This window comes from Carcharhinus amblyrhynchos, chromosome 2 (genome assembly GCF_965287045.1).
Source record: "Carcharhinus amblyrhynchos chromosome 2, sCarAmb.v2.hapA, whole genome shotgun sequence".
Classification (NCBI taxonomy): domain Eukaryota; kingdom Metazoa; phylum Chordata; class Chondrichthyes; order Carcharhiniformes; family Carcharhinidae; genus Carcharhinus; species Carcharhinus amblyrhynchos.
The window spans coordinates 84,146,771-84,278,800 of record NC_137325.1 but is presented as its reverse complement, the minus strand read 5'-3'; the positions used below and the strand labels follow the sequence as shown (position 1 = coordinate 84,278,800).

At 41.2% G+C, this 132,030-nt stretch overlaps 2 protein-coding genes across 6 annotated transcripts in view; both read right to left on the bottom strand.

Moving 5' to 3' along the window:
• Nucleotides 1-10,842: 10,842 nt before the first annotated feature.
• LOC145355866 (uncharacterized) lies at nt 10,843-103,103 on the bottom strand. 5 transcript variants are annotated; one of them, XM_080208304.1, is made up of 26 exons: nt 102,992-103,103; nt 101,078-102,664; nt 99,436-99,504; nt 94,982-95,006; nt 87,189-87,293; nt 72,353-72,489; nt 70,980-71,102; nt 67,960-68,026; nt 63,085-63,138; nt 62,141-62,194; nt 61,048-61,101; nt 58,431-58,475; nt 47,067-47,198; nt 43,703-43,795; nt 41,441-41,577; nt 38,171-38,278; nt 36,790-36,859; nt 35,493-35,642; nt 30,829-30,915; nt 29,668-29,857; nt 28,639-28,696; nt 24,854-24,907; nt 21,303-21,410; nt 18,541-18,640; nt 12,560-12,802; nt 10,843-12,120 (listed from the first exon to the last, which is right to left on the bottom strand). In XM_080208304.1, exons 2-26 carry the CDS (start codon nt 102,647-102,649, stop codon nt 12,053-12,055), a joined length of 3,903 nt encoding a protein of 1,300 aa, XP_080064430.1. In that variant the 5' UTR covers nt 102,650-102,664; nt 102,992-103,103; the 3' UTR covers nt 10,843-12,052. The 5 variants fall into 5 exon arrangements, with proteins under 5 accessions (XP_080064430.1, XP_080064439.1, XP_080064448.1 ...); XM_080208313.1 differs by having other exon boundaries at nt 103,006-103,096; XM_080208322.1 differs by lacking the exon at nt 58,431-58,475.
• Nucleotides 103,104-121,963: 18,860 nt separating this feature from the next.
• cct5 (chaperonin containing TCP1, subunit 5 (epsilon)) overlaps nt 121,964-132,030 on the bottom strand; it is a 16,167-nt gene continuing 6,100 nt past the window's right edge. Inside the window, exons 5-11 of the mRNA XM_080208292.1 lie at nt 128,179-128,371; nt 127,389-127,538; nt 127,183-127,302; nt 126,889-127,074; nt 124,320-124,457; nt 123,892-124,072; nt 121,964-122,218 (exon numbers count right to left, since the gene is read on the bottom strand). Coding sequence (XP_080064418.1) covers nt 122,091-122,218; nt 123,892-124,072; nt 124,320-124,457; nt 126,889-127,074; nt 127,183-127,302; nt 127,389-127,538; nt 128,179-128,371 — 1,096 coding nt within the window. The 3' untranslated portion in view covers nt 121,964-122,090. The remainder of the gene's footprint in view (nt 122,219-123,891; nt 124,073-124,319; nt 124,458-126,888; nt 127,075-127,182; nt 127,303-127,388; nt 127,539-128,178; nt 128,372-132,030) is intronic.

Here is a 132,030-nt window from a genome sequence, read left to right as displayed (position 1 = left end):
GCTGCGCAACTCTCCCTCACTTTAATCCAAATCAAGCGCTAGTTTCGACACCATCATCATCATCATCAGTGTCCTTTTCAACCCTTGAAGTCCTGTGCCGATGGGCGAGTGGCAAAGCAGCAGGTGTGGATACACTGGGAGCTGTAGTCGCGGACCTACACGCAGGCGGCTCAGGTCTAATGGTCGTTTTCCACTGACCGAAGCAGCGTCTACCTGGGCAACTGAGCAGTCCTCTTCAGGAACGCACTACTCACCCCCATAGAATGAGGAAGGGGCTAGAAAAGGTGCCCTAAGCATTGCCTGTTTCCCTACACCCTGGCCAGTTTACTGCAGCTGGCGGGGATCCCATCTTGTGCTCAAACACACAAAATAAAACACAAGGTGACACTGCTCATTATTGGCACTTGGAACGTGCGCACGCTTTTGGACAACCCTACAGCAAACAGACCAGAGAGAATAACAGTCTTCGTTGCCAGAGAGCTTGCAAGATACAACATTGACATTGCAGCCCTGACCGAAACTCGTCTTGCCAATGTAAGTCAGTTGACTGAAACTGGAGTGGATACACTTTTTTCTGGAGCGGTCGCGGCAGCGATGAGCACTGGATTCCCCGTCAGGAGTTACCTTCTTCAGAAACTTGATAGTCTACCCAAGGGTGTGAATGACCGGCTTATGACATTACAGCTCCCGCTACAGAAGTCAAGCCACCCTGATCAACGCCTATGTCCCCACAATGAACAACACAGATGAGATGAAAGACAAGTTCTACGAAGAACTAGACACCCTATCAGCAGTGAGCAGTACCAACAAGCTGATCTTGCTTGGCGATTTCAATGCAAGAGTAGGGTGTGACTCTGCAATCTGGCAGGGAGTCATTGGGAGGCATGGAGTGGGCAAGTGTAACAGTAATGGCCTACTCTTACTGAAGACCTGTGCAGCACATGACGTCCTCATCACCAACACAACCTTCCATCTGCCTACCTGTAACAAGACCTCCTGGAAGCACCCCTGCTCTAAGTATTGGCGTCTTATTGACTATGTCGTTGTCAGGAGAAAAGACAGGCGGGATGTCATAGTAACCAAGGCCATGTGTGGTGCTGACTGCTGAACAGATCACAGGCTCATTGTCTCCAAAGTGCATCAGATCCAAGAGGCGACCACAAGGAAGCAAGGTTATGAAAAGAATCAATGCAGCCAAGCTAAAGAACCCCAGCATAGCTTCAGCCCTGGCTGAAGACTTAGAAATCAAACTTGCTGACCTACACCTCGCAGGCAGCACTGCGGATGACTGGGAATGCTTCAGGGATGCAATCCATACATCTGCGTTGAAGACGCTCAGGCCCTCCATCCGCAAGCAGCATGATTGGTTTGATGAGAATGACGAGGAGATACAGGCTCTAGTTGAAAAGCACCATCTTCATCGGGCCTGTCAGAACAACCCATCTTCAGCTGCCAAGAAAAATGCTTTTACCAGTGCTTGCAGGACAGTCCTGAATAAACTGCGTAAAATGCAGGATGCCTGGCTGAGCACCAGGGCAGATGAAGTACAGGGATATGCTGACAGAAACAATTTGAAACGGTTCTATGAAGCCCGCAACACTCTCTATGGACCTCAATCTCTCGCGAGTTCCCCCCTCCTGAGTACAGATGGTACAACTCTCATTATAGAGAAGGCTCAGATCCTGCAGAGATGGGCTGAACACTTTGAAGCTGTCCTCAACCAACCGTCATCTATTAACAATGAGGCAATAGACAGGATTCCCCAGGTTGATATCAACAGTGCCATGGATGACCCACCGGTAGTAGCCAAGTCATGAAAGCTGTCAGCCAGCTATCCAGTGGCAAAGCCCCAGAAGCAGATGCCATATCCGCAGAGATCTATAAAGCTGCTGGTCCTGCACTTATTGAGAAGCTCACCGAGTTGTTCCAGTCCTCCTGGAAGCAAGGATCCATTCCTCAGGAACTGAAAGATGCTTCCATCGTCCACCCCTACAAGAGGAAGGGGAATCGGAAAGTATGCAACAACGACCGAGGAATCTCGCTGCTGTCCATCACAGGAAAAACCCTCACAAGAGTCCTGCTAAATCGTCTGGTCGCTCATCTGGAGCTGGGCCTGCTTCCAGAGTCACGGTGAGGCTTCTGCAAAGGTCGTGGGACTACTGACATGGTATTTGCTGCACGCTGACTTCAGAAGTGTCAGGAGCAGAATCGCAAGCTCTACACAACCTTTATTGACCTCGCAAAAGCCTTCGATACTGTAAGCCAACAAGGCCTGCGGAGGATCATGTCAAAGTTCGGCTGCCCCCACAAATTCATTCAGATGGTACGCCAGTTCCATGATGGCCAGAATACTGGATGGCGGAGAATCCTCCGAGGCATTCCCAGTCACCAATGGCGTCAAACAGGGCTATGTGCTCACACCCACACTGTTCAGCATGATGTTTAGTGCTATGCTGAATGATGCCTTCCAGCTCAGTGTTGCTGGAGTCAGCCTCAAGTACAGAGACGATGGGAAGCTTTTTAACCTGAGGAGACTTCAAGCTATTACCAAAGTGAAGGAGACTGTGAGAGATTTCCTCTTTGCCGATTACTGTGCCCTGTATGCTGGCTCAGAGCCAGAGATGCAAGGCAGTATGGACAAACTTTCCATGGCTTGTGACAACTTTAGACTCACCATCAACATTAAAAAGACCAAAGTCATGCACCAGCCTGCTCCTCATGCACTGTACACAGAACCCATAATTACAATCAAAGGGTAGAAACTACAGGCAGTGGACCAGTTCACTTATCTTGGCAGTACCCTCTCCCAAGCAGTGACTATTGATGCAGAAGTTAACTGCAGAATAGCAAAGGCAAGTTCTGCTTTTGGTAGACTGCGTTCCACTGTATGGGAACGTCGAGGAATCAGCCCAGCAACAAAACTGAAGGTCTACAACGCAGTGGTACTCACTACGCTCCTGTACGCCTGTGCAACGTGGACTGTGTATCGAAGGCATGCAAGACACCTCAATCATTTCCACATGACTTGTCTTCGCAGAATATTACACATCCAATGGTAAGACAAAGTACCAGACACTTAAGTTCTCTCTAGAGCAAGTCTACCATCAGTCCACACACTGCTGATGAGAGCGCTGCCTCATCCACAAAGGCTGTCAAGCTCATGAAGCAAGGTGTATTGCTGAAGCACAGCTTAAGCGCGAGCTGCGCAAGTCCAGAGCCACCAGCGCAACAACTACAGTGTTTACACAAGTCTGTCCAATATGTACCAGGACATTCCACGCCCGAATCTTCAGACACACCGCAACCAGCCTCAAAATGAGTAATGGTGTCGAGGTTCTCATCAATGACGATGGACAAACAATGTTTAGAACAAGAACAAAACAGGCCCTTCAAGCCTGCACCGATGACATTGTCCTATTTAGACCAACAGCTTATAGCCCTCTATTCCCTAACTATTCATATGCCTATTAAGGTAAGTTTTAAATGTGGCTAATGTAACTGTTTCAACCACCTCGCTTGACATGCATTCCAAGCCTCCACCACCTCTGTGTAAAAAAGACTTCTCCACTGAAACCGCACCCCCCCTCGCCCCCCCCCACCCAACCCCCCTCCCTTCCCCTTCCCCGCCACCCCTCCCCACAACCCCCTCCCCGCCTCCCCTCTCCCCACCACCCTCGCCCCCCCCAACCCCCTCCCCGCCTCCCCACCACCCTCGCCCCCCCAACCCCCTCCCCGCCTCCCCTCTCCCCACCACCCTCGCCCCCCCAACCCCCTCCCCGCCTCCCCCTCCCCACCACCCTCGCCCCCCCAACCCCCTCCCCGCCTCCCCTCTCCCCACCACCCTCGCCCCCCCAACCCCCTCCCCGCCTCCCCCTCCCCACCACCCTCGCCCCCCCCCCAACCCCCCCGCCTCCCCCCCCGCAATTTTAGAGACTCAGCAATTTTATCTCGTCTCCCTTGGTAATTTGGGATAGATGCCATGTGGCCCTGGGGGTTTGTCTAAATGCTTTTTAATTCACCAAACACTTCCTCATAATGATGTCTTGTTCTAAAGGCTTTACATAACCTTCTGTGACACCATCAGTCAACTTGTCGCTCCTTTGTGAATAGCGATGCAAAGTACTCATTAAGGATCTCACCCACTTCTTTTGGTTCCACACACAATTTCCCTCCTTTGTCCTTAAACGGGCCAACTCTTTCTCTAGCTACCCTCTTGTTCCTAATATATGCATAAAATGCCTGAGAATTCTCCTTTAATCCTATCTGCCAAGGACATTTCGTGACCCCTTTTTGCTCTCCTAGCTCCCTGTTTGAGCTCTTTTCTACTTTGCCTGTATTCTTTAAATGCTTCATCTGTTGTATATTCATCTCATGTATGCAGCCTTTTTGTTTTTGACTAGACCCAATTTCCCTGGTCACCATGGTTCTTGAATCCTGTCCTTCCTTTTCATAGGCATATGCCTGTCCTGTATGCCAATCAACTGCTCTTTAAAAGACTCCCACATGCCAAATGTGGATTTACCCTCAAAATCCTCCAAATCCTGCCTAATCTAGTTGTAGTTAGCCTTCCCCCAGTTTAGCACCTGAACAAGACTTGTCGTTTTCCATCAGTATCCAAAAACTTCTGGGATTGTGGTCACTGTTCGCCACAGGTTTCCCCTACTGCAAGTTTGATGACCTGGCCGGGCTCATTCCCTAGGACTAGGTCCAATACGACCCCCTCTCGAGTTGGATTATGCACATATTGTTCCAAAAAGCCTTCCAAGACACACTTAAATTCCTCACAATCTGAACCCTTAGCCCTAAGGGATTTCCAGTCAACATGAAGAAGTCTCCATCAACCCGATGATTTCCACATCTGACCAGAGTCTGCTTACATATCCATTCCTCAACTTCCCAATGGGCTGTTAGGAAGCCTGTAGTACACCCCCATCATAGTGACTGCCCCCTTCCTGTTTTGATTTCTACCCAGTGTCTCATGATTCTTCCAAGGTGTCCTCCCTCTGCACAGCTGTAATATGTTCCCCAACCAGTATTGCAACTCTCCCACCTGTTTTACCTTATCCTTTGTCTCGCCTAAAACATTTATATCCCGGAATATTTAACTGTCAGTCATGTCCCTCTTTTAACCATTCTCCATTATCGCAAACACATCAAAGTTCTGTGCAAGAACCAAGGCTCTAAGTTAATCTGTCTTATCTTTGGTTTGGTTTGAATTGAACAGCAATCCTAAAACATGTTTTACCCTCTGCTCCTAGTCAAAACAACATATTACTAGATTATCCTTGAGAGTAAGGGCAACTCTTCTTACATAGGCAATTTGTTCTTGGTTCTAACCCTGCTCACATTCCCTAGCCATTGTCTCTGTTGACAAACCCGAGTTTTAATGCTCCCAGCTGCTGTGGGGGGGCAAGTTTAGAGGCAGGAGGGAGCAGAGTGGAGATCCCAGGTTCCACTGGTAGCTTTTCTGCCCAATGGCCAAATGAGGCCCTTCTGCTACTGGTGGTATTCAACCAAATAGTGTATAGGGGACTCTGCTTTCAGGGAGGCTGGAAACCCTCTAAGGTTGTTGGTGGCTTACTGAGGGAGGGGGCAGATTGGGGTCCCTTGTTTATGGGCAAATAAGATTCACCATCTGGAAGGAGGGGTGCCACAGGTGGTCTCCTTTTCCCCCATTCCTCACCAGCAACTCAAACCCACCCTCCACTTGAGGATCCATCAGTGACCCACATTGTCAGCCCCACTGTGGTGTCAGAAGTGGTCACCATTCCTGGAGCATTGCTGGTATTGGACAGCTCTTGACCTCTGGTTGGCAGCTCTCAAGAGTGGGATTTCTGCCTTATTGGGGTTAAATCAGACAAGGCCCATGTTGCCTCAGGAAGCAGTGGTTGGAATGGCCTTGGGCCACTAGGGAAAAGTGATGTGAGGTTTTGTCAAGATCCTCATCACCTTCATTAAATCCCAGCTTCTGTTCTGCTGTATCTAAAACTCAACTTCAGACACTATCAGTTAACAGTTTGCCTCCGAGCACCAGTTTATTCCATTAGAGTATGGGGGTCTGACTCTTACAAGAATTGCAAATTTTAAGGAAAATATTATATTTTTAACATGTAATAGCCAATTGGCAGAGCAGGAACATGGGACTGGAGAAACATAGTAACTGATAGCCTGAATTTGTTGGTGTCTGACAATGTTTCTCCATTGCTGCTGGAGACTGTTTTCTGTTATGTGGAAGACTTGGGAGCTGATTAGTGTGCGAAGTGGAGAATGAACTGATTATTGTGAGGGGCAGAGAGATGTTGATGTCTGTGTATCAGAGAAGGAGATAGGTTTGATTAAGTCTGGGAGGGCATTGAGAGAGATTGATCAAAGTATGTGCGTGTTAGGGAAGAGAAAAATTTAACTGAATCTGTCGATCAAATATAGAAAGCTTCACTAGGATTTCAGTGAAGCTCTTCATATTTCTAATTGAGTACATAAAATTGTTTTTACAAATTAAGATTTTCATATGAAAAATGTTGATTTGGTAATACATACACTTTAATTACTGCTTATAGTCACGTAAAATATGATTTTTGAAACCAGTACTTTAGGCAAAAAGCTGAGATTGGCACAAAATGTTGAGAGCTTTATGTATTTGATTCGTCCCCAAAAAGGTTGCAATGGAATAAGGTTTTTTAAAAAAAATCGAACACTAATTTTCATAATCTGATTTTAATAATTTGAATTAAAAACAAAATGTAAAAATGTTTTAAACATTTGCTTAATAGTATTCATATTCATTGCAATGAAATTGACTTATTAGCATCTCCGGGATTATGCTTTGGTCCTGAAATTTTGGGCTTTGATCCTTGAAAACTGATTTGATTTCTACACACATTAAATTAACAATTTGTAGACAACCTATTACCGCGTCAACTTTTACAATATTGAGTTTTGCAATTTTACTATTTACTTTGTTGCTGTTTTGTTTTTGTAGATGTTTGCAGCCTTGTTCATTTTCAAATGTTAAAATAGGGTTACATTAAAATATAGTTTGAAAATCAATGTCTATCCTATGTGCTACAAAGACTAATCCAATTTCTTCAGTATTACCCACCTTGGGATGTTCCATTGCTGAAATCTTGTATGTCTTTGCTTGTCCAGACTTAACTATAGTAATACTCTTGATGTTGGCCCATGTATAAAACTGGTGCTATTGGGGAAAACCAGTAAGAATGAATGTTGTGATTATTTAGAGTTAATCATTACTGAAGAGGTTCCTCAGGTTAATGTCCTCGGCTCAAATTTCATTACATCATTTAATAATGATATTCCATCTAGTCTAAAGTCAATGGTTTTCTGATGATTGTACATTGTTCAGCTCCATTCTACATTCTTCTTAATTAAGCAGTCATGCAAAAACATTTGGGCACTACCCCTTGTATGAAATATTTGTGTCAGGTAATGACCATCTCCAACAAGATCAAGGCTTAACTGTTTTCCCACATCGTTCAATGACATTGCGGTCAGCGAGTTCCCCACAGTCAACATCCTGAAGTCCAATGTGGCTAGTAAGGCTTTTAAAGACTGGCTTACTTATCAATTCAGTAAAGCCTCTGCATCACTAAGAAAGCACAAATCAGAATAGTGATTAAAATACTCTCCACTTGCCAGGCTGAATGTAGTTTCAACAACTTTCAAAGCTGGCCACCATGCAGGTCAAAGTAGTCTGCTTATTTGACACTTCATCCACTAAACTCCCAGCCCCTTCACCATCAGTGTACTATGAATAGCTGCAGTGTATACTTATAGAACGTACTGCGGCAACTCGCCAAAGCTATTTTGGCTTCACCTTCCAAATTTACTATTTCCAGCAATTAAAGGACATGCGTAGTAGGTGCATGGGAGTCCCATCACTTCTAAGGTCTGCTTCAGGTTGCACACCACCTGGTCCTAGATGATTCAGAACCCTAGAACTTTCTCTCAGCATTGTGAGAATACCATAATACAGGTTACAGTAATTCAAGATGATTGTCTGGTCACTTTTTTGTAATGGAAAGTAACATTGCACAATAAATGCCAGTTTTGCCATCAATGCAGCTGTCTCAAGAATTTACATTTTCAACAAACTTGAATGTTTATGCTACCGGTTTCTTTCAGATCTTTAGGTCTGCAGATAGATCAAAATCAACTAGCATTTATATAGCCCTTTTATATGAGTAAAACATGCAAAGCCATGTCACAGGTGTTATCAAATGAAATTAGATACCCTGTCACATAAGACAATACTAGAGTGGATAACCAAAAGCTTGATCAAAAGGGTTTTTGAGAAGCATTTTAAAGGATACAATGCAGGTTCAGGGCAGACTTTCAAAAGTTTAGGGCCATAAACATTTGAAAGCATGGCCACCACTGGTGGAATGATTAAAAGGGCTGCACAACAGGCCAAATGCATATAGATATTTCAGGATTGTAAGGCTGAAGAATGTAACAGAGGTAGGAAGGGAAAAAGCCATAGAAAGATTTGAAAACCAGAATGAGAATTTTAAGATTGAAGCCAGTCAAGCAGACCTGGTGCCAATACATCAGCAAGCACAGACGATGGGTGAACAGGACTTCAACAAATCTCTTTCAAACTTTCATTGAAAACTTATTTGACTAATTTATTAGCATTCTTTGAGGAAGTAACAGGCAACATGCATAAAGGGGAACCGTTTTATATATACATACCTGCATACTAACTTTTTGTAGTTTGTGCACAAAAACACCTAGGTTCCTCTGCTTCTTAGAATTCTGCAGTCGTTCTCCATTTAAATAATACTCTACCTTTTTATTCTTCCTGCCAAAGGGAACAACTTCACATTTTCCCACATTATATCCCCATCTGCCAGATTTTTGCCCACTCACTCAACCTATTTTTATATCCATCTGCAACCTCATTATGTTTTCGTTGCTACCTTCTTGAGTAGAATGGTCACATTTACTGCTTTCTAGTCTGATGGAACCTTTCTAGAACCTAGCAAATGTTGGAAAACTAACACCAACGCATCTAATATCTAAATAACTCTTTTAATATCTCTTTTAAGGCTCTAGGATGAAGTCTGAAGACCCAGAGACTTATCAGCCTGCAACTCCATCAGTTTGCTCAATATAGCTTCCCTAGTAATTATAATTTCACCAAGTTCCTCTCTCTTCCACCTCCTAATTTAGAGCTATTGCTGGAATTTTTAAAATATCTTCTACATAATGAATAATATTTCATTTCATCTGTCATTTCCTTATTATCTGCTGTTAACCCCCCTCCCCTTTGTCACTCTCCAAGGCACCAATATTCACTCACTTTCTTCCTTTTTAAATGCTTGTGGAAACTCATCAGCTTTTACATTTCTTCCTCTTATATTTTATTTCTCCTGATCAACCTTTCAGTCATTCTCCGCCATTCTTGATATCCTCATAGAAACCCATACAATGCAGGAGGTGGCCAGTTGGCCCATTGAGCCTGCACCAACAACATTCCCATCCAAGCCCTATCCTCGTAACCCCATGTATTTATCCTGCTAATCGCCCTGACAATAAATAAATTTGCAATGGCAAATCAACCTAACCTACACAAGCTTTGGAGGGTGTGAGGTAACTGCAGCACCCAGAGGAAACCCATGCTGACACAGGGAGAATGTCTAAACTCCACACAGACATGAACCAAGGCCAGAATTGAACCTGGGTCCCTGGTGCTAACCACTATACCATCCTCAGTTCACATTTTAAATTAAGATATATACAATACACTTTGTCCTAATGGAAATTTGTTGTGGGTACAATTGCTTACGCAAAACCAACATGAAAGAAAGAATTACATGGCAATATAAGAACCTACTTCACCACAGTACTGCTCCAACATCACAGCCAAAGGGAATTAAAAAAAAATAAAGATAGAATAAAAGGATCCAGGGTCTTGGTGCCCCCTCCCCAGAACAGGTACATCGGATAACTATGTCAAAATTGGGTATGATTGTGTCTTCCAGACCATTTTGTACCAGGCATCAATGGGAAATGGTGATGAGGCAAATAGAATTTTAGGAAGCTGTCCAATCCTAGGTGTTCACAGTGCATCAGCAGAGATTCAGCTATCCTTATTATCCTATATCTCTTTGGTACCAAAACGCTCCATGCAAGGAGAACGCCTGCTTTCCCATGCTTGCGCAGAGGCGTTCCTGCCCAAAAGCCCCCTGCTGAGCAACAATATTAACACATCAACAAACAGCAACATCATTAACAAACCAACTCTCATCACACTCAGGTTCTATGCTAGCTGAAGAACTGATCTGGGAAAAGGGCAATTAAGGAGATGGCCAATATATTCAGCACCCCCAAGTTACAGTGTAAGAGCCAAACTGGGCCAAGCCAGCATTACTGACCATTGTAATGGGACTCATCTTAATCATATAGTAAACCTAAATAGCATTTTTGAAAATAGAAAAAGGTGAAATTAAGAATGGATGAAAGAAACTAAATTCAAACAAGTCCAACTGTGGGTGACAGGAGAAAATGAACCATCGCACACATCTGACATTCAATTTCTCCTATCAGATTTTAAAAGGCTACATTTTTCACTGCCATTAAAAGCAACAGAAAATGAATAAAAAGTGGATGGAAACTGCCAACTGTCCAGTGTTGTCTTCCACTATTCCCAACTTTATCACCTTCCCCTTAACTGCAATTCCATACTTAAATGGTGGCATGGGATGCCAAGGAAACAGCTGTCCATACACTAATCTCTCCAAATGTAACTTGCAACATTAAGTGAATAATGAAACCAAACACATAACAATTGTTTCAATAGGAAACCAGACCTCACAAGGAAACAGTCATACAATATTTATTTTACCCAAAACACAAAAAGAAAAAGATTACATTTCTCATCAGAACAAATAAAAGATATACTTGTATTGAAAGTCATTGTCTGTAATGATTACATGTGGGCTGGTGGCATTCAAATGAAAGTAATTCTTGGCAATTGATGAGTTTCAAAGCAACCATAATGCCATTTCTTGAAGGTATTATTAAAATCTCAATTTAATTTCTAAAGTTTTCAAAACAAAATGAATTGTGTTTTACAATCAGGATGTTGGAAATGACTGCATTCATCAGTGGGCTCAGTAAATTATGATGGAAAATACTTACATGCAGAAATGCTAACCAGTCAGTGCAAACAACTCTACACCAACACGCTTCTGGAGCCTTTAAAACATCAATAAATTCTGGCTAAATAGTGAATTACACTTTTTTTTCCCAATTACACGTTTTTTAGGCATAAAATAAATGGTTCTTTTATCTATTTTCACTGGAACTCATTAAGGACCAAGACAAATTAAGCAAGCAGGATTTCTAATAGTCATAAATTTGGGGATACTGGCAAATCTGTGTTTCTGTAAAAAAAATCTTAGTTTGCTTTGTAATATTCACAAGTCGTCCCCAAATTAATTAATTGAAACTGTCAACACTGAAGCATCCACTTGCAACTGATGTCTTGCACCTGTGCTAAGTGACATGTGAAATGTGAAAATTAAGATACTTATCTTCTGGAAGCTAAAGGTCACTCAGTATTCAAGAGGATCACCAATGCCCTGCTGCAAATCAAAATGGTTTGAGTTTGTTTTAAATAACCGATGGGATCTCTCATCAGCACATTGTTGCTGAAATTACCACTTTCAAATCAATGCCAGTACTACTTCAACTATCAAAATGTTCAAGTTTTGTATTTCTAACAACTTCAGCAAACAGAATACAGAACACTTCAGCTAACTTTGAAATCCAGAAGTTTGAAGCATTGTTGCAATCAGAAATAAAAGATCTACATCAAAGCTGTAAATCAACATTACTCACAAAGATAATTTTGTTCTACTGACATACTGAACTGACATTTCAAAACTTGGAATGCACAAAACAAGACTTTTTCCTAAAGTAAGCTTATTAACAAGGTTTAAAAGGGATTTTTTAAAATTCATAGCTGTTGTCCAAGATGTCCAGGTATTTTCTTGTAGATGGATAGAGTATTGAATTGTAGTACATCTTAACTTGGTCTTTTACTAATCACACCAGCCTCCCTCAACACTGTAACCAAGGTTGAAATCCTTATACCTGCAAAGAAAGCAACATGGCTCAACTGACAATGAATAGCTAAAGAATTATGAAATATTTTAAACTGATGTGCTTTAATCATTTTTAGAAAAGATGCTCTTTTTGATCCTTTTGTAATGAACAGCACACGTAGATAATGGGCATGTGAAGACTGAATAATTTAACATTAAGCTTCTATGTCAATAGTGTTGTAGATGTGTAAGGTGACAGAATTTGTAACCAATCCAAACAGTTCTGGAGTCCTGAGCAGTCCCTCAGCTAGCGCCATCAAACAACAGATAATTGGTCATTCATTATTGATGTTAATGGAATTTTGATTTCTGCTGTATTTTCCTACGTAAAAAAAAGTAAGCTCATAATTTGGCAGTAAACACTTTGTGACCCAAATAATAATGCAATTTTATCCATTCTCCTTAATGCAATTTAAAAAGTAGTTTACCTTCAAATGCAGGGTTGTTGGCAGCTAGTCTTGACAGAGTGCTAGTAACTGTATTTTCATCCATTTCTCGAATAGAATTCAGTAGTGATGGGGTCAGGATGTTGCTATGAATGGATGACATTGTCACATCTGTATTACGCATCACAGGATGGGATGCTGGATTATTTGAGGAACTTCTGAATGGAGTACCAGAGGATGGATATTCAACAGATTGCCGCATACACGCATCCCTGCCAGAGTTACCTGATATAATTAACATCCATAAGAATGTGTAAATAATCCAATAATGATCAAAATACAGGCATTCAATTTCTCTGTAAGATGCAACATATTAAAGATGTCTTTACTCAAGAGTGAAGCCAACAAATGAGAAGCAATGACAAACAAATAAAAGAACTTGCAAGTTTTGTACAAGAACAAATTGCTTATATTAAATATAAAACACTTTCAACCACCCTTTGGGGAATACAGGTTGTAACCCAGAAATAAAACTGTAGTCTTGTACCTATGTAAACATGAAAGTTTAATGAAAACCTCCACTGTGACAACACTATCAATAACAGGGGAGTTCCAACATCAATATATAATTCCAAGATTTGAGCAACTGAGTCCTTCCACTCAAAATGCAGTTGAAGGAATCTTTGACAAAGAAGAAAATCGATGATACTGCTATTTTTTTGTTTTCTGGATGTGGGCAAGGCTACATTTACACCCATTGCTACTTGCCTGGTGGCAATGGGCAATCTGAACTGCTGAAATCCTTGTGATGATGACACTCTCACAATGGTAGAAGATCAGGTAATCCAAGACACTGACTGAGAAACTCCAAAGGAACAAGTATGTATTCTGGAGGGGAATGTGCAGGTGATTATGTTTCCATAATATTTCTGCCATGGCTCTTCGGTGATAGAAGTTATAGGGCAAAGAATAACTAACAAAGTAATGCTGATGAATTATGCAGCAGTATATCCTACAGATTTGTACATAGTGCATTAACAAAACTGTAATAGAGCAGATCGAGATGAAGTCCAGTAGCAGAAACATCAATCAAGCAAACTGTTGTTTCTTTGATGGTTCTAAACTTCAGAACCATCCAAAGGTTTGGTTGTGCACATCCAGGTGAATGGTGAGCTATTCATCAAACTCTTAATTTGAGCCTTAATGGAGGATAGACTTTGAAGGAATCAAATGAACTACTTACCAGAGAAATCAGCCTATGCCCTATTCTTGCAGTCATGGTCATAAAATAGCTGGTTTAATTAAGCTTCTAGTGCATAGTAATACAAATGATGCTAAAAGTGCAAAAACATACTACGGAATTTGAACTAGCTCAATTTTAACTGGAATAGTTTAGTGTGGAAAAAATGAGAGGGAACAGAATTCTTAAGGTGCATTCTGGAGAACCTTTATTGGCCAGTACATGTCCGTTAAGAAAGAGTGTCTTCTGGACTTAGCTTTAGAAGTGAAGCTGGGCAGGTAGAAGGAGCGACAATGGGAGAGCATTTTGGTGGTATGGATCATAATTCAGTTATTTTTAACATAATTATGGCAAAGGACAAAGATACAATTCTAAATTGGGGCAAGGCCAATTTTACTAAGCTGAGGAGTGATTTAGCAAAAGTAAATGGGAAACAGCTTCTTGAAGGTAGATCCTTGCTGAGAAACTCCAAAGGAACAAGTATGTATTCTGGAGGGGAATGTGCAGGTGATTATGTTTCCATAATATTTCTTTTTTATGAACAATATGCCACGGGAAGCATACAAAGGGGGAACTTAAGGTTCAGAGTAAACATGTTCCCTCAAAGATTAAGAGTGGGATGACCAAATCTAGATCTCAAAGTGCTTACAGGGTAAGATAATGCAAAAAAGGCAAGTTTATGTTAGACACCAAGAACTCAATACTACAGAAAGAAGAGTATAGAAAGAGGGAAAATCAAAAATTAAATTTGGAAAGCAAAGAGATTAGGCACTACATCAAAGAATATTAATAAGCAAAAGCAAGGAGAACCCAATTAAGTTTTATCAATACGTTAGTTATAAAATTATAACTAAGGCCCATATTAGAGCAAAAAGGTAACTTGTGGGTGGAAGGTAGCAATGTGGGTACAATTTGATTTATTGTCACGTTTTAGTATACAGTGAAAAGTATTGTTTTTTGCAGACTATACAGCCACAGCATATCGTTCATAAAAAAGGAGAGAGTTCAGAAGTGTGTAGAGAAAGATCTACTTAACATGAGGTAGGTAGGGAAGAAGCTGTTTTTCAGTCGGTTGGTATGTGCTCTCAGAATTTTGTATCTTTTTCCTGATAGAAGGTGGGAGTACATCCGGGGTGCATGGCGTCCTTGATTATGCTTTTCTGAGGCAGCAGGAACTGTGTATGATTTCAAAGGATAGAAGGCTTGTTCAGTGATGGACTGGGCTTCATTCAAGACCTTTGTAGTTTCTTGCAGTCTTGGACAGAGCAAGAGCCATACCTAGCTGTGATGCAACTGGTAAGAATGCCTTCTTTGGTGCATCTATAGAAGTTGGTGAGAGTTGTAGAGGAAATGCCTAATTCTCTTAGTCTCCTGGCAAAGTAGAGGCATTGGTGGCTTTCTTAATTATCACATTTGCATGGTGGGACCGGGAGAGGTTGTTGTTGATCTGGACACCGAAAACTCTTGACCATTTCTACTTTTCCCCTGATGTAAACAGGGGCATGTCCTCCACTACGCTTCCTGAAGTCAATAACTATCTTCTTTATTTTGTTGACATTGAGGGAGAGATTATTATTGTTGCACCAGTTCACCAGATTCTCTATCTCTTTCCTGTACTCTGTCTCGTCATTGTTTGAGATCCGACCCGCAATGGAGGAGTCATCAGCAAACTTGAAAATCGAACTGGAGTGGAATTAGGCAATACAGTCAAAGATGTATAAGGAGTATAGTAAGGGGCTGAGGACACTGTCTTGCGGAGCACGGGTGTTGAGGATGATTGTGGAGATGTTGTTGCCTATCCTTATGACTATGGTCTGTGGGTTAGGAAATTTAGGATCCAACTGCAGAGGGAGGAGCCAAGCCCCAGGCCACGGAGTCTGGAGATGAGTCTCGTAGGGACAATGGTGTTAAAGGCTGAGCTGTAGTTAATGAATAGGAATCTGACATTGGCGTCACTGTTATCTAGATGTTGAGCGTAGAGCCAGGGAGTTGGCATCTGCTGTGGAGCAACAGGCAAACTGTAGTGGATCCAGGCAATCTGGGAGGCAGGAATTGACTTGTGCCACGACTAACCTTTTGAAGCACTTCATAACGTCAGAGCCACCAGACAACAGTCATTAAGATAGGCTGCCTGGCTTTTCTTTGGTACCAGGATGATGGTCCTCTTCTTGAAGCAGGTAGGGACCTCAGATTGGTGTAAAGAGAGGTTGAAAATGTCTATGAATTCCTCTGCCAGCTGGTCTATGCAGGACCTGAGTGCTTATCCGGGTACCCCATGTGGGCCAGCTGCTTTCCATGGGTTGACATTTGAGAAGGCTGCTCTAACGTCAGCAATAGTGACCTCAGATACAGGTTCATCTGAGGCTTCTGGGGTGGAGGGCATGCTCTCACTGACCTCTTGCTCAAAACGGGCATAGAATGCACTGCGCTCACTGGGGAGGAATGCATTGCAGCTGGCCATTTTACTTCTTGTAGCCTGTTATGATTTTCAATAAATACTTTTTTTCTGTCTTCATATAGGCGAGGGACAATGCAGACATAGTCAAGGAGGAGTGTGAAATATTAGATGCAATAAACATAGGGACAGTATTAAGGGAAAAACGGCATTGAAAGTAGATAAATTAGGGCAAGGTGAAATGTACTCCAGAAGCTGTGATGTAGTAATTTTGGGTCTGGCCATCATCATCCAATCCTCACCGGTTACAGGTGTGGTGCCGGACGATTGGAGTTTTGCCAATGCTGTACCTTTGTTTAAAGGAGGAGTGAGGGATAAACTGACTAATTACAGGCCAGTGAGTCTAACCTCTGTAATGGTAAAATGCGTCTTTCAGAAAGGTATAGATTAATCAAGGACAGTCAGCATGGATTTGTTGGAGGAAATAACAATGAGCATTGACATGGTCAACAAAGATTTTAGCCAGGTTTTTTGACCAGGCCCCACATGACAGACTGGTTAAAAAAGAAAAGCTCAGATTCCATGAGAATATAGCAAGCTGGATACACAACTGGTTCAGTAATAGGAAACATACACGTTGCTGATGGATGTTTTTTGACTGGAAAGCTGTTTCCAGTGGAGTTCCACAGGACACAGTATTAAGTCCCTGCCTTCTGTCCTATAAATGATTTAGACGTAAATATAGGGGAAATGATCAAGAAGTTTGCAGATAACACAAAAATTGGTCAGATAGTTGTAGACTGCAGAAAGATGTTAATGGACTGGTCAGGTGGGCAAAAAAGTGCCAAATGGAATTCAAACCAAATAAGGGAGAGATTATGCACTTCAGGAGGACAAACAATGCAAAGAGTTACACACAAATGGGAGGATATGAGAGGTGCAGAAGTAACCTTGGATCAAACGTCCACCAATCCCTGGAAGTAACACAGGTTGACATGGTGCATGTGGAACCCCTACTTTATTAGCCAAGGAATAGAATACAAGTGCATGTGGTTATGCTGGAACTACATAAAACATTAGTTAAGTTACAACTTTAGTACCTCGTGCAGTTCTGGTCACCTCATTACAGAAAGGATGCCATTGCATTAGAGACAGTACAGAGGAGATTTACAAGGATGTTGCTCAGACTGGAAAATTGCAGGCACAAGAAAAGATAGGGCGAGATTGCTCTTCTTAGAACAGAAGAGGCTGAGGAGAGATTTAACATGCGTAAAATTGAGAGGAGGCTGAATAGAGTGGTGGAGAGGGCCTATTGACTTTAACAGAGAGATCAGTGACTAGGGCGCATTGATTTAAGTAATTAATAGAAAGATTGGGGGGGGTAGTTGAGGAAACATATTTTCATGCAAAGGATTGTGGGGATTTGGAACTCTCCACCTGATTGTATAAAAAGTCCCTGATGATCATAGGCTGGTGGTGGTGATTTAACCTGAGGATCACCACACCTCAGGCAAGGTTGGAAAGGCAGGGCCTTCATAAATAACCTCAGTCAGCATGGAAATTGAACCTGAGCTGTTAGCATCTCTCTGCATCACAAACCAGCTGTCCAGCCAGCTGAGCAAAATCTCCTTTCTTGAATAAAGGCATTGCATTTGCTACTTTTTTAATCTGAGGGGATTTTTCTAGAATCTAAGCTATTTTTGAAAAGTATAATCAATGCATCTGTTATCTCAGCAACCACTTCCTTTCAGATCCTAAGATGAAGTCCATCAGGTCCTGTCAGTTTTCAGTCCTGATAATTTTCTTGATATATTTTCCCCAGTGCTTGTAATTGTTTCAAGTTCTTCCCTCCTTTTCACTTTTTGATTTGGAATTATTTCTGGAAAGTTACTTGTTCCTTCTACAGCGAAGACAGACAAAATATCTGTTCAATGCAAGTATATCAGCAGCAGCTAATCTCACATGTAGTCTCATTTAATCAACCTTTGTAAACATATCAAACCAGAGTCTGAAAATGTACTTACTCAAGTTAGCTTTGTAACTCCAAAATATTTGCTATCTGAGCCAAAGTAATTTAACGAGACTTGATTAAAGTGCAACTATTTCAAAGAGTTCAACTAAAAGTATAGGCTTAGGATGTTCAACAGGGAAAAAAACATTCACTTCTGTTTCAGCAAAACAAACTATGCAATGGAGTTTGTGACAGAAGACACCAGAGTACTAGAAACCACTTTTAATCCAGCCCTCCAAATGGTCTAATACTGACATGACTTTGATGTCCTCAGGATCTTACAAGCAGTGATAACGCGCTGCCAGGAGCGACGTGGTAAATCAGTTTGTACCATACAGAATTATCAAAGTCTACCATCTGTTTGAATCACAAATTACCTGGGTAACTCGCCAAGTTTGGTGCCATACGCAACTCACGTCTAGGATTTCCATCTGGTATGCAGGATTTTGTTTCTTCAATTAATTTCTCAGCAGAACCCTAAATTAGAAAAAATCCTAATATATAATATACTAGTAGATGTAAGGAATTCTACACATCCCTACTATTTGTAAGACAGATATAAATGTTAATCTAGAGACCATTAAAATTTTCTAGCAGCCTGTGTTAACTATAACATGGTTACTGTTTCCTGGCTGTAGAAATACTGGCCTGGTGAGAACATGTTTGTTTTTAAAAAAGATATGGGAATTATTATAACATAATATGTTGTCATCATGGGGCGGCACAGTGGTTAGCACTGCTGCTTCACAGTGCCACAGTGGTTAGCACTGCTGCTTCACAGCGCCACAGTGGTTAGCACTGCTGCTTCACAGCGCCACAGTGGTTAGCACTGCTGCTTCTCAGCGCCACAGTGGTTAGCACTGCTGCTTCTCAGCGCCACAGTGGTTAGCACTGCTGCCTCACAGTGCCAGGGGTCTATGTTCAATTCCAGTCCTGGGTCACTGTCTGTGTGGAGTTTGCACACGTGTCTGCGTGGGTTCCCTCTGGCTGCTCCAGTTTCCCCTCTCAAAGATGTGCAGATTAGGTGGGCTGGCCATGCTAAATTGCCTCTTAAGTGTCAGAGGAATTAGCAGGATAAATATGTGGGGTTACAGCGATAGGGTCTGAGTGGGATTGTGCTCAGTGCAGGTTCAATGGGTCAAATAGCCTCCTTCTGCTCTATAGGGATTCTACGGTAATATGCAACTTTTTTTAAAACCCAGCTCGCTCCAACACCTGTGTCAGCAATGGGTTTAACAGTAGCATGTTTGAGAATAGAATAGGACCAAAGATCTAAGAAAACAAAGATTTAAAAAACTCAAATTTTATTCACATGCATTTGTTGGAAGGAAAAGTGATATGCCATAATGAAAATGCACAAAACACTAGCTCAGTGACCAAACACACCATATGGCTTAATAATTTTAAAAAATCATTTATGGCATTTGGATGGCACAGCGGTTAATGTTGCTGCCTCATAGAGACCTGGGTTCAATTCCAGCCTCAGGTGACTGTCCGTGTGCAGTTTGCACATTCTCTCTGTGTCTGTGTGGGTTTCCTCCCACAGTAAAAGATGTGCAGGTTAGCGGATTGGCCATGCTAAATTGCCCCTTACTGTACCAAGATGTGTCAGTTGGGGGATTAGTGGGGTCACAGGATTAAGGCTTGGGTGTCAGAGTCAGTGCAGACTTGATGGGCCTAATGGTCTTTCTGCATTGCAAGGATTCTATATGCGCTCCGCTGGCTAGGCCAACACGTGTTTCCCATTCTTAATTGCTCTCGAAAAGGTGGTGGTGGGCTACCTTACTGAACTGCTGCAACCCACGTGGTGTAGGTACACCCACAGTGCGTTTGGAAGGGAGTTCCAGGATTCTGACCCAGTGACATCGAAGAAATGGCAGAATGGTGTGGAGCTTGGAAGAGACGTGGTAGTATTCCGATACTCTGTTGTCCTTATCCTTCTTTATGGTAGCAGACATGGTTTGGAAGGTGCTGTCTAAGGTACCTCAACCTTGTTCAGTTCCTACAGTGCATTTTGTAGATAGTACACACTGCTATTACCGTGTGATGGTGTTGGAGGGAATGAATGTTGTGGATGGGATGCCAATCAATTGGGCTGTTTTGTTCAGGATGGTAGTGTCAAGCTTCCTTAGCCTTGTTGAAGCTGTACTCATCGAGGCAAGTGCAGAATATTTCATCACATTTCTGATTGTGCCTTGTAGATGGTGGACAGGCTTTGGGGAGTCAGTAGTTTAGTTGCTCACTGCAGAATTTCTAGTCTTTGCCAACTCTTGTAACCACAGTATTTACTAGGTTGGTCCAGTTTAATTTTTGGTCAATGGTAACGCCCCCAGGATGTGATGTTGGGGATTCATCAATGGTGCTATTGAATGACATGGGGCAATGGTTAGTTTCCCTCTTGTTGGAGATGATCACTGCTTGGCACTTGTACGGTACAAATGTCACATGCCAATTGTCAATCCAGTCCTGAGTATTGTGCAGATCTTGCTGCATTTGGACATGAGCTGGTCCAATATCCGAACAGCCACAAATAGTGCTGAACGTTATGCAGTCCTCAGCAAACATCTCCATTTCTGACCTTGTGACGGAAGGACAGTTGTTGATGATGCAGCTAGAGATGGTTGGGTCTAGGGCACTACTCTGAGGAACTCCTGTAGAGATGCCCTGAAACTGAGATGATTGACCTTCAACAACCACAACCAAATTTCTTTTGGTTAGTTATGACTCCAACTAAAAGTGAGTTACACGTATCAACAAAGATCATAGTGTTCATTTAGCCAATCCAAGCCGAAATGGAGTAGGCAATTCATTTTGTACCTCTGGCTATAAAAGGGAGAAACAAAATATTTTTAAAGAACATTCTGAAATAGAACTGCAGTTCCTCTATCCCTGCTCTCTATGCAATGACTACACAGCACTAAAAAACTAAGCACTATGTGGCCAGGCTTTGCACATTGCATTCAGTTAGCCCATTTACATGTACTGGCCAAGTCACACACAAAGAACTGTTCCTTAACCAGACACTATTACCAATGCAACTGTACCTCAACATAAATTAGTGTCTTCAGGAGAGGGGAATATGTGGTGAGACTGTGAAAGATTAACTATTACATGGAATTAAGTTTTCTTCAAAATTTACCGTGATCTTCATGGCCTTTTGTCCAAACTGCAGTAGTCGATTGCTAAGCTTGTACATAACCTCCTTGACATATCCAGCATCGGTGTCATTAATAACTTTAAAACTGGTCTGCAAACATATATAGGATAAATTAATTACCGAGAATCTCATTTAACTTTTCTAACAGAGGTGTTTTAACAGTCTATAGAGCTTTAAAAATCTACTCTATACTTCAGAGTCGCCTCTTAACAATGTCTTGCAATAAACAATCTACTCAGCAGAATTTGGCTAACAGGTCTTCCCCAGCACTGCAAAAAGGGAACCTTGTGTTAGTTCCTTTTTCAGAAGAAAACAAACAGAGAGTATTTAACTCTCAGAGAGACAGAGGAGCTGTCTTAGTAAATTGAACATGCTTCATTTAAAGAATGTGGCTCTAGAAACTAAAAAACATTAAAGTAGCAAATAATGCAAGTTAACAACTTTTCACATTGACTCCATTGGGAAAAATAAATGTAGCTGCAGCTCCTTTCGAAAACAAAATCTTAATTCTAGCTTTGGAATGGTTTTCTTTCTCCTTCCTCAGTTCTGCGATATCTTAACTTTGTTACAAGGCAGGTACATATCCAATGTCAAGTTCTAGTAAAAATCCAACCAAAAATATTTCAATTTTTGGGATCATAGCTGACAAGACAGCTCAGGTGAAGCAGAATGGTGAAGCAGGCATGAAAAGCAGAATGGCCTACTCCAGCTTCTATGTAAAATTAAGTTAGTGCTGCACCTAAATTATTTTTCAGTCACTGTATTCAATCAGGAAGGATATCATAGCAACGCTAAACAAGAACATTGTGATAAACCTCAGCATTTGCACTTTCCAGGTCAAAACAAACAGCAGCGCTTAAAATACTCACCAATTCTGAACATGTAAAGGCAATTAGGTTTTAGATAGTCAATTTACACGGGAAGCTTCCATTAGTTGGCCCACACCACTGTGCAAAAAGATTTACCTAATGGCACTGACCCAGTGACAACTTAAGGACTACAAACCAGTTTTTGAAACCTCTGTTTAGTAATTGGTTTCCCTAATAGTTTGTTTCTATGTGAAACAAAGTTAATTCGATATCCATTTATATAGGAAATATCCATATAAATCAAGTTTCTTTTAATGGATTAAAATATGAAGAGGTAGATAAAAGGTCAAGGGAATTCAGCTGACTTTAGATTGAAGTTCACAGAACTAAGCATATGCAGTTAGTATTAATTTATTGTGGTTGACTGGATTAAAATAGAAAATGGTGGAGATACTCAACAGCTCTAGCAGTATCTGGCTAATTAAATACATCATTAATTAAGGGATTTCTGAGTCACTGAGCAAGACACGTTCATACTGTGTGGGATGCTGAGAATTAGAGCTTGAATCTATAAGAACCACACCTTTCCATGCAAATATGTAGTCACAAGGGTCACTATCAGCTGCTGAAACTAGTTTACTAATACTAGCCATGAGGTGAAAAGAACAAAGCTATTAAAATAACTCCAAGAACATCAAGTATTATTACACCAAGCTGCATGCCAAAGAAGATATAAACATGCTATCTTCATCGTCTCTGGATTGTTTAAATGAGTATATGAACAAGTACACCAGGCTTTATCCTTCTTAGGTAATCCTACGGGTTTTTTTTCCTGTCTCTCTTTGAACTCTCCGAAGGTCCTATCAAACTACTCGTTGCCACTTAAGAACAACAACCTCGATGTTCCCAGTCTCCTCTCTGAACTTTCAGCACAGTGTGCCCACCGGGGCTAATCTTACAAACCTCCTTCCGACCCCATGCAGCCTTTCCAATACCGACCTAGGGAACTTTAAGTGGATCAGTTCTCATTTCATCTAACTGCAGAATATCTGTTCATAAATGAACAAGGCCTTTGGCATTCATGAGCTTATTTGGAAGATTGCAATGACAATATGGCCTTGACAGAAAATTGACTTGGGTTATTACTCACTCTCACTAAATAAAAGCTCCCCACCTGGCTCTACCCTCCACCACTTGTCCAATCCAAGCTGGCATGAAATGTGGCACTTTTCACATACTGGTCAGCCTTCTATTCTGACATTTTTCCTCCTTCGAGTTTCTCATCTTATTCCACTTCTCTCATTTCTCATTTGACATCTTTGTTCTCTACTCCCCACTCAAGAATATCTTCATTGTCTTAGTTTTTGCCATCGAATTACTTCCCAACCTTTGGTTTTAACCTCCATCTAAAGTCATCATGCTCTCCCCAAGCTCACTGACTTTTTATCCTTCCTTAATCTCTCCTTCTGCAAATCTCACCTACCCATATTGACGGCCACTGACTCAAACTTACCATCAAATGTTGACGTCTAGTCTCATCGTCAGTCAAAGATGAGGCCATTCCTGTTCATTTCCTCATATCACACCCCATCTTAAGAAAAACTCTATCAATTTACTTCCAACTGCATTTTCAACTGACTTTGGTCCTTCATTCACCTGAAGTTTTCTGTGGCTACCCTATTGATCTTCTGAATCAAAACAATCATCTTTAATTGCTTATCTATTAAAATGATTATATTCTGACTTTGGTTGTTCCCACATTCATTTTTACAGTTCTGATGGAAGGCGACAACCAAAACATTAATTTTTCTCTTTGCTCCACAGGTGATCATTGACCTCCTGTGTATTTAAATAATTTGCAGTTTTTGATTTTTATTTCCACTGAATATTATTGTCTTCATGACAAATGTTGGACTGACAAGTTCCATTATGGTTTCACCTGCTAAATCTGCAACATGCGGTCTTAACAGACTGGCTTGTTATCCCAAGCTCACATTTTATTGCATCACTAAGATATTATCAATGCACAATATCAGTGCTGTACCATATAATTGACTCTAAAAAGTAACTGAGCAACCAAACTGTCAAATTCAAATCAGTTAGCGTGAAAAGATGGATTGCTCACCCTTTGTTTCTATTTTCTTCTACAATTTATATCATGCAATTCAAAGAAAGACTTCCATGGTATTCTCAAGATAGTAGGGAAGAAACCATATATCACTGAATTAGAAAATTTAGCAAGATAAAAAACAGACACCTCTGACAAATATTAAAATGCGGAACATATATGTCGCTTGAGGCAGGTGAATTGTAAGCTACAATTCCAGTCCTGACAGATGCATTGCCCACTCTACAACTACTGGCTTAGACCAGCATTGCAGTACAACTGCAGCCTTGGAGATCTGTTATCGCTAGAGTTATAACCGCAAATTTCCAGTGTTTTTTCAGCTCTTATTCTACGTTTGTCGTTCACCAATTTTGTGAAAATAGATTCATCAGGATGTAAAAAAAACTAACATATTTAAAATCACTTTCTGAAATATTTATTAAACCTGATCAAATTATAATTGATCAGGTGCAGCATTTTTGAATGCTTGGTCTTTAATCCATTGATTTAAATTGTAAAGTAAAAGTTCAAGTTGTCTTTATAACGTGATCAAAATGTTTGGATTGCAATTATAATTGTTGATTCCTTTCATGTTCTCAAAATTATTTTTGACTCACCAAATATTTCAAAATCTCCTTCTTTATGATAGCTTCACGTTTGGCAGGATCAGGCTACAATATAGAAAGAAAGATTTTCTTTTAAATATTACTGTAGTTGTTAACACTTTTCAGAACGCGTTTGACAAGGTGCCGCACAAGAGGTTATTACAGAAGGTCAGGGGGCATGGAGTTGGGGGTAGGGTGTTAGCATGGATAGGGGATTGGCTGTCAAATAGGAGGCAGAGAGTGGGGGTTAATGGGTGCTATTCGGATTGGCAGTTGGTGACTAGTGGAGTGCCCCAGGGGTCGGTGCTGGGGCCTCAGCTATTTACCATTTATACAAATGATCTGGAGGAGGGAACTGAGTGTATGATGTCGAAATTTGCTGATGACACCAAGGTTGGTGGAACGGCAAATTGTGCGGAGGGTGTGGAAAGTCTGCAGAAGGATCTAGATAGGCTGGGCGAATGGGCCAGGAACTGGCAAATGGAATTTAATGTTGGCAAGTGTGAAGTTGTCCACTTTAGTAGGAATAATGGTAGGAAGGACTATTAATTACATGGTGAAAAACTGCAGCATGCAACGGTGCTGAGGGACCTCGGGGTCCTTGTGCATGAGTCGCAAAAACCCAGCCTGCAGGTGCAGCAGGTGGTCAGGAAGGCGAATGGGATGCTGGCCTTCATAGCGAGGGGGATTGAATATAAAAGTAGGGAGGTCTTGCTGCAACTGTACAGGGCACTGGTGAGGCCGCAGCTGGAGTACTGTGTGCAGTTTTGGTCGCCGCACTTACGCAAGGATATTTTGGCCTTGGAAGGAGTGCAGAGGAGGTTTACTAGGCTGATACCGGAGTTGAGGGGGTTGAACTATGAGGAGAGGCTGAATAAACTAGGCTTGTACTCGTTAGAGTTCAGAAGAATGAGGGGAGATCTCATTGAGACATATAAGATGATGAATGGGATGGATAGGATAAAGGTGGAGAGGCTCTTCCCACTCAGAAAGGACAGTAGGACTAGAGGGCACAGCCTCAAGATAAAGGGAGGGCGGTTTAGAACGGAGTTGAGGAGGAACTCCTTCACTCAAAGGGTGGTGAATCTCTGGAATTCTCTGCCCGTTGAAGTGGTGGAGGCTGCCTCGCTAAATATATTTAAGATGCAGGTTGATAAGTTTTTAATAGGCAAGGGGATTAAGGGTTATGGGGAGAGGGCGGGAAGGTGGAACTGAGCCACGACAGATCAGCCATGATCTTATTGAATGGCGGGGCAGGCTCGAGGGGCTAGATGGCCTACTCCTGCTCCTATTTCTTATGTTCTTATGTTAACACCTATATTGCTCGTAAAATTATTCCTAAATTAGAACTCACACTGTAATACTGATCTACAGAATTATGGAACACATCAATGCTCGTGTTGAGAGATCTTAAACCAACTGCATCCAGTGTGGGAGGTTTTGCTCATTGCACAAACATACAGAAATTTAAATGAAGCTTATCATAGTTTGGTTATCATGGCTGTTTTTTCAATATACCATTATAAGCTTCGTTGTCTGAGTACAATCCGGCTATATGAATTGCCACCTAGCACTTATTTCTTTTTCACATACCAAAGACTGTCAGTCACATCTGTGACATGACATGTCAATTACAGTTCTTAAATTATTTGTTGGTTGAAAAAAAAATCAGTCTTTGGAGCTGGTTTTGCAGCCAACAAAACCCAAAGTCAGAAGAAAAAAAATGGTTCTACAAATTGCTCAAAACAAAAGGATTAGAACAATTAAGTAATTAAAAAAAACTTAAGTATAGAAAATAAATTGACAGACACAGGCGTTTAAAAAGATTGCAAAATGCTGATGGTGCACAAAAGAATTCGGAGCTAAATAGTCTTCCAATGAAGTGGAGTTAAAGATGAAGAATTACTGAATTAGGGTGTGGGGAAAGTGAGACACTAAATTGGATGAAGTTGGTTCCCAATTAGCATTCTGGGCACAAAAGTCATGAGTAAAAGATACTCAAAGAAGCAGTTACAGAGAATTCTAGTGGAGGAAGCAGCTGGGAAAATTCAAGTCTACGATGGTTGAAGAAGATAATGTAGATTCAGGAATAGAAATGGATTACAGCAGGGATCACAACAAAGATATTACTGGAAATGGAATAAAGGATGACGTGGTCAGATTAGAGGTAAGCGGGACACTACTTGGACATACCTGATAGCTCATCAACCAGTTTCCGGTCCACAGCAGTTTAGCAAAACCTCAATGTGTTACTAAAGGCATTTTTCCTAACCAAAACATTTTTTTAAAAGTTTATTTATTCACGTCACAAGTAGACTTACATTAACGCTGCAATGAAGTTACTATGAAAATCCTCTAGTCACTACACTCCAGCACTTCTTCGGATACACTGAGGGGGAATTTAGCATGGCCAACTGACCTAACCAGCACGTCTTTCGAACTGTGGGAGGACACCAGAACACCCAGAGAAAACCCTCGCAGACACGGGGAGAATGTACAAACTCTGCACAGTGAACCAAGCTGGGAATCAAACCCAGGTCCGTGGTGCTGTGAGACAGCACTGCTAACCACTGTGCCACCATGCAACCCTTATTACATCAGGTTGCTTGCAGAAATAAAACACGAAGGCAAACTGATAGGTTGCTTTAAATTTAACCCTAAAATGTTAGGAGAGAGCTGCTGAGATGAATACAGATCAGTTTCAGAGTCTTAAAAAATAAATAATGCTCTATGAGTTTCTTTTCATTAAAAGACAAGTGATGGTATGCAATTGTTTACAATTTACAGATGATTTGGAGTTGGGGACAAAGTGTAGTGTGTCACAATTCACAGATGACACTAAGATGAGTAGCAGAGCAAAGTCTGCAAGGAATAGATAGTCTAAGTGAGTGGGCAAGGGTCTGGCAGATGGAGTACAATGCTAGTAAATATGAGGTCATCCATTTTGGTAGGAATAACAGCAAAATAGGCTAATATTTAAATAGTAAAAAATTGCAGCATGCTACTGTGCAGAGGGACCTGGGTGTCCTTATGCATGAATCACAAAATGTTGGTTTGCATATGCAGCAGGTAATTAAGAAGGTAAATGAATTTTGTCCTTCATTGCTAGAGGAATGGAATTTACAAACAGGGAGGTTATGTTGCAGCTGTACAAGGTGCTGGTGAGGCTACACTTTGAGTACTGTGTAGTCTTGATCTCCTTACTTGAGGAAGGATATACTGGCATTGGAGGAGTGGGTGCAGAGGAAATTCACTAGGTTGATTCCGAAGTTGAGAGAGTTGGCTTATGAGGAGAGACTAAGGAAACTGGGACTACACTCATTGGAATTCAGCAGAATGAGGAGAGATCTTACAGAAACATATAAGATTATGAAGGGAATAGATAAGACAGAAGCAGGGAGATTGTTTCCACTAGCAGGTGAAACTAGAAATAGGGGGCAAGGCCTCAAAATAAGGGGGAGCACATTTAGGACTTGAGTTGAAGAGGAACTTCTTCACACAAAGGGTGGTGAATCTGGAATTCCCAGCCCAGTGAATCAGCTGAGACTACCTCATTGAATGTCTTTAAGGCAAGGACAGATAAATTTTTGAACAGTAAAGGAATTAAGGGTTTAGGTGAGCAGGCAGGTAAGTGGAGCTGAGTCCACAAAAAGACCAGATATGATCTTATTGAATGACGGAGCAGGCTCAAGGGGCCAGATGGCCTACTCCTGCTCCTAGTCCTTAAGTTCTTTCTTGTGTTGCTTTTTAGGACTATTCATTTGCAAGATACAAATTTTAAAGCGTATTTGATTTACCTTTGCTGGTGCCTGAACACTAGTGTCAGATCCTTTGCTGCGATCTTCTTTACTGCTCCTATGGAAGGAAAACCATGTTCACATCTTCACTATGGCACTGGAATGTTTGGTTGAGTCAGGGCATTAAGAACACAGACACTACTTCTAAGAAATCAACCAAATAGTTATTTTCATTAGAACTTCATCTTTTCTCCCACAACAAAATACATGAAAATTATTCTGCAAAGGGGAGAGGAAAGACTTCCATCAAACAGTAAACAATCTGCCTCATATGGAGTTTTGCCATTTAACATATCAGCAATCACTCACGTTAGGAGAAGCACTTATCTGATTCCAAGTGATTGGCTTTGGAAGATTCAACTGGGAGACTGTTCAGCCACATTTCAAATTTCTACAAGAAGCAAGTGCACAGATCTGGTGGAGTGTTTTAAAGTTTTCTTTTAAAATAGCTACCCTGTTACAATGGGAAAACTGCAAAATTCTAATTTCAAGATTAGTGACAGCAGTATTCTTATAGGATCCCTACAATATTTTGCAGTTGGTGCCCAAGATTAGCTTGCAGTACCTTTTCAAGTCACAACACGCACCAGATATTGTGTTCCATTGTGGGTTTTTTGCCTCTTGCTGGGTGTACTCCCAATTCCAATCTGGTTAGATTGGTTAGATAGGATAAATTTATATGACTAGTATATTTATCCCATGGAACCAAATTTCAGACTGCGGCAAAAGAAACAAAAAGAGTTCACAACTGCAACAACTACAGTAGTTTTGTTTAGTTGACAAGTTCATTCTTCTCCAATTCAAACTTTTGCTAGCCCTATACCCAATACTGACATTTTCTCCCTTTTCCTCAATGAGCTTAGAGGCTATTATTAAGATGCTACTACAGAATTGTTACATTACAGGATGCCATTTGGCCCATCATCTCTGCACTGTCTCTCCAAATTAATAATTCCAAGAAAGTACAAGATAGTTCTTTAGCATCACACAACAGGCAAGAGAGAAAAAAAAAATCCACACAATAATTACCTAGGCCTTTCTTTCCTCTTGTAATCATCTTTAGAATCGGATCTGCTTTTCCGTCTATCTTTATCTCTGTCAGAACGTGTACTTCTTTCTTTCACTCTTTCTCTTTCCTTTTTATCTCGTCTTGGGGATTTTGCCCGCTTAATAGATCGTTCCCATTCATCTCTCCATTCTTCTCCAGAACGTTTAATATCTTCAAAAGCATTTGAAACAGAATATCCACCTCAATTAATACATGATAAAGCACATGACAGTATATTGGTGATACCGATTTTATGATAAAAAAAATTAAGGCAAGGCCATAAAAAAAATCAAAGCAAGCTATATTTCTGAAGCACAAAATTGAAAAGAGAGGAAGTCTATCAAATCTTGGTTAGACTACATCTGCAGTACCACCTGCAACTCTGGTCACCAAATTGTGTCAAGGACAGAGGCATTAGAGAGGATACAGAGATTTCCAACGATGATATCAGAAAATATATATGTACACAGAACAGGTTTGTTTCTTTTCATTTAAAAGAATAAATAAATCTTTAAATAAAAATAAGAATGATGAGCAATGAATGAGGGGTCTTTAAAATTACGAAAGGTTACTATGATATGGATAAAATGCCTTTGCTTGTGGGGAAGAGCCTACTCAAAACTATCAAGAAATCTGAAGGAAATCTAGAAGAAACTTGAGTAATGAGTGGATGGAGCTTGCTACCACAGAAGTGATTCAAGCAATAGCATAGATACATTTAAGTGGAGGCTAGACATGCATTTGAGGGAGATGGCAATAGAGGATTACAATGCATTTAAATGAAGAAAGACAGGAGGAGGTCGAGTGGATTACAAACACAGAAATCATGGGTCTGTTTCTTGCCATATATTGTATGTTATCATGTTGCTTTTTACTTTTATTGGAAATAGTGCAAAATCCAGAAGAAAAAAACATATATAGGCTAAGACTAGGACAAAATTTAATTGAACTACTAGGAGATGCACGAAACAGTACCCTATTTTCCCACCATGTAGCACACATGATAGAACAAAGATGTGTGCCACTGATAGCACAAGGCCAGCATTGTTTTTGGACTTTAAATCTACGACAATACAACCGTACAATCTTTTAACTGAAGCCATCTGATAATAATAGTTAGAAGACATAAAAATATGTTCTACCTTTAGAGCTTTCTCTTTTCCTAGGCTGGTCACGTTTACTTGTTGAGTAGTCGTGTCTAGAATATCTGGAATCTGACCGAGAACCCCCTGAAACAAAATAATTGTTACAAAAAGTTCCTGGCATCTTTAATGTTAAAATAAGATTGCTCGCGCACTGGTAAACAGCTTTGATCAAGGGACTAGTTTCTCCAATTATAACAAGAGGAAGAACAAAGTTGTCATCTTTGGCTTCTATCACAAATCTATCCTCTGCTTGCCATAAATTTCATAAAAGCAAAATACTGCGGATGCTGGAGTCTGAAACAAAAACAGAAAATGCTGGAAAATCTTAGCAGGTCTGACAACATCTGTGGAGAGAGAATAGAGCCTATTCTCTCCCCACAGATGCTGTCAGACTTGTTGAGATTTTCCAGCATTTTTTGTGCCATAAATTTCAGTTCATCATAAACTCTGCTCCTCATATCCTATTCCATGTTAAATGCTACCAACTCATCATTAATATCCTGATTCACCTTTCCTGGCTCCAGGCCTTTCAAATCCACAATTTTAAAATTCTCATCCTTACTTTCATATCCGTTATAACTTTGTTCCTCCATTTATTTTCCTTTATCAGCCAAGTTTTCAACTAAACATTTGGTCACCCCCTTTTTCGGCTTGGGTTTCCCTTTTGTGTCTCTAGTATATCCCATGTTAAAGGCATTGTATCATTCCACCTTTATTGTTGCAAATTTGGTGATTATTATGACAGTCAAGGGATATAAAGATGGGGTATTAAATATAATATTCAGAGGAACATCGGAAACTTAAGAAGCTATCAGCTGAAATGTTTTGGCAGTGGATATCAAATTTCACAATCCATGGCTGCCCATTTTGTTACACATGTCCTCAGCAGCATACAAGAAAAGGAAGTTTAAGGAGAGCATTCCAACACGTAAGACACAGTGGCTGATGGTTCTCCTATGAATGGTGGAGCAGAGGCAGTAGAAAATCAAATTTCAGAGACAGGGCAAAGTGCTGAGCAAGAGAATTTATACTATGAGATAGGGCTGGAGATTAAGTTAGGTTGGAGTGCAAAAGTGACATCAAGTATTTCAATATTAAAGCATCAATGGATAGGGGCCAACACTGGCTTGCGAAGGGCTAAGCAACACGTGCGCAAACATTGTACAGATTGGAAGATTGCCATGTAATTCAGCCAGCTTTGTGTAATGTATAACTGGGGAAGCTAATCACTGGAAAAAAAGACTTGAGGTGGAATAAACAAAGCTGAAAGTTTCAGCAGTACTGATATTAGATAAGGAACTGTAGAGGCATAGAATGTTGAGTATCGCTGATAGTCATGCATTAGGTTGGGCAATTTTCTCCTTTGCATTCAAAGTTGCCTACAGAAAAATCCGACTTGTTTCTCCTTTAAATTCCCTCTTCCTCGCTGGCCCTTGAATATTCTATGCCTTTTTGACCCCAGTACTGCTGCAAATTTATGCTATTTGTATTTGTTTTGTGATGCATATACTGCCTTGTAGATACTTCCTAATGCAATAACAGTGCAAACAGGACTTGTACAGGTCAAAAGGGCAAGCTGAGTGAATGATGGAAAATGAATAGGCCAATGTGTGACTCTAGGGACAAAATGGTGATGTAATGGTAATGTCACAGTAATGTCACAGAAGTAGCAATCCAGACCCAAACTAATGCTATGGGGCCACAAGTTCAAATCCCATTATGGTGGCTAGTGGAATTTAATAAATAACTCCACTAATAAAGCTAAATATCGAATTTGAAACTAACATCGATTGCCATTAGAAACTCAAGACAGCAAAGTATATTTTGTGCATTAACAATCTTCAACTACCTGTGAAACTACAAGTATAGAAACTTTGGAATGATGAGCAATTTTGCAACAAAAAGCAGTCATGTTGCATTGTGGTAGTTGGTTCACACCTTCGGTTACTCCTACGTAAATAGCTAGCTGTTTTCTTTTATAAAGCAAGTCCAAGTTCCCGGAGAAAATGAGAGATGTTACCTCCTTCAAGGACTTGTAACAAATAGTCAGTTAAAAAAAGTACACACTGATGAGCATCTCATCTAATTTTTTATCCATGTGCTCAGTTGTATGTTATTGAATAGAAGATTATGCCGCATGAATAGAGTATGAATCAACACAATTTGCATTCTTGATATTGTTTGTATATTTATCTCGATAAATCAATAGAGCCTTCAGATAAATGGCCTACCACCAAGCCTGAGAGTGTATTGATTTGCACAAGTTCCTAATAGTCAGTTTTACAGCACAAAAAGAGGTCCTTCAGCCCATCATGTCTGTGCTAGCCATCAAGCATCTAAGCACACAGGGAGTTTAAACTCCTAAAAGTGAGGGTCAGGATCCTGATGTTCCTCCCTTTGCAAGTTTCACTGGGGTGAAATTAAAGGGGAGGGGGACCCTCCTTAGATCTGTTCAGAAATCAATCATAATAATTAAAAAGCTAATTAAAATAAATGTTAAACTTAAAGTTTAAGTTTATTTATTAGTGTTACAAGTAGGCTTACATTATCACTGCAATGAAGTTACTGTGAAAATTCCCTAGTCACTACATTCCAGCACTTGTTTGGGTACACTGAGGGAGAATTTAGCATGGCCAATGCACCTAACCAGCACGTCCTTCAGACTGTGGGAGGAAACCAGAGTATCCAGAGGGAACCCATGCGAACAGCGAGAATGCGCAAATTCCACACAGACAGTGATCCAAGTGGGGAATTGAACCCAGGTCCCTGGCACTGTGAGACAGCAGTGCTAGCCATAGCAACTCTGGACCTCACAGTTAGGCATCCAATTTTCCAACCTGTCAGCAACTTGCCCAGAGCCACTGAAGTCTGTGCACAGCAGGAAGACCTTCTTCATTAAAATTAATAGGCAAGGAAGGCTTTGATTAGTGAAACTCCTGCCGTGGCCAGGTGAGGCGCTACTGTTCCATGTACTTCTTTCCTTCAGAGTACTATCACTGTCTGATAGGTGATTGTCAACTTCTAGGAAGGCATTTCAGCTTTCTAGCATTTCATTCATCTTTGGCTGCATTTCATCATAGAATGCCTACAATGCAGGAGAAAGCCATTCCGCCCCATCAATTCTGCACGGAATCTCCGACAGAGTTTCTTATCCAGGGCCTAACCCCATGTATTTATCCTGCTAATCCCCCTAAACTACAGATCTTAGGACAATAAACTTTCAACTGTGGGAAGAAACTGCAGCACCAGGTGGAAACCCATGCAAATACAGGAGAACATGCAAACTCCACACAGGCAGTCACCAAAGGCCAGAATTGAACCTGGGACCCTGGTGCAGTGAGGCCAAAAGATCTTAAGATATAGGAGCAGAATTATTACATTTGGCCCATTGAATCTGCTCCACCATACAATCATGGCTGATATGATTCTCATCCCCATTGTCCTGCCTTTCCTCATAACCCCTGATCCCCTTACTAATCAGGAACTTATCTACCTCTTCCTCAAAGATACTCAATGACCTGGTCTCCACAATTCTCTACTGCAATGATTTCCCCAGATTCACCACATTCTGGCTGAAGAAATTCCTCCTCATCTTAGTTTTAAAGGAGCATTCCCTCACTCTGAGGTTACACCCTTGAGTTCTGGTTTCTCCCACTAGTGGAAACATCCTCTCTATGTCGACTCTATCTAGGCCTTGTAGTATTCTGTACATTTCAATTAAATCCTCCCTCATCCTTCTCAACTCCACTGAGTACAGATCCAGACTCCTCAACCGCTCCTCATATGACAAACCCTTCATTCCTGAGATCATTCTTGTGAATGTCCTCTGGACCCTTTCCAAGGCGAGCAAATCCTTCCTTAGGTATGGGGCCAAAACTGCTCATAATACTCCAAATGGTGTCTGATCAGAGCCTTATACATCCCTTATATTCTAACTCTTTTATATTCTAACCTTCTAGAAATAAATTCTAATACTGAATTTGCCTTCCTAACTGCCAACTGAACCAATGGGCTAACCTTAACAGAATCCTGAACTAGGACTCCCAAGTCCCTTTACTGTTCTGATTTCTGAGTTATCTCTACTGTACTAATCACTGTGCCATTCCCTGCTACCACTTCACTGCTACCAGCTCTGGCCACAGCATGGGAGCAGCTCACACAGCTAGCTCTGCCTTCCAATATCACAGGGGGTCAGGAAGAGAAACAATTCCATGACCAAGTACTAACAGGTGGCCACCAGGCCAACCTTGTGGGACAGACCTCCTTCTCCAGTGGCCTGATAAGGTGCCTGTCACTTTTGGGCTAAATCTTTGCCCCTTTCCCGAACCTCTCCTCAACTTGTGTGTTCTTGTCACTGTGAAAACAGTGCTTGTAATGGCTTATGAGGAAAGCAGGGAACAACATTTATGGGTGGTGACTGAAGTACGAGGGTGGGAAGTTAATTAGCTGAGAGTGTGGACTGCTCAGATGGGAATGTAAGGTGCCTGCATTGTGTGGAATGAATGAAGCTGCACGGTATGAAAACAATCTTTTTAGCTGAATTCCCCAGATTACCATTCCAGCTCAAATTCACAGCACTTCAAGCTGCAGGAGTATACTCCACAGTAAACAGAATTTTAATTTTGAGACAAAAGATATTACACTGCTGTAAACAAACACACCCCTTGAGGAACTTGTTCTGCTGGATGGTTTTGAACTTGTACTAGTCGAAGACCTTTTTGTTCTTGTGTCTGCAGAGTGATAGGTTTCCATGTTAGTGCTCTGGTCTTGATCATAACTGCTGTATTCTTGCATTTCTTGCAGCTTATTTTCTAAAATTAAGCAAAAAAATCCATTTGTTCAATAATTAAAATAGTGCATTGAAAAACATTGCAAACAAAACTGACTACTTTATATAGCATCACTTAGCAGATCAAATGCAGAGAACAGCTCTAATCTGGTACGATTACAAGTTTATCAGCACATGACAAACTGCTTGTTAAATAACTTCTCTACGCAACTCCCTTGGTTTCATTGTTTTTCTCTCTTTAGATGCTGTCTGACCTGAATATCGTTATAATTTTCTGTTTCATTTCTGATGGAAGCAGTGCTGGCTAATTTCATAATTAATGTGCAAACCAGACAACTATTATATTTGCTGTCTGTACCACTGCCATTCCCTTCTAAATGATCATTAGCTGTTATGCACACAAAAGATAAAGCATCAGTAAGATGAGGAAAAACTTCTATAAAACTTATACAAAAGGTGGTTCAAGTAAGGAACTCTTCCACAAATGACAACTGATGGTACAAACTGTTCATTTTAAATTTGAGACTAATAGGTAAAGAACAAAGAACAGTACAGCAAAGAAACAGGCCCTTCGGCCCTCCAAGCCTGTGCCGCTCCTGCACCCAACTAGACCACTCGTTTGCATCTCCCTGTTCCCAGTCTGTTCATGTGGCTATCTAGATGAGTCTTAAACAATCCCACTGTGTCCACCTCAACCACCTTGCTTGGCAGCACATTCCAGAAAAGGGTGGGTGGGAAAGTGGAGTTATTGATGTAGATCAGGCACGACCATATTGATTGGCAGAAGAGACTCAATGGGCCACATTGCCTATTCCTTTTCCTATTTCTTGTTATGTTAATAGTATTTTTAGTAAGGATATTAGGCAAAGGTTGGTAGATGGAATTAGATTGCAAATCAGCCATGATGTCATTGAATGACAGAATAGGCTCAAAGGGCTCAATAGCCCTACTACTGTTCCTGTGCTCATATACGCATAGAAGCTGTATTAAGCTCAATTAATTCACTCAAGTTACTAATAAAAGCAAATACTAAATAATTTAGCACATACACAACTAATCCAAGTCAAGGGAATTAAAGTAATTTTGGTAAAAGAACAAACTGAGACTTCTATATATTTTTCTAGATCTTCTACTATCTAAAATAGAAGTAGCAAATGCTGGTGCTTTACCTTCTTCAGCTGCAATCTTTGCAGCAGCTATCCTCTCACAAAGCGCAGGCCCCTCATAATTTTGGATGACCTGGAAATTAAAGAAATTTTACTTTGAACAGAAAACATTGTTAGACAATTCTGCCCTGTTAAAATATTAATTATAGTGCATTTAAGAGTGACGTTCAGGTAGTTTTTCCTCCTTTTTTTGTAAAGTTTATTATTTTTAGAAAATGACACTTCTATCAACAGCTCATTACACAAAAACATCCTCTCAACATCCTCATGCAGGGTAAATGCTGATTGTTGTCGATGCAGGCTCAATGGTCCAAATGGCCTCTTTCTGCACTGTAGGGATTTTATGATTTTTGCACTTTTATATTGGCATCCCTGTTTAACAGTTCATGATTCTTAACTATGTCACTTATTTATGTGCAGCTCTCCTATAACACAGCTGGACATTTGAAATTCAGCATCCTAATGAGTCAGTACTCATTCCGAACAAAATATTGAGGGACGAAACGAAGCTTGAAGTTGGGAGAACAGGATCTAGGAATTCTGGAGAATGCTAATTGTTTGCAACTCATTTTGGAAACGGGTTCAGATGTGAGGTTCACTCCAAGTAAGTTACCTTCTGCCAAGTAGTTGGAATTTTTATTTTGGAAAGTATAAAAGTTTTTTTTTATAATAAATCAATAAAAACATCTAGCTTATAGATTCATAGTTGAAAGATTTATACAACACACACTTATATTTGCGCTATTGCACCTAAAAAGAAAACATTAAAAAAGAATCAATTAAAGTATTATGCGTGACTACCTCACCTAATAAAGCGAGCTGCTGAGAATGAAAAAGAAGCCCCATAAAATCAAAAAGAAACTTTTGAGAAAATCTCAAGAAGAGTCCTCAGAAACAAGATTTATTTAGACACCTGTCTAACAGCTAGTCACACAAGCAGATAGAACAGACAAGCAAAATCTTGGTTAAAGAGTGTTTTTAGCAAGCAGCTGCAAGGGAGTGAGATAAGTAGAACGGCAGAGATTCAGAGAGGGAATAGCGGAATTTGGATCCAGACAGCTTTAAACATAACCTACTTGATGGGGCAAGGAAAATCAGGGATGTGCAAGAGATTAGAATTAAAGCGCACAGTCTTGGAGGGTTGAAGATAGCTACAGAAATAGAATGTAGCAAGGAAACATTGGAATACAATGAGAAATTTGGAATGTCACTGCATTGGGAAAAGCACAAGTCAGCAAACATAGGATCAAAGAGGACGCCATGGTTCGAACAGTATAGTTCAGCCTCAGACAGTGATCAGGCAGGGTATGGAATCAGTTTTGACACCACTTGCCATGGATTTAATTTGCTCTTAAACAGTAAGCACTTCATGATGTATACTTACCCTAACCCTTCCTCTTCCATCTGTCTTTTCAATTTCCGCTGCTTTCTTCTTGACAATTGTTTTATATTTTGCTGCATTTAATCTTAATAACTCTGGATGTCTCTTTTTCTGAAAAATAAATAGAATAAACATGTCTTGTGTATGGAAAATCACCAAGAGTCGTACAAGTAGTGCATTCTAGCAGGGCCCACAGTTAACCAAATGTTTGACAGGAGAGGGACACAGAATCTGGTGAAATAGTGCAACGACAATAATCTCTCCCTCAAGGTCACTAAAATAAAGGAGGTAGTCACTGATTTCAGAAAATATAGTCAAGTGGAAATGGTCGAGGGCTTCAAATTTTTAAGTGTTCAGAGCACCAACAACCTGTCCTGGTTTCTCCATGCTAAGCTATAGTTTAAAAAAAAAACCACCAATGCTTCTAACTTTCTCAGCGGACTAAGGAAACTTGGCACGTCCACGAAGACTCTCACCAACTTTTACAGATGCACCATATAAAGCATCTTTTCCAGATAAATCACAGCTTGATATGGCTCCAGCTCTGACCAAGACCACAAGAAAATACAAAAGATAGTGAATGTAGCCCTTTCCATCATGCAAACCAGCCCTCCCATTCATTGACTCTGTATACACTTTCTCCAACCTTAAAAAAGCAGCCACCATAATCAAAAACCCACGTCCCTTGGACATATTCTCTTCCACTTTGAGTGTTGTTTTGGAATTATAGAATTCTTGCTTAACTCTTGTTTTGGTAGACAAACTATACATTCTGGGAAGAGACACTGTATTGTACCTTCAGCACCTCCATCATGACTGAGGATAGGGCAAGTCTCTCTTGGTGTGCACCCAGGTGTAGTGTGAAAATCCACCGCAGTTTAACCACTAGTTTCTTGGGTTGTACACTGCCAATTGCAGCTGTATCCTGATATTGCCCCTCCCCTGATCCTCCCCAATCCTTTGTTATATTCTTTTGTTACTTATATGGTGGGAGGCGCTGGATACAATGAATAATCCGAAGCAAAATGTGTTGGTAATTTACTCTGTCTCTTCCTACTTGTTTGAAACACTGTACCAATCTTTGTTGTTGCAATTTTTGTATAAAATGGAAAAATCTTCAATCTTCAATAAACATATAATTTAAAAAATAGATATGACAGACATATCCAGCTTTTTGGGTCCTTCTGGATTTTGGGATGCCAGGTAAGGGATCTGTACTTTCAATTTGGTATTCTTTATTCACTGCTTACAATGTGGCCTGCTTTATATTGAAATTTGCTGAAGGTGAACACCTTCATTTCGACTGCAGGAAAGAATCCATGCAACCTCAGAAGGTGCATCACCTGTTCCTTTACCTCCAACCTGCTCATCACCCATGACCCAAATACTCTACAGATGAAGCAGCATTTCACATACTTCAATTTTGCCTGCTCTATTTACCACTCTCAATGCAGTCTTCCCTACATCGGGGAGGATAAATGCAGACTGGGTGCCCACTGTGCAGAACAACTTCACTCAGTCCGCAAGCACGATTCCAACTTTCCCATCACTTGCTTTTTCAATTCACCATCTTGCCTTTATGCCCATCCTTGGCTAGTGCAATGCTCCTGTAAAGCCCAATGTAAATCTCATCTTCCAATTAGGCACTTTACAGCCTTCTGGACGCAACAGTTCAACAACTTCAGGCTGTAAAATCTCTCCTTCATCTTGACCTTGGTTTTTTAATTCAAAACATTTTTTGTCCAAACACACATCCCTCTCCCTGACAAGGTCATCTGTCAAGCTCAAGGTATCACTTTGTTGCAGTGCAGGTCAGCGATGATATACATCACCATTTATTTCATTCATTCACGTGATGTGGACATCACTGGCTAGGCCAGCATTTATTGTCCATCCCTAATTGCCTTCGAAAAAGGAGTGGTGAGCTGCCTTCTTGAACCACGGCTGTCCACATGGTGTAGGAATGCCACAGCAACGTTAGGCAGGGAGTTCCAGGATTTTGATCCAGTGATAGTGAAGAACAGTGGCATATTTCCAAATCAGAATGGTGAGTGGCTAAGAGGGGTACTTCACACGCGTCTGCTGCAGTTGTCCTTCGAGATGTTAACAGTCATGGAATTGGAAGGCATTGGTAAGTTCCTGCAATGCATCTTCCTGCGGTACACACTGCTGCCACTGTGTGCTGGTGGCAGTGGGAGTGAACATTTGTGGATGGGGTGCCAATCAAGCAAACTGCTTTGATCTGGATGTTGTTAAGCTTGAGGGTTGTTGGAGCTGCATTCACCCAGGCAAGTGGAGAGTATTCCATCACCACCCCTAACACGTGCCTTGTAGATGATGGACAGGCTTTGGGGAATCAGGAAGAGAGTTACTCACTACACAGCCTCTAAGGTTCTCTCATAGCACAGTACTAAGATGGCTGGCCCAGCTCAGTTTCCTGTCAATGGATGCTTATATGTGAGGGATTCAGTGATGCGTAATGCCATTGAACATCAAGAGCCAATGGTTAGATTTGCTCTGGTTAGAGATGGTCATTGCCTATCACTTATGCAGCACGGTTAGTAACTACGTTTTTTGGGCTGGGTCAGCTCAGTTAGTCGTGGTGCTACCAAGTCAGTCTTGGTGATAGAGATTTAGTCGTCCCATCCAGAGTACATTCTGCACCCTTGCCACCCATTTTGAGGTGTTCAGCTGCTGGTTTCTGGGACATAAATCTGTAAGCTACAACTCTGAGGACTATGTCAGGCTGTTGCTCGACTAGTCTTTGTGACAGCTCTCCCAATTTTGGCACAAACCCCCTTGGTTGACAGAGCTGAGCTGTTGTTTACAGTGCCTAAATTGATGCAAGGTAATCCATCAGTTTCATTCTTTATTGACTTTCTAGTGAATTGACACAACTAAATAGCTTGTTAGGCTACTTCAGAGGGCATTTACGACAATCAACAATAATCGATTCCTTCATGCTCATTATTAGATTCTTAATTCCAGATTTTCATTGATTGAATACAAATTCCATCAGCTGCCTTGGGATTCGAACCATGGGTCTCCAGAGCATTACCCTGAGTTGATGGATTGCTAATTCAGTTACAATACCAGTGTGCCACATACCTCCTCTCAAATTGAAGTATAGTATTTGCAATTTGTCTGTTCAATTCAGACTAAAATGGTATTTATTCCCAAGCAAACTCTGCCGTACAAATGACAAATTTTCAAGTAAATATGTTTATAACATGTATTCATAGTATGGAGTAAATTTATAGACTGCATACTTACTACATAACGCATCTTGTGCTTAAGTCCAAAGATATGTGCCAAAACACAGCCTAGGGGCAATTCACAAGTGCAGAGTTCGCAGTAATATAATGGTTCAGGTTTTCCAACATAATGGTATTCAGTCAAAAAATCCAACCCTGTGAACAGAAAAATGAATACATTTTTACTGTCACCGATAGGACACAATTTCTAAGAAACTTGGTAGATCAGCACAAGACATGTCCATAGTTTGGGATTTTGCTTGTAGGCATCAAAACAAAGAAATGGAGAAACTTGAATCAATAAAGGGAGCTATTGCATGCTGCATTTCATAGAAGTTGATTTTTTTTACACTTGGCTGCATAATTTTTAATTCAAAATGCAAAGTAATAACCAAACTAACTGATATCAACACAAGATTAATAAGTACATTGTATAATCTGTCACCTTAGTTTTTGGGATTGATTTCTTTGGTCAGTATAGAATACGTTCAAGCCCTGCATTTTGTTGCATTAACCAGGAGTCTGGGGGCATAGAGCTTCTGTTCCTACCATTACGTTAACACTTCAGCCAACTGACACACCTTTTCCTAGTATAAATGGTAATTATTTGAAATTAGGCATTTGTGCAATTTTCTTGTTGAATGTAAAACCATCAGCAACATCTCTCTATTTTCAGTAATATTTCATTCTGATGGATGGATGAAGAAGCTCCAGTCTCAAGATGAATTTTTGACAGCAGGTTTAATGGCATCACTGTATAACTACTTTGGTGGAAGATTTTACAGAAGCACTCATAATACAGCAAATTATGTTTTATGTGGCATTACACAGTATATTAGACAGTACCAGGAGAACCATTAGCCTGCAAAGCTCAATGGGCAGAACCCAGTGGGATGCCACAAAACAAATTTGCAGACGTTGTCATATCTATCTGGCAATCCCTGGAATCCATCTTCACAGGGCCTGAGTTAACAGTTCCAGAAGATTCAGAGCCATTGGGGAGGTGATTTCATAGTGGTATTGTAGGTGGATTACTAATCCAGAGGCCCAGACTAATGTGCTGCTGTGTTGGTACAAATCCCCATCATAGAATCCCTACAGTACAGACAAAGACCATTCGGCCACCAACCCTCCAAGGTAGCACTATCCTCACCCTATTCCCATTGCCATGCACATTGATCATCTTTGAATGTTAAGGTGCAATTTATCATGATCAATCCACCCAACCTGCACATCTTTGGACTGTGGGAGGGAACTGGAGCACCTGGAGGAAACCCACACAGACACGGAGAGAATGTGCAAACTCCATACGGACAGTCACCCAAGGCTACAATCGAACCAAGGTCCCTGGCATTGTGAGACAACAGTGTTAACTACTGTGCCACTGTGCTGCACCAAGGCAGCTGTTAGAACTTAAATTCAATTAATAAATCTGGAATTTAAGTTAGCAAAGGAATTCTGCTATCCTTTACCTGGTCGGGCCTACATGTGACTCCAGACCCATCACAATGTGACTGACTCTTAACTGTGCTCTGAAATGCCATAGCAATCCCGCAGTTCAAAGACGATTAAAGATAAGCAACAGATGCTCACTCTTCCAGCAACACATTCCACAAAACAAAATGAAATGCTCTAACTTGGATTTATGAGCTGAGAATGCAATGCGATGGAAGGGGTTAGAGTAGTGGCTTGTGCACAATAAACGGATCCATGCATCTACAAATGGATTGGACAGTGGTCATCTTCCTTTAACTATAACCCTTCACAGCATACTATACTGCAAATTTTCTGTCAAAGCTGCATGCATTACACTCAGTTTGCTAATAGAAAGAAAGACTTAAATTTACAGAATGCCTTAAACAACTACCAGATGCCTTACAGCATGAATCTGCAATCTTCTGATCCAAAGGACAAAATGCTAGCTACCAATTGAGCCACGACAGACACATATTATCAAAGTAATTAACACAGATTGTAAACAGCTTAAGACTCAGGCATTGAGCTTTGTGGACTTATCAAAACACCTCTACGAGATGTTAACTTTTTCCTGTTTTCTTTAGCAGGATAGAAAACACTACGTATTGTTCACAAATTACCACCCTGACAAGAATAACGCCGACTGACTTGCACCAGAGGAAAATACATCCTGCAACGTCTCAGTAAAACAGGGATACTTTTTTTTGTAATTTTTTTGAAGCAAATTTACTTTTCTTAAAAATTAGCCAGCCATAGGAAATGTGTAGAGCAAAATATTTCCTACTAAATATTGAGAAATACATACCTATTATAGTCTCCTCAAAATCAGTCTGTATGATGTAATTTTCTAGAAGTTTTGATCCTATAGGACTTAACTGGTCATCAATAGCAGAAGTTGCTAAAAAGGAAACCAAAATTAGATATAATAGAACAAGTGCTTTTAACTGAAATTATTGTTAACATCTTTCTCAAGCCCACCCCAGCTCACTCCAGACCAATTCTCTCTATTCCTCTGAGGTACTAATTCCTGATGTGGAGTTGCCAGCGTTGGACTGGGGTAAACACAGCAAGAAGTCTCACAACACCAGGTTAAAGTCCAACAGGTTTATTTGGTAGCAAAATCCACGAGCTTTCGGAGCGCTGTCCCTTCGTCAGGTAAGTGGGAGTTCTGTTCACAAACAGGGCATAAAAAGACAAACTCAATTTACAAAATAATGGTTGGAATGCGAGTCTTTACAGGTAATCAAATCTTAAAGGTACAGACAATGAGAGTGGAGACAGCGTTGAGCACAGCGCTCCAAAAGCTTGTGAATTTTGCTACCAAATAAACTTGTTGGACTTTAACCTGTTGTTGTGAGACTTCCTACTGTGCTAATTCATGCCAGCTAGAGGTCATGTAAAGTTCTGGCAGCACATTGATACCAAGGAGCCATTCTTCATACTCAGGCCCAGCAAACTATGAACATGTACCAGCTTCATCATCCAGCCTATATCCTAATCCAAAATACATTTTTCAGCAGAAGTCATTGGACAGTAATCAGTTGCAGAGACTATTGCCCATTTTCCCCACACAAGAGGACATCCAGATCAATAGCACTGACCTCTGCTGCCTTAACAACAATCAGCTAACCATGCAGAGACCTGCTATCAAGCTTGGGATATTCCTCATGTGGGATCATATTTGTGTTTGAACCAACTGTATGAAGATTTTTTATGTATTGCAGCATGAATGTTACAGTTATGAAATGCTTGTAATTCTTGACATTTTATAGAAATGGAATACAAAATGTCTATTTTGCAGATACATGTAGTTGTTTTTCAGACTCAAGATTCAATGATGAAACACAGTAAGCACCTCTTAACACTGAAATACTGGAGATAAATTATAAGAATATCACAATGCAATATGTGACATAAAGCAGATATCAGGCAAATGATCACACTTTTGGTCAAAAAGGTAAATTTTTAAGGTGCATCTTTGAAGAGGAAAGATAAGTAGAACGAGGGAGAAATATGGGATGGAACTCCCAAGCTAAAGGACAAAGCAGTTGAAGGCATTGCCAACAATGTTGGGAGGATTAATATTGAGGAAGTTCAAGGGGCTAGAATTAGAGCAACACAAACTTCTCAAGACAGCTGTGGGGAAGGAGATTACAAATAAGAGGGGCAAGGCCATGAAGGGAATTGGAAACAAGATGAGAATTTTAAAATCGTTGTCACTATAATCAGCAAACACAGGCGATAGATGAAGACTTGGTGAAAGTTTTGAACATGGACAGCAGAGTCTTTGATTACCTCAAGCCTGCCAAAGGTAGAATGTGGAAGGTCAACCAGGAGTCTAATGGAATAAAGTTGCCATAGTCCCAGATGACTTTGAACGTGACAAAGGCATGGATGAGAGATTCAGCAGGTGAGATTAGGAAGTTGTGAAATCAGGCAATATTACAGAGGTAAAAATAGGCAAGCTTAACTTTAGCAAGGTTGTGTTTGGAAGTTCATCTATAACATCAAGGTTGCGAATGGTGGAACGGCAAATTGTGCGGAGGGTGTGGAGAGTCTACAGAAGGATCTAGATAGGCTGGACGAATGGGCCAGGAATTGGCAAATGGAATTTAATGTTGGCAAGTGCGAGGTGGTCCACTTTGGTAGGAATAATGGTAGGAAGGATTATTACTTACGTGGCGAAAAACTGCAGCAGGCGACGGTGCAGAGGGACCTCGGGGTCCTTGTGCATGAGTCACAAAAACCCAGCTTGCAGGTGCAGCAGGTGGTCAGGAAGGTGAATGGGATGCTGGCCTTCATAGCGAGGGGGATTGAATATAAAAGTAGGGAGGTCTTGCTGCAGCTGTATAGGGCATTGGTGAGGCCACAGCTGGAGTACTGTGTGCAGTTTTGGGCGCCGTACTTACGCAAGGATATTTTGGCCTTGGAGCGAGTGCAGAGGAGGTTTACTAGGCTGATGCCGGAGTTGAGGGGGTTGAGCCATGAGGAGAGGCTGAATAAATTAGGCTTGTACTCGTTAGAGTTTAGAAGAATGAGGGGAGATCTCACTGAGACGTATAAGATGATGAATGGGATGGATAGGATAGAGGTGGAGAGACTCTTCCCGCTCAGAAAGGATAGTAGGACTATGGGGCACAGCCTCAGGATAAAGGGGGGGCGGTTTAGAACGGAGTTGAGGAGGAACTTCTTCACTCAAAAGGTGGTGAATCTCTGGAATTCTCTGCCCGTTGAAGTGGTGGAGGCTACCTCGCTAAATATTTTTAAGACGCGGGTTGATGGGTGTTTGATAAGAGAGGGGATTAAGGGTTATGGGGCGAGGGCGGGAATGTGGAACTGAGCCACGACAGATCAGCCATGATCTTATTGAATGGCGGGGCAGACTCGAAGGGCTAGATGGCCTACTCCTGCTTCAATTTCTTATGTTCTTACGAACTGCTTAAGGGAGTCACCAAGGGATGGAATCAGTAACTATAGAATTGAGATTTTGGCAGGGACAGATGACAATTTCAGTCTTCTCAATACTTGATTGGATTAAATTTCTGCTGATCTAGAACGGGATGTCAATCAAGCAGTCTGACAATTCAGAGATAGTGAAGGGTGTGGAAGAGAGTGGTGTTGACATTGAACTGCATATCAGTGTGCAAATGGAAAAATTGTGTTTTTCAGGCAATACTGACAAAGGGCAGCGTGGAGGTGAGAAACAGAAGGGAGCCAAAGATAGATCTTGGGGGACAGCAGAGGTAACAGTATAGGAAAGAGAAACAAAGCTATTGAAAGTGGTATTGTGGCTATATATAAAAAGGAAGGAATCATCCCACCCAACTGGATAGCTTGGAGAGCTGGATGAGGATGCTAGTCAGCTATGTCAAAAAACTATTACAAAACATTGTTGTCATAATTTCATATAAATATTGAAAATAAACAATCAGCATAAAAAGGTACGTTCTTCCTGATAGTTTTCCATACAGTGGAAAAAGGTAACTTATGCCGGGAAAAAACAAGAAACTCAGCAGAGCAAAGCAGGTAGTAGAGATTTCAGATCGTGTGTCGCCAGCTTAGTCATGGCAAATAACAGAGTATTGTCCACCTCACACTTCCAGTTTTTATTACACCCTACAAGCCATCAAGCTTATCTCTCATATGATTTTGAAGTTCTCTTTCCTCACCTACTGCAGCAGCTTCTTGATGTGCCAATACCGGTTGGGGCTGTGATTTTGGTTCTATTGGGAGAGTGATAGGAAGACCGTCTGGATAGAGGTATATTCCAGTCCAGTTTTCATTTTCCTTCACATCCTGGGCTTCAAGGCAAAATATACAAACTGAGTATACATCATAGGAGTACTGATTGAGAGAATGACACGTGGCAAAGGAGAAGCATAGAAAAACGTTTGAAAGACCAAAAATATGAAGTTTAGACACAAATAAGAATTACAAAGAGAATGTGTGCAAAACTGCGCAAAAATCAAAACCAGACAGTGGAGGACAAATAGAAAAACAATGGAAGATCAGCAGCATGGCATAGGAGATGAGCAAAAGCAGATATGGCCATATCTTGATTTGCATTTTGTAGCTGTCAAATATATTCAAAATGGTTTTACTGATATCAAATGAAGTGTCTTGGAAACTGTTACAACAGTAAATGCACTAGTCTAAATGCAAGCTGTTGACAGCCACTCAGCCAACCTCAATCACCCCAGTTCACAAAGGTGCACAAAGTCATCTACATTTATTTCAGAGACACTTCACCCTACTCAACTCTTGATTTGATTTATTATTGTCACATGTATTAACATTGTGGAAAGTATGGGGGCACAGCCTCAAGATAAAAGGGGGGCAGTTTAGAACGGAGTTGAGGAAGAACTTCTTCACTCAAAGGGTGGTGAATCTCTGGAATTCTCTGCCCGTTGAAGTGGTGGAGGCTACCTCGCTAAATATTTTTAAGACGCGGGTTGATGGGTTTTTGATAAGAGGGGGGATTAAGGGTTATGGGGAGAGGGCGGGAATGTGGAACTGAGCCACGACAGATCAGCCATGATCTTATTGAATGGCGGGGCAGGCTCGAAGGGCTAGATGGCCTACTCCTGCTCCTATTTCTTATGTTCTTATATTGTTTCTTGCTTTACAGACAAAACATACTGTTCATAGAAAAGGAAACGAGAGAGATCACAGAATGTAGTGTTACAGACATAGCTAGGGTGTAAAGAAAGATCAACTTAATGCAAGGTAAGTCCATTCAAAAGACCCTTGTCAGACCCCACTTGGAGTACTGTGCACAGTTCTGGTCGCCTCACTACAAGAAGGATGTGGAAGCTATTGAGAGGGTGCAGAGGAGATTTACAAGAATGTTGCCTGGATTGGGAGGCATGCTTTATGAGGATAGGTTGAGGGAGCTTGATCTCTTCTCCCTGGAGAGACGAAGATTGAGAGGTGACCTGACAGAGGTTTATAAAATGTTGAAAGGTATAGATAGGGTGGATTCTCGGAGGCTATTTCCCAGGGCTGAAATGGTCACTACGAGAGGACACAGGTTTAAGGTGCTGAGGAGAAGGTGCAGAGGAGATGTCAGGGGTAAGTTTTTCACTCAGAGGGTGGTGAGTGAGTGGAATCGGCTGCCGTCGGTGGTGGCAGAGGTGAACTCACTGGCGTCTTTTAAGAGACTTCTGGATGAGTACATGGGATTTAATGGGATTGACAGTTATAGATAGGCCTGGTAGGTATGGATATGATCGGCGCAACTTGTGGGCCGAAGGGCCTGTTTGTGCCATAGTGTTCTATGTTCTATAAAAGTCTGACAGCAGCAGGGAAGAAGCTGTTCTTGAGTCGGTTGCTACGTGACCTCAGACTTTTGTATCTTTTTCCCGACGGAAGAAGGTGAAAGAGAGAATATCCAGGATGCGTGGGGTACTTAATTATACTGGCTGCTTTGCCAAGGCAGTGGGAAGTGCAGACAGAGTCAATGGATGGGAGGCTGATTTGCCTGATGGATTGGGCTTCATTCACATCCTTTTGTGGTTCCTTGCAGTTCTGGGCAGACCAGGAGCCATACCAAGCTGTGATACAACCAGAAAGAATGTTTTCTATGATGCATCTGTAAAAGTTGGTGAGAGTCATAGCTGACCTGCCAAATTTCCTTAAGTCTTCTGAGAAAGTAGAGCCGTTGGTGGGCTTTCTTAACTATAGTGTCGGCATGGGGGGACCAGAACAGGTTGTTGGTGATCTGGACACCTAAAAACTTGAAACACTCAACCCTTTCTATTTCGTCCCCATTGATGTAGACGGGGCATGTTCTCCTTCCTGCTTTCCGAAATCAATGACAATCTTCTTCGTTTTTTTGACATTGAGGGAGACGTTATTATTGCTGCATCAGTTCACCAGATTCTCTATCTCATTCCTGTACTCTGTCTCGTCAGTGTTTGAGATCCGACCCACTACAGTGGTGTCATCAGCAAACTTGAAAATCCAATTGGAGGGGAATTTGCCCACACAGTCATAGGTGTATAAGGAGTACAGGAGGGACTGAGAACACAGCCTCATGGGACACACTGATCATGGAGGTGTTGTTGCCTGTCCTTACTGATTGTGGTCTGTGAGTTAAGAAGTTCAGGATCCAGTTGCAGAGGGAAGTACCGAGGCCCAGGCCATGAAGTTTGGAGATGGGTTTTGTGGGAATAATGGTGTTGGAGGCTGAGCTACAGTCCATAAATAGGAGTCTGACATAGAACACTACAGCACAGAGGCCTTTCAGCCCACAAGTTGCGCCGATCATATCCATATTTGTGGCTGAGGGGATGGTGCAGGAGGGAGGGGTTCAGGTTCTTGAGCAATTGGGGCTCATTCTGGGGAAGGTGGGACCTCTACAGGAGTGATGGTCTGCTCCTGAATCAGAGGGGAACCAATATCTTGGGGGGAAAATTTGCTAAGGCTATGCAGGGGGGTTTAAACTGATTCAGAGGGGGGATGGGGTCTTGAGTAGCAGGGGTGAAAGTGAGGGGGGCACAGATGGGGACTGCAATGAACGGCATCGTGGGGGTGAAGTGGAGCAGGGTTTGAAATGTGTATACTTTAATGCGAGGAGTATTCGCAATAAAGTGGATGAACTTGCAGCGTGGATCAGTACCTGGGACTTTGATGTTGTGGCCATTTCAGAGACATGGATAGAGCAGGGTCAGGAATGGTTGTTGCAGGTTCCGGGGTTCAAATGCTTCAGTAGGAGTAGAGAAGGAGGTAGAAGGGGGGGAGGGGTAGCATTATTAGTCAAGGATTGTATCACGGTGTCAGAGAGGAAGTTTGATGAGGGCTTGTCTGTTGAGGTAGTATGGGCTGAGGTTAGAAATAGGAGAGGAGAGGTCACCCTGTTGGGAGTCTTTTATAGACCTCCTAAGAGTTCTAGAGGGATTGAGGAAAGGATTGCGGAGACGATCCTGGATAGGAGTGAAAGTAATAGGGTAATTGTTATGGGGGACTTTAACTTTACTAATATTGACTGGAATAGCTATAGCTCTAACTCCTTAGAGGGGTCAGTTTTTGTACAAAGCGTACAGGAGGGTTTCTTGACTCAGTATGTTGACAGGCCAACTAGAGGTGAGGCTATATTGGATTTGGTGCTGGGAAATGAGCCAGACCAGGTGCTAGACTTGGAAGTTGGGGTGCATTTTGGTGATAGTGACCACAATTCGGTTACGTTCACCTTAGTGATGGAAAGGGATAGGCAGGAACCTCAGGTCAGTAGTTTTAGCTGGGGGAAGGGTAATTATGAGGCTATTAGGAGAGAATTAGGAAGCATAGGTTGGACCAGGAGACTACAGGGTCTCGGGACGTCCGAAATGTGGAGTTTTTTCAAGGAGCAGCTACTGCGAGTCCTTGATATGTATGTCCCTGTCAGGCAGGGAGGTATTGGTCGAGCTAAGGAACCGTGGTGCACTAGGAAAGTTGATTCGCTGGTTAAAAAGAAAAAGGAGGCTTATGTCCGGATAAGACTTGAGGGCTCAGATAGTGCACTAGAGAGCTTTAGATTGGTTAGGAGGGAGTTAAAGAGAGAGTTAAGAAGGGCTAAAAGAGGACATGAGAAGACTTTGGCTGATAGGATTAAGGAGAATCCTAAGGCGTTCTATAGATATGTTAAGAACAAAAGGTTGGTTAGGGCAAGATTAGGGCCAGTTAGAGACAGCAGTGGGAATTTATGTGTGGAACCGGAAGAGATTGGAGAGGCATTGAACCAATATTTCTCTTCGGTGTTCACGCAGGGGGACATAAATGTAGCTGTGGAGAACACTGGGTTACAGGGTTGTAAACTGGACAGTATTGCGGTTGACAAGGAGGACGTGCTAGTTATTCTTGAGGGTTTGAAAATAGATAAGTCCCCTGGGCCGGACGGGATTTACCCTAGGATTCTCTGGGAGGCAAGGGAGGAGATTGCAGAGCCTCTGGCTCTGATCTTCAGGTCATCGTTGGTCACCGGTATAGTGCCAGAAGATTGGAGGTTAGCGAATGTTGTCCCATTGTTTAAGAAGGGGAACAGAGACTTCCCCGGGAATTATAGACTGGTGAGTCTTACTTCTGTTGTGGGTAAGGTTTTAGAAAAAATTATTAGGGATAGGATTTATAGTTATTTGGAGATTAATGAAATGATTAGAGATAGTCAACATGGTTTTGTGGAGGGTAGGTCGTGCCTTACTAACCTTATTGAGTTTTTTGAGAAAGTGACCAAAGAGGTGGATGGGGGTAAGGCAGTTGACGTGGTGTATTTGGACTTTAGTAAGGCGTTTGATAAGGTTCACCATGGAAGCCTTCTGCAGAAATTGCAGATGTATGGGATTGAGGGTGATTTAGGAAATTGGATTAGGAATTGGTTGGCGGATAGGAGACAGAGGGTAGTGGTTGATGGTAAGTATTCGACATGGAGTTCAGTTACGAGTGGTGTGCCTCAGGGATCTGTTTTGGGGCCACTGCTGTTTGTAATTTTTATAAATGATCTGGATGAGGGTATAGCTGGGTGGATTAGTAAATTTGCTGATGACACCAAAGTCGGAGGTGTAGTAGATAGTGAGGAAGGGTGTCTTAGTCTACAGAGAGACTTGGTCAAGTTGCAGAGCTGGGCCGAGAGGTGGAGGATGGAGTTTAATGCGGAAAAGTGTGAGGTAATTCACTTTGGTAGGAATAATGGATGTGTAGAGTATAGGGCTAACGGTAGGACTCTGAATAGTGTGGATGAACAGAGGGATCTAGGTGTATGTGTACATAGATCCCTGAAAGTTGGGAATCAAATAGATAGGGTTGTTAGGAAGGCATATGGTGTCTTGGCGTTTATTGGTAGGGGGATTGAATTTAAGAGCCGCAGCGTCATGTTGCAACTGTACAAAACTCTGGTGCGGCCGCACTTGGAGTATTGTGTGCAGTTCTGGTCCCCACATTATAGGAAGGATGTGGAGGCTTTGGAGAGGGTGCAGAGGAGGTTTACCAGGATGTTGCCTGGTATGGAGGGGAGGTCCTATGAGGAGAGACTGAGGGATTTGAGGTTGTTTTCCTTAGAAAGAAGGCGGCTGCGAGGGGACCTTATTGAAACATATATGATGATCAGAGGTTTGGATAGGGTGGACAGTGATAGCCTTTTTCCTCGGATGGAGAAAGCTAGCACGAGGGGGCATAGCTTTAAATTAAGGGGTGGTAGTTATAGGATGGATGTCAGGGGTAGGTTCTTTACCCAGAGGGTGGTGAGGGATTGGAATGCCCTGCCTGCTGCAGTTGTGGATGCGCCTAGTTTGGGGGCGTTTAAGAGATCCGTGGATAGGTTTATGGATGGAAAGGGTTTGGTTTAGGTTAGAGGATCATTGTTTTTTTTAACTGGTCGGCGCAACATCGTGGGCCGAAGGGCCTGTTCTGCGCTGTAATGTTCTATGTTCTATACCTACCAGGTCGATAACCCTCAATCCCATGTACTCATCCAGAAGTCTCTTAAAAGTCTCAGCGAGTTTGCCTCTACCACCACCAACAGCAGCTGATTCCACTCACTCACCACCCTCTGAGTGAAAAACTTAGCCCTGACATCTCCTCTGTGCCTGCTCCCCAGCACCTTAAACCCATGTCCTCTCGTAGCGACCATTTCAGCCCTAGGAAATAGCCTCTGAGAATCCACCCTATCTATACCTCTCAACATCTTATAAATCTCTATCAGGTCGCCTCTCATCCTTCGCTTCTCCAGGGAGAAAAGACCTAGCTCCCTCAACCTATCCTCATAAGGCATGCCACCCAATCCAGGCAACATCCTTGTAAATCTCCTCTGCACCCTCTCAATAGCTTCCACATCCTTCTTGTAGTGAGGCGACCAGAACTGCGCACAGTACTCCAAGTGGGGTCTGACAAGGGTCTTATAAAGTTGTAGCATTATCTCCCGACTCCTAAACTCAATCCCTCAATTAATGAAGGCTAGCACACCATATGCCTTCTTGACCACATCCTCCACCTGCGAGGCCGATTTAAGAGTCCTATGGCCCCAGACCCCAAGGTCCTTCTGCTCCTCAACACTGCTAAGAGTCCTACCCTTGATATTATACTCCTTCATCTCACTGGACCTGCCAAAATGGACCACTACACATTTATCTGTGTTGAAGTCCATCTGCCACTTCTCCGCCCAGTCTTGTATCCTATCTATGTCTCGCTGCAACTTCTGACATCCCTCCAGGCTATCCACAACACCACCAACCTTCGTGTCATCGGCAAACTTACCAACCCTTCCCTCCACTTCCTCATCCGGGTCATTTATGAAAATGACAAACAGCAAGGATCCCAGGATAGATCTCTGGGGCACTCCACTGGTGACCGAACTCCATGCAGAAAAGGACCCATCCACAACCACTCTCTGCCTTCTGCAGGCAAGCCAGTTCCGGATCCACAAGGCAACAGCCCCTTGGATCCCATGCCCTCTCACTTTCACACATAAGTGTCCTTCTTATCTAGATGTTCCAGGGTTGAATGCAGGGCCAGGGAGATGGCGTCTGCTGTGGACCTGTTGCTACAGTAGGCAAACTGTAGTGGATCCAGGTAATCTGGGAGGCTGGAATTGATTTGTGCCATGACTAGGCTTTTGAAGCACTTCATAATGATGGATGTCAGAGCCACCGGCCAATAGTCATTAAGGCACGCTGCCTGGTTCTTTTTAGGTACCGGGATGATTGCTGTCTAAGGAGATAGAGACCTCAGATTTTTATAAAGACAGGTTGAAGATATCTATGAGTACCACCACCAGCTGATCCGCATAAGATCTGAGTCCTCATCTGGGTACCGTCATCCGGGCCAGTCGCTTTCTGTGGGTTGACTTTCTAGAGGGCTGCTGTGACATCAGCAGTGGGTCCCAGATACAGCTTCAACCAGGTTCTCCACCTTTTCACAAGTTCCAGTTTATACTGGGTCTTAGGCCTTTTCCATTCCATATTAAAGCTACTCTCCTTCCTGCCTTCAACACAGTTAAACTAATGTTCTTCCATTGTCATTTTGTTAAATTGGTACTTGTCTCATTTTATCCTATCTCCAGGTATTTATATTCACACTAATTGCTGCTCAACCCCCACCCCTACTGCTTACATGAGCATTCTTCTTCTCCAACCACACGCCAGGGAAAAATCCTTCCTTCATTTACAATGTCGAACCTTGTAAGAATTTTGTATATTTGAATGAGATACCTCTTATTCTTCTAGGCTTCAAAGAATATAAGCCCAGTCTATTTAATCTTTCCTCATAGGACAATCCCTCCATCTCAGGAATTAGTTTGGTGAATCTTTGTTGCACCCCCTTAATGGAAAGTATATATTTCCTTAGGTAAGGAGACTGCGCCAGATGTGGTCTCACCAAGGCTTAACATAATTGCATAAGACATATTTACTCCAATTCAAATCCACGCATAATAAGAAGGCAAATGTTATGTTGATCCTTAATTGCTTGCTGTACTTTCATGTTATCTTTCAGTGACTCATGAACAATGACACCCAAGTCCGTTTGAAGTTCAACATTTTCCAGCCTCTTTCAATTTAAGGAATACTCTGTATTTCTGCTTTTTCCGTATTGTATTCCATCTGTCAACCTTTTGGCCACTCACTTAGTTTCATCAAATCCTCTTGAAGCATCTTTGCAACCTCCTCAACTCACATTTCCACCTGGTTTTGCGTCATCTGCAAAACTGTAAATATAACATTTAATTCCCAATTCCAAACTATTGATATAGATTGTGAATGAATAACTGGAGTTCAAACATTTGTGATACTCCATTGGTCATCCAACCTGAAAATGATCAATTTATTGTGGACGGCACAGTGGTTAGCAGCGCTGCCTCACAGCGTCAAGGACCTGGGATCAATTTCAGCCTTGGGTCACTACGTGAAGTTTTCATTTTCTCCCTGCGCCTGTGTGGGTTTTCTCTGGGTGCTCCAGTTTCCTCCCATATTCCAAAGATGTGTGGGTCAGGTTGACTGGCCACGGTAAATTGCTGTTTAGTTTTAGGGGGAATAGAAGGGTAAATACGTGGGGTTACGGGAATAGGACCCAGGTTTGTTCTTGATGGAGGCTCGATGGGGTGAATGGCCTATTTCTGCATTTTAAGGATTCTATGATTCTATTCCTACTCTCTAGTTTGTCTGTTAACCAGTTCTCATTACATACAAGTATATTCCTCAATGCCACATGCTTTAATTTTGTTTACTAATCTCTTGCATGGGGCCTTATCAAAGGCTTTCTGAAATGCTTGTTCATTTCACCCTCAAAATAGTCCAACAAACTGATTACACATTATTTCCCTTTCATAAATCCATGTTGACTCTGCCCATCTGACCAGCATTTTCTAAGTGTTCTGTTATCATATCTTTATTATAGATTCTAGCATTTTCCCCATTACTGATGTCAGATTAACAAGTCTGTATTTCAGTTTTCTTTCTCCATCATTCCTTAAATAGGGGTTACATTTTCCAGTTTTCAATCTGCACAGACCATTCCAGAGTGTATTGAATTTTGAAAGATTACTATCATCTCCATCTCTTTCAACATCTTTAAATGTAGATCATCAGGGGATTTATCTCCCATCAAATTTTCTAATACTTTTTATTTGCATCTTGTTGCACTAGTTCCTAGATTCTCCATTATTTCTGGGAGTATTTTAGTGTTTCCTTCAGTGAAAATAGACAAAGCATTTGCTAGTTTCTCTACTATCTTCTTACTCCTCATTATAAATTCTCCTGACTCCACTTGTCATGAACCCACATTTGTTTTTGCTAATCTTTTCCTTTTTGTGTACCTATAGAAGCTTTTACAATCCATTTTTATGTTTCTCACTCATTTACTCTCATTTTCTGTTTTACCTTTCTTAAACAATTTCTTGGTCCTCATTTGTAGAGTTCTAAAACACGCCTAATCCTCAGGCTTACTAATTCTTTTGACAACTTTATATGCTTCTTCTTTTGATCCAATACAATCCTTGATTTCTTAAGTTAGCCACAGTTTAAACTCTTCTGCTCCTGGGTTTTTGTGCATTAAAAAATGTGTTTTGTTGTAAACTATATATTAGTTACTTAAATGTTAGCCTTTGCCTGACTGCCATCACATCTTTTAATGTAGTTTTCCAATTCACCATAACCAATGGGAGAGGCTGAATAAACTAGGCTTGTACTCATTAGAGTTTAGAAGAATGAGGGGGGATCTCATTGAGACATATAAGATGTTGAATGGGATGGACAGGATAGAGGTGGAGAGGCTCTTCCCGCTCAGAAAGGACAGTAGGACTAGGGGGCACATCCTCAAGATAAAGGGGGTGCGGTTTAGAACGGAGTTGAGGAGGAACTTCTCCACTCAAAGGGTGGTGAATCTCTGGAATTCTCTGCCTGTTGAAGTGGTGGAGGCTGCCTCGCTAAATATTTTTAAGATGTGGGTTGATAGGTTTTTGATAGGCAAGGGGATTAAGGGTTATGGGGAGAGGGCGGGAATGTGGAACTGAGCCACGGCAGATCAGCCATGATCTTATTGAATGGCGGGGCAGGCTCAAGGGGCTAGATGGCCTACTCCTGCTCCTATTTCTTATGTTCTTATAGTTTCCCTTGTTAAGATTTAAGACTAGTTTCTGATTGAACTACATCACTTTCAAACAATGTAAAATTGTATCACATTATGGTCACTCTTGCTGGAAAGATTAATAGGCCCTTTTTCATTACACATTACTAGATCTAAAATAGTCTATTCCCTAGTTGCTTGCTCAACGTCCTGATCTAGAAAACCATCTTGCATATATTCCAATTCTTCCTGCATGACATAATTTACCCAGTCTATATGTAGGTTGAAATCCCCATTTTTTTGTATTATCCTTGTTACGAGCACATCTAAATGACTAATTTACATTTGGGGCACCCAACCCCCTGTCCCCTCCCCCGCTCCAAGGTAATGCTCTGGGGACCATGGCAGATGTTGAAATTTCAATTCAATTTAAAAAACACTAGGGAGTTTGGTGATGTGTAAACAACATCCATCAATATTTTCAGAGTTTGCTGTTTCTTAGTTCCACCTTAAATGATTCAACTTCATCTTATCTTTAGATACAAGGTCATTTTTCACTACAGTACCAATCCCTCCTAAATTAACCAAACTACCTCACCATCTTTTCACAGTTTTCTGTCCTTCCTTAATGTCTCATGGATATTCAGGTTCTAGCTTTGATTTCCTTGCAGCCACGTCTCTGTAATGGTCATCAGGTCAGACATACAAATGTGTCAGTTTATCCGGCCTGTTGCAATGTTGCTGGAATTCAGATACAGAGCCCTTAATTCAGTCTGCAAACCCTGGTGGCCCTATCTGCAAACACACTGTCCCTGCCATTCTCGATTATCATTCCTTTATTGCTATCGGATTACCTCCCTGTTATTTCCCAGTTTCACATCTCACTCCTCCACTGCTATTCATTTATCCTTTCCACTAACATCTACAATCCTCCCATTGCTACCAAATGTACTTCTCCTCTGACTACTTTCTCTCTCGTCTTGCCAATCATTATCACTCGCTTCCTGTCAACAATTTCCTATTCTTATCCATTTACCTCCATTCCTTTGCTCAAAATTTGTTTCCCTTTCCCATTAGCCTGCTTCATGTCCTTCCCCTATTCTGCCTTCCTTTGTGAGCCATTTCATTAATCCCTTTGCAATGTATTCCTCATCCCTGCCGCCAATGCCAAACATTACCACCCCCCCCCCACCATCCTACCTCCCACCTATTCTTTTAAGGTGATGTCTTACTCTGACACTCCGAGTATTCTCAAAGTTAATTGTTAACATTGTCACTTCTGTGTATTGCATGCAGAAATTTTCAGTTTGATGGGTGCTGCGTATACAGCAAGCAATTCAGCCCAAATACTGCAGGTCATGCAGGTTTCAGATTTCCAGTATATTCAGGTTTTTTTTTCCAACTGTCTTAAAAATCACCATATAAAATGCTACTTAAATTGAGCTCAAAAAAAAATGAGGAAAGTCATTTGGAATGATGCATAATCCTTCATCATATCACAGTACCTGTTCTAGGCTCGGACTGCTCGTTAGACTTAGCTGTGTCACCAGCTGAAATATGAAACAGCAGGAAAAGTGTGAGAATGTCAATTTTGAAAGTCTCACACTCATAGCCTCCGCACCCAACTCCCTTCCTTCTCCCACCCAGGTAATGCTCTGGGGACCATGGCAGATGTTGAAATTTCAATTCAATTTAAAAAACACCAGGGAGCAAAAAAGGCTAACGATAACTATGAAATCATTGCCAATTGTTGTTAAAAGAAACACCTGGTTCACTAACGCCCTTTAGGGAAGGAACACTGTGCCCTTAATTGGTCTGGCTAACTGACAAAATCCACAGCAATATGGTTGACCTCAAAATACCCTCGGAAATGGCCTAGCAAGCAAGGGCAATTAGGAATGGGCAATAAATGCTGACTCAGCCAGCAACACTTGTATCCCATGAAGGAATCCTTAAAAAAAACAGACAAATGGCTGTATATCTGGTAGATATGGTTCTGCTGAACCTGCAATGGATGAGCATGCCAGCATTCATTCACTATTGAACCTGACACAAAAATTGACTATTTGAATGAATTACTAATGCCATTCAAACTACACCACAACATAGAATGCATTCAGGAAAGAGCTTAAATACTGATAACAAATAAAAAGAATATTGAAAACAGCAAGGTAGTTATTCAAAAATGTAGTCAGAACATAAGCATAACAGCCAGTCATCCATGTGGAACCATAAAGTACTATTATAAATCACATCTTACTAGAGCATTGAGAAAAAAACCGTTTATCCCAACCACAAGCTCATGGTGACAGCAGATTCCAGATGAAAATATGTGATAAGAAGTTTTAACACATAATAATCTTGTCCAGAACTTAATTTGATACAAATATTGCAAGCATCGGCATTTGTATACAAAATTTGATGGAGAAAGCAATCTGTTTTTGACCGGATCAATTTGATCAGTTATGTGAGCAGCTAATTGATTTTGTTATTCAAATCTGGGAACTTCTAAGAACTGTTTTTGGTGATATTTAAAGAGCTATGGTTCCTTCTAGTATTACTGCCACTGTGATAAGAAATACAAGAAACACTGCTTACTAAACAAAGCGAATGAAGGGAAAAGATAGAGTCTTTAAGATATCATGACACAAAGGAAGGTCATTCAGCCCACTGGCTCACATGCCAGCTCTCTGTAGAGCAATCTATTAAGTCCCTCTTCCCATTTCAATCCCCAAAGCCCTGCAAGTTGATTTCCCTTCAAGTGCTCATCCAATTTCCCTTCAAAATCATTCATTATCCCCACTTCCACCAGCCTCATAGGCAGCGAGTTCTGGCTATTACCACTTTTTGTGTAAACAACTCTTCTCACATTCCCCTACAAATCATACCCAAAACCTTAAATTTGTGTCTTTTAGCCATTGTGCCTTCAGCTAATAAAAACAGCTACCTTGTCAAAATCCGTCATAATTTGGCAAACTTTCCCTCAACCTCCTTGGCTTCAAGGAAACCCCAGGTTCTTCACCCTGGGAGCTAAAATTATCCATCCCTGTAATCATTTTGATAAATTTCTTCTGCCCCCTTTCAGGGATCCTCACATAATTCCTAAAATGTAGTGACTAGAACTGAACAGAGGCAGTGATAGATGTGCGCAGCCTTTTTAATTAGAGAAGAAAATTTCCAAATGCAAAAAATTCTGTTTGGTAAATTAAGAAAGAACAACACAAAGGTGACTCTGAAAATCTGAAAAATGAAGATGCATAATTGGGCATAATCAATATATATAATTTTCATTGATGGTGTAACTAAATAAAGGGGCAAACGTGTATTCCTGGGAACTACAGAGTTGACAATGTGGGACTAAAGAGACAGTAGAAATGTGATATCATGTTAAGTTCTGTGAAAAGGTCAGGGAGCGTAAGGAGATAAAATGCACCATGGCTGCATCCAGAGAATACAGCTGTATGTTGTTTCTTCACACTGAATAGGCAGAGGAAATCAAACCTGTCAGGAAGTTCAAAGTCTCTCAACAGGATGGGATAGTTAGATGCAAAAACTTGCAAAGGATAGACAAATTCAAGAGTAATCATATATGGTATTTACTTTAATTCACAAGGACAAGGACCATAAGATGTAGGAGCAGAAGTAAGCCATTCAGCCTATTGAGTCTGCTCTGCCATTCAAGAGATCAAAACTGATCTGATGCAATAATTCCAAACTACACTTTCCCACCTCATCGCCATAATCCTTCATTCCCTTACTGATTAAAAATGTCCACCTCAGCTTTAAACATACATAACAACCCAGCTCTACAGTCTCTGCAAAAAAGAATTTCACAGATTCATTGCCCTCACAGAAGAAAATTCTTATTTGTCCTAAATAGGCGGCCCCTTACTCTGAGATCTGGTCCTAGACTCGCTCACAAGGGGATTTAATCTCTCAGCATCCGAGGCTCCTACACAGAGAAACAAGTTCTATTTCAAATACAGTAGCCACTTTTGTGACACAAACGGATAAACTTCCAACATATGAGTTAAAGCGTTTGAAAAAGCATCTCCATCAATGGGTGGAAAGAAAAAATGATAAAGAAATGTAACAGATACTTGTCTGTGATAGGGCCAGTACCTGTATTTGGAGCAGCTTCAGTATTCTGCACTGTATGTTCTGGCTCTGCAGCAACTGAAAAATAGAACCAGAAAACTTCAGTGGAAAAAGTTTTGATGAGGGAAGTACAAAACCACTGTTTTAAAACAAATAGGGTTTTTCGGAGTCACTTTCATTCCATATTCTCATCCCTGGTCTGGGACTAAAGAGACAATAGAAATATGACCTCATGTTAAACTCTGTATAAAGGTCAGTGAGCACAAGGAGGTAAAATGCACCACAGCGGCAACCAGAGAAGACAGTTATATGTTGCTTCTGCAAACCGAATAAGCAGAGGAAACTAAACCTTCCAAGAAGTTCAAGGTCTCTCAACAGAGTGGGAATGTTAAAAGTATGTGAGAACTTGCAAAGGATAGACAAATTTAAGAGTAATCATATATAGTATTTAGTTTATTTCACAAGAACAAATACCATAAAACTTGGAGCAGAACTAGGCCATTTGGCCCATTGAGTCTGCTTGAGTCATTCATGAGATCATGATTTGATTTATTATTATCACACGTAGCATACAGTTGAAAGTACTGAAAGTGTTGCATGCGATACAAAGCGTACCGTTCACAGAAAGGGAAAAGAGACAGTGCAAAATGTGATGTTATAGTCATAGCTAGGGTGTAGAGAAAGATGATCTGATACAATAATCCTCAACTCCACTTTCCCACCTCATCGCCATAACCCTTGATTCCCTTACTGATTAAAAATGTCTACTTTAGCTTTAAACACATATAGCTCAGCCTCTACAGCCCTCTGCAGTAAAGAATTCCACAGATTCATTGTCTTCACAGAAAACAACTCTCCTCATCTGTCCTAAAGAGGCAGCCCGTTACTCTGAGATCTGGACCTAGATTCTCTAACAGGGGATTCAACCTTTTGGCATCTGAGACTCCTACACTGAGGAACAAGTTATATTTCAAATACAATAACCATTTTTTTGTGACACAAATGAATAAACTTCCAACATATGAGTTAATGGGTTTGAAATCATCACCTCATCAATGGGTGGGAAGAAAAAATGATAAAAAATGTAACAGTTATTTATTTGTGATAGGGCCAATACCTGTACTTGGAGCAGCTTCAGTATCCTGCACTGTATGTTCTGGCTCTGCAGCAGCTGAAAAACAGAACCAGAAAACTTTAGTGGAAAAGGTTTTGATGAGGGAAGTACAAACCAAACTTGACTCTTCGCTGTTTTAAAACTAATAGAGTCACTTTCCTTCCATATGCTCATTCCTAGTCTGGGACTAAAGAGACAGTAGAAATTTGACCTCTGTAGAAAGGTCAGAAAGCACAAGGAAGTAAAATGCACTATGGCAGCAACCAGAGAGGACGGCTATATGTTGTTTCTGCAAACTGAATAAGCAGAAGAAACCAAACCTGCCAGGAAATTCTAGGTCTCTCAAAAGGATGGGAATGTTAGAAGTATATAAAAACTTGCAAAGGATAGACAAATTCAAGAGTAATCGTATATAGTATTTAGTTCAATTCACAAGGACAAATACCATAAAGACTTGGATCAGAAGTAGGCCTTTCGACCCATTGAGTATGCTTGGCCATTCATGAGATCATGACTGATCCGATGCAATAATCCTCAACTCCACTTTCCCGCCTTATCACTATAACCTTTGCGTTCTTACTGATTAAATATCTGTCAGTCTCAGTTTTAAACATATTTAACCCAGCTTCTAGAGCCCACTGTAGTAAAGAATTCCACAGATTCATTACTCTAGAGAGGAAATTCCTCCTTATCTGTTTTAAGTAGTCAACCCTTTCTTCTGAGATCTGGTCCTAGACACACTCACAAGGGGATTCAGCCTCTCAGCATCTGAGGCTCCTATATTGAGGAGCAAGCTATATTTCAAATACAATAGCCATTTTAGTGACACAAATGGATAAACTTCCAACATATGAGTTAATGGGTTTGAAATTATCATCTCCACCAATGGTGAGAAGAAAACATGACAAATAAATGTAGCAGATGTTTGCCTGTGATAGGGCCAATACCTATTCTTAGAGCAGCTTCAGTCTTCTGCACTTTACGTTCTGGCTCTGCAGCAGCTGAAAAATAGAAGCAGAGAACTCCAGTGAAGGAGCTTTGATGAGGGAAGTACAAAACCAAACTTGACCCTTCACTATTTTAAAACAAGTAGGGTTTTCTAGAGTCACTTTTCTTCCATATTCTCATCCTTAGTCTGAAATACCCATGAAAAGTGTAACCTTCGCGCTTCAAATTGCACAGCATCATTAAAAGTTCTCTAAGTCTACTTTTAGATGAATATAAATTGGAGAAAGATTAGAATAAAATGGGGAATTGTTTTCACCTGGAGAGTGATAGGAGGTCTGATACTCACTAGCTGAAAAGGTGGCCAGGGCAGACACTCTCACTGTACTTTACAAATATTGAGGAAACAGGAGGATCAACTAGTATGGTGCATCTGATGAGGTCTACATAGATTTTAGCAAAACTTCCAACAAGGTCCCATATGACCAACTGTCAGAATATTATAGCTCACAGGATCCATGGGGAAAGTTGGATCTAAAATTGGTTCACTGGTAGGAAGTGAAAGGTTACGATAAAGGGGTTGTGCTTTGTGATTGGAAGGCTGTTTCCCATATACTTCTGCAGGGTTCAGCCCTTTGTTATTTGTGCTATTGATGATTTAGACATAAATACAATGACCACGATTAAGAGGCTCGCATCAGACCTGGAAATTGGTGTGCAGTTGACAGCAAGGAAAAAAGTTGCAGTCTACGGGAACATACTGATCAACTGTCCAGATAGGTAGACAAATGAAATTCAGTAAAATGCAAAGTCTTGCATTTGAGGAAAATAAAAGATCTCCTACTCTCAATGTTATAAAGTCAGAGTCACAGAGATTTACACAGAGATTTGGATTGAGAACTGGTTGGGAAATAGGAGACAGAGGGTAGTTGTGGAGGGTACCTTGTCGGGCTGGAGGCCAGTGACCAGTGGTGTGCCGCAGGGCTCGGTACTGGGACCTCTCCTCTTTGTAGTCTACATAAATGACTTAGAAGAGGGAGTAGGTGGTGTGATCAGCAAGTTTGCTGATGACACCAAGATGGCAGGGTTGGCGGGTACAGAACTGGATTGTCAGGTGATACAACAGGATATAGATAGGTTGGTGCAGTGGGCAGATAGGTGGCAGATGGCATTTAATCCTGACAAATGCGAGGTGATGCATTTTGGAAGGAATAATGCAGAGAGGAGTTATGTGATAAAAGGTAGGCCGATTAGGAGTATAGATGTACAGAGAGACCTGGGAGTGCAGGTCCACAAATCCATGAAGGTTGTGTCACAAGTGGAGAACGTTGTTAGGAAGGCTTATGGGATGTTAGCCTTTATAGGAAGGGGCTTAGAGTATAAAAGCTGCCGTCTAATGCTTCAGTTATACAGAACGTTGGTTAGACCGCATTTGGAGTACTGCGTCCAGTTCTGGTCACCTTATTACCGGAAGGACGTGGAGTCTCTGGAAAGGGTGCAGAGGAGGTTTACCAGGATGTTGCCTGGCATGGGGGGACTGGGTTACGAGGAGAGACTGAAGAGACTGGGGCTATTCTCCTTGGAAAGAAGGAGATTGAGAGGGGACATGATAGAGGTATATAAGATACTGAAGGGAATAGATAGAGTTAATAGTGAGAGACTGCTCCCTAGACTGGGTACGAACACAAGAGGTCATCAATTAAGGGTGAGGGGGGGGAGGTATAATTTGGAGGTAAGAGGAAGGTTCTTTACACAGAGAGTTGTGGGGGTCTGGAATGCGCTACCGAGTAGGGTGGTGGAGGCAGGCACGTTGGACTCGTTTAAGATGCAGTTAGATAGGCATATGAGTGAAACGGGAATGGAGGGATATGGTAGGGGCTATTAAATAGGGTAAACCTCGGGAGACACCGGAAGGGCAGGCTGTATAACTAATATGTTTTGTCTTTATTCCACAGGTGGAGGTCCACCTCGTGTCAAGCGAGGGGCATGCACACGGCGGGTTGTGCGTGGGCTGCTCTTGGAAGTCCAGGAGTGGCCTAGTACTTCATGTCGGTGTGTGTGCTTGATCCTGGACCGATAGACGGGCTCCACAACAGCTCAGTGACTAGCACTGCTAGCTGTGCAGATACATGGATTTGGGCCTGTGTCTGTGGGAGTTTGCGCATTCTCCCTGTGGTTGCGTGGGTTTCCTCCGGGCGCTCCGGTTTCCTCCCACACCCCAAAGATGTGCTCTTAGGCTAATTGGTTTCCACCAAATTGACACTATTTCTTCCCTGAATCTGACTGAGTAGGGTCCCATTCGTAGACATGCAGGGTAGAATAGGTGTAGGGCGATGCGGCGGCGCGGGCTCGTTGGGCCGAAGGGCCTGTTTCCCGTGCTGGGTTGTTCTTTGAGCTCTTTCTTTACACCATGGAAACTTGCCCTTTGGCCCAACTTGTCCATGCCACCCCTTTTTTTTGAATCCCTAAACTAATTCCAATTGCCTACGTTTGGCCCATATCCCTCTATACCCATCTTACCTATATGACTGCCTAAATGCCTTTTAAAAGACAAAATTGTAATGCCTCTACAACTACCTCTGGCAGCTTGCTCCAGACACTCACCACCCTCTGCGTGGAAAAAAAATTGCCCTCTGGACTCTTTTGTATCTCTCCCCTCTCACCTTAAACCTATGCCCTCTAGTTTTAGAATCACCTACCTTTGGGAAAAAATATTGACCATCTAGGCTGATCTATGCCCCTTATTATTTTACAGACCTCTATAAGATCACTCTTCAGCCTCCTACGCTCCAGAGAAAAAAGTTCTAGTCTATCCAGCCTCTCCTTATAACTCAAACCATCAAGTCCTGGTAGCATCCTAGTAAATCTTTTTTGCATTCTTTCTAGTTTAATAATATCATTTCTGTAATAGAGTGACCAGAACTGTACACAGTATTCCAAGTCTGGCCTTACCAAAACCTTACCAAGATGCCCCAGCTCCTTTTTTGACCAATGAAATCAAGCATACCGAATGCCTTCTTCACCACTCTGTCCCCCTGCGATGCCACTTTCAAGGAGTTATGAACATGTATCCCGAGAGCTCTCTGTTCTATAACTCTCCCCAACGCCCTACCATTAACTGAATAAGTCCTGCCCTGGTTCAATCGACCAAAATGCATCACCTCGCATTTATCTAAATTAAACTCTATCTGCCATTCGTCAGCCCACTGGTCCAATTGATCAAAATCCCATCGCAATCCTAAATAACCTTCTTCACTGCCCACTATGCCTTATTCTTAGTTTAATCTGTAAACTTACTAACCATGCCTCCTATATTCGCACCCAAATCATTAATATAAAAGACAAATAACAGTGGACCCATTACCGATCCCTGAGGCATACCGTTGGTCGCAGGTCACTAATGTGAAAAACAAACCTCTACAACCACCCTCTGGCTTCTGTCATCAAGCCAATTTTGTATCCATTTAGCTATCTCACCCTGGACCATGTGAGATTTAACCTTATACAACAACCTACCATGCAGTGCCTTGTCAAAGGCCTTGCTAAAGTGCGTGTAGGCAACATCAACCGCACTGCCCTCATCTACTTCTTGATTACCCCTTCAAAAAACTCAATCAAATTTGTGAGACATGATGTTCCACCCACAAAGCCATGCTCTCTGTCCCTAATCAGTCCTTGCCTCTCTAAACGTTTGTAGGCCCTGTCTCTCGAAATACCTTCTAATAACATACTCAACAGTGATGGCTTCCTGAAATTCAGGACCATCTTGGGAGGGGATAGAGGCAAATGAGAGAAGATCAGAGTGAAGATGAAAAGCTCGGTGAACGGAACACAATTGTGCACTTTTCCAACAGTTGAATACGTAAGATGGAATTCTAAATTTTAACCTGATGCTGAAGTTCATCTGAACAACACTGAAGTCATGGACCGAACAAACAGCCCACTTTCACAAGCATGATAAGCATAAAACAATTTTTCAAAGCTAATTTTGAATATCCACCCATAAAATATTTCATAATCTGTGTACAGTAAGGTCTTCAGCCTGGAAATCTAAACTAAAATTTTATTAATTAGTTACAGGTAAGGCTTACATTAACACTCAAAGAAGTTAGTGTGAAATTCCCCTAGTCGCCACACTACAGCACTTGTTCGGGTCAATGCACCTAACCAGCAACTTTCAGAATGTGGGAGGAAACCAGAGCACCTGGAGGAAACCCATGCAGACATACGTGGAAGGTGCAAACTTCAACTGATGGTGACCCAAGCTGGGAATCAAACGCAGGTCCCTGGCGCTCTGAGGCAGCGGTGCTAACCACTGTACCGCCCAGAACTGAGTTATCCAGAAATTTTTAACTTAGATTTGAACAACTCTCAGCATCATTTTTATACAGTACTTCAGGAGCAGAAGCACAGTATTGAGTATATTTTATTACAGCTTTCTAAACTTTCCATACTGCCTCAGGTAAATATTTATATCTCTTGTTGCTTTCCAGTTCACACTAGTGGTTAGGCATTTTAACATCATTCTATGTTCCATAAAATTCCAAAATCTAGAAACGACTTGGTCCTAATCATTCCAGACTGGACATTGCAGACTGGAAAGATTACAATGTATATCCCCACCATGTAGAGAAAATAAAAAGTTTAACAGTTAAAACATTAGAAGAAATTAGGACATAGGCAACTCAATTACTGAAAATCAAAGCAAGCTTTCAAACATTGTAAAGGCCTGGACAAATTTTGATTCGGAGAAGAGATACATAGCAATCAGCTTTGACAGTTGGATAGACAACATTATTGTGCAAGGAGAATAAAAATCTGAATCCATATTGCTTACAATGCTTAATTTTGATCGTTTAATTATGCCAATAACTTACGTTTTTCTGCAACCCTTTTTACAGCAGTTTTCTCACTGGGCTTTGTATCAATTTTCTCGAAGACAACCTGAAATTTAAAATATAACAAATAACTTAATTGAGAAAACATTTTTACCTATATTAGACAAATCCATTGCAAAAGTCTTTAGTTTTTATGTTTAACTACAACCTGTCCACCTGGTGAAGTTACAATATAGGACTATTTGCATGCCAAATAGGTGAAGTATATAACAGACAAAGCTAAGCGATCCCACAACCAACAGATTAGATATAAACTCAGCAGTTTTGCAACATCTAGCTATGAATGGTGGTGGAAATTAAACAACTGTAGGAGGTTCCGCAGATAACCATATCCTGAATGATGGGGTAGCCCTGCACATCAGTACAAAGGCAAGGCATAAGCTTCCAGCACAGCAAATGCCATTTAATATTTAATCATGCTGCCAACATAATCAAAGGTATTTTTTACCTTGACTATCTGACAAAGCAACAGAGGGTTCATGGTGGTGCTGCTACTATTAAGAGACAGTGCCGGCATGATCACAAAATTGGTTAACAGGCAGGTTGTATAGGAATAGTCATCAGTAATTTTTCAGACTGGAAGTATGCAGGGTTAGCCTTCAAGAGGTAGCATTGGGAACATTGTTCTTTTAGATTTATATTAACAACCTGATGAGGATATCCAGTAAAAAGTCTGACAACACCAGGTTTTAGTCCAACTGACTTATTTGATAGTAAATTGGTTGGACTAAAACCTGGTGTTGTTCAGACTTCTTATTGTGTTTACCCCAGTCCAACGCCGGCACATCCACATCATGAGGATATCCAGGGCATAATTTCAAAGTTTGCACACAACATGATGCTTGGTAATGTGGTATATAAAAAGAGGAGGATAGTAATAGACAATCAGAATGACATACACAACAGGTAAAATGGGTAGACATGTGGCTGGTGAAATTTAATGCAGAGAAATGTGAAGTAATGGGTTCTGATAAGAACAATGTACACAGTATAAGTTGTTATAATTTTAGGAGGAATGCCGGAACAGAGAAATCTGGCAGTATGCTACATAAATCTTTACAGGTGGCAGGACAACTTGAGAAGGTTGTTACAAAGCATTTTGGATCCTTAGTTTTATGAACAGACAGTACAAAAGTAAGGAAATTACGGTAAACTTTACAAATCTTTATAGACCCCATTTGGCATATTGCAGCCCATTCTGGACACCACACTTCACGATGTCAAGGATGCATAGAGGGTGCAGAGGCGAGATACTAGAATGGTACCAGATTCTATGGCATAGAGATACCATAGAAGCGAGGGCTATTCTCCTCAGAACAAAGAAGTTTACTGAAAATTTAATGTAGATGTTCAAAATTATGAATGGTTATGAAAGATTAAAAAAGGAGAAACTAGTTCCAGTGATAGAAGAGTCAGTAAACAGAAGATACAGATTTAAGGTAACATCAACATCAAATGAAACCCATTGCATAGAAAGGTGAGGCTGTAAATTTTGCAAAGACATAGGGAGTTTTTGCAGCTTTGCATATGGAATCTTCTATTGTATTAAATAATGGCACAGAATGAATACAAATGAGGCCATATACAATGGCCAATTATTTCAGTATTGGAATATGGTGCTGAGTAAAGGGTACTTCAGTTTCAGGAGGATATCCATTAAGTTATAAGGAATAAGACTTTCCTTTTGGGGAAAGGCCAGAGAAACTGAGACACAAAAGCACAAAGTTAATGGCTACACAAAACAGCGCATGTTTTGTGCTTCTGTACCTTCCAGAACTACGAGTCTTGTTTACCTAAAATTCCGCCAGTCTCTATATTCAACAAATTAACTGCCATTTTTGTCACCACCAATATTCTCCCCCCACCACTGTCCCTTCCAGCATTCCTAAGGAACCATTTGAAAAATTCTGGTCCACTTCTGAATCACCAACACTCCCTCCCCTACCCACAACACCTCATTTTTCAATCCAGCACTTTACAACGTTCCAGACTCAATACAGAGTTCAAAGGTTTCAGATCATGTCCACCACCCCCATTTTTTTCCAAACGTCAGTTACTGGTAATGATTGGTGATCATTTGCAATGACTGCAGACCCAACTTTATTTACTTGCCACATTACCAGTTACTTTTGGTTTAAACCATCATCTCTTTTTGTCAGCTAATGAAGCATGCCTTCAATCCTATCACAAAGCGTCCCTTTCGAGCTTCCTTCTATTCTTTTCACGCTACCTTTGTATGGAATTTGTTATATTTCTTAAGTTTTCCAAACTGATGAAAGTATTCGATCTGAAAAGTTAATTGTCATTTCTCTCAGATGACATTTGACCTACTGAGGACATGTCGATTTTTGTTTTTATTTTCACATTTCCAACGTCAGTTGTATTTTGCCTTAGTTACAAAGCATGTGATGCACATCAAAGTAAACCATTCTTTCAAAGAGTGCTCCAGCACAATGAGCTGATTCTACGAAACACATGAGTGACATTGACAGTGTACAGTAAGAAGTCTCACAACACCAGGTTAAAGTCCAACAGGTTTATTTGGTATCACAAGCTTTCACAGCACTTCGAAAGCTTGTGATACCAAATAAACCTGTTGGACTTTAACCTGGTGTTATGAGACTTCTTACTTGTACCCACCTCAGTCCAACACTGACATCTCCACATCATTGGCAGCAAAGTTTAGTGTTGACAGTGTTTACTGGATAGAGAAGTATGTTGGAAACTTGAGAGTCAAAGCTATGATCGATCAGTTCCTCTTAAAAATATGAAAGAGAATAAAGCAGGCCTAATTCATACAGAAAGGTAAGAAGATTATAGCCATTGCAACTTCATGATCATGGTAGATAGAAAGGTGAAATAACTGACTAGCCGCAAAGAAGAGTCACTTGGTACCTTGAAAGTCTTAAAGAAATATGCCTCTATGTTCCTTGCTGCAAGTTCTTGTTGTTAACAGGATAATTTGTATATAAACAACCTACAAGCAGATTTGTACCTACCTTCACCTTTCCTCTGCCATCTGTTTTTTCAATTTCCAGTGCTTTTCTGAAGACAAATTCTTTCCATTCAGAAGGTTTTAGTTTTTCTCCCTCATACTTAAGAATGTATGGATGATGCTTTTCCTGAAAACAAGCATTATGTTACTGAATGTCAACCTTCCAACGCTGATCAATTTTGGTAACAGTACTGCACTGATTGAAAAAGTGCTTCATGCTAAAGCAACTGAGTATTTGGCACTTTTTTTTAATTGCCAACATTACACTTAAGGCTTGGACACTGATTAGCCAAAGTATATCAAAAGCAGCTTGTATTTAGTTAGGACCTTAATTTATTAAAATATCCTAAGATGTTTCAAAGTAGCATTGTCAGATGAAATTTGTTACCCAGTCACATATGTTGATATTCAGGTGAATGACAAAATACTTGATTATAGAGGTAGATTTAAGTATGGCCTAAAGGAGAAGTGGACAGGCAGAGAGAGGTTTACAGAGCGAATTCCAGAGCTTAATGCCCAGGCAGTAAAAGGCATAGACACTAGAGAAATTCTGGAAAATTGGGATTGCGCACAAGGTCAGAATTGGAGAGCAGCACAAAGATCTTTTGTGTGTGTGTGTGTGTGTGTGTGTGTGTGTGTGGAGGGGGGGTGGTGTTATATAGCTAGGGTAGGTTATGGAGATAAGAAGGCAAGAGGAACATAAAAAATATAAGCAAGAGTAGCCCATATGATGATTCAAGCCTGTTCGGCATTCAATAAGATCAAAGCTGACTTGATCCTAGCCTCAACTCAATTCAAAAATCTATCTCTGAATCATTGAATATATTCAAAGATTCAATCTCTACAGCTCTTGGAGTTGAGAATTCCAAAGATTCATGATTTTCAGAGAAGAAATTCTGTCTCATCTCCATCCTGAAAAGGAGAACTATTATTCTGGTTCCAGATTTCTCCATGATGGCAGCATTATCACAGCATCTACTCTGTCAAGTTCTCTCAGGATCTTATATACTTCAGTAAGATCACCTCTCAATTTAACAAACTCATAAGCTAATGTCTGCCAGTGAGAGGTGATAAGTGAATGGAACTCAATTAGAATTAAGCAGAAAAGTTATCATTGGTCAATGATATTGTTTTGTGTAAACAGTTTGCTGATCACAGATTCATGGCTCCAGCCGACATGCAGAAACTTTGCAAGGGTCACTCAGATCTTCTCAGAACATGAAATAGAGAGCTAAGTACTATGTATTGAAGTATTTCTAATTCATGCAGTTGTATTCTCCCTTAGTATAATATTCCATAATCGCAACAATTGAGAGCACACAATTAAACTAAAGTTTTTATTTCGAGCATTTTATTTATTACTGAATATAAACTTACCAGATAATTTGCCATGTGTTTAGCTCCAAGGAGGTGGGGGAGAAACCAGGTGAGTTCTGATTTACAGTAGCACAGTTTACAGACAAATTGTGGATTTGTATTTTGATCATTACGATATTCAACCACATAGTCAAGACCTACAGATTTAAGAATTAGCATCAGAAAATATCCTCCAAAGAGATTACTTCATCAAATGAGCAGCTTAGCTAATAAATTGATGTATTGATATTACATTGAGATATTAGTAATAGATTTTTTAATGCTGTTTTTGAAAATGTTTTGTCCATTGTTTAAGATGAAAAGTTAACAAGCTCAACTAAAAGTGACAAAAGAATTCCATAAAAATGCATAAACCACCTGCATGTTAATAACTGCATACTGTAATCTTAAGTAGCATTTAAAACTGGGAGACAGAGCGACAAAGAAGTTGCATAACACCCAATGTAAGAATATTTTTCAATATGTTAAATACACTTAAATTTTACACTCATGGAAATGGTGTGTAGCTAACTTATAAGGAATCATAATCAGTTAGATACCACTAACAGTCTGGATTCCGATGAAAAATACACGTACAACATACAATATCCTATCTTTCTCTTCACAGGTGTGACTGACCTGTGTATTTTCAAGCTTTGCTTCAAAATTTCAACATTTGGGGTCACTGGGGTCTTTTAAAAGACTTCTGGATGAGTATATGGGATCTAATGGCATTGGAAGTTACAGATAGTTCTATGGCTTGGTAGGTATAGATGTGATCGGTGCAACTTGTGGGCCGAAGGGCCTGTTTGTGCTGTAGTGTTCTATGTTCTATATTTGTTGTCATTCTGTTTACATACTGACCAAACCAAAGAATCTTCTGCTACACGTTTTCTCCACAAAGTATCAGAATCACAGTAGTTACAGCACAGGAAGCCATTTGTACCTTCATGTTATTGTCGGCTTACTGCAAGAGTTATTCACCTAGTCCCATTCTGCTGCCTTTTCCCCATAGCCCTGAAGACTTTCTCTTTAAATAATTACATAAGTTTCTTTTGAAAGCCACAAGTGAATCTCCCACCACCACACTCGTCAGTAAATTCCAGATCCTAACTACTCATTGTGTAAAGACGTTTTGTCATGTCTCCATTGATTATTTCGCCCAACAGTTTAAATCTGTGTCTTCTGAGTTCTTGATCCTTCCACTAATGGGAACGGTTTATCCCAATTTACTCTGTCCAAATTTTTTATCAAATTTCTCTTCTCCATGTACAACAGCCATAGCTTGTCTAATATATTACTTAACTGAAACTCCTCACCCCGGAACCAGTTCCTTGAATATCTTCCTCACCCTAATGCCTTGTGTCCTCCTTAAAGTTGCCCAGAATTGGACCCAATACTCTAGCTGAGGCCAAAACAGGTTTATCATAACTTCCTTGTCTTTGTACTAAATATCCCTATTTATAAAGCACAGGATCCTACATGCTTTATTAACTATTCCTTCAAACCACCCGGTCAACTTCAATGATTTGTGACATATACATGCATCCCCTTTATTTTATACTGTCTCTTATTCTTGGTACCAAAATGAAACATTTCACATTTCTCTGGATTAAATTTGTTTTGCCACTTGTTTGCCCATTCCATCAATCATGTCCTTTTGAAGTTTATTATCCTCCTCACTGTTCATAAAATTTTCAAGTTCTGCATCGTTTACAAGTTTGAAATTTTGTCCTGGATTTCCAAGTCTGGGTCACCAAGAAAAATAGGGGTTTAACAATGACCCCTAGGGAACCCTATTTATAAACCTTCCTTCAGCTTGATAAATATCTGTTCTCCACTGTTCTGCTTTCTGTTACTCAGCCAATTTCATATTCATGCATACTGACCCTTTTATTCCATGAGCTCCAATTTTGCTCACAAGACTGTAAATGTGGCACTTTATCAAATCACTTTTGAAGTCCATGTACACCACAACAATACTAACCTCATATGCCTTCTCTGTTACATCATCAAAAAAACTCAAGCAAGTTAGATAAATATGATCTGTCCTTAGAAAATCCATGCTGATTTTCTGTTCTTGCCCAAAGTGACCTTTTTTAAAATTCATTCACTGGACATGGGCGTCGCTAGCTGGCCAGCAATAAATCCTTAGTTGCCCTTGAGAAGGTGGTGGTGAGTTGCCTTCTTGAATTGCTGCAGTCCATGTTCTGAGGGTTGAGCCACAATGTCATTAGGGAGGGAATTCCATGGTTTTGACCCAGTGACTGCAAAGGAACGGCAATATATTTCCGTGTCAGGATGGTGAGTGGCTTGGAGAGACACTTGCAGAAGGTGGTGTTCCCATTTAGGTGCTGGCTTTTTCATCCAGATGGAAATGGCCATGGGTTTAGAAGGTGCTATTTAAGGATCTTTGGTGAATTGCTGCAGTGCATCTTGTAGATAGTACACACTGCCACTGAGCGTCGGATTGAGTGTTTGTAGATGTGGTGTGAAAAGGAATGTAGTAGTAATTGGGGATAGTGTGGTTAAGGGTATTGACACTGTCCTTTGTCACAATGACAAAGTGCACAGAAGGGTGTGTTGTCTGCCTGGTGCTCGGGTCCAGGTTGTCGCATCTGGGCTGCAGAGGAACCTGGAGTGGGAGGATGAGAATCCGGTCGTTGTAGTATATGTGGGTGCCAACAACGTAGGCAAAATGCAAACTGAGGATCTGGGGAGGGAGTTTGAAAAGCTGCGAATGGAATTAAAAAGTAGAACCGACAAGGTGGTTATCTCCGGACTACTGCCTGAACCGAGTGCAGACGGGCGTAGGGTTGATAAGATTAAGGAAGTGAATGGGTGGCTCAGGGATTGGTGTGGGAGGAATGGGTTTGAATTTATGGGGCATTGGCATCAGTATTGGGGTAGGTGGGACCTGTTCAGGTGGGATGGGGTTGGTCTGAACCGTGCTGGGACCAGAGTCCTGGCTAATCGTGTAAATAGGACTGTAGTTAGGGCTTTAAACAAATTAGTGGGGGGGAGGGTGCGAGGATAGGTGACATTACGGGGTCTAAAGTAAAGGAGAGGGTGCAGGTAAGGGGGGAGGCCAAGGATGTCCCAATAAAAGGAGTAGGGGGCGTGAGTATGGTTGGTGGCGTTCTGGCAAATAGGGTACAGGTGAAGGCTGGGATGAAGGCACTTTATCTGAATGCACGAAGCATTCGGAATAAATTGGATGAGCTGATGGCGCAGTTCAGCACAAATGGATATGATCTGGTGGCCATTACAGAGACGTGGCTGCAAGGTGACAGGGACTGGGAGCTGAATGTCCAGGGGTATCAAGTGTTTAGGAAGGAACATAGAACATAGAACATTACAGCGCAGAACAGGCCCTTTGGCCCACGATGTTGCGCCGACCAGTTAAAAAAAAAACAACAATGACCCACTAACCTAAACCAATCCCTTTTCGTCCATAAACCTGTCCACAGACCTCTTAAATGCCCCCAAACTAGGCGCATTTACAACTGCAGCAGGCAGGGCATTCCAATCCCTCACCACCCTCTGGGTAAAGAACCTACCCCTGACGTCTGTCCTATAACTACCCCCCCTTAGTTTAAAGCCATGCCCCCTCGTGCTAGATTTTGCCATCAGAGGAAAAAGGCTATCACTATCCACCCTATCTAAACCTCTAATCATCTTATATGTTTCAATAAGATCCCCTCTTAGCCGCCTTCTTTCCAGCGAAAACAACCCCAAATCCCTCAGCCTCTCCTCATAGGATCTCCCCTCCATACCAGGCAACATCCTGGTAAACCTCCTCTGCACCCTCTCCAAAGCCTCCACATCCTTCCTGTAATGTGGGGACCAGAACTGCACACAATACTCCAAGTGCGGCCGCACCAGAGTTGTATACAGTTGCAACATAACGCTACAACTCCTAAATTCAATCCCCCTACCAATAAACGCCAAGACACTGTATGCCTTCTTAACAACCTTATCTACTTGATTCCCAACTTTCAGGGATCTATGTACACATACACCTAGATCCCTCTGCTCCTCCACACTATTCAAAGTCTTCCCATTAGCCCTATACTCAACACATCTGTTATTCCTACCAAAGTGAATTACCTCACATTTCTCTGCATTAAACTCCATCCGCCATCTCTCGGCCCAGCTCTGCAACCTGTCTAAGTCTTCCTGCAAACTATGACACCCTTCCTCACTATCTACCACACCTCCGACTTTGGTGTCATCAGCAAATTTACTGATCCACCCAACTATACCCTCATCCAGATCATTAATAAAAATCACAAACAGCAGTGGCCCCAACACAGATCCCTGAGGCACACCACTTGTAACCGAACTCCATGATGAATATTTACCGTCAACCACTACCCTCTGTCTCCTATCCGCTAGCCAATTCCTAATCCAGTTCCCTAGATCACCCCCAATCCCATACATCTGCATTTTGTGCAGAAGCCTACCATGGTGAACCTTATCAAACGCCTTACTAAAATCCATATACACCACGTCCACTGCCTTACCCCCATCCACCTCTTTGGTCACTTTCTCAAAAAACTCAATAAGGTTAGTAAGGCACGACCTACCCGCCACAAAACCATGCTGACTATCTCCAATCAACTCATTACTCTCCAAATAACTATAAATCCTATCCCTAATAATTTTTTCCAAAACCTTGCCCACAACAGAAGTGAGACTCACCAGTCTATAATTCCCGGGGAAGTCTCTGTTCCCCTTCTTAAACAATGGGACAACATTCGCTAACCTCCAATCATCTGGTACTATACCAGAGGCCAACGACGACCTGAAGATCAGAGCCAGAGGCTCTGCAATCACTTCTCTTGCCTCCCAGAGAATCCTGGGGTAAATCCCATCCGGACCAGGGGACTTATCTATTTTCAGACCCTCCAGAATATCCAGCACATCCTCCTTATCAACTGTAACACTGTCAATTCTACTCCCCTGCAACCCAGTGTCCTCCTCAGCTATATCCATGTCCCCCTGCGTGAACACCGAAGAGAAATATTGGTTCAATGCTTCACCAATCTCCTCCGGTTCCACACATAACTTCCCTCTGCCGTCTATAACTGGCCCTAACCTTGCCCTAACCAACCTTCTGTTCTTGACATACCTATAGAACGCCTTAGGATTCTCCTTAACCCTATCAGCCAAAGTCTTCTCATGTCCTCTTTTAGCCCTTCTTAGCTTGCTCTTCAACTCCCTCTTAGCCAATCTAAAGCTCTCTAGTGCACTATCCGAGTGCTCACGTCTCATCCGAACATAAGCCTCCTTTTTCTTTTTAACCAACGAATCAACTTTTTTGGTGCGGGGGGCGTAGCTCTGCTGATTAAGGATAGCATCAGGGTGGTAGTAAGGGATGATATAGGAACCAAAGAGCAGAACGTGGAATCGTTGTGGGTTGAGATTAGGAACAGCAAAGGGAGGAAGACGCTGGTGGGTGTCGTTTATAGGTCCCCGAATAATGATCTGGAGGTGGGGCGGGCTGTTAACGCGCAAATAAATGTGGCGTGCAGGAATGGAACGGCGGTAATTATGGGGGATTTCAATCTACATATTGATTGAACATAAGAACATAAGAAATAGGAGCAGGAGTAGGCCATCTAGCCCTTTGAGCCTGCCCCGCCATTCAATAGGATCATGGCTGATCTGTCGTGGCTCAGTTCCACATTCCTGCCCTCTCCCCATAACCCTTAATCCCCTCGCTTATCAAAAACCCATGATTGGTTGACCCGTGTTGGACGCGGTGGGCTTGAGGAGGAGTTCTTGGAATGCTGCCGGGATAGTTTCCTTGAACAGTATGTGTTGGAGCCGACAAGGGAGCGAGTTATCTTGGATCTGGTGTTATGTAATGAGGTGGGTAGAATTAGGGAGCTTGTGGTGAAGGATCCTCTTGGGAAGAGTGATCATTGTATGGTGGAGTTTCTGATGCAGATGGAGGAGGAGAAAGTGGGTTCCCGGACACGTGTCCTTTGTTTGAACAGAGGGGAGTATGGTAGGATGAGAGAGGAATTGGCGAATGTTGATTGGGGGAGTGCGTTGGAAGGTAGGTCTGCTGAGGAACAGTGGAGGATCTTTAAGGAGATCTTTCTTGGTGCTCAGCAGAAATTTATTCCGATGGTTAAAAAGGATCGGAGGAGGAGAGGTAATCAGCCGTGGATAACGAAGGAGGTGAAGGAAAGTGTTAAATTAAAAGCGGATGTGTTTAGAGTAGCTAAGAGTAGTGGGCGAGAAGAGGATTGGGAGAGGTTTAAATGTCAGCGAAGGATGACAAAGAAATTGATAAAGAAGGGTAGGAGAAACTATGAAGCTGGGCTAGCGCTTAATATAAAAAAGGATAGCAAGAGTTTTTATAAATACATAAAAAGGAAGAGGCTGGCTAGGGTGAACGTTGGACCCTTAGAGGATGAGAGGGGGGACTTAGTGGTAGGGGATGGGGAAATGGCTGAGGCCCTGAATAACTTTTTTGTTTTGGTCTTCACGGAGGAGGACGTGAGTAATTTGCCGGGTGTTAGCAATGGAAAGATGGTAGGAGTGGAGGGCCTGAATGACATTATTGTTGCTAGAGAGGCGGTGCTCGACAGACTGGAGGGACTGATTGTGGACAAGTCCCCAGGGCCAGATGGAATGCATCCAAGGGTTCTGAAGGAAATGGCGGAGGTGATAGTGGATGCCTTGGTGATTATTTTCCAAACGTCGCTGGATTCCGGGGAAGGGCCAGAGGATTGGAAAACGGCTAATGTTACGCCGTTGTTTAAGAATGGTGGCAGGCAAAAGGCAGGGAATTATAGGCCGGTTAGTTTAACGTCTGTGGTAGGTAAAATGTTAGAATCCGCGATCAAGGAGAAAATAGCGAGGCATCTTGAGGAGAATTGTTTGGTAGAGCAGACGCGGCACGGTTTCGTTAAGGGGAAGTCGTGTCTGACGAATTTATTGGAGTTCTATGAGGATGTGTCTAGGGCGGTGGATAGAGAGCTGGTGGGTGTGGTCTTTCTTGATTTTCAGAAGGCGTTTGACAAGGTGCCTCACAAGAGGTTATTGCAGAAAGTCAGGGGGCATGGAGTTGGGGGTAGGGTGTTAGCGTGGATAGAGGATTGGCTGTCACATAGGAGGCAGAGAGTGGGGGTCAATGGGTGCTATTCGGATTGGCAGTTGGTGACTAGTGGAGTGCCCCGGGGTCGGTGCTGGGGCCTCAGCTATTCACCATTTATATAGATGATCTGGAGGGGGGAACCAAGTGTATGGTGTTGAAATTTGCTGATGACACCAAGATTGGTGGAACGGCAAATTGTGCGGAGGGTGTGGAGAGTCTGCAGAAGGATCTAGATAGGCTGGGCGAATGGGCCAGGAACTCGCAAATGGAATTTAATGTTGGCAAATGTGAGGTTGTCCACTTTGGTCGGAATAATGGTAGGAAGGACTACTACTTACATGGCGAAAAACTGCAGCATGCAACGGTGCAGAGGGACCTCGGGGTCCTTGTGCATGAGTCACAAAAACCCAGCCTGCAGGTGCAGCAGGTGGTCAGGAAGGCAAATGGGATGCTGGCCTTCATAGCGAGGGGGATTGAATATAAAAGTAGGGAGGTCTTGCTGCAGCTGTATAGGGCGCTGGTGAGGCCGCAGCTGGAGTACTGTGTGCAGTTTTGGTCGCCGTGCTTACGCAAGGATATTTTGGCCTTGGAGGGAGTGCAGAGGAGGTTTACTAGGCTGATACTGGAGTTGAGGGGGTTGAACTACGAGGAGAGGCTGAATAAACTAGGCTTGTACTCGTTAGAGTTTAGAAGAATGAGGGGAGATCTCATTGAGACATATAAGATGTTGAATGGGATGGATAGGATAGAGGTGGAGAGGCTCTTCCCGCTCAGAAAGGACAGTAGGACTAGAGGACACAGCCTCAGGATAAAGGGGGGGGCGGTTTAGAATGGAGTTGAGGAGGAACTTCTTCACCCAAAGGGTGGTGAATCTCTGGAATTCTCTGCCCGTTGAAGTGCTGGAGGCTGCCTCGCTCAATATTTTTAAGACGCGGGTTGATAAGTTTTTGATAGGTAAGGGGATTAAGGGTTATGGGGCGAGGGCGGGAATGTGGAACTGAGCCACGACAGATCAGCCATGATCTTATTGAATGGCGGGGCAGGCTCGAGGGCTAGATGGCCTACTCCTGATCCTATTTCTTATGTTATGTTCTTATGTGCCAATCAAGTGGGCTGCTTTGCCCTGAATTGTGTCAAGCACCTCGGGTGTTGTTGGAGCTGCACTCATACAGGCAAGTGAAGAGTACTTCATCACACTCCTGACTTCTGCCTTGTAGATGGTGGATAGACTTTGGGGAGTCAGGAGATAACTTACTGCTGCAGCATTCCTAGCCTCTGACCTGCTCTTGTAGCCACCGTGCTTTTGTGGTGAGTCCAGTTGAGTTTCTGGTCAATGGTGACCCCAAGGATGTTGACAGTGGGGGAATTCAGTGATGGTTACACCATTGAATGTCATGGGGTGGTGGATTTGTTCAGCCGCCGAATCCATAGAGAGTGCGGCCCTGGCGTTTCAGAGCGTACACCACATCCATGGCACTGACAGTCTTGTGCCTGGCATGCTCGGTGTAGGTGACCGCGTCCCTGATCACATTCTTCAGGAAAACCTTCAGCACCCGGCACGTCTCCTCGTAGATCAAGCCCGACATCCGCTTGACCCTGCCACAGCGAGCCAGGCGGTGGATGGCTGGCTTGGTGATGCCTTGGATGTTATCACGAAGCACTTTGCGGTGCCGCTTTGCTCTGCCTTTCCCCAGTCCTTTGCCTCCTTTTCCTCTGCCAGACATGATTCTTCTTCAGTCAAATCACTGGTTAGAGTGTCTCTTATTGTTGATGGTCATTGCCTGGCATTTGTGTGGTGCGAATGTCACTTGCCAGTTGTCAGCCCAAGCCTGGATATTGTCCAGATCTTGTTGCATTTGAGCACGGACTGCTTTCAGTATCCGAGGAGTCACAAATGTGCTGAACATTGTGCAGTCATTGGTAAACATCCCCACTTCTGACCTTATGACAGAGGGAAGGTCATTGATGAAGCAGCTAAAGATTGTTGGGCCTAGGACACTACCCTGAGGGATGCCTGCAGAGATATCCTGGAGCTGAGATGACTGACACTCTACAATCATCTTCCTATGTACCAGGTATGACTCCAAACAGAGTTTGCTCCCCTGCTACCCATTGGTTCCAGTTCCGCTAGGGCTCCTTTATGCCACACTCAATCAAATGTGCATCTCTTTTTGTCCCAAATTACTGCTAAAACTTTCCCCACCAAGGTTAAACTGGATGGCTTTTAAGCTTATCTTTTACACCCTATTGTGAACCAGAGTGGAACTTTTGCAATTTTTCAGGCACTACTCATGTATCCAACAAGGATTGGAAATTTACGGTCAATGCCTCCATAATTTCTACCCTTACTTCCCTCAACATCCCTGGATACTTTTTTTTAATAGATTTACAGGATGTGGATGCCATTGGCTAGATCAGCATTTATTGCCAATCTGTAGTTGCACTAGAGAAGGTGGTGATAAGCTGCCTTCTTGAGCTGCTGCAATCCCTAAGATGTACGTACACCCACAGTATATGCTGGAGTTCCAGTATGTTGACTCAATGACAGTGAAGGAAAGACAATATATTTCCAAGTCAGGGTGGTGGGTGATAGGAGGGGGACTTCCAGGTTCCCAGGTATCTACTGCTCTTGTTATTCTAAATGTTAAACATCATGGGTTTTGAAGGTGCTGCCTAAAAACCTGGAGTTCCTGCAGTGCACCTTGTAGGTGGTACTGTTGCAAAGTTGGGTAGAGTAATTGAAGATTGGTGTTTGTAAAGTAAAATGACAGAGAAAGCATTGCATAGTCCTTTAAAAGGTGGTGCTTTTCCTGCGCTTAGAGTTTAAAAAATGCAAGTACATAGGGAGCCCCAAACTGAAACATTTGTATCTGAAGGCCAAGCCGCAGTTTTTGCCAAGACAATAGATTTTTGAATTTAACCAATTTGAATCAGGCACTTAGATAACAAGAACCTATTAAGTTTAAATCTGATAGTTTTCACAATCTAGGACCAATCTTATTGTGGGAAATATTGAAATGTCATCAAAGATCTGTAGAATGGTGGCAATGGGACAAAGAGGCAGAGAACAAGTGCTACCTGCCAGCGTTGACAGCTCACAGCTCTCAGAAAGAGACAGAATTGCTGGCTCTCATAGCTTCATCTATATCTTAAAAAATGCACCATCTAGATAGCCAAGGTATCAAATAAGAAAGAAGTTCCAGACAGAAAAATCAAAAGAGAAGGCCCTGAATATTTCGGAAGACACAAAACCTGATTGTAACTTAGGGCATGACTAATTCTATTTTTGTTGGAGTGGAAATTGTATTTATTGGAACAGTATAACATTAAAATATTGTTTTATTTGGGAATAGTTGATAGAAGGGATTTATTCAGTTTGTTAACAGTTTAGTTAATTTGTTCAGTTAGTTCGATAAATAAATTGTTACATGTTGATTTTAGATTGAGTGTCAGGGATTTATTTTGTATTTAACCACTAGAAGTTGCTGAAAAGCAGGTCAAATCACTTCACACACACTTTTTACAGATTATAAGGTGAGGTACTCCTCTTTGGTTTTGGTGTTAGTTCTCAGAGAAGGGAATTGAACAGGTATTTTGTGTCGGTCTTCTCAGTGGAACACACAAATCACATGTCAAAAATTGATGACAAGGAGGCTATGGCAGGTGAGGGCCTAGAAGCTATCATTATCACAAAAGAGGTAATGTTGTGCTAGCTAATGGGGCTAAAGGTAGACAAGTCTCCTGGCCCTGTTGGAATGCATCCCAGAGTACTAAGAGAGATGGTGGGGTGCCACAGGGGTCGGTGCTGGGGCCTCAGCTATTTACCATTTATATAGATGATCTGGAGGAGGGAACCGAGTGCAGGGTGTCGAAATTTGCTGATGACACCAAGATTGGGGGAAAGGCAAATTGTGCGGAGGGTGTGGAGAGTCTGCAGAAGGATCTAGATAGGCTGGGCGAATGGGCCAGGAAATGGCAAATGGAATTTAATGTTGGCAAGTGTGAGGTGGTCCACTTTGGTAGGAAGAATGGTAGGAAGGACTATTACTTACGTGGCGAAAAACTGCAGCAGGCGACGGTGCAGAGGGACCTCGGGGTCCTTGTGCATGAGTCGCAAAAACCCAGCTTGCAGGTGCAGCAGGTGGTCAGGAAGGCGAATGGGATGCTGGCCTTCATAGCGAGGGGGATTGAATATAAAAGTAGGGAGGTCTTGCTGCAGCTGTATAGGGCATTGGTGAGGCCGCAGCTGGAGTACTGTGTGCAGTTTTGGGCGCCGCACCTGCGCAAGGATATTTTGGCCCTGGAGGGAGTGCAGAGGAGGTTTACTAGGCTGATACCGGAGTTGAGGGGATTGAGCTATGAGGAGAGGCTGAATAAACTAGGCTTGTACTCGTTAGAGTTTAGAAGAATGAGGGGAGATCTCATTGAGACGTATAAGATGATGAATGGGATGGATAGGATAGAGGTGGAGAGACTCTTCCCGCTCAAAAAAGACAGTAGGACTAGGGGGCACAGCCTCAAGATAAAGGGGAGGCGGTTTAGAACGGAGTTGAGGAGGAACTTCTTCACTCAAAGGGTGGTGAATCTCTGGAATTCTCTGCCCGTTGAAGTGGTGGAGGCTGCCTCGCTAAATATTTTTAAGAAGCGGGTTGATGGGTTCTTGATAAGAGAGGGGATTAAGGGTTATGGGGAGAGGGCGGGAAAGTGGAACTGAGCCACAACAGATCAGCCATGATCTTATTGAATGGCGGGGCAGGCTCGAAGGGCTAGATGGCCTACTCCTGCTCCTATTTCTTATGTTCTTATGTTCTTATGAAATAGCAAATGCACTACTGGTAATTCACCAAAATTCACTGATCTCTGGGGTGGTTCCCGCAGATTGAAAAATAGCAAATGTGCTGCCACTGTTTAAAAAAGGAGGTAGTCAAAAGACAGGTAACTATAGGCCGGTTAGCTTAGCTTCTGTAATATGGAAAATGCTTGAATCTTTCATCAAGGAAGAAATAGCGAGACATCTGGGTATAAACTGTCCCATTGGGAAAACGCAGCAAGGGTTCATAAAATGCAGATCATGTTTGACTAATTTGGTGGAATTCTTGGAGAACATTATGTCTGCAATGGACAATGGGGAACCTGTGGATGTGGTGTATCTAGATTTCCAGAAGGCATTTGTCAAGGTGCGGCACCAAAGTTTACTGCATAAGATAAAGGTGCACAGTATTACGGGTAATGTATTAGCGTAGATAGAAGATTGGTTAACAGACAGAAAGCAAAGAGTGGTGGGTAAATGGGTGTTTTTCTAGTTGGTGATCAGAGACTAGTGGCGTGCCTCAGGGATCAATGTTGGGATTGCAATTGTTTACGATTTACATAGATGATTTGGAGTTGGGGACCAAATGTACTGTTTCAAAATTCGCAGATGGCACTAAGATGAGTGGCAGAGGAAAGTATGCACAGGATGCTGAAAATCTGCAACAGGATATGGATAGTCTAGGTGAATGGGCAAGGGTCTGGCAGATGGAGTACAATGCTGGTAAAGATGAAGTCATCCATTTTGGTATGAATAACAGCAAAATGGACTATTATTTAAATGGTAAAAAAATTGCAGCATACTGCTGTGCAGAGGGATCTGGGTGTCTTTGTGCAGTAATCACAAAAAGTTGGTTATTAAGAAGGCAAATAGAATTTGTCCTTCATTGCTAGAGGCTTGGAGTTTAAAAACAGCGAGGTTATGTTGCAGCAGTATAGAGTGCAGGTGAGGCCATACCTAGAGTACTGTGTACAATTTTGGTCTCCTTACCTGAGAAAGGATGTTCTGGCACTGGAGGGGACACAGAGGAGATTCACGAGATTGATTCCACAGTTAAGAGGGTTGGCTTATGAGGAGAGACTGAGTAGAATGGGGCTTTATTCATTGGAATTCAGATGAACGAGGGGAGATCTTATAGAAACATACAAGATTATGAAGGGAATAGATAAGAAAGAAGCAGAGAAGTTATTTTGACTGGCAGGTGAAACCAGAATAAGGGGGCATGGCCTCAAAATAAGAGGGAGCAGATTTAAGACTGAGTTGAAGAGGAACTTCTTCACAAAGAGTTGTGCATCTGTGGAATGCCCAGTGAAGCAGTTGAGGCTAACTCATTGAATGTTTTTAAGGCAAGGATAGATAAATTTTTGAACAATAAATGGAGGGTAAATGGAGCTGAGTCCATGAAAAGATCAGCCATGATCTTATTAAATGGTGGAGCAGGCTCAAGAGGCCACTCCTGCTCCTAGTTCTTAAGTTCTTATGAATCAACCTCCACTTTGTAACAGTGCACTCAGCTGTCAATGTTTGTCAGTGGTGGAGGGATTGAATGTTTGTGACTGGTGTAGCAATCAAGCAGGGTGCTGTGTCCTGGATGGTGTCAAGCTTCTTGAATGTTGTTGGAGCTGCACTCATCCAAGCAAGTAGAGGATATTCTGTTACACTCCTGGCTTGTGTCTTGTAGATAGTGTGTGGAGAACAGTACCATGAGTCAGGTGAGCTACATGCCACAAGATTTCTAGCCTCTGACTTGCCATTATTGCCTATATTTATAATGGCTAGTCCAATTCAGTTGCAGTCAATGCTAACCCCTAGGATGATGATGCTGGGGGATTCAGTGATGGTAATGCCATTGTTGGAAATGGTCATTTCCTGGCACTTGTGTAGCATGAATATTACTTGCCATTTGTCAGCTCAAGCCTGGATCTTGTCCATGTCTTGCTGCATTTGGACATGGACTGCTTCAATATCTGTGGAATTGCAAATGGTATTGAACAGTGTGCAGATATCAGCAAAATTTCCTACTTCTGACTTTATGACACAAGGAAGGCAACTGATGAAGCAGTTGAAGATGGCTGTGCTAAAGACACTACCCTGAGAATCTCGTCTGGTCCTGTTTACCTATCAAATTTAATCACTGATGGCCTATTTAACATCACTATCAATTTTAGCTCATTATGGGACTCTATTAAATTTCTGTTCACTATGAAAAATTGTACCCCAAGGGACTGGAGGCTAGATATAAAGGAGTGGGAATCAAAGGCCAGATATAAAGAAGCAGGAAGGCAGCAGAGATTCAAAAATCATATCAAGAGCCAAATCAAACATAGGAAAAAAACCAAAAGGTGACATCACAATCAAGAAAGAGTGACGAAACAGAAGAAAGACTGGAGTATATTGGTGAGCTTATAACCTAAATCAATCCATGAGAAAGCAAGACTTGATTAATCCATTAATATAATTAAAGTACATTTTCAATTATATTAAGTGATCCATTAATAGAGTTGGCATTTCTTTAAATATTTCCAATGATTGTAAATATTTGTTTCTTTGTAACTAAATTGGTGATTCAAAGGTTGGCTGGGGGCTACTCCTCATAACAAAAAGGTACCAATTGATGATTCATAGTTCCACACAACAAAAAAGAAATGGCTTTAAATTTTGTTTTGCACAATTCTAAATTCTGTAACTAACTGGGGATAGTGAGCATTATCAGAATTTCTGATCTGATTAAAATTTTCTAACAAATTAAGTTTTATTGACAAGATAACGTTTTACTGAAATTGAAAAGTGGAGAAATGGGCTTTTGCTTTATATAAATTATTTAATGTTTGACTTTGTGGTTTTTTCACATGAAACACAAATAAGCAGTATCGTTACAGCTTATAATGGAAAATACATATAAAATGTATATATATGAGCATTGAAAAACATACCAAGCACAGCCTTGTTTAACTTCATTTTACTGAGATGATCTTCCACGGTTCTCGTCTCAGTAGGGGCAAGAAATTCATCTTTAGTACCTTCATCTTCAGTATTAACTAAAATCCAAAATGCGGACATTAATTCTGCTGTATAGTTATATGCATATTTTTTAAATTCACAGAGGGTTGACTGAACATGTGACAACATACACTTTGAAGATCCAATATTTTGGATTCAATTTGCAAATATTGAGGACACACAATGCATTTTGAGCTTAACCAAATTCCTTGTTGATTTATCATATTGTCATGATCCCAGCTATGGAATGATACTAGATATGCAGCAATTTGAAAGTCAAATATTTAAAGCTTCCCAATAAATTCATCTGTGCGGTGCACATAAACTTTGCTCTTATACTATTTCAAACCAAGTTTCAAGGCATTTCACAGGAGCATGATAAAGGAAAATTTACCCTCCAAACCTTGTCCAAGTGCTATGAATCAGGAAGATTTATTCACTGGTCCTTCTGGTTCTAACTGAAATTTGGCCATTGTGACACCTTGCTCCTAAGTGAAACCTCCTCACCTAGACGTACCATTTGTTCTGCCTAAACTGTTATAGTGGGAGAAAAGCAAATTACTGCAGAACAAAATGCTGGAAAACCTCAGCAGGTCTGGCAGCATCCGTAAGGAGAGAGAAAAAAAGATGATATTGAGTCCAGACAACCCTTTGTCAAAGCTATAAAAGATCATCTGGACTCAAAACGTCAGCTTTGTTCTCTCCTTACAGATGCTGCCAGACCTGCTGAGGTTTTCCAGCATTTTCTCATTTGTTATAGTGGGAGCATGGCTTTCATCACCAAATCACAGCATGAATTTCTTGCCCGCATAACTCTGCTGGGCCTTTTTTCCTGTGAGAATCTCACCATGTTTAACACCACATCCCTTTGAGCTTTCCTACTCTCCTGTCTCAACTACTGAACTGAGCAACTTCCTTATGTCTGAATTCACTATTTTCCAATTTGCCCCATCAGCCTTGGTTCTGTGACAACAGACTTACATGACTCAGGTTTCAGGTGCTAGGCCAATTCTAGACAGTTGTGCACATAATCCAGGCTGACACCAAGTGCATCACTAATGGTACTTTGAAAGATTGTTTAATTAACATATTACGCCAAGACCCCATCTACTCTTTCAGGTGAATGTAAAGTGTTTTCATAGCACTATTCAAAGGCAAGCAGAATAATTTTACTAGTGTCATATGCAATATTTATCCTTCGATCAGTATAACTAAAAGAGATGATCTAGTCACTGATCCTGCGCTTTTTTTATGGGACCATGCAGCATGTACTCACTGGAATTTAGAAGAATGAGAGGGGGTTTTATAGAAACATAAAATCCTGATGGAACTGGACAGGCCAGATGTTGGAAGAATGTTACCTATGTTAGGGAAGTGCAGAACTAGGGGTCACAGTCTAAGAATAAGGTGTAAGCCATTCAGGACTGAGATGAGGACGAATCTCTTCATTCAGAGTTGTGAACCTGTGGAATTCTCTACCACAGAAAGCTGCTGGTGTCAGTTCATTAGATACGTTCCAGAGGGAGCTGGACGTGGACCTTGTGGCGAAAGGGATCAAGGGGTATGGAGAGAAAGCGGGAATGGGATACTGGAAGTGCATGGTCAACCATGATCATATTGAATGGTAGTGCAGGCTCGAAGAGCCGAATGGCCTACTCCTGCACCTTTTTTCTCTGTAAGTATAACTACAGGCTATTTTTCTCCACTATATCTACCATGAGCTCAGAGATCATCTTGTATATGAGCCCCAAATCCTGCTCCTTCAATCTTATTCCCATAATACTGCCCAAATAATTTCTTTTTCACAAAATCCACTCTTCACCCACTGTCTTGCATATCCACACACTATAAATAATCTCCCTTGCCCCTTCAAAATCCATCAATACATTGTTGCATTTCAGGGCCCATGCTTTGCACACTTTGAATTCTACAAATCGGGTTTGTGTTCCTCTGGCAGCACCAGAATTCCTTAAAGTTAAAAGTAACATTCTCTATGACTGTGATCATCATGCATTATGCCTCTTTAACCCACTGCAGCCTTTGAATACTTTCTTCACTCCACTATCTACCTCAGTGCAGTTGAGACACACTGGTTCCACTGCACTCAGTTACATACAGGTCTATCATTGGCTTTTCTCTCATTTAGTTACCAAAGGCAATATCATCCAAAAAGATCAGTATTCGTATGAACATAGCTCTACCTCTGCACACTTCTCTGAATATAATGTTATGACCCTCTTCCAAGGTTTTCCTGGATAGCCTCTCATCTGCCAAAAACTTGAGCAATTCCAAATCTCTGCTTCCTGCATCAAATCCCCATTGTGCCTTAGTGTCAAACTTTGACAATATTCTTGTGAAGCACTTGAGACATTTCACTCTCACCAAGAGTCCAACCCAGGCCACTGTCTCAGGTTGGTTTGGACCATTTACAACATCAATATCTCAAACAATCCAGACTCAAGAGTCCAATCCAATCCCACCCAAGACAGTACCTATTTCAACATCTGTACCATTAGCCTGCATGTGCTCTTCTGGCACTGAAAGTCTAAACAGATCTGTAAACTCCATCCCAACATCAATAATTGCATAATTTTGTTTAAAGTTTATTTATTAGTGTCATAAGTACACTTATATTAACACTGTAATGAAGTTACTGTGAAAATCCCCAACACCAACTCACGCAAAATCCTGCTACAATTCAGCAACAAGTTCCAAACGCCCATCTCTCTTGCCCTCAATAATGTACCTGCTCCATTTCACCCCCAAATGTCTAAAATTTAAAATCTTTAAATCTGTGTTTATATTTTTCCACAATTTTTTTTGCCCTTTGCTGTAACCTCCTCCAAAGTTAAACAACATCTGCCCCCTCACCTTTCTAAGTTTTTCATTCAAATTCAGTTTGAGTACTCACCATTGGCAGAGTGGCAACAGTGCCACAGCCTCACGATTACTTCTTGCTCTTCAATCCATCCACCACCATCGCGTTTTCCTCTTTTTGAACTCTCCCTAAAACAAATCTCTGACTACCCCTAACATATCTCGTCTGTATTGTTTGGTTACTCATTGGATAAACATCCTCAGTTATTATTGGAGAAGATATGTATAGATTACAGAATTGCCCAAGGCACTCAAAACTGAGTCAGAAGTATGTCTGGATATATTTTAGAAGACATACTTCTTTCAGCTTCATGGTACATCATTAATTGGTAACAAAACATCACACAACTCTAAAAGTAGGCATCGCAAAGTTATCATGGTATATTTGCACATATTTTCTACAACTGCAAATGCTATTTTACACCATAATGGACTAAGTGGCAAAAGAAAATATAGGCACACATATTTTCACTTGGTGCATTATCAAGTTAATGTTTGGTAAATTTTCACTGTCCAAACATATTGGTCCAGAGCTTTTTGCTGCATCAGTATCCCCACCCCTTTTCACGAAACATTATTCTGCAGTATTTTCAGAAGATATACCCCTTTAACAAGGAATGCTTTGAAAATTATGCTTTCTAAAGGTTATAATGTCACATACAAGTAGTTAGACTAGGGGAATTATATCCATGCATTTTATTTCAAATATTATAACCTATTCAAAAATTGACATCTACGAAAACCATTACAAAATTCTGAAAATCTGGATAACGTGAATCTTCCCACAGATAACGTAATTCATTTTAATAGACTTCAAAGAAGAAAGGTTTCTCCCTGGAAACGTGAACTATAGACCTGTGGATTAGATAGCAGGAAAACCAGATTATGTTATATTTAGAAAATATTAGACACCATTTTGTCTATTTAGTCCTACAAAAATGTTGCATTTTTAGTTTCTTTCAATTTGTATTGCTACATTAGTTTATATTTGCCTCCAGCAGATTGAGAAGATAATTTCAAAAGAGTGCTTCAAGTGTTACATAATTCAAATCCTTCATCTCAAGTTTATGGTAAAAAAAAATTCAACACAGATACTAACTGAATTTCTTACCAGAGATTTAACAGCTGCTACAATTTATGACCGTCATTTGTCTTCCAAAATTCCCAATCTCTGATGTTTTTCTTCTTTAAAAGTATTCTAATTATGCTGAGCAATTTTAATTTAGTGGGAAAATTGAGTAAAATGCCTGTTAACGCTTTTCAGATTGCAAAGATTTTTAGCAGCTAATTAAATATTTACAATACTTCAAACTAAGTAACAGTTTGAGAGGATGCTCCCCCCATTTACCCCTCCAACACACAAAAATCACAGGAATAGGTGGTGAGAGTTGGTAGGAAGGAGTAAAAAGAAAATCATTACAAATATTAATAGAACACTGGAGGTAATACTTTATGGTGCATAAACCAGCATGACTATGGAAAGATTATGACACAAGGCAACATCTTAAATTAATACAAGAAATAATTTGTTCACTTCTGCTCAGCCAAGCATTGGTTTGTGTACAAAATTGGTCACCATGCTTAGGTATTTCCAAAATTCTGAGTAGAAATTCAGTTTATCTGATATTCTTAAAGGTACAAAGCCAATGCACAGAGTGGACTGGGTGAGCCCTTAATCCATCTCCTTGCCTGCTCCAAAAATCAATTCAATTTGAATCCAATTCACTGTCCTCACAAGGGAGACATACAAGATCCAAGCCAACAAGAAGAGGCATTGCACCTGAACTTGGGCTTGATCTGACGCTTGATCTTAGCTAAAAGGCCAAGAAGCGATCAAGTAAATGGATACACACCACCTAATGGAGGAACAGGAATTAGGCATGAGTTTGTAGAACCATGCTTAGGGCCTCCCCAAGTTTATGTATAGTACTGCTGATAAGCAAGTGGCTGAGACTGCAGTTTACCACCACAAAGCACTGGTTGGTTTTCCGCTGATTTCGTCATCAGATAGTGCTCCACACACGTTAGGGTATTGACTTGAAGGATTATCCGGAAACAAATGGGTAGAGGCCCCAACCATACTCCTCCAAATATCTTCCAGTGAGCCAGGCTAGCTGGTAAATCCCCAGTTGTGTTGTGGACTTGCCTGGTTCAAGGATCAGATACTTAGTCTACCTTAAAAGATTGACTAGGTTCCAATAACCCTTTTGCCAGGCAAGTTATCCTGAGCCAACTCATCCTGAAAGAGATCATATTTACCTCCACCAGCCCCTTCCCTCGTTAGGTGGTTATTCGACTACTGACAAGCAAGAGCTTGAGCCTTTGAGGCATGCACAGCATTGGTCAGGGACTCCACCTCAGCAGCACAGTAAGAAACACAATTCGCCATATGCGTTCATGTCTACCTCTTCAGGCACAATACCTCATTAAAACAATTAATTAAGGTATTGGAAACTGTGCTCAGTAAGGACATTGATGCAGTCAGATGATGCTGTTTATGCTTGCACAACGTTTTGCTGCAGAAGTTGACAGAAGGCGTGATCATCTTTCATTTTGCAGCATCGATTGTGTCTGGTCATTTGAATGAATGCCGTGGATGCAGTACCAGTGGTAACAGTTTAGACAGTTCTAAGCTATCCCAAACATGACATTGTATTCAAAACACCTCAGGATAATGCATCACAAAGGTACAAACAATAGGAATTAAGCTTCAGTGAAACCAAGATCATACAAATTAATATCTTAGGCTTCCTGATTGTGCCAGCTCACCAAAGAAATCAAAATAAGTTCATCTTCGAACCACATGAAGCCAAGGCCCAAAGTGCGACCTTTACGCTTTCCATTTACAGACAACCTACTTCTTCAGCTCGGATGCCAATGTCAGAGCTCCTTTATCTAAGGCAACTGACGAAAAGACAACATGGGCTGGGTCATCAAAAACTCAATTACAAACAACTCAAAACATTAGTGATGAATATATTGGCATTTGTTCGATTACCACTGGCACATCAGGTTGAATAATGAGTAAATGACAGAGTTAGGTTTTGTTTCAGGACTTGGGTGAGAAACGTCAGATGGGTCATCAGAAATCAGGTTCCCAAAAGGAACCCGTTTACCACCATGTTATCGCCACCACACCATCCCCTCCTCCAAGGAGGTTAGTCATTTGAATAGCCCCACCATGAAAATATCCACGTTCAATAGGACACACCCTTTACTTATCTTTATGATTCCTTTAAAAGTAAATCATATTCTCAGCGCTTGTCAGAGTTAAACCATGTCCTATATATAAAAAAACTCGTTTCATTATGCTATTCCCGTTGATTACAAGGCACAAAAATTTCCACACTGCATTAATTACAATAATAAAGATTGATCTGTATTTTGTATACGCCTCCATAAGTGGAAAAATGGGCAATTTTATAGACTGAAAAAATATTTCACATGAAAATTCCCAACACTTTGTGAAGATGAGGACAGTAAATTATTAATTTACTTTTTGAAAAGCTGCACATCAAAAATAATTACAGTTGGGAAATGTTTAAAAATTTGCACCATTTTTTAAAATGCATGTCAATGTTCATTTTAATGGGCACTTTCCTAAAATACTTGCCTTGCACCTATCGAAATAAAGGAGAGATCACCACTGAATTATTTTCTTGTCCTGATATGTCAAAGCATAGCTAAAATCCATCATAGTGCATTACAAGTCACACTAATACTGCAAATCCTCCAAGCTTAACTACCCAAGTTAAGATTCACCTCCAGTGAAAGATTAGAGTTCATTTTTCTAAAAATTGCAATATCAAATTTTGATCCAAGTTTTCTTCTAAGTGACAGTGAATACATTTTACCCATGGAGTTTGTTATTGTAAAAATTAAAAATAGTCCCAGATTCTTCTCAAGCACATCTACCTCCAATCTATATAACCTTAATTATTAAGCAACTTTAGTTCATGTTTAAAAAATATATATTTCGTCAAGCAAGTAAGCCAAAAGCTCTTCAATTTCAAGTTAAAAATATCCATGGTAGGTGTCCTTATGTTTTAATAAATAAAGCTTTGCACAGATCACAAATTTAATACCTCGGTTGTGCTTAATTTATTCATCTCAACTACAGCTTTTCAAATGGGTTTACATAGGAGAGAAAATAAAGCAAAAACCAGAACTCCCATTCCAGAGAAAAATGTGTACATTGGATAAGGACAAGATTGGACTTGGCTGCAATGCTTTTCCATGGTGGAATAATCAGCCAACAAATTAGTTACTAGACTCGCACATTAATGAACAAGAGATTGGGTGCACCAACTATCTTTTAGTGGTAGCCGAAAGAGAGAACAAACAAAAGCAAAAACCATTGGGAAGTTATTTGAAACACAAAGTTTAATACCAATATGCTTTTCCTGGGCCAAAACCTATATTCCAAATGTATTCTGACTGAAAGATTGGACAAGAGGCTATCTCCACGAGTAGCACCTGGCTTTTACTCTGCAAAGATGTAGTGCACCTCAAAATTGAGATTTAACAAATGTTGTACTATTGGAGGCAATGGCTAATGAGTGCTCAATAGAAATCCAATTTAGTCTTCAAAGTTGACCAGTCTTTTTTTTGGGAAATTAAACTTGGTGGGTTTTCAGCCAACTGCAGGTGTCCTAACTACTGTACTTTGCATCGATGTTAACCACGTTACAAAATGTATTCCCAGAACTATTCAAACATAAGCTCTAGATGTTCATTAGTTTTAATAAACACCAATAATTGATCTTAAACCTCAAAAAATATGAAGAATATACATGTGCAACATCTGTAGAGATGGGAACAGTTCCAAAAGGAATCCTGCAATACTTACCATTCCATTTTAAGGCTGCCTCAATCTGCCATAATGATGTTTGGAGAGAATCAACCAGGAAAAGGAACAGAAAAAGTTAGCGAGATTGCTTCTGTTGGGACATAAAACTGAAACATTTCATTAAAATGCGCTTTTGCATATGTTGCTCTGAAAGCCATTGTTTTGCTTGTATAAATTAAGGAAACCTTGTGGCTGTTCTGCAAAAATGCAATGGGGTTAATACTAACATTTCCAATTACTTACAGCACGTGGATATTGAAATTCTGCCAATGGGGTTTACAGCTCTACAGAAACGATCAAGTTGCTGAGAAAAATAAACCCATGTGCAGTTGTTTTAGAATAAAAGTGGAGTTGGAACTTTAAAATTTGTTTTAAAGTACTAAAAATAAAATTTATATATCTGGCTGTGTCATGGACTTTATGCTGGTGCAAAACCAGTTCAAACTTTTAAAATTTTTAATTTTACTATCATAATTTTCTGCAGTAACAACAAATTTATATATAAAAGCCCAGGTGCAAATTTACACACACGCACTAATATAAGCCCCAATAAATACATTTTCCACAGGAAAGCCTCAGTTATTGCTCTAGTATGATATACAGTATTTGGTATTTTAACAATCATCTACATAATTTAATTCAGCTTTCAGAATGAGATTAAGGATGCCAAAAATTTCAGAGCTCAGTGAAGTGTGCAATGTAGCTCAGTGGCCCAGGTCACCTCATATGGCCACTGAAAATCAAGGGTGCTCAGACAAGTTGCTGGTGTGCATCAAGGAAAATCCAGCCTTCTGTTCAAGGAAGATAGTCAGGTGACTCCATTTCTTCTCTCCCTCCCTACACGTCCATTATGTGCTCCTCCGTTGGAAAGGCTGGAGGGCATGCCCTTGAAGGTCTTCACAGATGCTTTCACCACTGCTCCTTGATCAACCAACTAAAGGCATATCAAGGATGCAGATAAAAAGCTTTCTGCAGGCTCTTACTACTTCCACCGAGAATTCAACGAAGACAGGCAAATGTGTGCATGGGAGCCTGAGTGTGAGTATCTGTCAGGAATGGGGTTTACATGTGGGTATCCCTGTTGCATTTTGCAAACCTGGGTGCAATTTCTTCAACCTCTCAATCTAAGAAGTGAAATAGATGATATACCCAGCAATCCACAGTTCGAATAAATAGCATGGTCAATCAAGGGCACCAAGAGATATTTTATAGTTACACTGAACATGTTACAAAGCTATCATTCATTGTCAGGTTAAAGCATGGAGAATAAAAGGAATGATCTACAATCATCTAAACTTGAAAATTAGATTCTAGTCTTGAAACATGCTCCCTAGAAATACTTTGTGAAATGTAATCAGGATCCCTACAATACATAAGGCCATTCTATCCATCAAGTCTACACTGGGTCTCAGACAAAGCATTTTACCCAGGCCCATCCCCCTGCCCTACCCCCATAACCCCACATATTTACCCCACTAATCCTCCTGACCATATCTTGGGGCACTGAGGGGTAATTTACAATGACCAATCCATCTAATCTGTACATCTTTGGACTGCGGGAGGAAACCAGAGCACTCACAGGAAATCCATGGAGACTCGGGGAGAACGTATAAACTCCAAACAGACAGTCACCTAGGGCTGGAATTGAACCCAGGTCCCTGGCACTAAAGCAATTGTGCTAACCACTGTGCCACCCACAGTTCATTCAATGAAATGTAACCACTTTGTGCAAACAAGCCAAAAAATAATTAATGCTGTGCTGAATGACACACATTCAGTGAATATCTTAAGTTTATTTATTAGTCATGAGTAAGTTTTACATTAACGCTGCAATGCAGTTACTGTGAAACTCCCCTGGTCGCCACAATCTAGCGCCTGTTCAGGTCAACGCACCTAACCAGCACGTGTTTCAGAATGTGGGAGAAAACCAGAGCACTCGGAGGAAACCCACGCAGACATGGGGAGAACGTGCAAACTCCACACAGTTACCCAAGCTGGGCACCAAACTCAGGTCTCTGGAGCTGTGAAGCAGCAGTGCTAACCACTGTGCTACCGTGCCGCCCGCAGTAGTCAATTAATGGAAAATAAAAGTAAGTCTGTAATATACCCCTGTCCAAAACAGTTCTTTTTACATCTTTTGTGGAGTCAAATAGCCATGGCAATTAAAGAAGCACCAATTTTAAAAATATAACCACCAAAACTGTGGCTAAATGTTAGGTCCAGAATAATTTAACTGCAAATAATCTGGAATTATAATAACATGACAACAAATTTTGGGAATGAATGTAGTTTCTACAAATTCTGAGATTTCTGTTCTGCTGTAATACAAGTCACAAACGTGTACAAACTCTGCCACAAGCATACACATGCCTACAACTTGTGCAGTATACTCTTTAAACTTGTATTATACAGAGGAGTAAGTTATCAAACAATTCTATAAAACAAGGAGACTAAATTCTCAAAATTGAGATAACACATCCAAATGTTCAATGTTATATTTTCAAAATAACTGTTCCCAACCTGAACACACAATAAAGTCCAACACTACCCAAACAATTTTCAAAAGTTCTTTTGTTGATCTTAAGTTTCTAAGCAATTGAACATGTCTTAAAGACTGTAAGATCGCATGCAAGTCAGTGTTTGTGATATCAAGCAGTAGCCGCCACTTAGAAATGACATGAATTATTTATTTTCTTCTGGTTGTTAATTTTAGTCGAAGTTATACATCACAGTATTTATTAAAAAACACCTCTCCCTTTAGGGCCTGGACTAGTTCTCTAAAAGTACATTCTTTTATACTTACAGTACTAAGCATCTTAGTCTCAGAAAATTGTTAAGGCCAAAAAAAATCCTAGGTCCTAATAATTCATAAAGTATGGGTATACAACAAATCTAGGGAAACAAATTAGAGGAATATGTTCAGAAATAATCCAGTCAATTCAATGAAATGATCAATGTGAACAATGGCAAAATGCAAGAACCATTTAATTTATAAAAGTGTGTGCTACACCAAGTGCAATGAAACCTCAATTATGCCCATAATCAGAGGAGAATTCATTGCTGCATAACAGAGATTGCCAGATCAGAATTCCAAGCACTCCTATTTTTAATAATGGCTACTCAACCAAATATTGGCAACCCTAATTAATCACTTCACTGTTCACTACAATTGGATAAAAGCAAATTACTGTGAATGCTGGAATCTGAAACTAATAGATAAAATGCCAGAAAATCTCAGCAGGTCTGGCAGCATCTGTAAGGAGAGAAAAGAGCTGACGTTTCGAGTCTAGATGACCTTTCGTCAAAGCCAAAAGGCACAGAAAGTGGGAGATATTTATACTTCAGGGTGACGGAATAAAAGATGAGTCATAGCCACAGAAACAAGGGGAAAAGGCTACAAATGGCAGTCCGTAGAGAGAATGAAGGCTTCGAAACAGCACAGAAGCTGAAATCAGAGGGTAAGTTGTGTAGATGTAGAGAACAGTAAAAAGTTAAACGAAATGAAAACAAAGAGGGTTGAGGTGGAGTAGAGCTAATTATCTGAAGTTGTTGAATTCAGATGTTGAGACTGGAAGGAGAATGTGCACTTTCTGTGCCTTTTAGCTTGGACATTGAAGGAATGTGTCCAGCCAGAAGATGAGATATTGCTCCTCGAGTTTGTGTTGAGCTTCACTGGAACGTTACAGCAGGCCAAGGATAGACAAGTGTGCATGGGAGCAGGATCATGTGTTAAAATGGCAAGCAATTGGAAGGTCAGGGTCCTGATTGCGCACAGACCGAAGGTACTCAGCACCTTTCATTCCCTCACTCTGCAGCACAAATATCTGTACAAATATCCACTTTTTATGCCTTTTAGCTTTGACAAAGGGTCATCTGGACTCGAAGCGTTAGATCTTTTCTCTCCTTATATAGATGCTGCCAAACCTGCTGAAATTTTCCAGCATTTTCTCTTTTGATCATTATAACTGGAAGAGTTTGATTCTATTCACACAGTTAAAATAATCCAGAGCTGTACAGTTTCACTAGAATAAAAGGTCCTCAAAAAAAGGTGACTGAACAATTGCAATCTGATAACTAGAATGCTATCTGCAGATTTATTTTCTTCCAATTAATGTAAAATAGTTATTTCTGAACCCCAATTAGATATTCTATTTTTAAAAGATTTACTAGCAGCGCTAACACCAGCTGGCCCACACTAGCTGTGGCTACTCTCCCCAACATGACATCTTTGTCCAGGTCAACAATGATTAAAATCAACTTCACAACATTCTTATATATAATCAAGAAAGTAAATTACTATGTGGATAATCAAGGTTCCACTGCATTTGAAAGTGTGTAACATTATTGAAATACTAATGTATTTAATAAGATCATATTTACTGTTGAAATTCTGGGATAAAGTTATCAAAATATTTTGGTGGCAGATGTTTAAAAGTGACTGGTATTGTTCTTACCTTTTTGTGTTTGAAGCCCAGGAAATGCATCTGGAGATTCAGAGCAGATGTGCAAACTACTTTGCAAATCTAGAATAAAAATATACATGTTTGATATTTCAAAAAGTATATCGTCCTCCATTTTTTTTTGTTTGTACTAACTCAGGTCAGATTTATGTAGTTAGCAGTCTAATCAAGGGCAATGTTGAACTGTGCCAAAGCTTCTAAAAACTTCCAATTTCATTAACAAAACATAGCACCTTAATTATAGATACATACATTACAGTCTATTCAAAATTCTGAAGTCCATTCGCCTGTTTCAACCCCTTTGCCCTAATACTATATCATGCATTGCATCGAAGATAATATAGTCTTCTTTCATCTTTATACCAAACTCATTTTGAAGGAAAATTTCAAAACTAAACTTAAAAACAAAATCAAATTGTACTGCGCAGATTCTACACTATCTACAAACAAGCATGAAACTCTGCAGCGTAAACTGAATCAAAGCATACAACTATGTAATTTTGTCATAATACTATGCATAAAAAACAAGCCTCGATAGTTTACATCACTACTTGAATTTTTGACAAATCATTTTTGTCTTAGCAAACATTTGAGACATTCTGTTTCAATGATAGATCAAATTAACCCAATTAACTCAACTTCACTGTTAATTCGCTGGTCAGGTTCATGTGTTTAAATGCTTTATGGTACAAAGACCTATTTTATTTCTCTTTGCACCATTCACTTTGAAGAAATGTACAATATAGTAATTTACTTGTACAGTTCTTTAGCTCACAATTCCAGGGACACAAAGCAAGCGGTACAAAAGGTGGGTTTCTTGAATCTGCAAACATTCACCAACAATATTAATTATTGCTGCAAAAAGTTTAAATGTCTTCAAAAGCAATTTAATTAAGGAAAAAAGTTATGCCAAATCCATTAGACATTACTGACAGAAGGTATATTTATTGTATGCCTGATTTATGTCCCTGTTGCTGACCTGGAATACTTTCTGCAGTAGTCAATTGCAGTTCGGAGATGAAAAATGCAAAGAGAGGTTCAAAAGTCCCACAGTTCTATAACTTTTTATCAAATATTTTCACATTTAAGATTTTTGTATAAACAGAAGTGACAAGGAAGGAAGAGTAAAAGTGCCTTCTAAGGGCAACTAGCAATGGGCAATAAATGCTGGCCAGCCAGCGACGCCCGTGTTCCGTGAATGGTTATTTTAAAAAAAACACTCCATTATGTCCTGCAAGGCACAGTACTACCTTATCCACTCTATCCTCTAACACAGATGGAAGTTATAACATTTAAAATAATTACACTGTTAAAAACACAACTTTTTTAACAGCCAGTTAAAGCCAGTACCCATCACAAACAAATTTATCTGAATATTATTAGCTGCTTATGGAAATAATGCAACCATTTCAATTTTATACAGCGAAATATAACATAACCTAAATATGAGATTAACCTTTTTTTGAAAAGTGAAATTGTTCATATTTCAATTATTTGCCTTACAACTGACAAATATGTCTAGAGATAACAGATGCGCAATATTTGTATTCAATATGTGGTAGCTCATATTTTGCAGGTCAAAAAATATATAAAACAAAATGTCAGTGCATCTCTGTGCAAAAGTTTAGGTACTTACATCACACCAAAACATGGTCACTGATTTGCTCTCCTTGCTAGCATGAGATCCATCGCTTTCAGACAGCCCTCCACTGGCAGGTGACTGTGTGCTCACAGACGGCCATGTCAGATCTGTGTCGGCTTGGACTTGGTCTTTACTGAACACATCTGCCGTATCATTTTCAGTTTCTTTCATGTCACTCGCATTGTTTTCAACATTCATTGGTTCTTTCTCATCAGTCAATTCTGGTTGAACTTCATCTGCAGCCACAACATTTAATTCTTCTTTTTCAACATTCTTGGTTTGGGAAAGTGCATTTTTCGTTTGAGCTTGGCCTGAGGCACTCTTGACCTGCAACTGGTCACTGCTGGCTTTAACTAATTTTCTGGTAATTTTTGTGGCAAGCCTTTTCTTTTTCCCTATAGAAGTCGGAAATTTCTTTCCAGTAAGGACACCAGTTTTTCCAGTAAGCTTGCCAGTTCTTCTACCAGTTGGCTTTGGTTTGACTTTGCCTACAGCTGTCTTAGCTGCGACTGCTCTGCCACCATTAGTCAGAGGTTTCACTTGGCTTGTGACATTCATAGCTTCAAAGTTTTCATCACTATTAGTTTGATTTTGGCCCAATTCATCCTGAGCTGCCTCTTGTTCATTGCTAGTAGACTGATTGTCAACTTCACTCTCAGCTTCTTCGTGTCCTGTACTAGTAGTCTGATCGTCAACTTGGCTGACATCACATTGAAATCCTTCTTGTTCGTCAACTTGGCTGACGTCACATTGAAATCCTTCTTGTTCGTCAACTTGGCTGACATCACGTTGAAATCCTTCTTGTTCATCAACTTGGCTGACATCACACTGAAATCCTTCTTGTTCATCAACTTGGCTGACATCACATTGAAATCCTTCTTGTTCATCATTGGTGGTTTGCTCACCGACTTGGCTAACATCATACTGAAATCCTTCTTGTTCGCCATTGGTGGTTTGGTCGTCAATTTGGCTGACATCACACTGAAATCCTTCTTGTTCACCACTGGTGGTCGGTTCGTCAATTTGGCTGACATCACGTTGAAATCCTTCTTGTTCACCACTGCTGGTCTGTTCGTCAACTTGGCCAACCTTACTCTGGGCTTCATCTTGTACATCCTCAATAGCATGAATCTGGATATTTCCTGTCTCACTCTTAGTTGTATCTTTTTCAATACAGTTAATTTGAGATTGGACTTCCCCTGTAGCTTGCACAGCACTGCTCTCCTGAACATGGGCTTGGTGCCCAGCAACCTTAATTATGTTGTATCCAATGGTGTTAGTTCCAGGTTGCACTTTATTAATGCAACATTCATCTTCATCTTGCCTACTGTTATCTGGATTTTGGTCTGCGTGATCTTTAACTTCATTTTGCCCACTACTGACTTGAATTCGGACCTGGCCTTCAGGGCACGCAGTTACATCTATTTTATTACTGATATCGTCATGTTGGACTTCACTTAAACCTTGTTTAGTAATTTCTTTTCCATAATCAATAATAGGTGCTTGATCTGCATCACTTATATCCGTATCATTTCCATCTTGGACAACTTCATCTGTATCACTCATGTTTCAACGTGAAATCTACAATAAATTAAAATTACACCCGTTTTACTTCAGTCATTTAAAATTTAACTAAATCACACATGGATAGATCTGGAATTCAAATGTGGAAAATATAAGATGGTATATTTATTCCGGAAGCAGGGGGTGGTGGTGGTGGTGGTGGTGGGAGGGAACGAAGCCTGGTCAGCGGTACTCAGTTCTGAAGCTGCTCCTCACAAAAATCAGGAGTGAGAGATGGAGCCGTGCAGACAGACCCTCAACGGCAAGGCCGTAATGCACCGCAACCCGCGCACGCAGGCCTCTGCAGCCTCTCCTCTGCCGCCCGTTAACATCGATGTTAAACACCTTTCAATTATAACCTCTCCGGCCGGGTAGAGGAAGGAAAGCCCACAGCCGCCCCGCTCGCGTCTCCGAGCTGAACCCCGCAAACCGTCCACCTGCGCTCCCGGCGATCGACATCCGCTGCCTTAACGTCACTTCCTGCCAGCCGGAGAAAGGGGGCGCATGCGTAATAACTTACTGCAGTCCAGGAGAGCCTGGAATGTGGGCGGTGCTAACAACATTGTTGTGATCCTGGAGTCACATGTCGGCCAGACCTGGTAAGGATGACAGATTTCCTTCTCTAAAGGACGTCAGTGAACCAGATGGGTTTTTTTTCTAACAATTGACATTGGCTTCATGATCATCATTAGATTCTTAATTCCAGATTTTGTTGAATTCAAATTTCACCATCCCATGGTGGGATTCAAACCCCAAATCCTAGGGTATTCCCTTGAGTGACTAGCCCAGTGACAATACCATTGCCTCCCTATGAGCCTTCCATTTAAATTAGTAATTTTCCCAACCTGAGAACTCGTCAAGCATCATTTAAAAATGTTGATAATAGAGTCCAGCAATCCTTATATGACTAGAAATTTAGTAAAAACTTAGTCATTGTTTATTTTAAATGAAAACTAATACAATAAGCAGTCCTTACCACTGCTCCCCTATGTCTAATGGATGAAGAGCAGTGAGTTTGATCGACAGCTGATATGATCATTCACTGCAAGATCTGGCCGGACCACATGAAGCAATATTGTTCTCATCTAGCAAAACTGCTGATTAGGAATGCAAAACCAAGCCCTAGCATCTTTTTCTTGCTGCTCACTGATTTCTTAACTCCCTTTCCACTATCTTCACCACCTTCAACTCCAACAAGAATTGCAAGGAACAATCGTGGATTTCTTGGTCACTAAGATTGAAACCAATCTTTGATATTTTCCTCCCTTCCTCTAGCCCAGTAGTCAAATTTTTTCTCTGCCTTAGCCCCAAATTCACAACTTTCGCTAGTTACTCTCTCATGTCCCACCAAACCTTCTGTAAACTCATCTTGTCCACGAGACGCACCTCCTTTCTCGACTATATTCCCATTATACAAATGGGAATTTATACATACAAAGATATGTAGAGGGGCAGGTAGTATTGAGGAAGGGAAGACTGCAGAAAGACTTGGACAGGTTAGGAAAGTGGGCAAAGAAGTTGCAGATGGAATACAATGTGGAAAAGTGTGAGGTTATATACTTTGGAAGGAGAAATGGAGGCATAGACTATTTTCTAAATGGGGAAATGCTTAGGAAATCAGAAACACAAAGGGACTTGGGAGTCCTTGTTCAAGATTCTCATAAGATTAATGCACAGGTTCAGTCAGCAGTTAAGAAGGGAAATGCAATGGTAATTTTCATGTTGAGAGGGCTAGAATATAAGAGCAGGGATGTACTTCTGAGGCTGTATAAGGCTCTGGTCAGATCGCATTTGGAGTATTGTTAACAGTTTTAAGCTCCATATCTAAGGAAAGATGTTCTGGCCTTGGAAAGGGCCCAGAGGGGTTTCACAAGAATGATCCCTGGAATGAAGAGCTTGTCATATGAGGAATGGTTAAGGACTCTGGGTCTATACTCGTTAGAGGTTAGAAGGATGAGGGGGAACTTATTGAAACAGGATACTGCAAGGCCTGGATAGGTTCCACTACTAGGAAAAACTAGAACCAGAGGGCACAACCTCAGACTAAAGGGATGATCCTTTAAAACAGAGATGAGGAGGAATTTCTACAGCCAGAGAGTGGTGAATCTGTGGAACTCTTTGCCACAGAAGGTTATGGAGGTAGAGATAGATATGTTCTTGATTAATAAGGGGACCAGGGGTTATAGGGAAAAGGCAGGAGAATGGGGATGAGAAAAGTATCAGCCATGATTGAATGGCAGAGCAGACTTGATATGTCTTATGGTCAAATGTTCTTATGAAGCTCTGCCCACCTATTTTCCTGACTCTCGTATTACCTTATATTGTTAATGGTTCTCCCCAAGTAGAGTCTCCCTCTCCTTCAAATCATCAGTCGCCTCAAAATTCAAACCCTTGACACTAGCACTTGGGAACTATTTCTACGCCTGCCACAGTACTAAAACAGCTTTTATCAAAGTCACAAATTACATCCAGTACAACTATGACAAAGGGAAAATATCCATAATGTCCTTTTCCTTTGATACAGTTGATTTCACATCCTTCTCCAATATACTTGCATTGGAAGCAATTCCAAAAAGGTTCATTAGGTTGATTTCTGGAATGAAGGAGTTGTCTTATGAGGAAAGGTTGAGCAGTTTGGGCCTATATTCATTAGAGTTTTGAAGAACAATTTGTGATTTCTTTGAAACGTATAGGGCTGCAAATTTTGAGCTCTGGGGCAGTGTAACTGGGGGGTAGTCTAAAGATGTGCTGGGAAAATCTCCAACCCAAAAGGTCCCAGACAAGGATTTCATGGCAATTGACTAGGAAGTGCAAACTTTTGGTGGGCAATTGTCCTACCGTGGGAATCATGCAAATGTTGCTTGAAATCATGAACTTTGGATGGTTCTAAATGTGTTTTCAGCTTCAATAAGATCAATGAAGCCCTGTAAATTGCTTCTCTGAAATAGTGCCAATTCTGAGAAAACAAAATAAAGCACAAACCACCTCGAATTTGACAGTTTAAGCATCCACAGAGGTGGCAAAGACTATCCTTTGAGTCCTTGCAATGTTCCATGTTGAACTGTGGTGCAGTTAAATGGGAGAGCGAAAGCAGCCTTGGTGAGTTCTTTCTGTACATCTTATAGATTGAACATACTAATGTCACTGTTTGTCACTGATGAGGGAGTGAATATTTCTGGAAGGGATGCCTATCAAACTGGCTGTTTTGTCCTGGATGGTATCAAGCTCGTTAAATGTTGGAAGGTGCACTCATCCAGGCAAATGGTGAGAATTCCTTCAAATTCTTGTGCCTTGTATTTGGTGGACAAATCCTGGGGAGTCAAGAGATTAATTACTCGCTGCAGGGTTCCTCACCTTTGACATACTGTTGTAGCCACAGTATTTATATGGATGGTCCAGTTAAGTTTCTGGTCAGTAGTAAGCTCCAGGATGTTAATGGTTGGGGATTCAGTGATGGTAATGCCGTTGAATGTTATGGGGAGATGGTTAGACTCCCTCTTGTTGGAGATGGTCATTGTATGACACTTGTGTGGCATGAATGTTACTTGCAACTTATTAACCCAAGCCTGAATATTGTTCAGGTCTCGCTGCATCTGGAAGCAGACTGCTTCAGGATGTAAGGAGTTGCAAATAATGCTGAACACTGCAATGGTTGGGCCTAGGTCTCTACCTTGAGGAACACCTGCAGTGATGTCCTAGAACTGAGACGATTAACACCAACAAGCATGACCAATTTGCTCTGTTATGACTCCAACCTAGTAAGAAGTCTCACAACACCAGGTTAAAGTCCAACAAGTTTATTTGATAGTAAACCCACAAGCTTTTGGAGTTCGCCCCTTCATCAGGTGAGTGGAGAGTTCTGGTCTCAAACAGCGTATAAAGGCACACACAGTTTACAGAATACTGATTAGAATGCGAGTTGTTACAGTTAATCAATTCTTAAAGGTGCAGACAATTTGAGTGGAGATAGCATTAAGCATAGGTTAAAGAGATGTGTATTGTCTCCAGATAGGACAGTAAGTGAGATGTTGCAAGCCCAGGCAAGTCATGGGGGTTACAGATAGTGTGACATGAACCCATGATCCTGGTTGAGGCCATCCATGCGTGCGGAACTTGGCTATCAGTTTCTGCTCAGCGACTCTGCACTGTCATAGGTCGTGAAGGCTGCCTTGGAGAACGTTTACCCGAAGATCAGAGGCCAAATGCCCATGACCACTGAAGTGCTCGCCAACAGGAAGACAACAGTCTTGCCTGGTGATTGTTGAGCAGTGTTTATTCATCCATTGTCGTAGCATCTGCCTGGTCTCCCCAATGTACCATGCCTCGTGACATCCTTTCTTGCAGCTTATCAGGTAGACAAAGTTGGCCGAGTTGCAAGAGTATGTACCATGTACCTGGTGGACGGTGTTCTCACGTGAGATGATGGCAACTGTGTCGATGATCCAGCATGTCTTGTCGAGGTTGCTGTGGCAGGGCTGTGTGGTGTTGTGGTCACTGTTCTCCTGAAGGCTGGGTAGTTTTCTGTGAACAATGGTCTGTTTGAGATTGTGCGGTTGTTTGAAGGCAAGAAGTGGGGGTGTGGCGATGGCCTTGGTGAGATGTTCGCCTTCATCAATGACATGAAGACTCCGAAGAAGATGTCGTAGCTTCTCCGCTCTGGGGAAGTACTGGACAACGAAGGGTACTCTGTCCACCGTGTCCCGTGTTTATCTTCTAACCTGGTGTTGTGAGACTTCTTACTGTGTTTACCCCAGTCCAATGCCAGCATCTCCACATCATGACTCCAACCAGCAGAGAGTTTTTCTCCTGATTTCCATTCACTGCAGTTTTGCTGTGACTCCCAGAAACCACACTTGGTCAAATGCTGCCTGATGTCAAGGGCAGTCACTCTCATCTTATCTCTGAAGTTCAGTTCTTTTGTTCATGTTTGAACCATGGCTGTAATGAGAGCTGAAGCTGAGTGACCACAAACTGAGTGTCAGTGAGCAGGTTATTGCTAAGCAAATGCCACTTGTTAACACCTGTCCTCTTCCATCATATTACTGATGATCAAGAGTAGACAGATAGGGCAGTTATTGACTGGATAGGATTCATCCTGCTTTTTGTAACTGGACATACCTGGGCACTTTTCCACATTTTTTAAATTCATTTGTGGGACATGGGCGTCACTGGCTGGCCAACATTTATTGCCCATCTCTATTTGCCACTGACAAATTGGTGGTGAGCTGCCTTGATGAAACATTGATGAAACGCTGCAGTCCACGTGTTGTGGGTTGACCCAGAATGCCATAATGGAGGAAATTCCAGGATTCTGACCCAGCGACTGCTAAGGAACGGCATTTCCAAGTCAGCAAAGTGAGTGGTTTGGAGGGGAACTTGCAAGGGGTGGTATTCCCATATCTGCTGCCCTTGTCCTGCTGGATAGAAGTGGTTGTGGGTTTGGAACATACTGTCTAAGGATCTTTGGTGAATTGCTGCACTGCATCTTGTAGATAGTACACACTGCTGCAACTGCGTCGGTGGTGGAGGGAGTGGATGTTTGTGGATGTGGTGCCAATTGAGCAGGTTGCTCTATTCTGGATGGTGTCAAGCTTCTTGAGTGTTGTTGGAGCTGCACCCATTCAGACAAGTGGGGAAGCATTCCATTACACCTCTGCCTTGTAAATGGTGATGATGTGGTCAGTAATCTCTAAACTGTCTGTGCTTTATATGCTCTGTCCGAGGCCAGAACTCTCCATTCACCTGACGAAGAGGGAGTCCCCTCGAAAGCTTGTGAGTTTACTATCAAATAAATCGGTTGGACTAAAACCTGGTGTTGTCAGACTTTTGACTGTTGTAAATGGTGCACAGGCTTTGGGGAGGCAGGAGGTGAGTTACTCACCGCAGTATTCCTAGCCTCTGACCTGCTGTTGTAGCCACTGTATTTATGTGGTGAGTTGAGTTTCTGGTCAATGGTAACCCCAAGGATGTTGGGAGTGGGGGATTCAATGATGGTAGCATCATTGAAAATCAAGGGGCGGCGGTTAGAGTGTTCCTTATTCGTAATAGTCATTACCTGCTTCTTTTCTTTATCCTTCCATTTGTACTCATATCACTCCAGGCAAATGTTTGTGTAAGTAAGTAATTCTGTAGTCTGCAGCCAGCAGCCTATCTACTGTGCAATCAGTCTTTCTGGTGACTCCTACCTGAGGCTGCCACTGCTATTCTGTGGAAGGAACCCTGCTGTTGGTACAAATTACTGAATTCAGAAAACTATTATGTCAATTCTTGTGAGAAACATCGTCCTTTCACCTCAGCACCTATTAGATACCAGGCACAGAACAAGAGAATGGAGCTACTGCAACAGGTGAATTTTTGTTCTATAATTGTAGGCAAGCAGATTAATGACTGAAATATGTCACGTTATCACAAAGTATTTACAAATGAGGATAAAGCTTTACAGATCCTAGGAAGAGTGGCCAGCAAAGCTGATGGAGATATAAGTGAGCATTTGTCAGCTCATCCTGCCTCTCCAGTTTTACCCTTCGTTAGTTGTCAGTTAAACATATTAAATCTAAAATATATTCCTTTGATTACAGTGGCATGAAAGCCCACTTTTCATGAATTCTTTTATCTGTTCCATTCTGCCTGGGTCTTCTGCAGCTTGAGAAAGACACAAGTTCCTTAGTATTCAGTGATGCCAAACATGGATCTCGCTTCACTCGAAGCACCAGTCCTGATGCATCCACGTGGGGGAGTTAGATAGGGCAAGTAGGAGATTGCAAATGAAGATATTGTTGGCTAAGAGGTGGTGCCCGAAGATGGTCTACAAATAATGAGTTCAAAAATTACAACAGTGTTGCTCATGGAACATTAAGTATTGCTGCTGATGTTGGCACAATATTGGATAGTGTTTGGGTTGAGAAATACACCAACAAAATGCAAAATATATTGGATAACCAATTAACTGCACCTCAGTTCAACATAGAGCATCTGTGGATGCTTAAATTGTTGGTTTTGTTTATTTGATCAGGACGGGTTCTGATTGCAGAGAAGTATTTTATAGGGCTGCATTAGTTTTATTTAAAGCAGTAAATTTGCCTACGTATCAGAAACCAACAGTGTGATTACCCAGAATGACTGATATTGTGTAGGTAATAGTATTTTCTCTAAAAGTAGCAACATGTAAATGTTTTCTTGCCAGCCACTGTGATGCCATTTGTTGCAAAGTTGAATAGAATATTAGAATTTGTTGTTTGTAAAATTATTTTAAAAATGTAAAATGCTAAGAGGTGAAAGTGTTGCATGGTCCCTTTAAAAAGGTGGTGTTTTTTTAGAAAATGCAAGTACATAAGGAGCCCAAAACTGTAACATTTGTATCGAAGGCCAAGCAACAGAGTTGCCTTGATAACAGGCATTCAGGCTTTTGAATTTTTTGAACGTAGCCCAATAAATTTGAATCAGAACAGGCTTTTGCATTTAGCCAACAATCAATTTGAATCGGAGCAGGCTTTTGAATTTAATCAGTCAATTTAAATCCAGCACTGGATACCAGCAAACTATCTGATTTAAATTTGATGGTTTTGGCAACCTGGAACCAATCTTATTGTAGGGGATATTGATATATTATCACAGGTATAAAAGAAGAAGACAGTGGGACAATAAGCAGAAAAAGCAACTGCCCTCTGCCAAAGTAACAGCCTTATCCATGTCTTAGAAAAAGCTTCATTTTGATAATGAAGGTACCAAAGAAAGCAGAAGAATCAACAGAGAAAGTCCAGAATATTCCAGAAGACATCAAACCTGCTTGTAATTCAGAGAGTGACTGAAGTTCTATTTTTTTTTGTTAATAAATGGGAATTGTATTTATCTAAAGAGCATTCCATTAGAATTGTGTTTTATTTGGTTTTGTTAATAGTTTGATCATTCGCTATTAGTTAGATAAATAAATTATTACTTGCTGACTTCAGAGAGTGTGTCAGGTATTTTTATTTAACCACTAAAAGTTGCTGAAGCGCAGATCGTACTATTTCACACTCACTTTTACAGATTATATAGGGTGAAGTACCCCTCCTTGAGTGGTTAGTTGTTAGTTCTCAGAGGGGGGGATCCACTTCTGCTTCGTAACAATATGAATATCGAAAAAGCGGCCAGTCACTTTGCATATACACAAGGGATGCAGCATACATCCCAGTAAAACATAGAACATAGAACACTACAGCACAAACAGGCCCTGCGGCCCACAAGTTGCGCCGATCATATACATGCCTACCAGGCCTATCTGTAACTCTCAATCCCATTAATTCCCATGTACTCATGCAGAAGTCTCTTAAAAGACCCCAGCAAGTTTCTACCACCACCGACGGCAGCCGATTCCACTCACTCACCACCCTCTGAGTAAAAAACTTACCCCCTGACATCTCCTCTGTACCTGCTCCCCAGCACCTTAAACCTGTGTCCTCTCGTAGCGACCATTTTAGCCCTGGGAAATAGCCTCCGAGAATCCACCCTATCTATACCTCTCAACATTTTATAAACCTCTATCAGGTCGCATCTCAATCTTCGTCTCTCCAGGGAGAAGAGACCTAGCTCCCTCAACCTATCTTCATAAGGCATGCCTCCCAATCCAGGCAACATCCTTGTAAATCTCCTCTGCACCCTCTCAATAGCTTCCACATCCTTCTTGTAGTGAGGCGACCAGAACTGCGCACAGCATTCCAAGTGGGGTCTGACAAGGGTCTTATAAAGTTGCAGCATTACCTCCCAACTCCTAAACTCAATCCCTCGATTAATGAAGGCTAGCACACATACGCCTTCTTGACCACATCCTCCACCTGCGAGGCCGATTTAAGAGTCCTATGCACCCAGACCCCAATGTCCTTCTGCTCCTCAACACTGCTAAGAGTCCTACCCTTGATATTGTACTCCTTCATCCCATTGGACCCGCCAAAATGGACCACTACACATTTATCCGCATTGAAGTCCATTTGCCACTTCTCTGCCCAGTCTTGCATCCTATCTATGTCACGCTGCAACTTCTGACATCCCTCCAGACTATCCACAACACCACCAACCTTCGTGACATCGGCAAACTTACTAACCCATCCCTCCACTTCCTCATCCAGGTCATTTATGAAAATGACAAACAGCAAAGGTCCTAGAACAGATCCCTGGGGCACTCCACTGATCACTGACCTCCATGCAGAAAAAGACCCATCCACAACCACTCTCTGCCTTCTGCAGGCAAGCCAGTTCTGGATCCACAAGGCAATAGCCCCTTGGATCCCATGTTCTCTCACCTTTTCAAGAAGTCTTGCATGGGGGACCTTAACAAACGCCTTGCTGAAGTCCGTGTAAACCACATCCACCGCTCTTCCTTCGACAATGTGTTCAGTCACATTTTCAAAGAATAAGCTACTATGAAATAAAGACAACTTCAGAATCAAGACTGTTTGTACCACAGAGCAATCAACTATCTGACATAATCCTGGACTCTGGCTGCGCATAGCAGAAGCTCAAGATGAGGCTTAAGAAAGAGTTCCAAGGTCACAGTGGGAATCATGGGCATCACTGAGGGAGCACTAAACACACATATAGAAAGGCTATAAATTAAGCAGGTAGTGCAGGGGTCCCCTAGGCTCCTACTTAGAAAATGGTTTTCCATTTCGGAAGCTGGTGAAGGTGTTGATTCTTCAGAAGACTGTAGTCAAAGCCAGCTTTATGGCATCACAAGCGGCTTGGCTGTACAAAAGGGGAGGAAAAAAGGAAGAGAAATAATGAGAAGGGATTCATTAATTAGGGGAAGTGACAGGCATTTCTTTGGCCATATGTGACTCCAGGAAGGTGTGTTACCTCTCTGTGCCAGAGTCAAACAGCAGCCACAGGACATTCTGCTGGCGGAGAGTAAACAGCCATAGGCCCTGGTCCATAGTGGTACCAATGATTTATGTAGGAAGGGGGATGGGGACTTGCAATCACAATTGGGGAGCTAGGTAAAAAAATATCAAGCAGGACCATAAATTTTCTAATCTTTTGCTACTCTCAGTTCCACATGCAAGTGAGTATGAAAGTATGAGATAAGACAGATGATTGTGTGGCTGGAAATATTGCACATAAGGAGGGCTTTAAATTTATGGGATACTCGGACTGGTTCTGTGGGAAATGACACCTGTGCAAGCCAGAAGGGCTGCACCCAAAAAAAAAATACAGTTCCTTGTTGGGCTTTAAACTAACTCAGCAGGGGTGTAGGAACCAAGAAGAAATATTAGAGAGGGGAATATCAGAATGCATAAAATACAAGTGACAGAAAACTCTAGAATAGAGAATAGTAAGATGATAGGTGAGGTCAGATTAAGAGAAAAAGTAGTGATATCTAATTCACATGTATGAATTGTGGAGTACAGTAAATAAGATTGGGGAATTTCAGGTGCAGATTGCCATGTGGAACTATGATGTTGTGGTGATAAAAGAGACCTGACTGAAAGAAGAGCAGGACAAGATGTTAAATATTCCTCGGTATAAATGTTCAGAAAAGATAGGAAAAGAAGAAAAAGGGAAGTTGCGGTGGTATTGGTTAAGGAGAGCATTGTCCCTGGAACAGTGCTTAGCTCTGCAACCTCATAGTAAGAAGTCACACAACACCAGGTTCAAGTCCAACAGGTTTATTTGATAGCACAAGCTTTCGGAGTGTCAGATTACACGTAATCCAGGCAGGACAGTTAGTGAGACAATTGATAACCAGAGGAGATGGCCAGCTGCCATCTTGCGTTGCCAGGGGAGAAGGCTGGAGACAATACATACCTCTTTAACCTGTGTTTGGCCCTCTCTCCACTCACAGTGTCCGTATCTTTAAGCCTTGATTACCTGTAAAGACTCGCATTCCAATCATTTTCTTGTGAGTTGAGTTTGTGTCTGTATGTGCCTTGTTTGTGAACACAACTCCTCACTCACCTGAAGAAGGAGCCTAATTCTTTGAAAGCTAGTGCCGCCAAATAAATCTGTTGGACTTTAACCTGGTGTTGTGAGACTTCTTACTGTGCTTACCTCAGTCCACGTGGAGCCGGCATCTCCACATCATGGCTACCTCACAGTACCATGGACCCAGGTCCAATTCCCAGCTGGGTGACTGTCTAAAGCCTGCATGTTCTCCCTGTGCCTGTGTGGGTTTCTTCCCACAGTCCAGAAGATGTACTGGTTAGGTGTATTAGCCATGCTAAATTCTCCCTCAGTGTACCTGAACAGGCACTGGAATGTGGTGACTGGGGGATTTTCACAGTACTTCATTGCAGTGTTAATGAAGTCTACTTGTGACAGTAGTAAAGGAACTTCAAACACTGCTGAAGAAAGAGGACACCCACAGGGCTCAAGGACAGAATCAATTTGGCTAGAGCTTAGGAACAAAAAAGGGTGCAATTACATTGCTTGGTGTAATCTATAGACCAGCAACTAGTGAGAAAGATGTAGAAGAACAAATCTGAAGGGATTTTACAGAGCGATGCAAACATTTTGGATTTGTTATAATAGGGGACTTGAATTACCCAATTATAGACTGGGACAGGGGTAATGTAAAAGGAGGATAGGAGTGAAAGTTCTAGATTATATTCAGGAAGATTTTATACAGCAGTATGTGATCAGTTTAAAAAGAAAGGAAGCACTATTGGACCTGGTTCTTGGAAATGAGGTGAGTCAAGTAGATCAAGTGTCAGCGGAGGAACATTTAAGAAACAGTGATCAGTGTATTGTAAAGATTAGGATGACGATAGGAAAGAGCAGTGGGCAATCCAGAGTAAAAATAATGTACTCAGGGAGAGCCAATCCCAGTAGGGCAAGAACTGAGCTGGGCTGGTTAGATTGGAACGGAGGGTTGGCAGGAAAAACTGTAGCTGAAAAATGGACTGGCTAACTTCAAAAACAGAAATGGTCCAAACAGAGTCAGGTTATATTCCTGTAAAAGGGTAGGGCAAACAAATCCAAGCTCCTTGGAGGAAAAAGGAGAAAGATATTAAAATAAGGAAGAAAAACTGCGCTTATGACAGGCTTCAGGTATAAGAGACAGATGAGAACTGAGAGGAATACAGAAGGTTCAGAGGGGAGATGAAAAAAAGCATATTAGAAGAACTGAGGGATTATGAGAAAAGACTGACAGTCAAGTTAAGTTGGTAAAAGGAGGTTTAGGGCTGATTAAGGACCAAAAAGGTAATTTAAACATGGAGTCTGGGGACATGCCTTAAGTGGATACTTTGCATCCGTCTTAGTAAAGAGGTGGATGCTACCCAGCCAATGGAGACACAAAGGAAAATCTGTCCCTAAAAGGGTTTAAAATTGATATGGAGGAAGTGTTGAGTAGGCAGTAGGGCTGGATGAGATACATCCAAGGCACCAGGACTAGATGAGATACATCCAAGGATATTGAAGGAGGCAAGAATGGAAATTGCAGGTGTGCTGCCATAATCTTCCACTCTTCTCCAGACTCAGGGGTGGTGCCTGGACAATTGGAAGTGGTATGTCCTTGTTCAACAATGGTTGTAAGTTGGCAGAGGACTGGAGAATTGCAAATGTTATGCCCTTGTTCAAAACAGGTTGTAAGGATAGCCCAGCGGTTACTGACCAGTCAGTTTAACATCAGTGGCGGACAAGCTTTCAGAAACAATTATTCAGGATAGAATCAGTAGTAATATGGAAAAATGTGGGTTGGTTAATATGGATTTCCAAAGGGGAAACTGTATTTAACTAACTTGGAGTTTTTTTTGAAGAGGTAACAGAAAGAATGATGAGGACAATGCTCTTGATGTGGTGGACATAGACTTTCAGTGCCTTACAATAAACAGCCTTGTGAGAAATTTTATATTTCATGGAATAAAAGAAACAGTACTAATGTGGAGACAAAATTGGCTGGAAAATAGGATGTAAAGTGTGTTGTGAAATTACTGTTCGTAAAATTATAAAAAAACTTCTAAAATGCAAAGAGTTGTAAAATTTCATGGTTTTATTAGAAAAAGTAGTTTTTTTCTGTATAGAAGAGAAGTAGACGCAAGCTGTACACAGACTGAAACAATGAAAATAAATAAATAACTTTTACTGGTGGATGGATTGGGTTTCAGAGTCATGATGTCATGTTGCAGCTGTATAAAATTCTGGTGCGGCCGCACTTGGGAGTCTTGTGTTCAGTTCTGGTCGCCACATTATAGGAAGGATGTGGAAGCATTGGCAAGGGTGCAGAGAAGATTTACCAGGATGTTGCCTGGTATGATAGGAAGGCCTTATGAGGAAAGGCTGAGTGACTTAAGGCTGTTTTTGTTAGAGAGAAGGTGGTTACGAGGTGACTTAGAGGCATACAAGATGATCAGAGGATTAGATAGGGTGGACAGTGTGAACCTTTTTCCTCAGATGGTGATGGCTAGTACAAGGGAACAGGGCTTTAAATTGAGGAGCGATTGATATAGGACAGATGTCAGAGGTAGGCTCTTTACTCATAGTAAGGGCATGGAATGCCCTTCCTGCAATAGTAGTGGATTCGTCAACATTAAGGGCATTTAAAGGGTCATTGGATAAGCATATAAGAACATAAGAAATAGGAGCAGGAGTAGGCCATCTAGCCCTTCGAGCCTGCCCCGCCATTCAATAAGATCATGGCTGATCTGTTGTGGCTCAGTTCCACTTTCCCGCCCTCTCCCCATAACCCTTAATCCCCTCTCTTATCAAGAACCCATCAACCCGCTTCTTAAAAATATTTAGCGAGGCAGCCTCCACCACTTCAACGGGCAGAGAATTCCAGAGATTCACCACCCTTTGAGTGAAGAAGTTCCTCCTCAACTGTGTTCTAAACCGCCTCCCCTTTATCTTGAGGCTGTGCCCCCTAGTCCTACTGTCTTTTTTGAGCGGGAAGAGTCTCTCCACCTCTATCCTATCCATCCCATTCATCATCTTATACGTCTCAATGAGATCTCCCCTCATTCTTCTAAACTCTAACGAGTACAAGCCTAGTTTATTCAGCCTCTCCTCATAGCTCAATCCCCTCAACTCCGGTATCAGCCTAGTAAACCTCCTCTGCACTCCCTCCAGGGCCAAAATATCCTTGCGCAGGTGCGGCGCCCAAAACTGCACACAGTACTCCAGCTGCGGCCTCACCAATGCCCTATACAGTGGATGATATTGGAATACCGTAAGTTAGATGGGCTTTAGATTTGTTTCACAGGTCAGTGCAACATCGAGGGCCGCAGGGCCTGTACTGCGCTGTAACGTTCTATACATGAGGCAAAAACAGCAGGGTTGCCTTGGTCTGATTCAAATGCCTGAAATCTGTTACCACGTTTTTGAAGTTTAACCAATCAATTTGAAATAGGCATTTGAATAGCCTCTCAGATTTGAATGTGATGTTTTGATAACTTGTAAACCAATTGGATTGTGGGGATTTTGGGTATGCCCTTAGGAGTATAAGATGGGAGCAGGGGCACATATGGTAGAAGACTACCTGCCACCTGCTGAATAACAGTTTAGTTCAGCTGAGAGAGAGAGAGAGCCAGCAATTGCAGTCTAACAGAATAACAGTCACATTTATGTTTTAAAAGAAAGCCTCATCTCAAACTCAAAGGTACTAACTGAAAATAGTGAAAACAGAACAAATCAACAAAGAAGGCAGATTCTGGAAGATGACAAACCTGGTTAAAATTTTGAGGGTGATTAGAAGTTCAGTTTTTTTGTTAATAAATGGGAATTGGATTTTCTAAACGGCATTCCATTAGTTTAGTATTTTGTTTGGTTTGTTAATGTTTAGTTAACCTATTAACTGTTATTTAGATAAATTATTATTTGTTACTTTTTCAGAGAATCTCAGGTAGTTATTTTGATTTAACTACTAAAAGTTGCTTAAGTGCAGATAGTATCCCTACTCACACACACTTGAAGGGAGGTACTTCTCTTTGAGGGCTTGAGTGTTAATTTTCAGAGCAGAGATCAATTTCCCCTTCATAGGGGCTCCTTTCCTGGATTTGAGGATGCCAAGATCCTCTGTCCTGGATTTGAGGATTCCAAGATCCTCTGTCCTGGATTTGAACAGTCCTCAATCGTTAAATAAACTGTAAGTGAGAAGCGGAAGATCTGTTAACTGACAACAAGCTGGTTAAGTCAAAAATGGGGAAATAAGAGTTCACCGATTGTATTGGTTCCCAAACCTGATAGTACTCAACGATTCTGCATAATTATTGGAAAGTTAACACTGTGACTAAATCTGATTCATACCCAATTCGAAGGTTAGATGATTGTGTGGAAAAAGTCAGACAAGCTACTTACATCACAAAGTTGGACTTACTTCGCGGTTACTGACAAGTACCTTTGTCGGAGAGAGCAAAAGAACTTTCTGCTTTTGTAACCCCAAATGGGCTGTATCAATTTCAAATAACGCTCTTTGGGATGATAAACACACCAGCCACTTTTCAAAGGCTTATGAACAGAATTGTTGTAGGATTGACTAATTGTGCTGTCTACGTAGACAACTTAGTGATCTTTAGTCATTCATGGAAAGATCACTCGCAGCATTTGGCAGAGCTCTTTAAGAATACACGGAAGGCAAAGTTGTTCATAAACTTAGCAAAAACAGAACTTGCAAATTTGCAAAAAGGTGGAAGTGACATTCTTAGAACATTCTTAGATTTGGACAGGTGACACCGAGAAACGTGAAGGCAAAGGCTATTGAGGAATTTCCAAGGCCACCATTGAAAGAGGAAGTGCTACAATTTTTGGGATTGAGCAGATTCTACAAAAAATTTGTATCAAGCTTTAGTAGCATAGCGGCAGCATTCACAGGTTTGTTTAAAAGCACAAAATTTAGGTGAATGGAACAATGCCAGGAGGCATTTGAGAATTTAAAAGCAGTGATAACCACTGCACCTATCACAAAGTCAACAATGATGCTCGCAATGTAGGCGTTGGAGCTGTGTTGTTACAGGATTATGATTATGGAATTGAAAGGCCAGTTATTTTTTGAAAAAACTCAATATCCACCAGACAAAATATTCCACAATTGAAAAGGAGTTTTTGAGGTTAGTAATGGCCTTACAACATTTTAATGTTACAAACAATGCATCAGGAGATGATTGTGTATATTAAACAAAGAATAGCACAGGAAACAGGCCCTTCGGCCCTACAAGCCCACGCCACCCCTTCAAGTCCTTCTTCTACCTATGACTTTTGTTTACATTTAGTGGACTCCACAAAAAAAGGGGTGCAAATTTGGGGAATTATATGTGCACCAGATTGAGGGAGATCCAATTTAGGGACAATTTATTGACACCAATCAGCCTAAAAGCATGTTTTTGGGATGTGGGAGGAAACCGGAGCACCCAGAGAAAACCCACGCAAGCAAGGGGAGAATGTGAAAACTCCCACAGACATTGACCCAAACTGGAGATCCGACCGGGTCCCTGTAACTGCACAGCAAACAGTGAGTCACTGAGCTGACATGTTGCCCGTCAATTGGTCCAGATTAAGCGTACACTAATGGACGTGAAGCACTAGACAACTCGCGAAGCAACATCTAAGAGCAGCCTTCGCATGACCCACCGCATGTATGCCCCTTGTTGGCCAACAAGGCAGACCGAATCGCCTGTGGATGTAAAAAGGAGACATCAATAAACTTACAACAGACTATACATACATTAAATGGAAGATTCCCAATAGCTCCAACGTAAGACAGGTGAGCCTTAAAATTTGTTGGATGGCCGATAGAAATCTATTAATTCCCAGGAACGTCCTGAAGCTCTTGATCTTCAACTAGAACATTCTTTTGTATCCCTCCATCTCAGTCTGCTCATCTGCCTATCTAGATAAGTCTTAAACAACCCTAGCATGTCTGCCTCCACCACCCTACTTGGCAGTGCATTCCAGGCCCCCACAACCCTCTGTGTGAAAAACATTCCTCTAACATCTGAGTTGTACCTCGCCCCTCTCACCTTGAGCCCGTGACCCCTCGTGATTTTTGCATCCAACCTGGGAAAAAGCTTCCCACTATTCACTCTATCTATACACCTCTATTAGGTCTCCCCTCATTCTCTGTCTTTCCAGGGAAAACAACCCCAATTTGCCCAATCTCTCCCCATAGCTAAGACCCTCCATACCAGGCAGCATCCTGGTAAACCTCCTTTGCACTCTCTCCAAGGCCTCCATGTCCTTCCGGTAGTGCAGCGACCAGAACTGGACACAGTACTCCAAATGTGATCTAACCAATGTTCTGTACAACTGCAACATTAGACGCCAGCTTTTATACTCCATACTCCTTCCTATAAAGGCAAGCATACCATATGTCTTCTTCACCACCTTCTCCACCTGTGCTGCCACCTTCAAGGACTTGTGAACTTGCACATCTAGGTCCCTCTGTGTTTCTATACTCTTAATGGCCCTACCATTTATTGTATAACTCCCCCCTACATTATTTCTTCCAAAATGCATCACCTCGCATTTATCTGGTTTAAATTCCGTCTGCCATTTCACCGCCCAATTTACCAGCCTATCTATATCATGCTGTATTGTCCGACACTGTTCATCACTATCAGCAAGTCCAGCCGTCTTCGTGTCATCTGCAAACTTGCTGATCACACCAGTTACTCCCTCTTGCAAATCATTTATGTACATCACAAATAGCAGAGGTCCCAGTACGGAGCCGTGCAGAACACCACTTAGTCAGACTTCCAGCTAGAAAAAGACCCTTCCACTGCTACCCTGTCTCCTGTTGTCAAGATGTGGGTATGCCAGCGTTGGACTGGCGTAAACACAGTAAAAAGTCTGACAACACCAGGTTTTAGTCCAACCTATTTATTTGATAATATACTCACAAGCTTTCGGGGTTAGACTGTTCCCTTCCTGTTGGCGAACACTTCAGTGGTCACGGGCATTCAGCCTCTGACCTTCGGGTAAGCATTCTCCAAGGCGGCCTTCACGACACACGACAGCGCAGAGTCGCTGAACAGAGACTAATAGCCAAGTTCCGCACACATGAGGACGGTCTCAACAGGGATCTTGGGTTCATGTCACACTACCTGTAACCCCCGTGACTTGCCTGGGTTTGCAAAACCTCACTCACTATACTGTCTGGAGACAATACACATCTCTTTAAACTGTGATCAGTGCTCCTTCCACTCACATTATCAGCCACTTCAGGTCTTGAACAGCAGGTTAGGTGTAAGGATTCACATTCTAATCAGTAATCTCTAAACTGTCTGTGCTTTATATGCTGTGTCTGAGGCCAGAACTCTCCATTCACCTGACGAAGGGGCTAACCCCGAAAGCTTGTGAGTATATTATCAAATAAATAGGTTGGACTAAAACCTGGTGTTGTCAGACTTTTTCCTGTTGTCATGCCAGTTCTCAATCCATCTAGCCACCTGTCCTTGTATCCCATGAGCCTTAACCTTTTTCACCAACCTGCCATGAGGGACTTTTGTCACATATTGATCACAGTCCTTTGACAATTCTGGGAAGATTTAAGGACAAGAACACCAGATTATTTTGTTGGAATCTTATGTTACAAGCATTTAATTTACAGATTACACATGTTGAGGATATTGAAAATATTACTGTAGATGCTTTATCACGAGTTTAAAAGAGAAAATAAATGAAGCCATCTTTTCATGATGGTTTGTTTTAAAAGGGGGGAGATTTTGCAAAAAGGGTGTTTTTTTTCCCTGCTACTTAAGAGTTTTTAAAAAATGCAAGTACACAGAGCTAATTGCACATACTGGCAATCTATTTTGGAAGTTAGTGTAGATTCATGGCAGGCTTTCAAAGAAATGCTTGAAGTTCTGGGGATGAAAACACCACAAAGTAGATGTGCTAACAATTAAATGTGGAATCAGTTACCATTTCCTACAGCTTAGCTTTGGGATTGAAAGTGCTCAATTCCACCACTTTCCCCACATTAGCCCAGTATTTATATTTGTATTTTTGTTTATTCCTGAAGATTGTGGGGTTAAGGCACATTAAGGAACTACATAAATACAAGTCTTTAATTAAATTTCTTTTGACCTGATGGTACAGCTTGGGTCTTTAGTTTATTCTGGCACATGAAAGTTGATTGGCAAGAAGTAGAAAGATCAGCAGTCACAATTTTCCACTTCAGTGACCAGAAGAATTATAGGCTGGTAGGTAGAAAATTTCGGCTTCTAACCCCATTCAGTTCATGTTTATAGTGTGTTAAAGTGGTCCATTAAGTGCACCAACAAAATGCCACAACTCAACCACATTTTTATTGGGGCCTGCTAAAATATTTGCAATTGTTTTAGATCAGGGGAATGTGAAACTATTGTTGTATTCAAGAACTGAGTGTATTAAATGAAAAATCAGTCAGGAGATGGTGCAAGCTTTTATTCAGTCCTTTTAAACAAATACATGTAACTTAAGGAATTATGCAAAAATAAATAACTGAACAGAAAATACTAATTGTGGCATATCCAACCAGACTCCTGTACCAGCATGTCTATTCTTGCATTTCTCCAGGGCACCGAATATCATCAATTTTCAATATCATTTTTACGACCTGGGTAGCCAAAGAAATCTGTTGTTTCTTTCCAATTAGAGTCTCTATGACATGCTGTTTTCTCATATCTAGAGAAAAGAGTCAAGGAATTAGTGGATTGAGTCAACCAACATCATTGCAATGAAACATTAAAAATGAATATTTCAGTATAACTAGTTGTGTTTACCATATTCAAGTTGAATTGATGACCATATTTACCTAGACATTTTTTTTAAAGCAACTGAGGTAGAAAATACTTCAACCATCATGAAGTCCATAAAACCGTTTTAAATGAATTTTATCCTGATTTTTTTTGACCATGGAAAAAAAGTATGTATTTGCATTCTTAAAATAATTCAGGCACTATTCTCTCTTCTTGCTCCCACTCAAACCAATATCAAACAGTATTTTATGCTCAGGCACTGCCCCCATCCCTTGCAAATTTACTATTAACCGCATCTTAGAGCCATCTGTCTTTCAAACTTCTCCTAATATCTTAATCGTATCATTTTTCAAACCCATGCCTGGCTTTGTACTTTATTTGCACCTTGCCAATCAGATTTCTGCTCAAGTCAGTGCACCAAAATTATCCTAATCAAGATCAGAAATTACATACACTTGCTGCAGTCTCTGATGTCGTTGGTCACATGTGCTCCAATATCCATTTCGTCTACCCTAGTGGTCACTCAGGTTTCAGTCATTAGTCTGCAATAGCTTCTCTTAGTGAAGTTACCTCTGGAATTCCCCAATGGTCTATCTAGGTCCCCCCCACATTTGTCAATCACTTGCCTTAGTATCAATAACCCCTTGGGTTATAAACATACTCTGACAACACCCTGCTCACTCTTAGCACTATTTATCTTGATCTTTCCATTGCCCGTTGACTGCTGATCTCACACTGAAGTTGTAATTTCCTTCTATTAAAGACGGGGAAGACAGAAACTATCGAATTCTGTTCGCATTATTGTTTCTTTTTTTTTGCTGCCTCAGGTTGGACCAGACTCTGTGCACCCCCAGTGTCCTATTCAATTCTGAGCTGAATTTCTGGCTTCATTGTCTTTCTGATGGAAAGGATATCCAATTCCATCACACCATGCTCCAGCATATTTGCAGCTGAAACCCACATCACACGTTCCAATTTCTGCAGGATGGCTGACCAGCCTCTTACCTTCTACCCTACACGCACACAGTCATCTAGCCATACCTTAACCTGCAGCAAGTCCAGCTCACCCATCATCCCTATGTTTGCTGTGGTAGATAGTCTCCAGGTGCACTAGTATTTTGATTCTTAGAATTCTCATCCTTATGCACAAATCCCATCTGGCTGCATCCCTCAGCATCTCTATAACCACTCGAATCCTACAGCGGAGTGCTCTGCATGCCTCCAATTCCAGCCTCTTGTGAATCCTCATCCTTTGTTCCACCACTGATAACTATGCTTCAGCCTTATAAGCCCTAAAGGTCTCAAGTTCCCTTCTATTCCTATCTGCGTTTCTCTCAATTTTCCCCTGGCCTCACTTCATCCCTCCAACAATCTTTTTTTGGACTGATCACATTCCTGTGAAGATCATAAAGACATTTTCCTATATTAAAAAGGTACCATATCTATTTAAGTTGTTATTGTGATTAAAAACTACGTAACTACAAAATATTTACATCAATGAATAAGACAGCCTTAATAAACAGCAGCCATGTTGCAAGACAGTAATGAAATTGATATATGCCAGTACAATTTGAAAAGGGTTAAGGGATGGTTACCTACCATTCGTTTCTTTGTGCAAACAATCTATACCCAGTGCAAAATTGTTCTCCTTCACCTGTCTAGCTCGAACTTCTGTCATTGTCTGGATCGGGTTATAACCACTGTTTTCTGCCAGTGACATCGGAATGACTTCCAGGGCATCAGCAAAAGCTCTCATTGCATACTGTTCTAAAGTTGGACACTGTAGAGATAGAACAACCGCAATCTTGAGCTTTACAAACTACTAATACGAGTAATCAGCAAAGTACAAAGCACAAAAAGTGACTGGCCACAATAGTTAATGGCACTAGTTACCCAGAACAATGCAGAAATATGTATTATTTAGCACCTAGGATCTTACTTTTCAATTGATATATTTTTATAAAAATAAATATGATCCAAAAACAAAATTGAATAGTTTGAGAGATTGTATTAAATTTTCATTTTACCTTATCTGCAGCTTCATTGACAGCTAAAGCACAAGCAATCTCTGCAGCACCACCACCATATACAATGCGATTATCTTTCACAAGATTACGAATTACACACAATGCATCATGAAGTGCTCTTTTTGCTTCTTCAATAATCTGGAATAAAATGTTGTAATCACTAATAAATCTACACAAATACTAAACTCTATGCACACAGAGTATCAACAGCAAAACCTCATTTACTTGAAGACAATAGTAATGATTCAAATGTTTGCTTTGTTAAAGCAATCAAAAAACAAAAAAAAAATTATGCAACAACGTACTTATGTTTATTCAGATTCTATTCTGTAGGCAACAGACAAGGATAAATCAAGAAACATTACGTTACTATATTTTCCAGTTAAATAAGCAAAATAATCTGTGTTGCATTTCAAAATTTTGACCTGAAAGGATCTGGGAGAAAATGTTATATTTTGCTTTAAAGCTAACATAGGACAAGATTTTAAAAATTAGGTCCTTAAAATACTAATAGTTATACTGGAGTTATTCCCTCATATTCTGCAAAGAATCTGTTTGGTGGCCTCAGGAAAACAATAAAAGCTTCTCGCCATTTGTTTTGAGATTACCCTGGTCCTAGGTCCGGACCTCAGTTTGAATGTAGGAAGATAAAAAGTGAATCTCAGCCAAGCTCAGAAGAATGCGTGACAATTAACAATGATTTGATTTCAGTCAAACAAAATATTCCACGATGTAGGAAAACATGAAATTGTTCATTTTATATTATTATGCAAGAATTATTTCATAATTACTGATTGTGATCAGAATCCATTCAATGTGTTTCTTTTGTTCACTTCCGAAATACATTTGCATAACAATTCACACCTGACCTCATCTTAATGGATGGTCATAATCCATCTGTCGGTAATATGGTTGATGGGCTGGGCTGTACGTGGGAAAGATGGGAGTCAAGAGAATAGATACTTGATGGAACGGAGAGATAATGGGTGGGGTGAAAAGAAAAACCATTACTGGCAACATACTCGGCATGGTGGCACAGTGGTTAGGACAGCTGCCTCTCAGCGCCAGCGACCTGGGTTGGGTCACTGTCTATGTGGAGTCTGCACATTCTCCTCATGTCTGCGTGAGTTCTTCTGGGTGCTCTAGTTTCCTTCACAGTCTGAAGGACGTGCTGGTTAGGTGCAATGGCCATGCTAAATTCTCCCAACAGGTGCCCGAGCGTGGCGACTGGAGGATTTTCAGTCACTTCATTGCAGTGTTAATGCAAATCTACTTGTGACACTAATAAACAAACTTTCTTACATGTTCAATATGTAAAATAAGGAAATGTAACCATACAGCTGGATGACAGATGACGACATTGCAAATTGAACTGAAAACTGCTGAAAGATAAAGTACACAAAGCGGGATATTATCTTCCTTTGGTCAGTCACAGGTCATTCATGATTTTGATTAGAATTAGTGCCAGATTGGACCCCTTTGAACAGGATATTTTGGGAAAGATGGATATGAAGCTACTCATTTCAAGACAACAGACAGGGTGGTTGGAGATAAGAGTTGCTGAAGATGGTAGGAGTTTAAAAAGGAGGGAAGAATATGATTAAAGTGTCAGCTTCGAAGTAGCCTTTGCCTGGAGAAAATCGCTGATATTGTTAAATATAATTGGGGCCAAGACAATTTATTGAGATTGTTCTCAAAGGAAGAAAGAAAGGTAGACACGTAAGCAACTGTAAAACAATAAGGTCCTATACTCATAGAATCACAGAACTCTACAGTGCAGAAAGAGGCCCTTCGGCCCATCAAGTCTGCACCGAACACAATCCCACCCAGGCCCTACCCCCATATCCGTACATATTATACCCACTAATCCCTCTAACCTACGCATCTCTAGCCACTAAGGGGCAATTTCTCAGCATGACCAATCGACCGAACCTACACATCTTTGGACTGTAGGAGGAAACCCACGCAGACACAAGGAGAATGTGCAAACTCCACACAGACAGTGACCTGAGCCGAGAATCAAACCTAGGACCCCGGAGCTGTGAAGCAGCAGTGCTAACCACCGTGCTAACCACTGTGCTACCGTGCCGCCATTAATCTTGACTGAAAGATTGAACTCAATTGACTTGAGATAACCACATAGCGGAATGCAAGGCAATTGAGTTTCTCATTATTACTCCTCAAAGTGAAGGCATTTTGAGTCCTGGGAAGTGTTTACAGCAGCTGTTGATCATGGGAAAGAAAACAGCCTGGTATTTTCTTTGTCCTCCAAGATGAATCTGGATTAAAAAGATGGTATTAAGCACAGTAACAACACTACCAATCTACATCGAGAAAATAACATCCAAAATATATGGCAGGCATTTACCAAGCCTGAACCTAATTTGAGAGGAGGGAGGCGAGTGTCATTAAAATGTGTAAAGTTATTTCTGAAATAGTGTCACGCGAAACTTGGGATCTCAGAAGTCAAGTTGATATGAAGTAAATATTATTCATAAAAACGCAACAAACAACTTGCATGAAATTTGGATTTTAATTCAAACTTACTGCTTACAAATATCATACATACCATTTTGTTTCCACCTCTGATAAAAATGGTCACTGCCCTAGAATTCTGGCACTCTTCAATCACAAGCATCTTATCTTTGGTAGTTCCAAAAGATATTTCCTTGACGATACCAGCACTGCCTAACTTCTCAGACGTAAGTTCCGAAAATCGAGGCACAATGCGCCCTCCAGTGGCAATAGCAATCAACTGCATCACAAACAAAAGTGTTAGTGGTGCTCTGCACTCACTGTGAACCTTGAAATCCCGACAAAGCCATATAATTCACATACTGGAATATGATGTAATTACACTCACCTCAATTTCAGGCCCACCAACCCAGCGAATAGCAGGAAGCTTATTCTGGAGAAGCAAATGGTTCGCTTCATCATCAAATCCCCACTGGCAAATAGCCAAATTGGCACCTGTGTCTTTTATCTTTAAAATAAATGCACAATAAATATACAAAAATTCCTAAAGCCCATCACTAAAATTGTAGCATTAGTAAGGATTCAGTTACTGACCTGATTGACCATCTCTTCAAATTTTTCCTTTTCATATTTTTGCAAGGCTTTGTAATCTTCTACTGAGGTCACATCAAGCTTATGCTTGGTTTTGGGCTTTGGTGGTTCAAACGGACATGTCAAAATTGCAAGTTTTGCGTCCTTTACCACCTAGGTCACAAAAGTAATTTTAAAATCAGTGCCTTCTGAAGACTTTACATGTAGCTACATACAAGACTTAATATAATTACAAATGTTTGTTACTATTTCAATGTTATATAACTGAAATACATTTTAATCACTTTTATTTTCGTCAGCTCATTCATTTAGGACTCAGACGAGGAGAAACTTCACTCAAAAGGATTGCGACTCTAGAATTCTCTAACCCAGAGGTTGTGGATGCCCTATTGCTGAATACATTTAAGGCAGGGATAAACAGATTTTTGGTTTCATAGAGAATCAAGGGAAAATGGAGGCATTCAATACCAGAGCAGCTTGATGGGCCATTTGGTCTACTCTTGCACATATTGTACTTTGGAATTCATTTAGATCTACATCTTTCACGGAGGCATCTGCCCTCATTGTCGTATGTACCTCTAAAACAAATTTGTTTCATAATGTTCCCATGAAGTGTCTCGAGAGACTCACTATGAGCTCTATAACCACGCACCAAAGTGTTATTTTTAAACAGAAAACTGTCAGTGAAGAAACCATTCTAAAAATGGTATCCAAATTGCCAATTTCAAATTACGTACACAAGTGAGTCAAGTACTCTTCGGAATTGTAATTCACAATGCAAAGAAAATCCTACCTTTGGCATTTGTGGATGGCTGAATTCTTTGTCCACCACGACTCCTTTAATTAACTGTGTGTCCTCTAGTTTTCCACCCACTTTACCCTCCACTTTCATTAGCTCAAAGTCTACATCCTTGCGCTCCATATCAGCAACAGCTAAGACAGCATTTACTGCTATTTCTGCCATTTGTCTATGACAACGATTAATACTGTATAAACAAAATAAATAAGTTTAATTTATTAGTATCACAAATATGCTTACATAAACACTGCAATGAAGTTACTGTGAAAATCCCCGAGTCACCACACTCTGGTGCCTGTTCAGGCACACTGAAGGAAAATTAAGCACAGTCTTCAGTCTATAGAAGGAAACTCATGCAGATACAGAAGGAGCATGAAGATTCCACAGACTGACACTCAGATCGAATCGAATCTGGGTCCCTGGCGCCATGATGCTGCAGTGCTTGATGACCCTGCATTGATGAGGATAGGGCAGTGGATGTTGTTGACATGGTCTTCAGTAAGGCCCTTGATAAGGTCCCTCATGGCACTCTGGTACAGAAGCTGACATCGACTGGGATCAGAGGTGAGCTAATAAGATGGAAACAAAACTGGCTCAATCATAAAAGATAGAGAGTAACAATAGAAGGGTGTGTTTCTGAATGGAGGGCTGTGACAAGTGGCGTTCCTCAGGGATCAATGTTCAGACCTTTGATGTTATATAAATGATTTAGGGGAAAATGTAACTGGTTTGATTACTAAATTTGTGGATGACACAAAGGTTGGTGGATTTGCGGATAGTGATGAGAACCATCAGAGGATACAGCAGGATATAGATCGGTTGGAGACTTGGGCAGAGAGATGGCAGATGGAGTTTAATCCGGACAACTGTGAGGTAATGCATTTTGGAAAACTTAATATAGAAAGGAAATATACAGTAAATGGCAGAACCCTTAAGAGTATTGATAGGCAGAGGGATCTGGGTGTACAGGTACACAGGTCACAAAGTGGCAACGCAGGCGGAGAAGATAGTCAAGAAAGCATACGGCATGCTTGCCTTCATCGGCCGGGGCATTGAGTTTAAAAATTAACAAGTCATGTTGCAGCTTTACAGAATCTTAGTTAGGCCATACTTGGAATATAGTGTTCAATTCCGGTTCAATTCTATTCCAGTTATAATACTCCCAGAAAGACGTGGAGGCTTTGGAGAGGGCACAGAAAAAATTTACCAGGATGCTGCCTGGTATAAAGGGCATTAGCTACGAGAGGTTGGAGAACGTTGGTTTGTTCTCACTGGAACAATGGAGGTTAAGGAGCGACCTGATGGAAGTCTACAAGATTATGAGGGGCATGGACAGAGTGGATAGTTATAAACTTTTTCCCAAAGTAGATGAGTCAATTGTGAGGGGGCATAGGTTTAAAGGAGATGTACATGGTAAGTTTGTTTTTACACAGAGGGTGCTGGGTTCCTGGAACTCACTGCCAGGGGTGGTAGTGGAAGCAGATACACTAGTGAGCTTTAAGGGGCATCCGGATAAATACATGAATAGAATGAAAATTGAGGGATATGGTCCCCGGAAGGGTAGAGGGTTTTAGTTCAGTTGGGCACCATGGTTGGTGCAGTCTTGGAGGGCTGAAGGGCCTGTTCCTGTGTTGTAATTTTCTTTGTTCTTTGCTCACTACTGTGCAACCATGCCACCCTGTAAGTTTTTTAAAATAATTTTTGAAAACAGGAAAAAAGTAGATAACTGCAACAATAGGTTACAACATTTAGCTATCCAGTTCAGAAACCCAAGTTCAAGAAAAGCACAAATTGGTGGCGCCTAAGAGACAGATTTGGAACTTATTCCAGATAGTTACTGGCTAGGTTCAGGTACATTGTAAAAAGTTGTCCAGAAATAACATTAGTCAACAAAATTTTCACAAGTTTAAAAATAGTCACTAAATAAAGGGAAAAATTGATGCTTGACCAATTTTCTTGATTTTTGACAAGCAACAAATGGATAACAATAAACTTTACATTGTTATACACTTGAACTTTCAAAAGACATTTGACAGAATTTCATACATAACCATAAACTTAAAGTCATGGGGAATCTCTTGGGAAGGGATAAGAAAGTGATTAAAGGGTGGAAATTGACAGTTACTTTATTAGATGAATCACGTTGAACTAAAATGGGAGAAAAAGTAATGTGACATACTAATGGAATTGCCATAATTTATGTCAATGAGTTAAAGATTCAAGAACTTAATGCAAACTGGTTAAGTGTGCAACTAGAAGCCTGAGTGAAATTGATGAAGGTAAATCTCTTAATACTAAAATGGACCAAACAATAGAAGATAAATGAGTAAAGCACTAAGCAGAGGAAAAATAAGTGGCTGAAATAGCCAAGTTGAAGTCAAAAGGTCAAGAGATTTGCGTTATTTTGCCCAACTAACGCACAGAATTAGCATAGAAACAAGCCACTTTGCTCAGTCGAAGCTGATGTTTAAGCTCCACTGAACCCTCTTTGTTCTTCTTCATTTAACTAACAGACACAGGTTGAAGCCTGGAAATAGCATGTTGTGCTATGTCCTGCAGAGTGATTGCTAACAATGATGTCAGTGAGTCTGAAGTTTTCTGCAGAGGATAGCTCCTCCAGTGACAGCGTTTCTTTCCTGCATGTTGTTGCTGATTGGCTCAGCAGTTATTATTTGATTTATTGATAACTTGTTATATTAATGGCTCTAATTTTGCTCTTCCCAAGAATTGTTAATATTATCAAAACCCATCACAACTTTAAAGATCTCTAATAGATCACCCCTTACATTCTCTTTACAAGAAAGCAGGTCCAACTGCTCATCCTTTCCCACTTGGTATGAGCTTGCTGCTCTGTTATCATGCTCATGATTTTTTTAAAACCCCCTCTTCAGTGTCTCTGTACTCTTTTAATAACTTTCTGAAAATCTACTACATTAAGGTTGCATACTCCTTGTTGCCTCTTCAAAGAATTCAATGAAGTTTGTTAAGCAAGGCTTTCCCTTTTTGAAATTCATGTTCCCTATTCATTACTACTGTAACCGCAGATGGAGTAGCATTTGAGCCAGATTGCAACTCTGCTTGAAAGTTTTTACTTAAATACAGGTGATCCTATTTCACCTGACCCAATTTAAGCCAATGCAAGATCTGAATAATGCAGCACATCAGGGAGCCTGGTGATGAAGGGCTGTAGAGTTAAAGGAAGTAAGTCCTGCCCCATTTTTAGACAGCTATATTTAAAGGGACAGCAAGGTTTAAAAATCTTTGACAAGGTAAAATCTAAAGGCAAGCGGGTAGGATTTTGGGGGGCACAACGGTTGACTCAAATTGAGCCTTGAGGTTTTATCTTCTGAGTTTCATTAATATTTCTCTCTTTTAAATGTGGTTTATATAATTTCTAATATCATATTCCAATGGCAAGTCCACCTGATCCATCTCTCTGATATACTTAAGAAAAGTAACTAATATTTCATATTGCTATCACAGCTTACGATTTTGTCCTAACCATCGTTTAGTGGCCCTTTTTACACTGATTTTCCTTTTCGTTCTATTTATATGCCTGAGCTGTATTTTGCCATTTGCTTTCATGTTCTTTGATTCTTTAATTTGTTAACTCCTCTGACTTACTCTGTGGTCATACTCTATCCTGCCAATCATGCACTTACTGCGGCTCTTTCCTTTCCCTCAACTTTAACAACTTATATTTATATAACATCTTTAATGTAGAGACACTCCAAGGTGCAAGAGACATTATAAAACCAAAGTACAGATGACCAAAGGCATGGTAAAAAAAAAACGTTTTAAAAAGCATTTTAAAGGATGCTATACATAATGGGAAGACGCGTAGTA

Excerpts from the sequence above, each read along its gene's own strand:
- LOC145355866 (XM_080208304.1), bottom strand. The coding sequence starts at position 102,649 with ATGAGTGATACAGATGAAGTTGTCCAAGATGGAAATGATACGGATATA. Across the intron at positions 62,195-63,084 it reads TGAAGCTGCTCTAAGAATAG|CTGCTGCAGAGCCAGAACAT; the intron begins GTATTGGCCCTA and ends TCTGTTTTTCAG. Across the intron at positions 29,858-30,828 it reads GAAAAGAGAAAGCTCTAAAG|ATATTAAACGTTCTGGAGAA; the intron begins GTAGAACATATT and ends ATGCTTTTGAAG.